The sequence below is a fragment of the Malania oleifera genome, chromosome 10, assembly GCF_029873635.1.
Source record: "Malania oleifera isolate guangnan ecotype guangnan chromosome 10, ASM2987363v1, whole genome shotgun sequence".
NCBI lineage: Eukaryota > Viridiplantae > Streptophyta > Magnoliopsida > Santalales > Ximeniaceae > Malania > Malania oleifera.
In genome coordinates this window covers 21,534,992-21,679,170 of record NC_080426.1, presented here as the reverse complement: position 1 = coordinate 21,679,170, position 144,179 = coordinate 21,534,992, and the positions used below count along the sequence as shown (strand labels likewise).

General features: G+C 35.8%; 4 protein-coding genes across 11 annotated transcripts; all 4 read right to left on the bottom strand.

Moving 5' to 3' along the window:
• Nucleotides 1-16,360: 16,360 nt before the first annotated feature.
• On the bottom strand, nucleotides 16,361-17,819 carry LOC131165260 (protein GL2-INTERACTING REPRESSOR 1-like). 3 transcript variants are annotated; one of them, XM_058122888.1, is made up of 2 exons: nucleotides 17,500-17,819; nucleotides 16,361-16,989 (listed from the first exon to the last, which is right to left on the bottom strand). In XM_058122888.1, exon 2 carries the CDS (start codon nucleotides 16,981-16,983, stop codon nucleotides 16,555-16,557), a length of 429 nt encoding a protein of 142 aa, XP_057978871.1. In that variant the 5' UTR covers nucleotides 16,984-16,989; nucleotides 17,500-17,819; the 3' UTR covers nucleotides 16,361-16,554. The 3 variants fall into 3 exon arrangements, with proteins under 3 accessions (XP_057978871.1, XP_057978872.1, XP_057978873.1); XM_058122889.1 differs by having other exon boundaries at nucleotides 17,683-17,801; XM_058122890.1 differs by having other exon boundaries at nucleotides 17,689-17,793.
• Nucleotides 17,820-35,367: 17,548 nt separating this feature from the next.
• On the bottom strand, nucleotides 35,368-84,397 carry LOC131165259 (pentatricopeptide repeat-containing protein At5g04810, chloroplastic). Of its 3 annotated transcripts, none has more exons than XM_058122885.1 (10): nucleotides 83,358-84,397; nucleotides 80,014-80,141; nucleotides 76,757-76,897; nucleotides 70,170-70,256; nucleotides 69,332-69,485; nucleotides 63,658-63,717; nucleotides 42,217-42,645; nucleotides 41,293-41,588; nucleotides 40,839-40,968; nucleotides 35,368-36,311 (listed from the first exon to the last, which is right to left on the bottom strand). In XM_058122885.1, the coding sequence occupies exons 1-10, from the start codon at nucleotides 84,261-84,263 to the stop codon at nucleotides 35,784-35,786; spliced, it is 2,859 nt and encodes a 952-aa protein (XP_057978868.1). In that variant the 5' UTR covers nucleotides 84,264-84,397; the 3' UTR covers nucleotides 35,368-35,783. The 3 variants fall into 3 exon arrangements, with proteins under 3 accessions (XP_057978868.1, XP_057978870.1, XP_057978869.1); XM_058122887.1 differs by having other exon boundaries at nucleotides 40,843-40,968; XM_058122886.1 differs by lacking the exon at nucleotides 42,217-42,645.
• A 14,230-nt stretch (nucleotides 84,398-98,627) lies between these two features.
• Nucleotides 98,628-99,513, bottom strand: LOC131165258 (small ribosomal subunit protein eS17). The gene has a single exon (XM_058122883.1). It carries the CDS (start codon nucleotides 99,280-99,282, stop codon nucleotides 98,851-98,853), a length of 432 nt encoding a protein of 143 aa, XP_057978866.1. The 5' UTR covers nucleotides 99,283-99,513; the 3' UTR covers nucleotides 98,628-98,850.
• Nucleotides 99,514-112,026: 12,513 nt separating this feature from the next.
• On the bottom strand, nucleotides 112,027-114,628 carry LOC131165256 (pentatricopeptide repeat-containing protein At5g04780, mitochondrial). Of its 4 annotated transcripts, none has more exons than XM_058122879.1 (3): nucleotides 113,569-114,600; nucleotides 112,257-113,453; nucleotides 112,027-112,127 (listed from the first exon to the last, which is right to left on the bottom strand). In XM_058122879.1, exon 2 carries the CDS (start codon nucleotides 113,416-113,418, stop codon nucleotides 112,513-112,515), a length of 906 nt encoding a protein of 301 aa, XP_057978862.1. In that variant the 5' UTR covers nucleotides 113,419-113,453; nucleotides 113,569-114,600; the 3' UTR covers nucleotides 112,027-112,127; nucleotides 112,257-112,512. The 4 variants fall into 3 exon arrangements, with proteins under 4 accessions (XP_057978864.1, XP_057978862.1, XP_057978865.1 ...); XM_058122881.1 differs by having other exon boundaries at nucleotides 112,027-112,121; nucleotides 113,569-114,628; XM_058122880.1 differs by having other exon boundaries at nucleotides 112,027-113,453.
• Between the last annotated feature and the right edge of the window lie 29,551 nt (nucleotides 114,629-144,179).

Here is a 144,179-nt window from a genome sequence, read left to right as displayed (position 1 = left end):
AAATCCACTACCACCATACAATTCACAATGTACAACATCAGCCATGCAGTTAGCGTTCAACACAAGCATGTATTCTAGTAGTTCAATACACAATTCATATAACATAATACCATCCATGAAGAAAATATTATGAGGAAAACGTTAAAACACAATTCAACTAAGATTTTTTAGTTTTGTCCAGAAGGTTGCTTCTCAAGCATTCTTGATGCAGCTTGGGTTGTGCATGAAGTTGTTACTTAGATTGTGAGAAGGCTTGTGATAGATTGAGTTGGGGTTTCTTAGATTCAGTTATGGACATAAAAAGCTTTGGTTATGGATTGAGGAAATGAATTATTATTTTTTATTTTATTCAATGATAGTGGTGAAATCCTAGTTTAGAAGGTTTTAAGATTGCCTTTGCATTATTGGAGATTTTTGAACTTGTCTTTGGTCCTTAGGATTTAATTTGCTAACTTGAGTTTGACTATAAAAGTTTTCAATATATAGGAGGTTTCGAGTTGTGATTCTTTAATGGGTTTTAATGTTCATAAGTGACTTTCACTTACTTATATGACATTTAGTTCTTGACCTTTCACTGTATTCTATACATTGTTATTCTTAGTCAAGTATTTTATATTTTGAATGATAAGCCTAAGATCGCCTCTTTTCTTACGAATATCAACACGTGAGAGGCACGAGTTAGAATGATTTTAAGTTTTTACTGATCATGCATACGTTTCTTTGTACATGGTTTTATTCTGGAAAAACTTTACCAAAATTTCGGCAGCATGCCATCTGTAAATTGGACATTTTTCAAAAAATTCTTACACTAAAACTTGATAGATTCAAGCAAAAAAATCACAATAATACATATCATATACATACCGACAAGTTTGAGTATGCGAGAACCTAAATTCACTACCAGCATGCAATTCACAATGTACTGCATCAGCCATGCAGTTGGCGTTCAACACGAGCATGTATTTCAGTAGTTCAATATACAATTCATATAACATAATACCATCCATCAAGAAAATATTACCAGGAAACCGTTAAAACTCAATTTATTATTGCTCGTAAGACTTGCACATCTAAAGAGAAAATGCATCTTATGATGTGTCTAATAGTGAGTTTACAATGGACTCATTTATTACATCCGATGAAGTACTAAGAATCTAACAAAGGATATAAATATTACCATCTAACAAAGGATATAACTTTGACCTATTATTCATTTTTTCATTTACTCAAAAAATACAAAATAATTTTCATCTCTGTTTTGAAGACCAACAAAATTTATTCATTTTTTTAAGCATACACAACATATTTGAAATAGAGTTTTTTTTTCTTTAATTTTCTAATATTAATTTGCAAGGATACGCATACTAACATACCCATGTATTTCATGTATAAGTTTGAAACTCCTTGTCGTAAAATAGTTAATAGTTCAAGGCCGCTTCTATAAATATATATATGCCCACATACACTATACAAATAAATTATGCGTAGTGTGATTCCAAATCTTTATGTGATGATGAATATATTTATGTATAGTAGGATGCCTAATTAATGTGCAGGGTAATATGCAGCAACACGCATACAAAATGAAGTTAATCTTTGAAATTAATATGCAGCAAGAATATGCTATATATGTGACAACTCGAATAATAATGGGATTTAAATAATAAAGAGGAAAGGAAATGGAAATAGTAACAGAAGGAGGAAGTCGACTTCGTCGACGACATTGTACTTTGGAAGGAATAACCGAGGGGAAACATCAGAGCTTCGTCGACGAATACAAGGGATTTGTCGACGAGGGTTTTAGAAAATTCGTTGACGAATATAGGGGATTCGTTGACGAGGGTTTTAGAAATTCGTCGACGAATATAGGGGAATCGTCGACGAAGAGATACCGAGAGAGGTCTGAACCGATTGAATTTCGTCGACGAGGACTGAATTTCGTCGACGAAATTATTGGAGGACTCGTCAACGAATGACGTGGCTCGTTGACGAATCCAGTTCTATTAATATGAAAAATACGGATTTTAACTTCCCCATTAAGCTAACTCACTCCTCTCTCTCTCTCCCCCCCTTTGGCCCTCTCTCTCTCTCTCTCTCTCTCTTTCATTGATTTTGGGTTAGATTTACGTCAGATCGACAATCCGAAGTCACCACGATGCTCCTGGGGAAGTTCTCTCCAAATCTGTCGGAGCAGATCGTTGGTGAAAGTAAGTTGGAAATCATTCCTAAGTTGAGGTAAGACTTTTTAAGCCAAATTTGGTCTTATGGTAGTTATAAGAAATGATGTATATGTACAAATACTGAAGTTTAATACTGAGAGTTTTCAGTTTTAGGGTATTGATCAGGAAATCCTACGGGAGGTAGACCAGGATATTTTAGAGGCTTTCTCAGTAGTCAGGTAAGGGAATAAACTAAAGCAATTACTTTTTACGCAAATTGTTATTATTTATGAGTAACTTGATTTCCTGAAAATATTTAAAAATATTTGAATATTATGGAATGAATGTATGTTTGAGAAAAATACTGCCAATGTGATGAAACGTATATATATGTATGAGATGTCAGAAAGTATGATTTTTAGAATATAATGTATGATTTTATACAGCAAATGTGTGACATGAATATTATTTTCCATGTAAGAATATCATGATACGACGATGATACGAATGAAATATGTTTTGTGAAATTATGAAAGAGTACAATATATTATGATGATTTTGAAATGCATGGTAATTGATGTAATTTCAGAACGATATTATGATATGTTCGGCACGAGGCCGTAAATATGATATGTTCGGCACGAGGCCGTACTTATGATATGTTCGACACGAGGCCGTAATTATGAAAGATGCAATATAATCATGTACTATATGTTATCAGAACCCGGATGTTAGTTTAGTTCAGTTTAGGGGCTTGGTACCGTAACTTATAGATCAGATGTTTATGATCAGATTAGTACTAACCACCCCACAAGGGGGTGGGAGATGGATAGTCAATGTGACTTTCAGTAGAGTGTGGATGTCCACCTAGCAGTCTGGACCAAGGTGTGGCAGGCCCATCGTACTTACAGACATATTTGACTCAGTAGTGGTCGGCCAGCCATTGTCAGATCCCGCCTTCGGGCTGCACAACCCGTCATTGGGGGTAATACATGACACCAGTTAGCTATTCATCCTGAATATGTTTTCAGTATTATTAGTATAACAGATGTTTACATACGATATGATTTATCAGCAATTATGAAAGTATATGATTATTCAGTATGTGATGATAAATGTCTACAGGTATATGAAATGTACTGTATATGTATAATTACATTAAATATTCATGTTGCCACACAGCTATATTTAGTTTATTTTCCCTTACTGATAAGTGTCTCACTCCCGAACATTAAATGATTTTCAGGAAACCGAGAGAGACCGGCGGGTCAAGGCCGCAGTTGAGTGATTGGAGCTTCCCTACTAGAAGGGTAAGCGTTGAACTAGGATCGGGAGATTTTTGTTATATGATCCTAGTGTTATTTTGACTTTTTGGAGGTTGTATATAGTAACAGTATTTTGATGATATAGTAAACTTTGGTATTATGTTTTATGGTTGGATGTTCGAGATTTTAGGCTTGCTGCTGCTTAGGTTTCCGCTGTAATTGATGGGTGTCCCCGTTACCCATGGGTCCGGATTGACTTTTTCATTTAATTTGTTACATTATATATTGAGAATTTGAGGTCGTTACAATATATCCTGAAATAAACTTTTTTTACCTATCAATTGAAACATGCTTGTGGACAGATTTACCTATCAGTTCAAACATCCATGTATTAGAGTATTATCTAAAAATTCCTACTATATGAGGTAAAAATGCTGAATTTTCAATGCATAAGTATAGAACAATGACATACCTTCTAATGAGAGGAGCCACCTGCATTATCTGATCGAGATTGGCACATCATTTTTTCAAACTGTGCTTTCCTGTTCATCATAGCTCCGAGCATGACTTCAAAGGTGGACACCTTTTCTTTCATACTCTGGTTCTCCAATGTGACGTTAGACACCAAGTGTCTCAACTCCTAGTTCCCCAGCTCCACCGTTTGCACCCGCTGATCCATCTCATCCACCTGAGCGTAGGCCTGTCGACGCGCTCTATCTAGCTAAGCACAAGTCGCCGCACCCATCGAATACGATGATGTGGGGGCGATGTATCCACTTCCAAGCCCTTTCACCCAGCCCCCCACTCGTTCCCCAAGCACTTGAGCGATTATCTGGTAATTCGTCATTTGCTGGCTCGCCTCTTCAATAGGTGCATCTCTTACATCGACCATTCGTGCCTATTTTCAGTCATGAAAATGATAAGAAAGAACAAATGAGAATACAACTTCGATGTTTTGAATCAAATTATAAACTATATATTTAATTTGACTTACATGTTTGCTTTACGCACCGTCGCACTACTCCTCCGTTCTTCATCTTCGGCATTAATAGGATGAACGTCTGCATTTCGCTCCTCGCGAGCGAATCTTGTGTCAATGTCATGTAGATACATTGAGCAAAATGCAAGACATTCACTGTCAATGTATGCCTCAATGATTGAACCTTCTGTTCGTGCCTTATTGCGCACATACCCCTTCAAAGTGGACAAGAACCTATGCATTTTACGTAGCATTATTGACTTGTAGACACAAAAAGGAAAAAAAAAATGAGGAAATTACGTGATCATTATAGAAGGACATTTAAATTTACCTATCAATAGGATACATCCAATAATATTAGATCGGTCCTCCAATTATGGCCTCCCTTGGTAAATGGACGGTTAGGTGGGTCATCACATCGAAGAATGCTAGCGGAAATATTTTCTCCTGTTTGCATAGTATGATCACGATGTCATTCTCTAACCATTCAAGTACGATTGTGCTCAATTTTTTGGAGCACAACTGTCGAAAAAAGATCCTTAGCTCAATCAGCACCGAGTAAACATCTTCGGTCAAGTGTCCACGAAGAAAAATGGGTAGAACCTGTTGTAGAAGGACGTGACAGTCATGACTTTTCATTCCTAACATCTTCCCTTCCTTCGTGTTTATGCATCGAGCTATGTTCGATGTATATCCATAAGAGAACTTCACTGATTTCAACCATTCGAAGAATTTATTTTTCTCATCTTTTGAAAATGTGTAACAAGCTGATGGCATGAGAAGTTTCTTCCCATCACGAAACAGGTGCAACTTAGGCTGTATTCCTATATATTCCATATCCCGGCGAGTATTTTCGGTATCCTTTGTCTTCCCATTTATATCCAGCAATGTACAAGTGACATTCTCACAAATATTCTTTTCGATGTGCATGACATCCAAGTTGTGGCGTAGTGGAAGATCTTTCCAGTATGGTAACTCGAAGAAGATGCTTCTCTTTGTCCAATTCAACTCCTACTCAACACATTTTCTTTTTCTACTAGTTGGTGGTTTTCCAAATTTCACATCTCCAATCAACCTGAGCTGGTTTAATATCTCTTCCACACTTAGTCGTTTTAGCTACAACCTTCGTCCAGGTTTCCCATTTCGTTCAGCACGTTCCACTAGAAAAAATGTGCATTTAAAATATGCATAGGTCAATAAGGTTGCTTACTCCCGCCATGTTTTCTCTTTTAAAAATATTTACTGTGACATTTACTCATTATTTTTATTTTTATTATTTCTATCTCCATTTTTGTATTGTATTAAATGAATTTTAATGATTTTCATGAATAAAGAAAGGGGAAAACAATGACATATGTGAACTTGGGTCACATAAGAATAAAGTGAATATAATGGATTAAAATTAAATTTGTTATCCATGCTTTTTTTGGAATCATGATCTTCATACCATAGTTAGGTTAAAATTGCAATCTTTGTTCCATATTGGTGTTAAAACTAGATTTTTTATGCCATGTTTATGTTAAAGTTGTGTTCTTTATCTCATGATTGTGCTAAGTTTGCATGATTTCTCAATATTTGTTTGAGGATGAAACTCCCGTTGAGACATTCCAATTGCTTTGTGTTTGAGGTTCTAATTTTATGGACATGTTTAATATTAGGATTATTGAAAATAAAAGAGGTGAGAGAATGATATAGAAAGAGGGAGGGAGAGAGTGAAATTTTTTTATCCAACTAAAATTTCTGTTTATAACTAGTTTATTCTTACCCAAGTGTGCTCAGTTTTTCCAACCACCAGCTAGCAACTCTAATAATTATTACAAACACACAAATTTGCACATGGACCTCTAAATGCATTCCAGCACTCACACACACACACACACACACACACACACACACACACACACACAGAAAATCATAATAACCCCTTAATGAAAATCATGTTCATTTTCATATGTTATGCTTTAATTGTGTTACAGTTTTAATAGAAATAATTGTAGGCAAAATCTTTGACTAAAAAGAAAAGCATATATGGAGAGGAAAAAAGATTTGTACGAACTTCTACAAAAAAAAATTAAGGGGAAAAAAAATCCTAACTTCTCTAGAAGGGCTCTGCTCTTGTTGGCATCACCACAAAAAACGCAATTCATATTGTGTAAATCTCTCCATTTAGTAATCTAGAGAATCAATGCAAATCTAGGGTTATGATTTTTAACCAAACAATTTTGTGCCATCTTATAGTAGGAGCCTTCTCTCTAATAACCTCCCATGCTGCAGATAAAGGAATTTGCTGGAATTTGTTTACTAGAAAAAGTGTTAAAGTATGCATGTGCCATAATTGGATGAAAAGAGATAGATTTTATGATTTCCTTTGTAACCTGAGTAGTTCTCCTAGACCAGCACCAAGCATTATTTTTTATTATTTCAAATACAGTAGCATTATGAGGGAGAAAAAAATTCTTTTTGAATGGATAGTCCATATTTCAGGAAGAGGGGACCTTATGGATGCCAATTATCAAATAACGATGAGGTGTTTCTACCATCTCCAACATTGTAGCTAAATAAATAGGCCACTTTATATCTAACTTTAAGAACCGTACACCAAGTTGGAGTATCAGAAGGAGGGGGTCTTAGAGCCCAAATACTTCTGTTCTTTAGTTTATAACAAATCAACCAGGGACTTGAAGGAAATGGCAGCAGTACCAATAAGCCATAAAAGCTTTTTTTTTTTTTATAGGAAAAGCATCCCTTAGCTCATTTAATCTTATGAGACCAAGGCCTCCATCGATCTGCAACAGGCTTACATACTTTATTCCAACTTATTTTGCTAGAGGAGCAAGAGAAATCCTTGCCTTTTCAAAGAAAGACCTTAAATCTTTTCTCCAAACAATTCAAAACCAAATTTGGAAGAAAAATACATGAACCCCAATACTGGTGGACACTTGTCTAAACTGACTTGATTAGCTGAACTCTGCTAGCATATGAAGGGATTTTTTTATCCCAGTTACTAATATTCCCAATGATTTTTTCAACTAATACTTAGCAGTTTTCTTTGTTGATTTCTTTTGTTGCTAGAGGAAGTCCCAGATATCTATTTGGTAAGGCTCCCATAGTTATATTCAAGTTTTTATGGGTATTCTGAAGAGTTACCTCATCAATTCTAGAGTGAAACATCATAGATTTAGAAGCAACAAATCGTAAACCCATGAAACATTTTTTGAAAATAAACCAACCAGAGGAATAAATTTTTTCTTTTAGGGAAAAAAAAAACTCTTGAAGCAATACAAACACATAATAAACATCAATAACTAAAAAAAAAACATGAAAACAATTTCTTCAAATCCTAGTTCAAAGATACCTTGAAGGCTTCTGACGTTTGATCTCCTTGACGAAGGCGACAGGAACAGATCTGGAGCGTCAGCGGCGGCGAGAGAGAGAGAGAGAGAGAGAGAGAGAGAGAGAGAGAGAGAGAGAGAGAGAGAGAGAGAATAGAGAGAGAGAGAGAGAGATGGAGGGAAATGTGGAGGATTGGAGGGAAAGTGTGAGATTGATGGAACCTGCGTGCGTTTTTCAATGTGAGACTATTAGTGAAAAAAATTTAAAACCGTCATTAATAGTGTTTAATAAATTTTTTTTTTTCATTTTTTTAAAAAAAAAGAAGTATTAGATACGGTTGTAACGCCCCGACCCTCTACGTGGGCCCGGAGTGCTACTAATCCATTCATTTATCTAATAATCCACATTTTAGTATCATATACGCAGAGAAAAACATAATTATAATCTTCCAACAAATATAATACCAAAAATTTCTAAATCTATCTACATACCTTAATAAACCATGCATCCACCTGTATTCCCATATATACACATATCTCCCAAAAATATTTAGTATTCACAATACCAGTATGTTTCACAACCATTCATCTATCTGAAGACTTCAATACATAAAGCATAAAATATATATCTTAAAATTAACATAAAAAAATATACCATTTTCTCTTTCTATTCCCAAAAATGCTATAATAACCTCAAGCTCTCTAAGCTCGATCTCGAGGAAATCCTGAAAAAGATACATTTATATTCGGGTGAGACACATCTTAGTAAGAGAAGAAACAATATATTAAAAGAGTGTGTGGCTAACATGAGTTTATATAACAACATAATATTTAATATTTGAAAATCATTAATATAATTTCTGAAATCATTCTCTGAACCTAATCAATCACATGCAAAAGATTTAACCCACAAGATTACTCAAGGATAGGGGTAATTACCCGCCTATACGAGTAGCACCCTTCTACTTTGATACATTTGGCAATCCGAAGGTCACAACTAAAGTATACTAGGGCACTCACCTTACTCAGTAAGCCCTCAAGTATTAAATTGATCTCGTACTCACAATTCAAACAAAAGTTTACTGGTGAAGGCTCCAAGGATAGGGAAATCTACCCGCCTATACAAATAGGTTCCCTCTGCTCTAGTACGTTATGTAGTTACTGTCACATCTGAAGTTACTATTGCCACTCGCCTTTCTTAGCAAGCCCTCAGGCGAAGAGTACGCCTCGCCCAATCATAGCATGTTCTATGAGCATAGATACTTCTAATGTCATAATACATTATTCTTTCTGTCATTATTCAACCATTCACCTATGTTCAAGTTCATAACTTTAACATTTCATTTCATTTCACTTTAAGTGACTCTTTCCCATTTTACATTATTCACATTTCACACTTCATTTTCGTTTTATTCATTTCCATTTTCATTTTATTTCATTACATACCCAGCATCTTTCAACTGTTTTACCCAACATTTTTCAGCCGTTTTACCCAACATCTTTTAGCTGTTTTACCCAGCATCTTTCAATTATTTACATGGTTGCATTAACACACACAAACAACATAGTTCATATCATATTTACTTACTTAACCTGCATCTCATACATTTAACATATATTTGCACAGAACTTATATTTACTCATGCCACACAATTTAGTAATAAAATTCATACACTGCCTGTAAAATAAGCCAACCAACATTTAATGTTTATATACTGAAAAATACCTTTCATTTCTTACATAATTATCTTGAAAATATTTTCCATTTTCATCAGTTCATTTTCGCATATACGTATCTAATAAACAGCCATAAACTCGGAAAAACATAATTTAAATGGTTGACATTTTAAACCCATACCGAAACATATACACGTATATATAACACAATTCATTTTCCATTAAATTCATAAAAATTCTGGTTTAATATATATTTTTCTCTTTACCTTGTTTCTTAAACTATGTCAATAGGGACCCCGAAAAATACCTGCGGCGCTCACCCGAGGCCTGAATCAAAAATCCTAATTCCACTCAATTAATTTTAAATAAAATATTATTTTAATATTTCCTAGGGCTCATAAATTCTAAATAAATAATTATACCCTTAAATATAGCCAATTTGCCAAAATTTTTAAATCTCACTCTCGCTTTGGAGTGGGGCTTAGAAAACCCAAATTGGAAATTTACCCATGCTAAAACGACGACGATCACGACTAGGACCCCGTGGTGGTGTCTGATCGTCGATTTGACAGAAGATCTAAGGAGAAATTGAGAAATTAGGAAAAAATTGCCTTACCTCAGGAATGGTGCGTACGCTCCCACGATAAATCCGCTCCAGTAAAAATGTCGGTGGCGGAACTAAGAATCCAACGGTACTTTTCGTTTCCTGATCGATCGAATATCTGCCAAGAAATTGAGAAGAGAGAGAGACGAAAACTAGGCCTGGCAAAACGGGCGGGCGGGCCGGGTTTAGGCGGGTCACTAACGGGCCGGGTCATAAACGGACGGGTCATTAACGGGTCGATGTTAAATGGATCACACACATGCCAACCCTAACCCGCCCATTTAATAAACGGGCGGGTAACGGGTCACCTGTTTAAAAAATATGATTTTTTTATTTTAAAAATTTTAAAAATTTCATATAAAATGACATTTTGTTTTTAAAAAAACTGTATTTTATTTATTAATTTCTAAATAAAAAGAACATAAAATGTAAAAAAAAATACATCCTGAATACAATTTTTAAAAAATGTAAAATTAAAAAAAACACACACACAGTCACCACACCAGATCCGCGCGTCTGTGGTTCGTTCGAAGGAGACGATGACTGCCGACTGGTAGCCTGGCAGATCCGGCACGTAGCGGCGCACCAGTCACCAGAGGAGAGGAAAGACTGCCGGAGGGAGAGGAGAATCTGAGAGACAGAGAGAGTGAGAGCTGAGAGCCGAGAGTCGAGAGCCGAGAGCCTCTCTTAGAGACGATCCAGACGCCAGACGAGGAGACTGGAGACTGGAGTGGACTGTGGTCCGTGGAGAGGCGCGGCGCTGGTTAGGGTTAGGGTTTCTTTTTTTCAAGTGTGTGTGAAATTGTTTGGGAAGATTGAAGAGTCGAAGACCGAAGAAGACGAAGAGGGAACCGTGAGTCGTGACTCACTGACTCAGTGCGGCACTGAGGCGTGAGTCGCGTGAAGGGCCGAGCCGCCGAAGGCATAGCGAATTAGCGGGTCACCCGGCGGGTGACCCGCCCAGACCCACTTAACCCGTTTATAAACGGGTTGATCCGGACCCGCCCAATTATTAATTGGGTTAATATTCTTAAACCCGAACCTGTTTTAAACAGACGGGTCCGGGTGACCCGACGGGTTATGACCCGTTTTGCCAGGCCTAACGAAAACAAAGGAGTGACCGATTGAGAAAGAGCGCAGAAGCTCTCTCTCTCTACAATTCGCAGGAAGCCTGTCAGGCTTCCTTATCATATACTTATATATATAATCACCATTTTATTTAACTTAATTAATTCAAGTTAATAATGTTTAACTAATTAATTACTAATAAATAATTTTAATTTAATTTAATTCTTTTTTTTACTATTCCCTTTATTTGTTTATTTAATACATTAATTTAATAATATTTAACTAATTAATTGATAAATAATTTTAATTAATTAATAATATTTTTTTATTTAATAACTTTTTTTTTCTAGGTTATTACAACGGTTCCCAAATCCGTCACTAATAAGTAACTAATAGTGATGAATCTTGAAATTCATCACTAATATTGTGAAATAAATTTTTTAATTTTTTTTAATAAAAGAAGTAATTGTGACAGTTCCCAAATCCGTCACTAATAAGAGGCTAATAGTGATGAATTTCAAATTCGTCACTAATATTATGAAATAGATTTTTTTTTTCATTTTTTTTAAATAAAAGAAGTAGTAGTGATAGTTTTCAAATCCGTCACTAATAAAGGGCTAATAGTGACGATTCTTCAAATTTGTCACTAATATTGCGAAATAAATTTTTTTATTTTTTAAATAAAATAAATAGTAATGACGGTTCCCAAATTCATCACTAATAAGGGACTAATAGTGACGAATCTTCATATTCGTCAATAATAGTATTTAATAAATTTTTTTCATGTTTTTAAAATAAAAAAAGTATTTGTGACGGTTTCCAAATCCGTCACTAATAAGGGACTAATAGATATTGTGAAATAAACTTTTTTTCATTTTTTTTTAAAATAAAAGAAGTATTAGTGATGGTTCATAAATCCGTCACTAATAAGGGGTTAATAGTGACGAATCTTTAAATTCGTCACTAATATTGTGAAATAAATTTTTTTTTAATTTTAAATTTTTTTTAATTTTTTTAAAATAAAAGAAGTATTAGTGACGGTTTCCAAATCCGTCACTAATAAGGGGCTAATAGTGACGAATTTTTAAATTATTCACTAATATTGTGAATTAAATTTTTTTATTTTTTTTAAAAATAAAATAAGTATTAGTGATGGTTCCCAAATCCATCACTAATAAGGGGCTAATCACTAATATTGTGAAATAAATTTTTTTATTTTTTTAAAATAAAAGAAGTATTAGTGACGGTTCCCAAATCCGTTACTAATAAATGACTAATAGTGACGAATCTTCAAATTCTTCACTAATATTGCGAATTAATTTTTTGAAAAATAAAATAAACATTAGTGATGGTTCCCAAATCCATCACTAATAAGGGACTAATAGTGACGAATTTTCAAATTTGTCACTAATATTGTGAAATAAATTATTTTTTTAAAACAATATTAGTGACGATTATTTAATCGTCATTAGTAAGAGTCTTTTAGTGACAGATTTAATTCGTCACTAATACCACATAAATTGTTACTAATATTTTTCCGAAATAATTTTTGCACGAAAAATATTTTCCTGTGATATTTTAGCGACTGTCACTAAAACCCACTTTTAGTGACGAAATTGAATCCGTCACTAATAGTTTCGTCACTAAAAACTAATCTTTTTTGTAGTGTCTTAAAGGCCACCTTAGGTAGGCTAGTCGATGAAAAAATTGATCAATTAAGTCTGAGAGACCACTTTAAATTCATCTCATCATGCGTTGTTCAAAGGACCACCCAAACTTATCCCGATGAAGAACTTGAGTAGGGTATGGACGCATGGTTAGCTAACTGCACCATCATAGGTGCACGACTTACCTACTCCATAGCTACGTACTCACCCAACTTGATGTTATGTTGCCTTAGATAAGGGATTGAGAGGCAGTTGTTTAGAGAATGCATAGCCTAACTAGCTTTGATAAGACATGGCCACCTCATATGATGAGTCTCAAGGTGCAAGCATTCACCAAGAGAGCCTAGATCGCCGAGGTTCACTTAATATAGGTTTGCATAAGTTATCACACAAGTTAGGCCCTCCATTCTCTCTAGTAGCTTGGGGATAAATAATAAGTAGATATGGTCTAGGCTTAACTTCTTAGGTGACCTAAGTTTTGTCCTTACTATCCCGAGCTATGTAATCCTTTCTTTTTGCACTATGCTCTAATTAGTAAGATGAAGGACTTAGGACAACTTCCTTTAGGCGTGCGCCATGTGCACTATCAAGGCAGCTACCTTTATTTAACTCAATTAATTCAAGTTAATAATGTTTAACTAATTAATTACTAATAAATAATTTTAATTTAATTTAATTCTTTTTTTTACTATTCCCTTTATTTGTTTATTTAATAAATTAATTTAATAATATTTAATTTAACTAATTATACTTATATATATAATCACCATTTTATTTAACTTAATTAATTCAAGTTAATAATGTTTAACTAATTAATTACTAATAAATAATTTTAATTTAATTTAATTCTTTTTTTTACTATTCCCTTTATTTGTTTATTTAATAAATTAATTTAATAATATTTAACTAATTAATTGATTAATAATATTAATTAATTAATAATATGTTTTTATTTAATAACTCTTTTTTTATAAGGTTATTACAACGGTTCCCAAATTCGTCACTAATAAGAGGCTAATAGTGACGAATCTTTAAATTCATCACTAATATTGTGAAATAAATTATTTAATTTTTTTTAAATAAAAGAAGTAATTGTGACAGTTCCCAAATCCGTCACTAATAAGAGGCTAATAGTAACGAATTTCAAATTTGTCACTAATATTGTGAAATAAATTTTTTTATTTTTTTTAAATAAAAGAAGTATTAGTGACGGTTTCCAAATTCGTTACTAATAAGAGACTAATAGTGACGATTCTTCAAATTTGTCACTAATATTGTGAAATAATTTTTTTTATTTTTTTCAATAAAATAAATATTAGTGACGGTTTCCAAATCCGTCACTAATAAGGGACTAATAGTGATGAATCTTCAAATTCATCACTAGTAGTGTTTAATAAATTTTTTTTCATGTTTTTAAAATAAAAAAAAAAGTATTAGCGACGGTTTCCAAATCCGTCACTAATAAGGGGCTAATAGATATTGTGAAATAAACTTTTTGTCATTTTTTTTTTAAATAAAAGAAGTATTAGTGATGGTTCTCAAATCCGTCACTAATAAGAGGCTAATAGTGACGAATCTTTAAATTCGTCACTAATATTGTGAAATGTTTTTTTTTTTTTTTTAATTAAATTTTTTTTTTAAAAATAAAAGAAGTATTAGTGACGGTTCCCAAATCCGTCACTAATAAGGGGCTAATAGTGACAAATCTTTAAATTCTTCACTAATATTGTGAATTAATTTTTTTTTTTAAAATAAAATAAGTATTAGTGATGGTTCCCAAACCATCACTAATAAGGGGCTAATCACTAATATTGTGAAATATTTTTTTTTATTTTTTTAAAATAAAAGAAGTATTAATGACGATTCCCAAATCCATCACTAATAGGGGGTTAATAGTGACGAATCTTTAAATTCTTCACTAATATTGTGAATTAATTTTTTTTAATTTTTTTAAAATAAAATAAGCATCAATGATGGTTCTCAAATCCATCACTAATAAGAGACTAATAGTGTCGAATTTTTAAATTTGTCACTAATATTGTGAAATAAATTTTTTTTAAACAATATTAGTGACGATTATTTAATCGTCACTAGTAAGAGTCTTTTAGTGACATATTTAATTTGTCACTAATACCACATAAATTGTTTGTTAATATTTTTTTGAGATAATTTCTACATGAAAAATGTTTTCTTGCGATATTTTAGCAACTGTCACTAAAACCCACTTTTAGTGATGAAATTGAATCCATCATTAATAGTTTTGTTACTAAAAACTAATTTTTTTTTGTAGTGTCTTTAAGGCACCTTAGGTAGGCCGGTCGATGAAAAAATTGATCAATTAAGTCTGAGAGACCACTTTAAATACATCTCATCATGCGTCGTTCAAAGGACCACCTAGACTTATCTCGATGAAGAACTTGAGTAGGGTATGGACACATGGATAGGTGCACGACTTGCCTACTCCATAGCTACGTACTCACCCAACTTGATGTTATGTTGCCCTAGATAAGGGATTGAGAGGCAGCTGTTTAGAGAATGCATAGCCTAACTAGCTTTAATAAGACATGGCCACCTAATATGATGAATCTCAAGGTGCAAGCATTCACCAAGAGAGCCTAGATCGCCGAGGTTCACTTAATATAGGTTTGCATAAGTTATCGCACAAGTTAGGCCTCCATTCTCTCTAGTAGCTTGGGGATAAATAATAAGTAGATATGGTCTAGGCTTAACTTCTTAGGTGACCTAAGTTTTGTCCTTACTATCCCGAGCTATGTAATCCTTTCTTTTTGCACTATGCTCTAATTAGTAAGATGAAGGACTTAGGACAACTTCCTTTAGGCGAGCACCATGTGCACTATCAAGGCAGCTTGAGAGCCATCAAAGCAAGCTAAGAGAAGTGTGCATCAAGTATATTATTAGGGCAACTTAGAGAAGATCGTATTGTGTACTCAATTGAAGTGCCCATAGGAGAGACTAGGTTGAAGCTTCCTCACACATATAGGTGCTATTAGAAAGCTTGTAGAAATTACATTATATCAAAAAGAAAAGTGGAAACAACAAATTTCTTAACTTTAACAATGATGGTAAAGCAGCAAATGATCTAACGATCCCAAGGCTAGCCCTTTTATTACCCCCATAGATAAGCTTGTGAAGTAGTCTAATCTCTTAAATGCCATTAACTAGCATAAGAATTTTTGAGTCTAGAGATTTTAAAATAGAAAATTAGGAAAAAAATTTAAGCTAAATTAAGAAAATAATCAAGTTATACATTAGATCATGATACTAATTTTTTTGCAATGATTAAAAAAGGAAAAAAATCAAAAGATAAATAAAGTAAATTTGTGTGAGATTAAGCAATTTAAATGAGAAAAAAAGTATTGTGAACATTTATAAATAGTATAAGAAAATAAGTACTTACTAAAAAATTACAATTTTTAAACAACAAAAAGGAATGAATTTACTCTCACTTTCTTATTAAGACCAAGTTTCTTTAAAAGTTTGGAGTTAAAATATATATCTAATTTATCCAATGGCTAGTATCAAATCACATCATCTCAATGCCTTAGACAGATACATCATATAGGGAACAGAGAGAGAGAGAGAGAGAGAGAGGGCAACTAGATTGACTATATTAAGAACAAGCACTTTTTCTCACTTCCAAATGAAGAAACAAAAGAAAACAAAGTCTTGCAATTAAGTAAAGACACACAACGAGAGCTGATATTTTGTAATAGCAAATTAAAGGAAGAACATATTACAAGCAAGCTAGAGTTCATTAAACACCAAGCACCATTGATGATTTCCTAGTATGCGTTTCCACGGAAGAAGTCCATCAACGCAGGGCTCTTGCATTTAGGGCACTTTGGGTCAATCTCTGAAACCATCACATACAATAGGCAATGAGGACAACCCATCAGAACCAGCGACGCCTCCTCCGGCTGATCATTGAAGTTGAGGAAGGCTTCGTACGGATTCGGATCCAAGGATGTGCACGAGCTTCCAGACGACGACGGCAATGGCGACGAGGAGGGGGAGGATCCGGAGTAGGACGACGACGACGACGACGTTAGCATCATCATCATCTTCATCATCGACTCGTCTGCAGATTTGTTCTCCTTTGGCGGTGAAAGTTTCAGGTTCAAATCGAGATTCGAACTCTTTTCACCGGTCGGATTGATTTCAATTTCCATAGGGAAATCATCTTGGAATTCTTCGGCGAGCATCTTGTCCATCTGAATCTACAAACCAAAAAAAAAAGAAAAAAGAAAAAAAAAGTGAATAAGTGAATTATCTCTTTCAATTCAATGAAGAGCAGCCAAAAAAATATTTACAAAAAAAGAGAATAAAAAAAAAAAAGGCGAATAAGTGAATTATCTCCTTCAATTCATAGCAACAAAAATAAATTGTTTGAAATGTTATTCACTTATGTTTCCCAACATAAAAATTCGAACTTTGTTTTGGGTAAAAATGTAATTTAAAATCGTCTTGATTCTAAATTTACACAAATCGAAATTAGAGGCTCAAACTCATGCCTCAAAACAATATATTATGAGTAACAAAAATTATTTGATAAATATATAAGCAAAGAACAGGATAAAAAGAGTAAAAGATCGATTGTATGTGTCACGACCTTTAATCTCAAGGAAGAGATTTAAAGCAAAAGAACAATAAAATGTCTAATCCGGTAAAAAAAGAATCAACTGATATGGTTGCTCGTAACAAAAAGAAAGATATACAAGGTATTTTACCTCTATTTTTTTTTAGAAACAACGTTTAGTTTGAGAAGAAGGTAAGACGAGAGTCGTCTCTTTCACAAATTTAGTAGACTAAAGAAAAAATGAGGTAAAAAATAATGAGAAAGTCTCGATGAAAATTATCTTCTTCAATATCAAGCACGATCACCACTTTAATCTATATTACTCAAAACAAACCCTCACTAGTTCGTTTCTTCTGGAAAATCTTTGATTCCACTCTTGCTTTCTACTATTTCTCCGAGAAAACAATGATATCTATGAGCCCTTCCTAATTCTTAAGATTCGCTCGTACACAGTTTAAACTAGAAGAAGTCGGCTTTATAATATGTGAATTAGCTGGATAAAACACCTATGTAAAATTGTACATTGAATTCGATTTAATGCTATTTAGACAAAAATCAATATTTTTCCTCCAATTTAAAAATTGAATATATTATTAATTTAATGTATAATTGGAAAAAATAAGTTGACATTATTACAAACTTAATTCAGTTAAATAAATAAAATAAAAAAATTATTAAATTAATTTTATTTGAAAAAAGTTGATGATATTATTAATATAAATTTTTTTAAAAATTTTTGAAAAATATCATACTATTAATTAATTTTTACTGGAAATATCTAAATTTGAAAAATTGCTCTTAAAATATGATGAATTTAAAAATAATATTGATATTTTTATGTTCTTTATTTAATTTTTTATTCGATTCCATCGATTTCCACCTCATTCTATTTCTTTGTTAAATCTTGATTTTACATTATTGGCTTATAACCTAATAACTTAAACTTTTAGGTGAAGTAGTAATCTAACAAAATATCAGAGCTAGTTACTAGGAGGTCCTGTATTCTAATCTCGTTGCCTGCATTTATTCTATGGTATTTAAAAATTTATTGTGTGTTTACCTTTCTATATGCTGTCAGGCTGCACGTGTGGGGAGGTGTTAAAACGTGATATATATTATTGACCCACAACCTAATAGCTTAAGTTTTTAGGTGAAGTGGTAATCTAACATTCTTTAACTAAGCAGGTGTTATAATATGTGACTCATATATTGAGTGGAACACATGTACAAAGAAAATATGGTAAAAAAATAGAGAAATTGGTTTGCAGAGGAAACCGTTGATGGTTTGGTAAAGACCTTTGACAGTAACATTGACGGTTTTGCTTGGTTACTCAACCCTGTTTTTGAATTTTGAATTAGGAAGTTGAATATGTTGAAATTTCAGAGTGAAAACCTCTGGGAGGTTGAAGAGAGTTAGCATTTATACAATGTTGTATATTGTAATTCTAGTGTTTTAGACACAAATAGTGAAAATTACAGTTGTTTGCTTTCGTGGATATAGACATTGTCGAATCACGTAAATCCTTTGTGTTATTATTTTATTGTTTTCATATAATCTGTGTGATTGTGTTTCTGTATTATTCATCATTGGTTGTTGGATTATACGATCGATTATTTCCGCTGCTCATTGATTTGCACAAAAATAGGACTGTGTACATCATATTTAGTATGCTAAAATGGAATCTATTAAGGTCATGTTTGATTTGCGAAATATCCAACAGAACAACCATATTTTAAGAATTTGATTACTTTCAAAAAAAGGCATATTATATTCATAGAAAAAATTATTATGCAAAACTGCTTTGGAAATGTATAAAGAATAACTATTTAATATTTACAAATTTCAACAATTGAATGTCTATTCCGACCCTATTTTATGTTTATTTTATATTTATTGAAATAACATATACAAACTTCTAATTATTAATTATTCTACTATTTTAATTACTTTTTTTTATCTTAGTCTATTCTATTTATGAGAATAGACATTCAACAACCCAATAAATAAAAAGAAAAATAAAAAAATTTATGAGACAAACATGCAAAAAATAGGGTGGTGATTAATGAGCCTTACGGGCGAATTCATCATAATATTTATTTATGTGCATCCACCATTAATATATATATTTTATAAAAATACCCATTTAAATTTTTTAAAAAGTAATTTCCTTGAGGTACAATAAATTAAAGCTTTATTTTTGGAAAAATAAATAAAAATAAAAATAGGGTCCAGTTCATAGAATACAAGAATTTAAAAACCACTAATATATGTATATATACATATATATATATTTATAAAAAACCCATTTAAATTTTTTAAAAAGTAATTTCCTTGAGGCTCAATTAATTAAAGCTTTATTTTTTGAAAAATAAAAAAATAAAAATGGGGTCCAGTTCATAGAATACAAGAATTTAAAAACCATTAATATATATATATATATATATATATATATAACCCATTTAAATTTTTTAAAAAGTAATTTCCTTGAGGGGCAATTAATTAAAGCTTTATTTTTTGAAAAATAAAAAAATAAAAATGGGGTCCAGTTCATAGAATACAAGAATTTAAAAACCATTAATATAAAAAACCCATTTAAATCTTTTAAAAAGTCATTTCCTTGAGGTACAATAAAGTAAAGCTTTATTTTTTGAAAAATAAATAAATAAATAAAAATGGGGTCCAGTTCCATGGGAGTGAAAGAGCCAATTGAATATTGCACAAAAGCAATTAGCACATTAAATAATGGAGGAAAAATCCACGCAAGAGGAGCACTGTTTCAACCGTTATAATTATGAAAATATTTTAAAAAATAAGAAATTAGAAAAATGGGCGGCGAGTTCAATAAATGGCCACTAAGTGCACTGCCATTACTCCCGTCGCCAATTCAGAAATGGGGAGCAAATCATTGCCACGCGGCAGCCATTAGTGGATCCAAGTGGGACCTGATGTGGCACTTTCTACACTTCAGCCCCATACGTGGACAAGCCCACCGTGGCTTGCAGCTACCTCTTTGCTTCCACACCAAGCAATTAATAAGGGCCTCATTAATTACTAATTATTGCTCACTTTGCATTCATTGCTCATTTACTTTAATTTTTATGGCTCATTTCAAAATAGAAAAAATGCACTACGAAATTAAACCATTCAACCCACTTGGATGGATTTATTTTACTTAAATGGAACACAACCATAATTATTTTCTCATAAAATATCTTTATTTATTAACCTGCAATTAAAATTTTCTCCATGTTTAATTTAATGAAATTTAATACAATGATTCCGCCTTAAATACCTTTCCATTATTTAGCAAGAGGGCAAAATTAATATTTCAAAAGAATTGAGCATCTCTCTATTAAATAACTATTTCATTTATTATTTTGAAAGACAAAAATGTCCCTAAAAATTTTTATTATACCTAGTTGGTCCTCACCTTACATTGAATGGTACAATTGGGTTATAACTTTTTTTTTTTTTTTTCACAAAACGATGTAACATTTTACGGGTTTAAGTCTTCGTTGCTGACGATGAAAGAATATCAAACAAAATAACATGTTAAAAACGTGAGCAGTGGAAAAATTTGTACCTCCATTCATTGTGCTTGACTTGTAACTATACTATTAAGACCTACTTCAATCTCTAGAAAAGGGAACTATAATTTTATGAAATGTCTTCTAATCTTTACCTTAAACTTGATGGGATAGATTGATGGAATACACGTGCCCTTTTATAGGCAAGACTAGGGACCCTTTACATAACTCTTATGACTTTTGAGCCCCTTATTAGTTCATGCACTCATTGGATAAATAACCACCAAGTGCACTTAATGTGGAATGTAAATAATCACACATATCACTTGATGTGGTTATTGGAACCATAAAATAAAGGTGAAATGTGAATCACTTTAAGGGAATATTTATGAAACAATACAAATATTTCTTACATTCTCCCATTTGGTTCACATAACACAGATTCTTTATGTAACAACCCGCTATTTATTTAACATTATATATATATATATATACACACACACACATATAACACAAATATTCTCTATTTGTAATACTACTGATAATCTCTCAAGCTCAAAAGAGTACTGAAGAAACTCTTTCTGTCATACATAACTAAGCAGTGGTGTACAAAGCTGGGGACTAATATATTCAATACCAGAAAACTATAAAGTTCTGAAATATAATTACAATACAAAATATCCAGTGACAACGTCCAAAATAATCTACCCGAAATTACTGGCATAAAAAATACACCTACCCTTCCAACTAGGGCAACTCAAGACAATTTCTAACCACGAGCCTGATATGCTCATTTAGCACTATCTCTTGAAAAATAATAAGTCATTGGGATGAGACAACGCTCAGTAAGTGAAAATATGTTATTACTAGTGTGTGACAACTGAGTTAATCATTGAAAATACTGAAATAATACTGATACTGTAATCTGAGAAAACTGATAAACTGTGCAGAATATATATCTATCATGTAATCTTTAAAATATAACTATGTATCTGAGTTTGCTATCTGAAGGTACTGCTAATATAATAATATAAACTGCTTCTGTATGATATATCTATACATAGGAACTTCTGCTATACCTTGGGATCTGTATATCATGATATATCCCCTCATGATAGGGTTGTGCAGCCCGTAAGCTGGACTTACTCTGGTTGGCCTACCAGGTAAGTCAATCTATATCTGTACATTCGCCAATCTGTATCTATCTATGTAGATCTTAGCCCACTGCAATCACTCCGGGCCATCTCAAACCTCTGTCATCGTCTAACCGGCTACCTCAACCCAGCATGTTGGGGAGACTGCAATCTCTCCTCGCACGGTTAGACGTAATCCACATACTATTTGAGTCACGTGGTTGCATGTGTCTGAACTAGCAACGGTACCGTGCTCTGCTGTATATATATCTGTCTGTAATTTTCACAGGGATATGATATTGTGTAATACTGTATACATATATAAATATATAATCATATTGTTACTTTTAACATGATTTCAAAAACAACCATAACACTATAATCTGAGTTGTATTATTTGGGATATCTTACTGAAATATATAAATAATATCTGTCTGTATCATCTATGATTTCTGTTTGTACTATTTGTAATATCTGTATAAAATATCTGTATATAATATCTGTATACTCTGTATATAATATCTGTAATCTCTGAATAATCTTCTGTAGCATCTTGATGTTAGAACTTCATAATCTGTCTGAATAAACTATCTGAGTGTTATGGTTTAGAAATCATGTTTTTCTGAGAAATACTGTATGTCCTATTCATTGCTATTAATCTGTAATATCTGAATATCTGTAATACTGTAAAATCTACATATTGTACTGTAATAAACTCATGCCACACATTTGAATAAACACAATCTCATGCTCAATTCCTGTAATTCTACTATAAAAATAATAATCATAATTCTCTGGAAAAATAATCTGATCTGCATGCTTGTAAATACACATTCATAATCTTCTGTATACATATTAAAATTGTTAGCATAGCATATTTCCCTTACTTTAAATCTGAAAAGCCCTTACTAAATTCTGGCCCTATACCCGCAGGATTCCTGACTTAACATCCTGAAAATAATATCCCCCAAAACAAAATATCAGTATTTCCTTGCTTACTACGTTTCTTATAACTGTGGGGAAAGCAAATATTGAATAATATGTCTTACCTTGAATTTGAGATGAATTCCAAACCAACTCCCACAATCAACTCCTGCAGACTTGTAGAGAACTTCGTCAGGATTGTCGTAGTGGCCTTAGATCTTTAATCTGGCAAGAAATGGGACCAGGATCGAAGAGAGAAGGGGAGGGAAACGTGGAGAGAGAGAGGAGAGGTTTCTGCGCTGAATATTATGCTAAAAATCCAGGTTTCAGCTATTTATAGAGCCGGATTCATCGACGATACACGTCACCTCGTCGATGAGTCCTATAGAAAGTTCATCGACGACCCCGCACCCTTGCCGATGAGTTTCAGTCTACCTTAAATCCTCTCTCGGTATCTTCTCGTCGACAAGAAAGGACCTCGTCGATGAGATCCTGAAGAGCTCTCGTCGATGAAACCCCTGTGTTCATCGACAAGTCCTATAAGAATTTCTTAGGTTATTACATTCTCCCCTCCTTATAATATTTCGTCCTCGAAATTTACTATCTGTATTACCTTCTATCATCCCATAAAAGCAAATGGTCTACTTATTTTATTACTTACCCTCACTTATGGCGGAGGAATACCATGGTTACATTTTATGTTCTGGGAGATTATACATATAAAATTGAAAACTATCTACTAACTAAAATCAATACATGTACCTGCAAAAGAAACATTATCTAACTATTATACTTTACCTAATTACCTCTAAACCTCTTGGAACAACTGCAGGTATCTCTGTCTGATATGCTCCTCAAGCTCCCAAGAAGCTTCCTCTATAGCGTGATTTTTCCACAAAACTTTTACTAACTGAATTTTTTTGGTGCACAATTCTTGAGTCTTTCTGTCTAGGATTTGTATTGGTGCTTCTTCATAAGCTAATGAATCCTTAAGTTCTATTTCTGCATAGCTAATGATGTGGGACGAGTCTGGGACGTATTTCCTCAACATAGCAACATGAAACACGTCGTGTATTCTGGATAAAACTGGAGGCAAAGCTAGCCTGTAGGCAACTAACCCTATTCTTTCTAGTATCTCAAAAGGGCCAATAAACCTAGGGCTCAACTTGCCATTCTTCCCAAATCTCATAATCCCTCTCATAGGAGCTACTTTCAAGAATACCCAATCTCCCACGTCAAACTCTAATTCTCAATGGCAAGCGTTTGCATAACTTTTCAGCCAACTCTGAGCGGTACTAAATCTTTCTTTAATTAGTCGGACCTTATCCTACGACTGCTGTACAATCTCTGGACCCAAAACTCGCCTCTCGCCTACCTCATCCCAGAAAAGAGGAGAACGACATCTCCTTCCATACAATGTCTCGTATGGAGCCATGCTGATACTAGCCTGGTAGCTGTTATTATAGGCAAATTCAACTAGTGGTAAAAACTGAGTCCAGCTACCTCCAAAGTCCAGCACGCACACACGAAGTATATCCTCCAATGTCTGGATCGTCCTCTCAGTCCGACCATTTTTCTGGGGATGGAATGCTGTGCTAAATGCTAACTGTGTACCCATAGCCTCCTGAAAACTTTTCTAGAATCGTGAAGTAAACTGAGGATCTCGGTCCAAGACTATGGAACTGGTACTCCATGAACACGAACTATCTCCTGAACATATATCTCTGCTAGTCTGTCCATGAAATAGCCGATTTTAATCGGGATAAAATGAGTAGTTTTCGTCAAACGATCAACAACTACCCAAATTGCATTCAATTACTGCCGCACTGGTGGTAACCCCGTAACAAAATCCATAGAAACGTGGTCCCACTTCCACTCTGGAATAAACAACGGCTGCAACTGCCCTACTGGTCTCTGGTGCTCAGCCTTAACCTGCTGGCATGTCAAGCACTGCTGTACAAACTCGGCTATCTCCCTCTTCATTCCACTCTACAAGAAGTACTCTCGCAGATCTCGATACATTTTAATACTGCTGGGATGGACTGTGTATAGGGATCTGTGAGCCTCCTCCAATATAGTTCTTCTGATCTCAATATATATAGGAACATAGAGCTTAGTACGGAACCGTAGGGCTCCGTCATCTGATATGCTGAACTCCTCTCTTTGACCATCCCATACTCTAGCCATTACCTCTGCCAATTTTGCGTCATCACCCTAAGCTGGTTTAATTTTCTCATATAGTGTAGGCTGTACAACCAGGCTGACAACAAATGCCTGACGACTATCCTCTATCAACTTTATGTTAAGTCTTTCCAAATCCATCAGGATCAGATGCTGAACCTCTATAACTGCTAGTGTTGGTCCCACTGATTTCCTGCTCAGAGCATTTGCTACCACATTTGTTTTCCCTGAGTGGTAACTAATTATGCAGTCATAATCTTTAATAAGTTTTAGCCACCTTCTTTGTCTCATATTTAATTCTCTCCGGGTGAAGAAATATTTCAGACTCTTGTGTCTGTGAAGATTTCGCACTTTCCACCATACAGATAATGCCCCCACATCTTAAGAGTGTACACCACTGCAGCCAACTCCAAATCGTGTGCAGGGTAATTCTTCTCATATTCTTTAAGTTATCTAGAAGCATATGCAATGATCCTGCTGTGCTGCATCAATACGCACCCAAGCCCCTTCAGGGACACATCGCTATATATCATAAACCCATCCTCTCCTTATGGAATAGCCAACACTAGGGCAGTCACGAACCTCTGCTTCAACTATTGAAAGCTCTGCTCACAGTTATCATTCCATTCAAACCTTACATTTTCCCTCGTAAGTAACGTCAACGGACCTGACAAACTGGAGAATCCATCAAAAAAACGTCGTTAGTAGCCTGCTAAACCCAGAAAACTCCTAACCTCTTGCACATTTCCAGGCCTTACCCAATTTACCACTGCTTCTATCTTACTCGAATCGATAGATACACCTGCCTCAGAGATCACATGGCCAAGAAAAGAAATCTGCCTCAGCCAGAATTCACATTTCTTAAACTTCACATACAACTTTCTCTCTCTCAATGTCTGCAATACCAGCCTCAAATGATGCCCGTGTTCCTCAAAACTCCTCGAGTAGACCAGTATATCATCAATAAATACAACTACGAATTAGTCTAAGTACTGATGGAACACTCGGTTCATTAAATCCATAAATACCACTGGTGCATTAGTCAACCCAAATGGCATCACTAAGAACTTGTAATGCCCATATCTCGTATAAAACTCCATTTTCGAGATGTCCTCTGCCCTCACTTTCACCTGATGGTAACTTGACCGCAGGTCGATTTTAGAATAAATATGGGTCCCCTAGAGCTGATCAAACAAGTCATCGATCCTGGGAAGAGGATATTTATTCTTAACTGTCAGTTTATTTATCTCCCTGTAATCGATACACATCCTCATGGTTCTATCTTTCTTTTTCACAAATAGAACTGGCGCTCTCCAGGGTGACACGCTGGGCCTGATAAACCCCTTATCCAGTAATTCTTACAATTAATCTTTTAACTCTTTTAATTCGGCTGGAGCCATTTGGTAAGGAGCTTTAGATACTGGCGTTGACCTCGGTAGAAGATCCACAGTAAACTCAACTTCACGGTCTGGTGGCAAGTTAGGTAATTCTTTTGGAAATACATATGAAAATTCTCTGACCACAGGGATATCAGTTTGTTCCAATTCTTCTTTTGGCAATTCCTTAATGTAGGCGACAAATCCCTAGCAGCCTTCTTGAATCAGTTTTCTCACCTGAATAGCTGATACAAGCTGTGGCGAAGAACATACCAGCGAACTAAGAAATCTACATTCTGGCTCGCCTGGAGGTCTGAAAATCACTTCTTTCAAATGACAGTCAATACTAGCATGATTAACTGCTAACCAATCCATACCCAGAATTATATCAAATCCTTGCATATCTAATATCACCAAATTAGCTGGCAATATTTTTCCCTGAATAGTTACTGGAAAACCCCTGAATACCCTTCTACATCTCACCACTAATCGAGTTGGCGAAGCTACAGCTAACCCAATATCTAACAACTGTGCCTCATACCCCGTTAACTTAGCATATATCGCAGAAACAAAAGAGTGTGTGACACCTGTATCAAACAACACAATAGCTATAAATGAAAAAGCAGTAAGGGTACCTGTAACTATTTCTCCAGCTGCATCGGCGTCAACGCGTACACTCTTGTCGTTGTCGTATTCCTTTATTGTCCTCCATGGGGTGCCTGATAACCACCCCGGTATGGTCTAGGAGCTGGTGCCTGAGCTAGCAATCCCTGACACAACCAAGATCTATGCCCAGGTCTCCCACAACGGTAGCAGACGTCCTCACCCATCCTACAATCACCTGGATGTCTGCAGCCACATCTAGGATAGGTAGAAACAACCCATCCACTTTGAAGTCCACCATGGCCCGTCATCCATCCCTGACCACCTCTATAGCGATCTCCCCTCCATGGCCCTCGGCTAGAGCTCACCTGTAAATCTTGAGGCATGGACCTCTTCCTCTGACCCTAAGCTACAGCATTCCACTACATACCACTCTCAATAACAACAACTCTATTCACCACCTTTGCAAACGTCTAAGCTCGAAAGTTGATAACTTGCTCAAATAAACTCTGCTTCAATCACTCTTCAAGCTTCCTAGCCTTTTTTCTCCTCGTCTGGTGCTAAATGTGGGGCGAAATGGTATAACTCAAGAAATCGTGCAGCATATTGTGTCATCGTCATCAACCCCTGAGTCAAATGCAAGAATTCTGCTGCCTTTGCACTCCGAACGATAGCAAGGAAATATCACTCGAAGAATAGTTCCTTAAACCGACTCCATGATATTGACACTAGATCTGGCCTCTTCTCCTCAATCAAAGGCGCTGATCTTCACCAGCGCTTTTCCTCTCCTGTCAGTTTAAACGTCGCAAATGCCACTTTCTACTTGTCTATACATGCCAGTATTGCTAAAATCTCCTCTACGTCCTAAACCCAGTTCTCAGCTATAATCGAGTCAAGTCCTCCAGCAAACGAAGGAGGCTTTATCCACGTAAACTGCTCAATCGTGCAGCCACACTCTCCTCCGCTCTTGGCCATCTCAGCCATCACCTATTGGGTGATGCTACGTAAAATGGCATCTGTATCTCCACCTCCTATACTGGAGGGTCCTGGTCTGTCACCTGCAGCATCTGTACCACTACTACCTGGATCCATCCTGAAAATACACAAAACACTATTTCAGAATTCTATTTCTCACACAGATCTAATTTATCTTATTCAACTAGAATCTCAGTTTCTCTATTAGCAACTCCCCTATTCTTACCCCAAAATTCAATCCTACAACCCAAACACATGACTTGTCGATAGTTTACTATGGTTTTCCTAAAACCGTTAGCCTAGGAAAAATACAAAAACCACCACGAAAATCCTGTATCTAGACCACAAAACAAACCTCAAATTCTTTCCTATTTTCTAGTATTGTATCCGCTGCACTTTAGAGTTTGCAGAACCTAGCAACCTAGGCTCTGATACCAAATTGTAACGACCTACTATTTATTTAATATTTTTTATATATATACATATAACACAAATATTCACTGTCTGTAATACTACTGATAATCTCTTAAGCTCAAAAGAGCACTAAAGAAACTCTATCTATCGTACATAACTAAGCAACGATATACAAAGTTGGGGACTGCTATATTCAATACCATAAAATTATATAGCTTTGAAATATAATTACAACATAAAATACCCAGTGACAACATCCAAAACAATCTACCCCAAATCACTAGCATAAAAAATAAACCTACCCTTCCAACTAGGGTAGCTCAAGACAATCTCTAATCACGAGCCTAATCTGCTCGTCTAGCTGGATCTTCTGAAAATAAATAAGTCACTAGGATGAGACAACGCTCAGTAAGTGGAAATATGCTATTACTAGTGTGTGGCGGCTGAGTTAATCATTTAAAATACTGAAATAATACTGATACTGTAATATGGGAAAACTGATAAATTGTACAGAATATATATCTATCATGTAATCTTTAAAATATAACTGTGTATCTAAGTTTTCTATCTAAAGGTACTGTTAATATAATAATATAAACTGCTGCTGTGTGATATATCTGTACATAGGAACTTCTGCTATACCCTAGGATCTGTATATCATGATATATCTCCTCATGATAGGGTTGTGGGGCCCGTAGGCTAGACTTACTTTAGTTGGCCTACCAGGTAAGTCAATTTATATTTGTACATTTGCCAATCTGTATCTATCTATGTAGATTTTAGCCCATTGCAATCACTTCGGGCTATCTCAAACCTCTATCATCGTCTAACTAGCTACCACAACCCAGTATGCTGGGGAGACTGCAATCTCTCCTCGCACAGTTAGACAGAAACCATATACTATCTGATTCATGTGGTTGCACGTGTCTGAACTAGCAATGGTACCGTGCTTTGCTGTATATATATATATATATATATATATATATATATATATATATATATGTCTGTAATTTCTACAGGGATCTGATATTGTGTAATACTGTATACATATATAAATATATAATCATTTTGTTGCTTTTAACATGATTTCAAAAACAACCATAACACTATAAATCTGAGCTATATTATCTGAGATATATGATTGAAATATATAAATAATATCGGTCTGTATCATCTATGATTTCTGTCTGTACTATCTGTAATATCTGTATAAAATATCTGCATATAATATCTGTATACTCTGTATATAATATTTGTAATATCTGAATAATCTGTTGTAGCATCTTGATGCTATAACTGCATAATCCGTCTGAATAAACTGTTTGTGTTATGGTTTAGAAATCATATTTTTCTGAGAAATATTGTATGTCTCATTCATTGCCATTAATCTATAATATCTGAATATCTGTAATACTGTAAAATCTACATATTGTACTGTAATAAACTCATACCACACCTTTGAATAAACACAATCTCATGCTCAATTTCTGTAATTCTGTTATAAAAATAATATTCATAATTCTCTGAAAAAATAATCTAATCTGCATATTTGTAAATACTCATTCATAATCTTCTGTATACTTATTAAAATTGCTAGCATAGCATATTTCCCTTAATTTAAATCTGAAAAGCTCCTACTAAATTCGGGCCCTATACCCGCAGGGTTCCCAACTCAACATCGTGAAAATAATATCCCACAGAACAAAATATCAATATTTCTTTGCCTACTACGTTTCTTATAACTTTGGGGAAAACAAATACTGAATAATATGTTTTACCCTAAGTTTGGGATGAACTCCAAACCAACTTTTCCCATGATTAGCTCTGACAAACTTGCAGAGAATTTCGCCAGGAGCGTCGTGGTGTCCTCAGATCTTTAATCCGGCAAGAAATGGGGCCAAGATCGAAGAGAGACGATGAGGGAAACGTAGAGAGAGAGAGAGAGAGAGAGAGAGAGAGAGAGAGAGAGAGAGAGAGAGAGAGAGAGAGAGGAGAGGCTGTGTTGAAAATTATGCTAAAAATTCAGGTTTCAGCTATTTATAGAGCCAGATTCGTCGACGAGATATGTTACCTCATCGACGAGTCCTATAGAAAGTTCATCGATGAACCCACACCCTCAATTGACGAGTTTCAGTCTACTTTGAATTCTCTCTCGATATCTTCTCATCGACAAGACGGGACCTCGTCGATGAGATCCTGAAGAGCCCTCATCGACGAAACCCCTGTGTTCGTCGACGAGTCATGTAAGAATTTATTGGGTTATTACACTTTATCTAAATGAGTCATGATATAACTTTAATTGTATGCACATAATGCACATAATCTTTATTTTTGATTGCTTCCACTCACTCAAGTCATACTACACAAGAAACCATAGCAGTAGTGCTTTATTTATCAAGCATTCCCTTCTATGTGTTACGATGCATAATACTTCATAAGTAAATACTTTGGGAAAAACTTTATGAATGATCAACGTCATTCGGGTCCAACCTTAATATTCTGATGGATATGATGAATTTATCTTTATACGCATAAAGAATCAATAACTCTCTATGTAACAAAGGCCCATATTATCCACATGTCCCTTAAACTGCATAACCGGTAAACCTTTGGTCATTGGATCCGCAATCATTAAGTTTGTAGTGGTGTGTTCAACTGTAACCAATTTTTTCTTGATATAATTTCTCACACTAAGATACTTTATGTCGATATGCTTGCTACTTCTTCCTCTTTTATTGTTTTTAGAAAAGAACACTGCAGCAGAATTATCACAGAGAATCTTTATCGGTCTTTCTATAGAATCAATAATTTTGAGACCATTGACAAAATTATTTAACCACAAGGCCTGTGTTGATGCTTCATAGCAGGCTATAAATTCTTCCTCTATAGTAGACGTAGCAATAATTTTCTATTTCACACTCCTCTAGGATATAGCTCCTTTAGCAAGAAAAAAGATATATCTAGAGGTTGACTTTTTGTTGTCTACACAACCGGAAAAATCTGAACTTGAATACCCGATTACTTCCAAAAAATCAGTATGTCTGTAAGTCAACATGTAATCCTTGGTTCCTTGCAAACATCGCATCACCTTCTTTGCAGTTACCCAATGTTGGAATCCTGGGTAAACTCTGGTAGCGACCCAACAATCCAACGACAAAGCTCATGTCAGGTCTAGTGCAAACCTAAGCATACATTAACTTCCCATAGCATATGCATAAGGAATGTCTTTCATCTACTCCATTTCCAATGCTCATTGGGGTGACTCGTCTTTTCAAAGTTTATCCCCTTTGACTATGGGAGCTACTGAGGACTTGCAATTTTTCATACCTAGCCTCTCCAAAACCTTTTCAATGTAAGCCTTTTGAGACAAACCCAAAATTCTTTGTTGTCTATCTCTGTGAATCTCTATGCCAATGACATAAAAGGCTTCACCCAAATCTTTCATTTATATCTTGAGAGAGAAACTTCTTAGTCTCATATAGCAAACCCAAATCATTACTCGCAAGTAGAATGTCATCTACATTCAAGACCAAGAAAATGAACTTACTCCCACTCTCCTTAAGATATATACATTGATCTACAATATTCTCATCAAAATCACATAAGATGATAACCTATTGAAACTTTAAATACCATTGGCGGGAAGCCTGTTTCAAACCATAGATTGACTTCTTTAGCTTGCAAACTTTATAACTATCATCACTAAAACCCTCAGGTTGTCTCATGTATACTTCTTCATCAAGATCCCCATTAAGGAATGTCGTTTTCACATCCATTTGGCGTAACTCTAAATCAAAATGAGCTACCAAAGCCATGATTATCCTAAATGAATCCTTCTACGAGACCAGAGTGAAGGTTTCATGATAATCAATGTCTTCCATTTGAGTGAAACCTTAGCAACCAATCTAACCTTATATCGTTCGACATTACCAGAAGCATCGCGCTTGGTCTTAAAGACCCATTTACAGCCGATAGTTCCCTTCCCTTCTAGTAATTTGACGAGATCCCAAACTTGGTTTTTATGCATGGATTCCAACTCTTCTTTCATAGAATCTAACCACAGTGTAGATTTATCTGCACTCATGGCTTGTGAAAACGTGATTGGATCTTTTTTAGGTCTAACATCAAAATCAGAACTTGTCAAGCATACAACATAGTCATCTGAGGATTTCCTATGTAATGACCCGAAAATTTAATAATTAGGAAATATAATGAATTAATGGATAAAAAGGGAAAAAGGGAGGGATTTTTAAAAGAAAAGCAGGCCTTGTCGACAAATGTTCTGTCTTCGTCAACAAGTTCCCTTCTAAGATTGTCGACGAACACCAGTTCCTTGTCGATGAAGGAGTCTTGAGAGAGTATATTTTGGAACTCTGAATTTCATCAATGAAGGTATCTTCTCGCCGACGAAGTCTCTATAGCGCCTCATCGACGAATTCACGTGTCTCGTCGATGAAGCCCTGCCTATAAAAAGAGTTTTCTTCATTTTCAGCGTGAAATTTACAAACCTTCTTCACTCTCTCTCTCTCTAAAAACAGTATTCAGCCTCCTTCTATTCCTGTTTCCATTTCCTCCCTCTTTATTATTATAATATTATTATTCTTCGGGTCACTACACACTCTCTATGAGAATTGGGCTTATTCTCAAACATGCTCATGAAATCAAGATTAGTGCAAGGCCAAAATGTGCTGGCTATTAAAGCTCATGTCAACACCTGAATGATTATGTGTGAACCGTAATACTTAATTTCACTTAAGCATTCATAGTTCAAGTCTAAGACTACTATTGGTTCTAGAGTAAAATTTCATTGCTACATCACTATCAAGTATTCCTACCATGCTTGTACAATTGTGGGCCTTGTAAAATTCCCAAAATGGTCCATTGAACATACTTACCTATTTAGTGGACCCAGTTGAAAGCTTTTCAGTGGCAAAATTATTTGTGAAGTGAGTAATGGGTGTAGCCTAGAGGTGATACTCAAAAATTGATTTTAAAGCTCAATAGTTAATTGATTATCATGTTTTGAGAAAATCATCGATTCTGTAACATTTTCTTATATCTAAAAGCTAATTTGTTCAATTCTCCATATTGGTGAAAAATAAATTAAGATGATTCAAGTCCACCTAAAATTTTGAAATAAATTTAAAAGGACTGCAAAGATGGAAATTGGATGTCTAAGATGTTTTTTTTTTCTTCGACTCTTGACCTTCCCAGGCATCCCCCCCCCCCCTCCCTTTTGGTTGTAAGTCATCTAATCAGAAAATGATAACAGGTTGAATAGCGCTCCAATCGAAGGGCGGGCAATGGGAGTTTATTATTATGGGTAGTTTCTACAAAGCTCTTCAATTCTGGTTCATAGTTTCTCTTGGCTATATGGTTCATCCGGGGAAGAACCTTGAGCCAAATCGTACCTCAATTTTGGAGGGCCAATCAAGGTACACCCTAGTCTCTCTCTCTCTCTCTCTCTCTCTCTCTCTCTCTCCAAGTTACAAAGATCATCACGAGAAAAATAAACTTTCCACAAATAGCATCAAATAGTCGTTGAAAAAAATTGAACCAAATTTTTGTATCCACATTTTATGAGGATAATGCCATATCTATAAGGCTATCCTCCATACAACTTGAAGGTTATGGATTGAGAAGACACTTGATTTTTCTTGTATTCAAGGGAGATATGAAGAGCTATAACTTCTACATCCCATAATAACTTTTATTGATGGGACATTTTACTTTAATGAGACCTTTTAACTCCAAGGCTTTAGGGGAGCCTATAAAAGGCATGTACACGGTGAAGGTAAGAGACAAACTTTAGATTTTATAGAAAGATTATTATTATGTTACTTACGCATTATCCTAACATTGACTAAACATTGGAGAGAGCCCCTGGGTCCATCAAGGTTTCCCAACTTTTTTTTCTTCTTAGTTGCAGATCTCATCAGAGTTTGAATAAGAAGATTGAGCTCAATTTTTAGCAGCAAGAGTACTACTAATAAAAGCAAAACAAATGCAACAATAATAATACTGATAGTGTCAAAACAAAGAAAATATAATTTCAAAAAATATAAATTTTCATAAATAAATTTGAGTATGCATCCTTTAATATTTGTCAACTAAATTATGACAAATTTTATCTATTTGTATTAAAAACACATTTAAACTTTATTTAAAATTATAAAAATATTTTACACAATATTATTCACACGCAATATTCATAAGTACAAAAATAATTAGTCTAAAATTTCTCCCCTCATGCAAGGTGTCATCGTCATACAACAAATGTGTACTAAGAAAAATCTTGAATTATAAGTATGGTTTAAGCTCTAATAATGTGAGACACCTCTAATAGTACAAATCCATAGGTTAGGGGACCATAGTAGACGATACCTCACCGAAATTGAATTCAAAACTGTTAGACGAGAGGATATCAACATCCTATATTATGTATACTAGGAAAATCTTAAACTTATAAGAATGGTTTGAACTCGAATTATAGGAGACAACTTTTATAAGACAAACCTATTAGGTTAGTGAATCAAAGCAGAGAATAGCTCACCACAATTGAACCCAACACCGTTACAGAAGGCTATAGGCCACCTTTTTCCCAAACAAAATCAAAGTCAAACAGTTCAAAAGATTATGGAGACTCAATGCTACATTTTTAATTCTTTTCTAATAGATGATTAACCTACTTTTGTTTCTGAAAATAGCTTCTAATAATCTGGTCATAAGGAGGGTGCATAAAGAAAAAGGCATGAAGCAACATTGCATAGAAAAAGAGAAGACAAATGTTAAGACTGAATTAATATCCCACTAATTTCACTCATGGCAAGTAGTTTTGTTTCCAAAAGCAGAAGCCTGTTGATTTGAGCTCTCAAAAGCCAAGTAGTTCTAAAATGCTAGCTACAATTTCCGAACTCTCAAAACTTTAAATACACAGCATTGTCACTGTTTGATTTACCCAAACAAACCACAAAGTCCATTGATCCAATATACACAAGGAAAATCTTCCAAGGAAAGAATATTTCTACACTAAAGGGCACACCTAAATAACCCCCTCGACCCTCAGGGTTAAAAAAAATAGAGCACAAACCTGTCTCCTGCTACCAAAGAATAACGTAAAAATGGAAAACAATTATACAAACAACATTTTGAGAGCAAAGAGAGAACAAAAAAAATAGTAGCAGAGCCAAGCGAGGAAATTTTTATATTCAAAGGCCAGGCTCAAACTGAGGATAATTTTCTTGCTACTTCTGAGTTCAGGCATCATATCCACAATGCCTGCCACCTAAAACATACTTGATTCACCGCCATAACCTTTGAACAAAATCGTCGTCGTCGTCATCTTCTTCTTTTTCTTCTTCACTACCATCATCGATCTCACCATCATTATATGCATCATTGTCATCGCCATCCCTAGTACTGGAATCAGCATGAAGTGCATTGTGTGAGTTCCAATCAGGGGGGAAGGTCTTCTGTAAGGCTTCTGTGAGCTTTCCACCTGTCCTCTCTATCTTGCGTAAACACCTAGACCAATGAACTGCAGTCCCCATATCGACAGTTAACTCAGACTCTACCATCTCTCTACATATACACAAAATTCCAGAGCAAATGTACTCTTCTGCCAATGTAGCCCTCGATAGCAATGATGTCATCAAGCAATGGTATACAGCTTTGTCCGGCTTCAACCCTGCCTTCTTCATTTCCTCAAAGCATCTCAAAGCCTTTTCTGGGAGAGATGCACGTGCCCACCCATGAATTAATGTTGTATAGGTTTTAACATTTGGTTTCACTCCAACTGCTTCCATTTCGGCAATTGTCTTTGTTGCTCTCTGGAAAACACAACTTTGTTTAAATAAGAGCCAAAACTGCAATAATAATCTCAAGGTCATGATTAAATGTCAGTTCTTTTTTCTTAGTGCCTAATCTTCAATTGTCATGGCAGTTGAAAGGGCAAGTTAGGAGGTAAAATGGATCCATAATAGAATAACCAAAATAACAAACAGCAATAAATGAACATAGGATATCTTCTATTGATGGGTAAACCACTCAATTTGTTCTTTATAGCATTTCAAGTGCAAATTCATCCTTTATAAATAATTAAATAGAATGAGTCTAACCAAAAAAAAAAAAAAATGTCCTTGTATAGAGAAAGCAGAACTGATTTAATTATTTGTGATTCCAAAAGCAAGCCTCTGCATGAACGGAAAGGCATGGTAAATACAGTCTCCAATGTTACTTAACATAAATAAACAGATTTTCTATTGCACAAAATTTGATAGTGTTGCAAAGGCATTGATGTCACATGTCCAATTAAATGTCAATAAAGGCATTTATGTCGCATGCCCAACTAAATGATATGACCATAGAAGGATAGAGAGGAACCCTACAGCTCTCTATGTCATTGCCTTCGCGTTCCATCCCCATTTTTTGTCTCTTCGTTGTCTTCTTCCACTCTTACCTATGATAGCTCAATGTACAACCCAATGAAAGGAACACAACTGATTTTAAGGAAGTTCAAAAGGTGCAAATGATGGCAAAACAAGCTCTGTATGGATGCAGAAGTCAGCATCAGTTATCAGCACTAATCCACCCTGCCATATCAAGTATCAACTTGATAAGACCCTAGGGTTTATCATAGGGAAATTAGAAAATTTGAATAAACGGAAAATAGAAAGAGAAAATAAGGTTGAGCAGTTCAAGGGGGTCTGCCTTCAAATTAGCCAAAGGCTCTGCATTATGTTATTGCTTGAATGAAAAAGCCCCATATATAGGGTAGGGAACCCTACTATTAGGAATGTAAAAATCCCAATCCAAGTCCTTAATAGACTCAAATCATAATTGATATGGGAACCATAACACAATAAAATATCATAAGAATCCTGATTGATTTGGGAATCATAACATTGAATAGAAATCCCAATTGATTTGGGAATCCTAACACAACCAAGTCTCACTTGTTCTAAATTTTAAAGCCTTCCTAGGAGGTTTTGTTAATTCCAGTTAAGATTTGGATGTGCCATAAAATTTATGTTCGTTGAAGGTCTACGAGAAGCAAAATATCAATGCCTTAAAATGCTTACCCATCATACATCAACTGCCTAAAAGAGAATAGTTACCAACCTCTTAACCTGGAAGCATGATGAATTAACTTTTTATGAGGCTGGCATATTTCATGAACTTGAAAATTTCTTTCAAGGGACGGATGCCAAGATATCTTCTGTAACACAATTGATGCAAGGAATGGATCATTCAACCGATTCGGATTTGACACCTTAAAATGGGAAAAAGAAGGAACAAGCTAAAAGAAATAGATACACGACATAACAAAGGTTGTCAAGTTTCCTCCCAGAAATAGGATAGAATCAGGATCTCTAGACACCACTCTCCCTGATGATGGCACTCTTTGTATCAAGATAATATTTTGAGTAATAATCCATTTTTTTGGATTTTTACAATCCATGAGGTAGTTTTTCATGCACAGCATTCTACAGCCAAGAGAAAAAGAAGTACCACTGCAGAACTCTTCCCACCCCTTACTTTGTGTTTCCAACACCGCATTCCATGACAGTTCCAGCTGCCAAAAAGACAACCACTCCGAGACTCTCCATCCTTGGCTTCAATCACAACTCTCCACCAGCTGGTCTCCTCTAAAGAACAACTCCAAAGCCATTTACCCAGAGCCTTATTCATCGTCTGAAGGTCTACGACTCCCATCCCACCATTTGATAAGGGTTACAATTCCCCCATCCAAAACTAAATGACATTTGATAGCCTCCTCCCATCATCCCACACAAACCTCAAAATTCTCCCAAGCCTTTTAGCTGCATAAATACCATAGAAAGATTAACTTCTATAAAATATATAGATTGATAAAAAAAAAAAATAAGAAGCTATATTTAATAGAAAGAAGGGAAGATACCATGTGAGGGGACAAGGACTCCATAAAAAAAAAAAAAAAAACAAGAAAACCCCCAAAGAAAAAGAAAAAGAAAAAAACAAAACAAAAAAACACGAGACCACAAAATAACAATAGACAACAACCAAGGAAACCCCTTTTCAACCCTTTCCCATCATAATTTACCAAGCTCTTCAAAGTCCCTATTTGACCCCTAAACTTTGGACTTTTGCCCCCATCCATGCCCACTCATTTCCTCCAAATCAGCCAACTTTAAGTCCATTTTATCCAGAAAATACTGAGCTTCTAAGTCCTTAGGAACATACTCCATGGGTGTAGGCAAGATTCCATCCCTTTGCTGTAAATTGTTAACCAGATCATCATTATCAAAAATAGAAACTCCCTCAAGTCCTTCCAACAGGGATGGATGGACATGAGATAAATCCCTTCTCTCTTCACAAGAATCTAAAACATACCCATATTGTTCTTGAATCTCATCCAACAACAGCCCCCCACCAGAGTCAAACTGACTAATATCATCACTTTCTCAATCTGAGAAGGCCCCCATTTCTTTCCCTCTCTTTCTTTACTTACCTCATTGCTACAGCCAACCTCCTCACCATGAGAATCTTCCACTATACTAAGCTCTCCTTTAGGATCTCTCTTTAATAGCTTTGCCACTAACTGACCAGATTTTTCTCTCTTATCTTTTCGAACACCTTCCTCATCTCAGCACCCATACAAGCTGCTCTCCGACGAGCATAAACCTTGCCCCCAAACACCCCCCCCCCCCCCAATCCCCAAAAACAAAGCAACTTCTAATTTTTTACTCTTTTTCACATCACTTTCTAATTCTTCTTCAAACCTTGTTGCATTATTTAACTCTTTAACAATCTTGTCTTCTCTGCTGCTATTCTGAGCTTGTTCCAAAACTAGAACAATTTGATTCATAACTTAGAAATATGTAGACTGGGAATGAATTGCACAATCAAAGGGTATAGGGTCCTTCTTCCCAATACCCAGCTTCTGGGTTCTAGGAACAGTATTTGGGCCTGGCCATTTTTGGTTTCCAGCAAGGAAGTACCTGGAACACTACTACTCAAAACATAAGCCTAACTACCACCATGGCCCATCTGCATGAAGCCCAAAGGATGAGAACCTCCTTTTGACCCCACATTAAAGCCCAGATCAGACTTCCCTAACTATTGAGCCTGATCAAATAATTCGCCCAATTTATCAAAAAAAGATTTACCTTCTCTTTCTATTATTTGAGCCAGTCCAAAGCCAGAAAAATACCATCCACCCCATTCCTCTTCAGTCTCCTCTTGAATGCCAGCCCTAACTGCATCTGAGAGGATCGCCACTCCTGCTGAAACCCTAGCTTCCTTGCCATTCTGATCAACTGACTGTGATTCCGATCAGTCTGCAATGGATCCTGACTTCGAAACCCCAGGATCCTTCAACTGCAACACATCTACTGACCCCCATACGCTGATTTGCAGAACAAGATTGACTATCACGACCCATGCCTTTGGCCTTTTTGCCTTCCAGCACCACCTGACTCCACGATCAGGGGCATGACGAGTCATCCGCAACAACTTCAGATTCCTTCTGAATTTCCTTCGCAATCTCGCAAAATACTCGTGACGTTTCACCACCCCTCACCCTTTGCACCACTGGAATGAACACCTAAAATTTCCTTTCTTTCCATCCCAACCCCAACTCGATAAACTTTCCCACCTTCCTAATCAACATCCAATACTGTGTGATACCCTTATGAATACACTATGATATCCCCTTTCCATCTGGCCGAACACAGACAACCCATCAGCAAACCAACTGCCTCTTTAGAACACCTAACCATCTATAATGGTACACCACATTATTCTTGACCACAAGCAAGAAGAGATCTCCCCGACCTTGTCCAAGTGCAGATCGAAGGATTTTCCTTCGACCTGGATCAAACAATTCAACATAGCCTACAACATAAGACTGCATATCTCTGTACGCTTGAGAGGGAGAGAAGACCATATCACAACAGGGGAAAAGAGAAAGGGGGAGGGGGTAGAGAGAGAGAGACGTCCCGTCCTTATCAGGAAATCGACTTCTAATAAATATTTATGCTACATAAAGTACTTTTGATCAATGTCAGTCTGCCCCCTTGAGAAAGCAAATGGCCTTTCCAACCAGCCATTTTCTTCTCAAATTCCTCAATTACTGGCTCCCATATCCTTGCATTTGTCTTTTACAGCAAGAGTCGGCCCCAAAAAGTTCTACTCTTGAGTAAACTTTGTAACATCCATACTTCATGAAAAACAAAGTCAATTTCAAGTGCATTACAAACCAAAAATGGAAATTATCGGACGGCCTACAAATAACTCTATGACTAGTGAATACTCTGCCAGAAAATAAAAATAAAAATGACCACAATGAAAAGCATGACTAATTTTGAAGAACACACCGACATGTCTCCAGCCTTGCAACAAGCATTTATGAATGATGTGTATGTGTGGATGTCAGGTTGAACCCCTTCTCGTTTCATTTGTTGCATCAAGTCAGCAGCCTCCCAAACATCACCCCTTCGAGCCCATCTGGATGAAAAAAAAAAATACTAAATTAAATGAAAAACATACAAAGAAACACTAGAAGCAGACCAGACAACACAAGCAAAAGAAACAAGATGAAAAAGATAAAAGAGAAATAAAAACTTGGAAACAATTTAGAATCAAATTAAGAAAAAGAAATAATATAAATCCCACAGATTAGGACAGGAATGGAGGATGAAAAGAAGAAAATATATTTTCTTGTTTTTTTATTTAGCTGTGGGGTGGAGGGGCATCGTGTTTGAGATTAAGGATATAACCAGATTACTTGAGCAGCTTATTAAATAATCTAGAATTGAAAAACATTCATACCCATCAATTAATATGTTGTAGACAAAGGTGTTTCTAGAAATTTTTTGAGCACTCATTTCCCTTGTGACTGCTAAAGCACTTTGCATCCTGCCTGACTTGCAACAAGCCTTGAGCAATGCCTCATATATAAAGACATCAAGGTTCATTCCTTCATTTTTTAATTTAGTAAAGTACTCAAATGCTTTTCCAGTATCACCCAATGATGCATAACCATGCATGATGGTTGTATATGTATGCTCATTAGGACTTATACCCGCCAGTGACATCTCATCTAATATTTCAACAGCCTTTTCCATCTGCAAGAAATGTGACAAAAAAGTAGTTACCAACAGATGGTAGATATTTATTAATGAAGAATACTATATAGAGTTCAAATCTACTGAAAAAAAAAAAAATTAAAAATACAAATCATCTGACGAGCCAAAAATGCCACAGAAAACAATCAAAACTGAAACTGTGAATCAATTTTCAAAATCCATGCTGACAGTTTCACATAAAAGATCAATAGAATACAAAGAGATAACCCATAGAGCAGACACCTTAGAAAATTAGTGCCCATTTGAGGCACTTAATGAAGAATGTTATATATTAGAATTCAAATCTACTAAAATAAATTATAAATATAAAAATTTAAATCATCTAACAAGCCAAAAATACCACAGAAAAAAATCAAAACAAAAGCTGTGAATCAATTTTCAAAATCCATGCTGACTCTTCCACATAAAAGATCAGTAGAATACAAGAGATAACCCAGAGAGCAGACAACTTGGAAAATAAGTGCCCAGCATGTAATCTTGTAGACTTGTTGGCATGTCATTCATAAAGACAGCTGTGGCTGTCCCTCACAGTGAAAAAAACCAGAAAATAACCTGGGATTAGAGTCTACCACATTTTATTTTTTTCATTTTTTATAGTTTAAATTACCTGACGCTTTTCAACTAGGCCTAGAATAAGAGCATTGAAAGTGTGCACAGTAGGAATGCATCCACTCCTCCTCATCATATTGAAAATTTCTAGGGCATTTCGCATATCTCCAGCTCTTGCAAAACCATGAATAATAGGCATAAATGTCCGTGATGTAGGCCTATGTCTCTCCCTTTGCATTTTCTTGACAGTAGAAATAGCACGATCCATATTGCCCATCCCACAGAATGCTTGGATAATGTTATTATAAAGCACAACATCAGGTTTCAAACCATCTTTAACCACATCTTCAAAAATTGCAAAAGCATTTGTCCAGTCTTTTAATCTTAAAAATCCGTTGATCAACATGGAGTAGGTCTTCATGTTATGTTTTATGCCAGCCAACTTCATCATTTTGCTGACCTCCAAGGCTTTGGAAACTTTTCCAATCTGGAAGATGAACAAAATATTTAGCAAAATAACATCTATTTATCAATTGCAAAGAAAAATCAGGTCCATAAAGATGACTCGTTAAAAAGCAATATGCAGAGACTAAGGTTAAGTTTGGTTGCTAAGCCAAAAAAAACAAAAAAAGGTACATTTGGTTTGTGGAATAGCTATTCCTTGGAATAAGATGGAATACAATGAGAAATTGGGGAATAAAGGCAAAAGCTATTCCTCGTATATTCCTGATTATTTCATCCAACATGCAATAAGAAAGAAAATAAACACTTCCATGATGAAATTTCGGAATAGTCATTCCTTGTTTATTCCTTGTTACGGATTCATAAAATATTCCACATTGTTATTCGCTTTATGGTAACAACGTATTTTTTATATAACTATAATTAATCTATTGTAACTGTTAAAGTATTGAGTAAAAAGGAAGACCTAATCAAAATGATGTCTCTCCCTCTATTTATAATAAATGTCAAGTACATACCAATGACAATAATATCCTTACTAACTCACATTCACAAACATACTAACAGACTAATACTATCTGTAGAATTATTAGATATCTGTCAGCCTTTATTAGAGGCTGATTTTTGGTTCCATGATCCTAGGGGATTTGGGTAGCATGCTACCCAATTCTGTAGATAGTCTTTCCTATTCTACTGTTTTCCATTTTAAATAGGAAATTATATTCAGTAGGTTGTAAATATCCCTAGTTATTAGATGAGAATTATCATCTATTTAAAGGGAATGTAATATTTTTCATAAATTAGTATAATATTCAGTTTTCTTTTCCACATTTCAACATGGTATCAGAGCATCCTTTGAACCCTAATCTTCCCATATGACCAAATACGGTATGGCCACCAGGAGACGTCACCTCTTCAATCTCAGATGTCACCACCAATCAGGAAGCCATGGTCTTAGGCAACAGCAGTAGTTCAGATCGCAGCCTCATGCCCATTACAGGACACAAACTTAATGGGAATAACAGCAGTGACAGCAGACTGAAGAAAGGGAGGCCGTGGTGTGACCATTATCGATGTCTTGGTCACACCAAGGACACCTGCTGGAAAATCCACGGTAAACCCGCAAATTGGAAACCTTCCCGCTTTGCCAATGATAGAGAAGGATGGGGAAATTTTGTCTCAGTAGATGAAAAACCAACACCACCCGAGTCTAGTCTCTTTAGCAAGGAGCAACTAGAATTATTGCAGAAAATGTTCAGCCAATCGTCAGCAGCCCCTACTACTGTGGTTGGTAGCGGTTCTTTGACATACAAAAGTAATTTTTTAAGTGCTCTTAATGTTAAAAAGGAGAACCTAGGTCCATGAATTATAGACTCAGGAGCATCGGACCATATGACCGGAGATAGAAATTTTTTTTCTACTTATAGTCCCTATTATGAAAATTTAATAGGATAGCAGATGGTTCAGTCTCAAAGGTGGTTGGTACAGGTTCTGTTAAAATTTCAAAGAACCTAACACTCAACTTAGTTCTATTAGTGCCAAATTTGGATTGCAATTTACTGTCTACTAGTAAACTCACTCGAAATCTCAATTGTGTTACTAAATTTTTCCCAAATATGTATGAATTTCAGGTCTTGGATTCGGAACACATCTTAGCACTGCCAATCGCCTTCGCCAAATATGTATGAATTTTAGGTCTTGGATTCGGCGAAGGCGATTGGCAGTGCTAAGATGTGTTCCGAGCTCTATCTTCTCAAGGTTAATGATCCTCCTCAAGGAACAACTCACAAATCAGATTGTTTAGTGTCTAGTAGTCAAAGTTATTTTTATGTCATTTGTTCTAATAATGATAGTGCAATTTGTTGTGGCACTCGCATTATAAGTTAGGACATCCAAATTTCTTGTATCTCAAGAAACTCTTTCCTTCATTATTCAATAATAAAAATCCAAATGATTTTCAGTGTGAGCTGTGTCAATTTTCAAAACATGTTCGCAACTCTTATCCCAACCGACCCTACAAAGCATCCCAAACCTTTTCAATGATTCATAGTGATGTGTGGGGGCCATCTAAGATCAAGAATATTACTGGATCTCGCTGGTTTATATCTTTTATAGATGATCACACTAGACTTACCTCGATATTCCTCATGAAAGAAAATTCAGAGGCAAGTAAGATTTTCAAAAATTTTAACACCATGATCCAAATACAATTCCAAGCAAAAATACAAATTGTGAAAACTGATAATGCCAAAGAATATTTCAAATCCATTCTTGATGAGTATCTCTTGAGTCAAGGTATAATACACCAAAGTTCCTGTGTCGACACTCCTCAGCAAAATGGAATTGCCGAAAGAAAACACTGGCACCTACTAGATGTTGCCCACTCCCTTATGTTCTCTACACATGTACCGAAACACTTTTCGGGTGAAGCCATTCTCACTGCAGCCTACCTTATAAACAGGATGCCCTCACGCGTTCTCAAATTCCAAACTCGCTATCAAACCCTACTTCAGTCCTTTCCCAATACTCAACTCATCTCCATTATTCCTTTCAAAGTATTCGGGTGCTTAGCTTTTGTTCATGTTCATAGTCAGCATCAAGGTAAACTTGATCCTAGAGTCCTTAAGTGCATTTTTCTCAGGTACTCTCCAAACCAAAAGGGTTATAAATGCTATTAACCAGCAACTAAAAGATATTATCACTCCATGGATGTCACCTTTTTTGAGCAACAACCATATTACCCCAAATCTGAAATTCAGGGGGAGATTACATAGGAATTCCAGCTTTGAGATATTGAAGAGTTATCTCACCCTTCTTATGATTCTGGCCCTTTTCAACTATCACAAATTTTTGAATCTATTCCAACTACTGAATCCATTTCTCCTTCACATCCCTTCTTAGCATCTCCCGTGAAACTTAGCATTTGGACACTATTCAACCAACAAAAAATGATGAGTCGATTACCTATTCACAGAGGAGAAGGAACCAAATGGAGATAGACCAATAAGCATCCCTTGAGCAAATCCAAGAGTCTGATCTGAGCCCTAGATCAAGTGAAAATCCACCAAGTAACTCTAATCCCGAGACTTCCCATAATGAGTTAACTAATGATGATAGTGATTGTCCTATTGCTGTGAGAAGAGGCGTGAAATCATGCACAAAACACCTAATATACACTTGTGTCATATCAGAGGTTGTCATCAAATTTTAGATCTTTTTTTGCCAACCTCGACAAAATCTAGGTTCCTAATAACATACAAGAGGCTCTTGGTACACCTTAATGGAAGTCTGCTGTCTGGGAAGAAATCAGTGCACTAGAAAAGAATGGAACATGGGATATCACAAAATTACCAATTGGAAAACGTCCAGTAGGTTGCAAATAGATGTTCACTGTGAAATACAATGAATATGGAAGTGTTAACCAATTCAAAGCTCGGCTGGTAGCAAAGGGATTCACTCAATTATATGGAATCGACTACGAAGAGACATTTGCCCCTGTAGCCAACTTAAGTACAGTGTGGGTCCTCTTATCTTTGGTAGCAAATTTAGACTGACCTCTTCACCAACTAGATGTCAAGAATGCCTTCCTTAATGGAGACCTAGCTGAAGAAGCCTACATGGAAATTCCTCTTGGATTTGAGACACAAGCTACACACAACAAAGTCTGCAAACTCAGAAGATCTTTATATGGGCTCAAGCAATCCCCAAGAGCCTGGTTCGAGAAATTCAGAAAGGTAGTTGGGAGGTATGACTATTCTCAATGTCAATCAGATCAAACAACTTTTGATAAATACTCTCCTAAAGAAAAAATTTCTACCCTCATTGTATATGTGGACGACATCATTCTAACAGGAGATTATGAGGAGGAAATGAGTAGTCTCAAAAGTCTTCTAGCTAAAGAATTCGAAATCAAGGACCTTGGGAATCTCAAATACTTCCTAGGCATGGAAGTGGTACGGTCAAGGACGGGAATCTTTGTCTCCCAAAGGAAATATGTTCTATATCTTTTGAAAGAGACTGGGATGCTCAGATGCAAGCTAGCAGATACTCCTATGGATTCAACAACCAACTAGGAGTCAAGGAAGACAGTGCACCAGTGGATAAAGGCAGATATCAATGACTAGTTGGAAAACTTATATATTTGTCTCAAACCTGACCTGATATTGGCTTTTCTGTCAGCATGGTGAGTCAATTCATGAACAATCCCAATGAAGAACATATGGAGGTAGTTTATAGAATCCTACGGTATCTGAAGCTAATGCCAGGTAAAGGATTATTTTTTGAGAATAATCAAAGAAGAGATATTGAAGTATTCAGTGATGCAGATTGGGCATGATCAATACATGATCAAAGGTTAACTCCTGGGTACTGCACATATGTGTGGGGAAACCTAGTTACGTGGCGAAGTAAGAAGCAATCAGTTGTGTCAAGAAGCAGTGCAAAAGATGAATTCAGGGCAATGGCACAAGGAATCTATGAAGGAATATGGCTAACAAGGCTTCTAAAGGAATTAAAGATTTCAGGTGAAGAACCCACGAAGATGTTCTGTGACAATCAGTCAGCCATCAGCATTGCAAAGAACCCAGTTCATCATGATAGAACAAAACATGTGGAGATTGATCAACATTTCATAAAAGAAAAAATAAAGGAAGGAATAATCAAGATGTTGTATGTGCCTACATGTCTCCAAACAACCGATATCTTTAGTTCCTTACCAAGGCTCTGCCAAGAAAGAATTTCAATGATCTGAGTTCCAAGCTAGGCCTAATCAATATTTACAGCTTAACTTCAGGGGGAGTGTAGAATTATTAGATATCTGTCAACCTTTATTAGAGGCTGATCTTTAGAAGATTTACAGCTAACAAATCAGTTGATTTGTTAGCTATTTTGGTTCCACAATCCTAGGGGATTTGGGTAGCATGTTACACGATTCTGTAGATAGTCTTTCCTATTTTACTGCTTTCCATTTTAAATAGGACATTCTATTTTCAGTAGGTTGTAAATATCCCTAGTAATCAGATGAGAATTATCATCTATTTAAAGGGAATGTAATCATTTTCATAAGTTAGTGGAATATCCAATTTTCTTTTCCACATTTCAACACTATCAAATGACCAAAATAACCATTAACACTCCCCCTCAAGATGGGGCATTAGATATCATATGCTCCTAGCTTGTTACAAATGAATTTAACACAAGCACCTTGCAAAGCTTTAGTAAACAAGTCAGCAAGTTGCACATCAGACTTCACATAAGTTGTTGTAATGAGCTTCTGCACAAGTTTCTCTTGAACTAAGTCGCAATCAACTTTAATGTGTTTTGTCTGCTCATGGAAGACCGGGTTGGAGGCAATATGAATAGAACTTGATTATCACACATCAACTCATAGACCGAGAATGTAGAATAAACAGTTCTTCCAACAAGTTCTTCAACCAAACAAGTTCACATGTAGTGTGAGTCATGACCCTATAATCTTGATTCGACATTTGACCTAGCCACTACATTTTGTTTCGTACACTTGAACTCTTCCAAGAAACCAAATTAGCACCAACAAAGATATAGTACCCAATTGTGGATCTTCTATTTGAAGGTCAATTGGCCCAATCTGCATCTGTGCATCCCTCAATATAAGTGTGACCCTGACCTTGATTAAAGATCTCTCTCCAAGGTGCACCTTCGAGATATCTCAATATGCGAATTACAACATCCCAATGACTTGTCCTCAAAGAATCCAAAAACTAAATCACAACACTTGTTGAAAATATACATCTAGTTGAGTGACTGTAAGATAAGATAATTCAATTTTCCAACAAATCTCTAATATTGTCCTTAATTAGGCAACAAATCACATATATCAAACACTAACTTTCTATTAGGATCCATAAGTGCATCAACACATTTGGATCCCAACAAATCAACCTCATCCAAAAGATCAAGATCATATTTCCTTAGTGACAAAAAAGTTCCCATATAAGATCTGGATATTTCTATATCCAAGAAATACTTCAATAGTCCCAAATCTTCAGTATGAAATTTAGCCTACGGAAAATGTTTTAGGCCATGAATACCTCGATCATCATTACCAGTCATCACAATATCATCCAAATACACAAATAAGCATAGTGTTAGAGGTTGACAGTTTGACCTCGGTTAAATGGGGAGGAGAGATGTCTTCACTTGCCCTCGCCAGGGATTTTTATACTAGATGTTGAATTACTCGGATGATGACTTGTGTGGTTGTCTTGTTGATTGAATATAACAACTAGTTCCACATGTCATTGAGTATGAAGGTCGCTTGTCTTCATGAATTCACTATTGTTGGAACTGATATTTCATGACCATGAATGGCTTCCGAAAAGCTCTCGAGTGTTCATGATAGACGGATTGAACGTATAGTTATTGGCTAACTCTATCAAAGGAGAGCCTCAACGAGTGCCGCGCGGCCCGTTAATTAAGTTTAAATTGGAGGTCCATGATAGTTCGTATCAAAGCCCGGTGGGCGTGAACACTATGAGCTGTAAAATGAGAATTTAAAATTTTGTAAAAAGTGAACAATGCGGAGGCATGTAAGGCAAGGGATGACTTAAGAGAAAGGTGTGCTAATAGAGTTTGAGGCCACCAAAGAGAAAATTGATTTTGAAAATTGAATTTTGGAACTTGAGTAAGTCACTCCATGTATAAGAATCCCTGGTATGGAGTAGTTGAAAGCCTCGAGAATAGGTTGAAATACATAGAGGGCATGATGTCATCTCCTATCTCATGAAGGAGAAAGACAAATAGGGCTTGTGGTATTCGAAGGAGGATTGGGTAGTTGGAAACTCATTGAGGGTGTGATGACATACATAATCCCAAGGGACAGTGCCAATAAAGCATGAGGCCTCCCTACGGGAAGCAAACCAATAGAGCTTGAGGTCTGCAAGAAAGTATTGAGTTGTTGCTTTGAGTAGGCTAAAACACATCGAGGGCATGATGCCATCCATCATCCCAAGGGGTAGTGCCAATAAAGCTTAAGGCTTCCCTACGGGAAGCAGACCAATAGAGCTTGAGGTCTGCCAAAGAATATTGAGTTATTGGAAGCCTTGAGAAGGCTGAATCACATTGCCGGCATGATGTCATCCACAATCCCAAGGGGTTGTGCCAATAGAGCTTGAGGCCTCCCTATGGAAAACAAACCAATAGAGCTTGAGGTCTGTCAAAGAGTTATGAGCTGTCGGAAGCCTTGAATAGGTTGAAAGACATCAAGATTGGATGCAAACCATAAACCCAAGGGGTTGTGCCAATAGAGCATGAGGCCTCCCTGCGGGAGAAAATTAACATCATTACTTATGTTGTGCGTACAGAGGATGGGAAAAGAATCCATGACAATTTGATGGGTAAGTGAGCAGAGGACTTCCAGTAGGACTACAGAGAGATGGTAATGGTTCCCGCCAAGCACCCAGGAAAGTAGGCAAGGTGTCATGCCAAGGGCTAAAGGGGTTGGCCGAATGAAAGCTGCACGCTCTAGTAAGTCAACATGGCAAAGAAAAGGTAATGGTTCATGCCAAGCGTCTAGAAAAGTAGCTAGGGTGTCACACCATGCGCTAAAGGGTTGGCAAGGTGAACGATGCGTGCTTCGGTTTGTATGGTAGGGAAGGATTATAGTTCCCACCAAGTACCTAGGAAAGCAAGCAGGGTGACACGCCAATGCACGAAAAGGGTAGGTAAGGTGAACGCTGCACGCTCTGACCAAGCTAATATAGAGATTTGGAAGCCTCTGATGACTTGAATGATGGTATGATGCGAGATTCAGTAGATTTCGAAACCCAAAAGACAACCAACTGGAATGGATGAGTCGTATGCCTATTCGGTTCTTTACCTGTCAGTTGTCGTAGTTACCTCACATAGTTGATGAGTTGTATCCTTTTCCAAATCCTCAACTGCTAGTTGTAATAGTTATCTCACACAATCAAGGAGTCGTATCCTTTTTAGTCCTTTACTAGCCAGTTGTTGTAGTTACCTCGCATAATGGATGAGTCGGATACCTTTTTCAGTTCTTTACCAATCAGTTGTGGTAGTTTACTTTGCACAGTGGGTTGAGTTGTATCCCTTTTCAGTTCTTTACAAATCAGTGGTTGTATTTCTCTCATACCGTGGATGAGTTATATAGAGTAGATACTAAATATGTAGAGTATAACCTGGTAGACATGTAGTCAATGACGAAGGTCACCAACTACAAGAGGGTGAAGTCTTCTTACAAATACATCGACGAGGTTGTCAATAGAGTGAGTGGGGGAGAATGTTAGGGGTTGACAGTGCGACCTCAGTTAAATGGGGAGGAGAGATGTCTTCACTTGGCCTCGCCAGGGATTTTTATACTAGATGTTGAATTACTCGAATGATAGCTTGTGTGGTTGTCTTGTTGATTGAATATAACAACTAGTTCCACATGTCATTGAGTATGAAGGTCGCTTGTCTTCAGGGATTCACTATTGTTGGAACTAATATTTTGTGACTATGAATGGCTTCTGAAAACCTCTCGAGTGTTCATGATAGCCAGATTGAACGTGTAGTTATTGACTAACTCTGTCGAAGGAGAGCCTTAACGAGTGCCTCGCGGCCCGTTAATTGAGTTTAAATTGGCGGTCCATGACACATAGTCTTACTCGATGGAGTACGATGATAAAACACAAAGTTATCTATTGCACATTGCCAAAGGCCAAACTCAAGTACTACAACATTAAATCAATAAACCATCCTTTGGGAGACTCTTTTAAACCATATAATGACTTCTGGAGCTAACACACTAAGTCTAACTCCCTTTGAGCAACAAATCCAAGTGGTTGCTCCACATAGACCTCCTCCTCAAGATCACCAACTAGAAAGGAATTCTTCACACCTAACTGATGCAAAGGCCATTGATAGGTGGTGGCCACGAAGATGAACCGATGTATTGCGGTAAGTTTGGCAATCGGGGAGAATGCATCTGAATAATTCAAACCATATGTCTGAGCATATCCTTTACCAACAAGATGTGCCTTTAGACAAGCCATAGAACCATCAGGGTTGACTTTCACAGTATATACCCAACCAACCACAGATTCATCAGGAGGAAGAGACGCCAATTCTAAAGTATTATTTTCCTATAATGCACTCTTCTCTTCAACCATTGCATTCCTCCACCCAAAGCGGCTAAGGTTTCAAAAACAAATTTAGCAAGAGAAACATATGACAAAATAGTAACAATAATAGGAGGGTGACAAGAAGTCATAACAAAGTAGGAGATGGAATGTTATGTGCATGTGCATTTACTAGGGGTGGCAAAACGGGTCAAAACCGATGAGTGACCCATGACCCACCTGTTTAAACCAGGTTTTGGTTTAATACAAGCAGACCCATTTATAAACGGGTCAATCTGGACCCGATTTGTTTATTAAACGGGTTAGGCAGGTTCGGGTTGGGTCACCCGCTTTTGTCTGCATATATATACTTTATATTTTAATTTATATCAATCTAACCTGCATTTGAAACCCAACCTAGCAAGTAGCAGCAGTGCAGCACCAGCACCTGCCACCGACACATGCAGAAGCCTCTCCCTCTTGTCCGTTTCTTGTCGCTGCCCTCCTCTCTGTTTCTCACTGCCGCTGCCCTACTCCCACTCTCAATCTCAAACCCATGGGGCTTCTCGCTCTCCGACGGCCTGGACGCCAATTGTTCAGATTATATTTTATTTCATCTGGGTTTGCTTTCTTTTGAGGATTTTTCTTTCTTTCTTCATTTTTTTTTCAAAGTTCTTTTCTTCCTTAACAATGCAGAGATAGAAAAAATAGCATGACTCATGAAGAGATCTGATGTTAGATATCTGAATTTCCAATACCACTCTAAACCTATTTTCTACTTTAAGTCAATATTTTCTAGCATTGGTGTGTATGATTCTTGCACCATCTTGGATACTGTTCTGTGGATTGCATACCGTGGTTAATCTGTTTTGCGTGAGGAATTTTTGCTAATGTCCTGGCCAATGAATGGTCTTTTGTCTTACCCATGTCCTGTTTATGCGCATTCATGGACTACTCTGAATTTGATTCTCTCTTCTTCACAATTTCCTTGTGTTTTTTCCTGTTCCATTTCCCCAATATTGTCTATTATTAGCTTCAGATAAAAAACATTTTATGTTTTTTTTAATATTTAATAAATAAAATAAGGAGCACTTTTCTTTAAAAAAAATTAAGAAAAAATTAAAATATATAAATTATTTTTCAAAACGGGTCACCCGTTTACGACTTGTTTGGCGAATTTGGTATATGTTAATCACCCATTATTAAACGGGTCAACCCGAACCCAAACCTGTTTAACCCCTACCCATTTATGACTCATCTAAACCCGACCCGTTAACCCGTTTTGCCACCCCTAGCATTTACCTTTCTGGAAAACAATGAGGGGATCAACATCGTGGGAAATATAATCATCAAATAACAAAACCAAAGCCATAGAAATAGAAGTTGGAGGGGACTTTTATCTCTAGAGTTGTCGTCATGAATACACCTGCAAATTAGAACGATGGAGATGATGAGAAGGATTCAAACTATGTGGAGACATAGGTGGGTGGCTAAGTAAAAACAAAAAACTAAAATCTAGAAGATTAGGTAGAGAAAAAGAATCATTGAGGACAGAAGCACTCAATAAGTATGGTGTAGACTCAAAGAAGGCAATATCATCAAAGACAAAAAGACAATGTCGAGTAGGAAAATAATAATGACATCCCTTTTGAGCACACAAGTAGCCTAGAAAGACACATTTTATAGCATAGGGATCCAACCATACGAGGAGGTAAAGAGAAAAAAAGAGCATTACAGAAGAGAATGGAGTAGGGAATTTTACCATATTTGACCATTAAAAAAAGAGGATGGCACCCCATAACAAGCAATGAATATGGCATCACTCCGAAACATTTTAGGAACTGACATTTGATAAAGTAAGGTGCACGTAACTTCAAGGATAAGTCTATTTTTCCTCTCTACAGCCTTATTTTGTTGAGGAGTTTGGGCACATGGATAACTGATGAACAATACCAAACTAAAGCATATAAGTAGTGAATTAGGTAATAAAGTAATCTTTACCATTATCACTCCGAAATATATTTGAACAGGCAAATCAAATTGAGTTTGAACCAAATTGAGTCTTTATTTTAGAGCAAAAAACACAAAAGATATGAAATAACTTAAAATGATCTTTTATCAAATAGAGCCAAAACATCCTTGCATAATCATCAATAAAGGTTAGGAAGTATCAGAAAGCCAACTTGGACACAACACGACTAGGACCCCAAACATCATAATTGACTAATATGAAAGGGCTTGCTGCCCATTTATTGGCTCGGGAAGTAAATGGAACACAATGATGCTTTCTTAACTGGCAAGCATGGTTTTAAATTGCGGTAGTGGATAGCGTAACGTAACGGTAACAGGTGTAACGGGAAGCGGGAGTAGCGGATGTTACATAATGGGAAGCGGGAGTAGCGGCTGTGAATTTTTTTCAAGCAGACACAACCTTGTGCATATTAGCGTACTTACATGTTTTAAGCTTTTAACCCTTCTTAGAAAGAGTTTTAGTATCTTTTGGATCCTTTAGTTTGACTAACTAAATTATTTGATAAGGGCAACAAGTTTACATTTTTTTTAAACCACCATAGATAGAAAAATTACGCATGTGCGTATTTATACTTCTCATTGTTCTTATATGTGATAAATTCTTATGTGTGCTAAATTAATTAATAAAACAAAATACATTATATAGTCCATTAATCTATTAGACACATAAGACATACGAATAATACAAATATAAAATAACTAGAAAAGAAGAAGGTTGAAGTTGAAAAATATAGAACGTAAATATCAAATTACTAATATCATCAAAATAAAATATTTTCCTAACAAGTTAGTATTTTCAAATTGTTAATTAATGCATCTCTTATGAGTATTTAAAGAAATAGTAAATTTTGTATCATGTCATCCTCATTATAATCTCCCCCCCCCCCCCCCCTCACCACATGGTATATTGAGAATGATTTATGAAAGGGAGGGAAAAAGTGAGAAGAAAAAGTAAAAAATAAAATAATTTTTTTGGCGTAACAGTCCTGTAGCGGTTACGTAATGGCTCTAGAGGCCTTTATGTAATGGTCGCGGTCCGAAACGGCTGCTACAGCCATGATTTTTCTTCTCACCAATTTCACGGTGTGTAAAAGTATCAGTAACCCAAAAAACCTCGCAGCCGTTATTTAAAACCAAGCTGGCAAGACTCACACTCAAGACTATGAACAGGACTTAAGAGTAGGAACTACTAGTTTTAACTTTTCCAAAGAACGATGACCAAGGCAACAATGGACTCAAAGTGGTGCAGCAGCAGTGCAAGCAATAGAAGGAGATAATGGCTTAGAGCGGTCAAGTCCACCAGCTTCATGCCCTCCTCAAATTGTCTTCCTTGTCTTCAAATCCTAAATGACCACAGAGTCAAGGAAGAATGTTAGTGAACAATTTAGGGATTTAGTAATATTAGTAAAAGATATAAGATTGAAAGGGAACTTGGGAATATACAGAACTAAAGGAAGAGAAATAGAGGACGTGGGATTTATAGTCCTTATTCCCCTAATGGCAGAAGTGGACGCATCAAGAAGAATAACACAATTTAAGTTTTTAGGATACTAGAGAGCTAAGAAGCACTAATACCACTTTGAGACATAGATAAGGGATCATATTGACACTGCAATACGACAATTTTGAGAAAATGAGGATACAACATGACAAGGATATGTTAAAAGACGAAGGCATAAAGAGAGGCATTTTAACCCTTGAGGCATTGGGTTGTAAGCCTTACGAGAATTCTATTTTTAGATAAAAATATGTAAATAAAGTATATATTTTTAAAAAATTAAGAAAATTACAAATACAATGTCAAAAAAAAAAAAAGTAGATATACTTTGCAATCTACTTGTTGGACATTTAAAAATTGCTAACTTAAATTTTCATGACATAAATTATGATTAGAGATAGCTATACTATTACAAAGTACAAATTATTTTCATGATCTATGATACGACTCTCAGTTATATTGTAAAGGCAGAGGTTCAAAGATTCTAGAAATCAACTCATACTATTATATTCCTTTTACAAAAACATGTAGTTAAAATTTTCTAGACAATTCTAACTTGAGAATCACTCTCAAAATGCATAAGCCTCAACTAAAAAGGAGCAAAAAATGTGTCTTTTGGACAAATGCATGAGCCTTAGTATGTAATGCATTAGCCTTTCTAAAATTTGGTATTTTAGATTGAGACCCAAGCCGTTTTAAGCATGTCTTGCCTTGAGGCACACTTCAGTAGAGTCTTTTAAAACATTGATATATATAAATATATATACATTTTTTTTCCTTTAGATATGACAATATTTGGCAATTTTGATTTAAAATGAAGCATAAGCAACATTCATGAAAAATTATTAATTACACATTTTACAAACTTTTCACATACATCATCAATTACATTCATATTATAGAATATTGATTGAACAATAAAAAAACAGCTCAAGCGCGTGGTTGATGGTGGGCAATGGATGTCACTTGTTAAGAAAAAAATTTTTCTTTTAAAAAAAAAATAGAGTTTAAAGAAAAGTGGTAAAATGGGGGTGACTTTGCAAAAAGAGGGGGATTTTGTGGGCTAGGAGATCCAATGGTGCTCTACAAGGCTGGTGTACTAGCACTAGTGTTGCAAAGTCCAACCACACTAGTGTCAAAGAATCTAACTCTCAATCTCTTGACCAATCCTTTTTTTTTCTTTTGTTTTTTTGGGGGAGGGGAGGGAGGGGTAGGGTTGTCAACAAAATTAAAGGGGCGACAAAAGGCGCACCTTTTTAGTGCAAAAAGTGTCCTAGAGGTGTCCTTGTCATGTCAAGAAGTGCTGGGAAGTGTCTCAGTTATGTCTAAAAATTTTTTTCAAAAAAAATTAGTTAATTTTCGATACACGTTGGGTATGTGTTGAGAGTGTTGGGCAGGTGTCTGCATATGAGACATGTCGAACATTGACTCTTTAGGCTTCAAGAAGTCTCTATGTTTCCTAGCTGGAGAGTAGAGAAGAAATTAGGTATAGCGGTTATATAATTAGTGGCAGCTGAATCTATAACCTAAATACTAGGATGTATGGTTGCCTTTTTGAACAAGAGTTGCAATGGGAATGGAAGCTTGACACTACATGAATTTGGAATCTTCTTCCTTTGACATAAGAGACAATACATTGCTCTCACTAGAGCCTAAAAGTGGAATTTGCGGTAGCTACATTAGAGACAAGAGGAGGTTTATTCTGGAGATCACAACACTGCTCAATAGTATAACCTCATCCATAATTAGTGCACCTACAAAAAGGGCCTCTACTTTTTCCATCTGTTCCACCACAACCAATTGAACCACCTTCAGAACTTCTACAGCTGCTTGGTTGAAAATTAGAATCACCTTGTGTAGCGAAAGCAATCCTCTCTGAGCCAAGGGTTGAAACACTAGATGCAGAGATTGGAGAATGTGTGCTAGAGGAAGCAACAAGAACATGAGAAAAAACAAAGCAAAAGATGACAACTCTGCATTGCAAAAAATTTGGGGCCATACTGCCTCAAACTTGGGTTTCAAACTCGCTAAAACTCAAAGAATTGTCATATGCTCGCTCTTCTTTGCATCTCGCAAACATTGGCAATTATGAGTTGCACAAGCTAAACTCCTCATGAAGATGCTTCATCTTTGCAAAGTACATGTCACACTCCTATCTCCTTGTTGTAACTGAAACTACTCTAGGGATGGATTGTACATACGTGTAATATTATTGAAATACAAGAGCTTGACATAATCTCAAATCTCTTTGCATACATCCAGATGCACAACCGTGCAATATGGGTTCTATCGAGTTCCACAAGAAGGAAAAAATAAGTGCTTCCTAAATCCACACTTCTTTCCTTTTTATCATCAGATGGCTCAAATTGGAACAAGTGTTCATATTTACTTAAGCCTATCAAATAGATTTTAACAGCCTTAGACCACTAAATACAATTGTTTCCATCTAACTTTTCGTTTGTCATCTAAAGCAATGATGAAGGGGACATACTTTTCCTATTCCCATCCCAACGCTCAAACAAAACCAACGACAAACAAGGTGAACTTCCGAAACAAGTGGAACAACCACATATAAGGCTAACCACTAACTCAACCAAGAACAAGTCACCAAAAAATGGACATAGCACTGCTAACCCCCAAAAATTAGCCTACACACACTGCCACTGCCACAAGGGACAAATTGATCACCTTACTAGTACCAAACAACAACTAACAAATTGCCACAAGCAAACAATCAAAAGAGGGTCAGATCTTTGATCAAATACATGATCAAAAACTTCATATTATGGTCTATGGAAGGATTTAAAGCATTCCGAAGAAGGCAACACTATCTAGGAAGTTTTCAGTGACTGTTGTGTTTCCTATAGACCTTGGGACTTGTCCCTAATCTCTAAAGGAAAGGTTGATCTTCCTATAACGGCAGATTTGCATAGAACAATCAGGTTTAGGGTTTGGTTTGGTTTGGCAATAAAGTTTAGGTCGGATCTTGTTCTAGTGCCATGTTAAAGTATTGAGTAAAACAAATGACCCATCACAATGATAGGTCTCCCCCTCTATTTATACTATATGTCAAGTACATTCCAATAACCGTAATACCCTTACTAATGCTCATTAACATAACGCCAACACACTAAAAATATTAAATGACCAAAATAATCATTAACAGTTACCATTCTATTCCTAGGGATAGGCATTCTGTGAACCAAATGTAACCTAAAGATTCAAGAAAAAAATTTAGTATAAAATAATTGAATCTTCTTTTAGCGCATACAATGTACACAATTGAACTACTCTCAACTGTGTGTTGCTACAGAACTTCCATGCAAGGTAATCACATAACAAATAAGTAGCTGTTTGCTCCCGGGCACATGGTCAAGTGGTAAGAACTTGTCCCAGAAGGCCGCTTGCTACAGTGAATCTGGGGTTCGAACCCTGCTGCTTACACCACACATCCAGATTTACCTCCGACGTGTTGGCTGTGGGGCACGGCTGGTGTAGGCGTGGGATTAGTCTAGCGCGTAAGCCCAGGAAACCCGACATATCCACACAAAAAAAGTAGCTGTTTGGTGGATTTTGCTTTCAAGATTTAGTAGGCCATTCCTCCCAATGATCTATCTCTTCTATGCACATTCATAGGAGCACAAACGTCTAAAAAAAAATACATAAACAAGCACTATGGGCAGATCATTCAAGGCAAAACTTAGTTTCCACCTTGAACTTTGCTCAAAGAAAATATCAAGCATGATGAGTTAGATCAGTATTTATAAAATTAAATTTAATAGGGTGAAATCAAGAAATTTTAAGGAATCATTTTGACAAAATCTGAAGGCTTTGAAAATAAGGAAAGTTTGATTTAGGATTTTGCTTTGCAAAATAAAGAAAATTAGTTAAATAAGAATATTCTTTTACAAAAGTTTGGGGAATGTAAATAGAGATAATAATACATGATATCATAAAATAAAATGCAAAATGATGAGTATGTGATATTAATGTGCAATAATTTTACAAATGGGAATATAATAATTATAAAATAGAAGTACAATTCAGAAATTAACCAAATATAATGTAATATTAAAATACAATCCATTTGAAAATAAAAAAACTAGAACAGCAGTTATATATTGCAAAAAAAAAAATTTCTTAAAACTTTAAAAGCTACCATTTATATCTTTAACCAGCAAAAAATTGATTAATTGTCAAAACTTAATCTATAAAAAATCCATAAACAACAACTACTAGATATGCTTTCTTAAAAACATTACATAAAAATATAAATATAGTTTTTTATATGTCATATGACAAATTGATAATTATACAATTATTCTATTGAAGTTATGTACCAAGTTATAAACCTATAATTTTAGTTGAAACTAAAAACACATAGATAGATACTTTGGATGAAACTCGGCCCAGTGGCAAGGGTGCTACATCCATACTTCAAGGTCATAGTTCAACTCATGAAACAGCCTCTTTAAGGTTGCATGCATCATGCCCTCTACAAACCCAATGTATATTGGGGGACTTGTGCACTAGCCACTAGATGCTCCTTTGTATTTATACACATACAAGCAATACACTATTGAGCCTTAAATTTAGTGCTTATGAAGTTACAAAATTTATTTTGCGTAAGTTGCCTTCACTTTAGGATCAAGAGGTATTTTAGCAATTTCAAGCGTCCTGAATATGAGTAGTGAATTCTACTCACAGGTCCTTTGTAGCATTTGGGCTTCATTAGATTTATTTGGTCTTTTGTAGAATTGTCCTTCCTTTGACAGGTTAAAGCTCCTATTCCTATTTCTCAGGCTTCCTTATTTCGAGTCCTAGTCCTAATTGAGGTAGAAATGCACCACGACTATTATGCTACTTGTGATTTTGTGGATCAATCAATCTTAGATGTGTCACATAAGAAAATCTAGGCACAAAGTCAAAAGTTTTCTCTCTCTTTCTTTCCTATTCAATTTTTGCCACATAAGAAAACCTAGTGTTGTGGAATCGTTGGACCACTCCATCAATTCCTTCTCAATATCCTGTTTTGTTCAAAAGCTTGAATATCCACATAAAAGAAGCGGGGGTTAAAGAAGTGGGGGCGGCCTTAAGACCGGTAGCATGAGAGAATTCCTTGGCTTTATCAGTGTGAATGCCCTTACTGATCTCCTTCTCACTGGTGGCACATTCACTTGGTCCAACTCCAGGGATCCGCCTTCCTTTTCAAGGATTGAAAGGTTCCTAAATTCAGTCGAGTTGGAACTTCACTTTCCGCATGTGATTCAAAGTCTTCTTCCTAGGCGCATCTCAAATCACTATCACCCTTGACATTAGGGGAATTAAATGGGGGGCAACCCTTTTTAATTCAACAATATGTGGTTAAAGCATGATGATTTCGAGGAGTTAAGTTAAAACTTGGTGCTCCTCTATTTAGGTAATGAGGATGGCTACTTTTGTGATTTTAATAAAAGAAAAGCTAAATATATGAAACAAAAACAACTTTGGGAATGTCCAAGCGAAGAAGATTGTTATCCTTAATGGCATCAAAGAACTTGATGAGCAAGAGATAATCTAGGGTCTTGATGATGAACAAAGAACCAAAAGAATAATGCTTAGGAAGGAATTGAACGAGGTCATTAATCTTGAGAAATATCTTGAAGGCAAAACTCTAGAGCTTTATGGCTCAAGGAGGAGGACTGTAATACAAAATTCTTTCATAGGACAGCAAATGCTCATTGTTGAATTAACACCTTATCCAGCATTGAAATTGGGGAAATCACCTTAACCAGGGCAGAGGATTTTAGGGAAGGTTTTTTGCGGATTTTGTAAAGACCTTTATACTGAACCTGAGACTTGGCGACCTACAATGGATGGCATCAATTTCAGATCACTCAGTTCATTCACTGTGGGGGTGTCTTGAGAGACCCTTTGATGAAGCAGAAGTCCTCCAAACTATCAAAAACTGAAATGACGATAAAGCGCCTGGGCTGGATGGTTTCTCCTTGGCTTTCTTTCAGGCTAACTGGAGCCTTCTCAAGCACAACATTTCAAACATGTTCCAAGGAGTTTCAAGAATCAGGAAAATTTGTTAGTTGGTGGGAAGCATTTATAAAATCATCGCCAAAGCCCTATCTGAGAGGTTAAAAAAATAAATCCCAGAAGTCAATGGTTAGTATTAGCATGCTTTTTGGTTGGAAGACAAATTATGGATGCTGCCCTTATTGCTAATGAGGTGGTGGATGCCTATCTAAAGGAGGGAAAAGGGGGAATAGTGTGCAAGCTAGATTTGGAGAAAGCATTTAATCATACCAACTGGAACTTCCTTCCTTATATCCTGATGAGAATGGGCTTTGGGGAGCTCTAGTGTAGTTGGATTTCTTAATGCATCAAAACTCCAAGCTTGTCAATGCTCATAAATGGCTGCCCTTCTGATTTCTTTTGCTCCTCGAGAGGCTTGAGACAAGGTGATCCCTTGTCCTCTCTTATTTTGGTTATGGAGGTACTTAGCATCATGCTGAAAAAAGCTTCTGAAGAAGGGATCTTTAGAGGTCTCAAAGTGGATAGAAATGGAAGGCTTGTTAGATGGGGAGTGGTTAAACAACCCATTTGTTCGGGGAGGTTTGGGGCTGAAATCCCTACTCACTTTCATAGCCCTCCTTGGGAAGTGATCATGGAGTTTCATGAAGGAAAAAGACCACTTTTGGTGGGATATTATTGTTCGTAACTAGGGGCTAGAGCATGATGGTCGGACAACATACAATAGTAGAGGACCCTATGAAGTGGGAGTTTGGAAATTTATCAAGAAAGAATAGGATGACTTTTTCTAATTTGTGACATTTCAAGTCGGAAATGGGGCAAATCTTTACTTCTAGCATGACGTAGAGCTGTCTTTCCTTCCATTTACAATTTGGATTGTGACAAATATGCCCTTATCAGTCAACATCTCCAAATCACTGATCAGGGAATTTTCTGGAATATTCCTTTTACTAGGAATGTGACAGATTTGGAATTCAGGCACTCTCTGACCTTTACAGAATTCTCTATAAATTCCGTTACCAAACCATCCCCTACGAACCAAAATGGGCTTTGGATAAAAATGGTGTTTTCATTGTTAAATCTTTCTACAAGAAGCTCTTGTCAATAGGAACAAATTGCAACAACTCCTGTTGGATTCACATTTGGAGGATAGTAGCCCTTTCAAAGGTTGCCTTTTTTGTTTGGGAGTCAGCACATGGAAATATTTTAACCCTCCTGACAATCTGCAGAAAAGAGGGCTTACAGACACAAATAGGTGTTTTCTTTGTATGGCTGATGTCAACTGCATTCTTCTTAACTGTTCCGCATGCATAATAGTTCCTTCATTTATGCTCGGAGGAAGCCACATGTTATAGCCCTTGGGCAAGGAACTTGTGGAATTTGGTTCTACCCTTGACTGGACAGCCGTGGTTTATGGAAAATTCAGTTTTGAGGGGAGATTTGGGTTTGCAAAGGCATCAGAGCCACCAGGTAGTAGCGAAAGGATTTGAAACTCGTCCCTCTTACCATATTTTGGTGTGCTTGGAAAGAAAGAAATAAGAAAGCCTTCAAATATACAACTACTCTGCTTCAGACTTGCAAAGAGCAGTGGATTGCTGTTTTTTCCAGCTGGCTTAGTGGGCAAATTGCTAAATGATCATTATGTAATCCTTGATTTTTGTGACACTCAGCAGAGTGGTTGATGTTTTGTACCATGGGTTGGCATCCCCTTGATGCCTTGCTAATATAAATTTCTCTTTACTGATCCAAAAAAACAAAACCTATCCAAGACCTTTTTTTTTCAATTCCTGCAAAACCATAAAAATCCTTGCTTACAAATCCCAATCGAATCCATACCACTTTGTTTTCGTAATCAAGGCTCAACCTCAAAATCTACTGTTTTTGGTGTTCACAGTGCAGACTAAGGTGGCACTTAAACACCTCTGTAAATTTATTTTCTTATCCCTACTTAATACCAAGTGAGACTTAAGGCTTGGTTTTGTTGTTGTTATTGTTTATGATTTATCCCTAGTTAATACCATACTAGATCCCCTTTCAAAACTCAATTATTCTCATACACCTCTACCTTTGTATCCTCAAATAACCTAAATCACAACCTCCAAAAACCTACTTTCCTGACTGTTCTACATCAGAATTTCCACATATGCATGCATAAAGCAATGAACAATGATATTTGAAATGCAGTTAGCCAATGCTTGTGTAGACACATGAAATTTCAAGAATTTGCATAGTACAGCTTCATGAAACCCAAAAGGCAAGAAACTTTGATTAGGAATAAGAAATTATTCATAAAAAAGAGTGTAGTATGACAATTTTTTAAATACAAAAAAAAAAAAAAATGAAGAAACAAAGATTTATAATAGAATGATAGAACAAACAAAAATCATTTTACCTTGGTATAAAGATTAATGAGACATCCATATGTGATTACCGAAGGAGTAAGGCCACATTCCTACATCAATAATTCAAGCAAGCATGACATATGAGACCAGATATAGAATAATATTCATAATATTAATACCATAAATTCTTCCTAAAAAAGGATGCAAGATTCAAATTGTTTCAGTGGACTGGGAAGCAGATGCCCAGAGAGTGACATGAGTATCATTTTTTGGGGGGGGGGGGGGGGTGGACTAAATGAAGCTACTCAAATCCTCGGAATGAAAACAAAATGTATGCAAGAATCAAGGTCAAACCTTGTGGTGACACCACATTTTGTCAGGGAGTCAATTTGCCAAAAAAAACATGGGATAAGCCCATACTATCACTTGTCACTCCTTTTCATTTCAATTCCTTTTCCAAAAACTCAAAAATTGAAAAAAGACAAAAATGGATGGTGCTCAATGTCGGATCTCCTCTCAAGTCATGGTGCTTCTACTCTCCTCCTGCCGCACCAACAAACACCGAACCCAATTGCCCAGCCCATTCATCATCACCCCACAAAGAACACCCCAAAAAAAGAAACATCAAAACCGAGTCAAAATGACCTCAAAATCTCAAAAACCTATAGGAACCCCATTTTTTCACAAGCTAATTGCATCCCCTCACTCATACGAAAAAAAAAAAAAACCAGCTTTTACATTCAATTCCGAGATAAAACCTCACCTTGCATGCAAATCAAGTGAATCTTAAAAACCGAGCCAATCACCTCGATCAGGCAAATTGAGGCAATTACCGAAAGTCGAGCCAATTGCCTCGATCAGGCAAATTCAGGCCCAAGCTTGCACACCAAGGCCCAATTCGGCCTACAATTTCAAAATTGAGTCCTAATTGGACTTTGGTTTGTTGATCCGAGCCCAATTACACCTAAGGCCCACTTCCCAAAACCAATCTCAAGCTTAGTCCAACCTTGAGTCAACTTTGACCAAAACACAAAATTTGGCCCTTGGCCCACATTTGGGAAGATTTTAGCCAAATTCCGTTCATATCACACATTAAATGACAATAGCCATATTTTCCCCCCAAGCTCCTCAAAATTAAAATGCATGGGCCCTCTAACGAGAAGCATGGCTTCCAATTTTGTTATTGATCTCCCCAATGTCATAATGTGAAGCTGCATCCATCATTACCTCTTAAGCACCTCAATATTTAATGAGCTACAACCATCTTCGCTTGCTTAAGATAGCTCAAAACTTAATTTAGCATCTTAAGGTGATTCCCTCACCAAGCACCTTAACATTTATTGCTCACTTTTGTTGTACCAATTGGAAGCATGGCTTCCATTTCTCACCTTTGGATTCCCTAGATCATCATCGAACCTTGCCTCACCTAACCCCATATTTCACTTCAATAGGATAATCTAGAGGCAATGTGGACCACTGCATCTCCTTTTCTAGCTTATTAATAACTTGCCCAAGTTCAAATGAAGAGGACCTTCTCTAGAGTATTATTGGCATGATCAGTAGGATCATAAGATCTATATATATTGATATTTTGAAAAAACACATTACTAAATTACATGTCTTATAGGCTTGATTTTTGCCACGTAAAACTGATACATGGACTAATTTAGGAAGTCATTTGATTTATTATATATTACCAAAATTATCACTCAATTTTTATTTTTATTTTTGGATTTATTAGTGATTATTAAATGGTGCAAACCTTGAAATTTAAGAATAAATGTAGATTATACATTAATGCATTTGACAATAGTAATGGTAATGATTGTGATGATTTTAATGATCGGCTTGATCAAGTCATTATGTCACAACTCGCCAATTCATGGGTGATGTGGTTCCATGCAAATGCTTATGTGAACACTTAAGTGGATTTGTCTTTAGAGTCTTCTTGGAGAAGGTTCTAGAATTTGTAATTATTATAATCTCCACAGTCTTCTTAAAGAAACATCTATAAGTGTAATTAGTATAAAGAATTAAGAAGGTAATAAATATTTCATGGAGCATTCTAGATGCTCCGTGTAAACCATAAAATCAAATTGATCTCCATTGTTGATTAGGCAGGTAGAGCAGTATTAATAGCAGTAGAAATCTCATTTATAAGCATCCAAGAAAATTGAGCTATAATATTCTTCTTCCTCATATTCTTCTCCTATTTCTTTCATAAACTACTTTGTAAGCTTTGGTTGAGTGGTTTAAGGCTAACTTAGCACTCTAACTTTTCCAAGAGTGTCTAAGTGCCACATGGAAATTGTAGGAGATTTCCAAGTCTGTGGCATGTGGTACCAAAGCATGGTTAGACATGGACATGATTAGGCAAGATGTCTGACATTAGTGTTGCCAATACAAGAGAGCAATGTGGATAGGACAAGGATACTAACAAGGGAAGGAAGGGGCTTCCATGGATGCCCAACTTGCAAAAGTGCCTGCTATGGCTGATGGACGAGATAGGTTTGAGGGGATTGATCAAGGCATCAAAGGGCTCGAGTCAAGGATGATGAGCTTCATTGGGAGTTACAAGGCCTCCTCAATTCGGCAGTGGATTCATTGAGGAACCAACTTAATGCCATGAAGGGGTTACCCAAACCCAATCTTGTGGTCGTGAAAGAATAAATCAAGGAGATCAAGGCAGATTGGTCTCCTTGTGAGATAGCGATAACACAGAGAAGTATTACTACACATGTAACATCTAAAATTGATGTTCCACAACCAAAATGTTCTGGTAGCTCTAGGAATGCCAAAGAAATTGATAACATCTTATGAAGCCTTGAACAATATTTTGAGGCTATGAGCATAAGTGAGGATTCCAAGAAGATCAAAACGACACCTCTTTATCTTTTGGACTCTGACATGATATGGTGGAGGCAAAGATTTTCCCACACAAAGAAAGACACTTGCATCATCAACCCTTGGGACGATCGAGAGCGTGGAGCATAAAGCTTGTAGCATGCTTCGATGGGTTAAAAGGTAGTGTTTGGCATTATGTGAAAAATTCCTCGAGCCCCTATGTGAAATCCCGAATATGCTCGAGAAGGAATGGGCTAGATTGGAACTACAAAGGCGGAGTGTGCAAGACCTTACTTCAACAATAATGAAAGTAGAATCTCTTTTGGAGTTCAAGAAGTCCAACCCATCCAAAGATAAAGGTAGAGGGTACAATAGAAGTCAACCAAGGAGGGGAGTCACAAACTATCCTCGAGCAAAGGAAAAATGAACAATGGGAACAAAAACGGTGGTGACAAACCAAGGTTGAGCTACCCAAGACCAAGAAGAAAGTTTGCATGTGTGTGAAAACCATGGGGAAGAGATTAGAGATTCATGCTTTGGTGGATATTGGTACTTCCAACAATTTCATTGAGGTAAATGAAGTTGAAAGACTTAGAATAAAATATACAAAAGGAGCACGGGTGGCTTAAGGCCTTCCATGGTGTAGCACACGGGATAAAGCTATGCCTTAGGGAAAGGTGTAGTGAGGTGGATCTATAGGTGGTGCCTTGTTTCTTCGGCTTTCTTGACTCTCTTGACAAGCTGCAAGGCGGGAAAAGTGGGACACTAGTTTTCACATTAAAACTTGGAATCATGCCTAGTCTTCCTTCATCCATGATGCCTAAGATGCCCAAGTTGGCTTGTATCCGGCTTTTCACAAAATAGTTCTAGTTTTCAATATTAGGGGAGGGGTCCATGGTACGTTCAGTCCTAGTCCTAGAAAGTGTGCTTGAATGGAGTTCCTCAAATGGTGTTCAAGCCTTTCCACTACCCTTAGCCGACACCATGTGTATCTTAAAAGGAGGGAAGTGTTTGCATGGTAGTAGTCACTCATGAAACATCCCGTAAAGCTAAAACTTTTTCTACCATGCAACTCTTTAGAGGGGTGAAGAGAAAGGAACCAACACATCTTACAACCTTGAAGATGGAGGAAGATTATACTTCGTGCCCAAAGGAGATGTTACCAATGGAGATCCAACATGTACTAGAAGACTACAAGGATGTTATACTGATGGAGCTCCCAAAGAAGCTACCATCCAAGAGGGAGGTAGACCATAAGATCAAATTAGAACATGGTGCAAGACCTCCAACCATGGTACCATATCGAATGGCTCCTCCCAAATTAGAAGAACTTTGCAAGCAACTCAAAGAGCACTTAGAAGTGGGCAACAATCCAATAGCTTATAAATTTGAAGTGTGGCATGAGCAAACTGACATGGCCAAATAATTTTTGGTAAGGCAGCTAAGAAGATGAAGAAATGGGCAGATAAGCAACTGGGACACATGGAATATCAAGGAGACCTTGTCTTGGTGAAACTCCTCCCCCACCAAGCTAGATCATTCAAGAAACAACACAAAGGGTTGGTAAGGAGGTATGAAGGACCTTTCTCAATCATTTGATAGGTTGGCAAGGTGACCTACCAAGTAAAACTACCTTCAAAGCTAAGGATTCATCCTATTTTCCATGTGAGCCTACCCAACCCATATAACATTGATGTGGAAGATCCAAGCCAAGGGTGTTTAAAGAGGGCTCCTCATATCCATTACTACTTCTTAAGACAAGAAGGTGGATTGCATCGTTGCTCATTGGGTCATTCCTAAATAGGGATCATACGAAGCTATGTGGAGAATTTGGTGAAGTGGAAGGGACAACCTGATAGTGAAGTAAGTTGGTAGCATGTAGACTTTTTGTGACAATTAAAGAATGAAATAGCCTATAGGCAAGGGAGGATGTCACAACTCGCCAACTCATGGGTGACTTGGTGCCATGTGAATGTTTATGTGGACATTACATGGAGACTTAAGTGAATAAACCCAGAGTCTTCTTGGAGACGGATCTAGAATCTGTAATTATTATAATCTCTAGAATCCTCTTATAGAAACATCTAGAAAGCATAATTAGCATAGAGAGTCAAGAAGGTAGTAAATATTTCCATGGAGCATTCTAGATGCTCATTGTAAACCATACAATCAAATCAATCTCCATCGTTGGTTAGGGAGGTGGAGTAGAATAAATCAAGGTAGAAATCTCATTTGCTAGCATCCAAGCAAAATGAGCTCTAATATTTTTCTTCGTCATATCCTTCCCCTATTTCTTTCATTCATTGCTTTGTAAGATTTATTTGAGTGGGTTAAGGCAAACTGAACACTCTAAATCTTCCATGTCTAAGTGCTGCATGGGAATTGAAGGAAATTTCCAAGCCCGTGACAATTAGTCATGGTTGTCTTAGTGATACTAATGAGACAAATAGTGGCTGGGATGCTAACGAATTGATATTAACTAGCTTGATAGTTTAGCTTTCATTTTAAAGATCTTAAAGAAAATGGATGCTCATGCTATACAGTTGTTTGTTGACTAATTTGTGCTAAAAAAATCATGTTCTTGTATTTTTAATGTATGTATTTATTTGTTTTATTATAAGACAGTTTGATTAAGTTAGGAATGCAACAACCTTTTTAGGCATATGAGAGCTCTATAGAAGGGTTACTTGTGAATATTTGAGTCCTCGACACTTACTAGCCAATTTCATGGCTCTATATAGAAATTTATGAAAATATAACATCCAAATGCATTCCTCAATCATCAAAAGCGTGCAGTTTTGGAGCCTCTTTTAAAATTATAAGAAACTTGGAAATTACAGACAACAAAGACAATGAAAAGTTTGCCTAATGAACTTGTACCTTTAGTCTGTCAAAGACAATCAGGCATTTATCTTCATTTCCAATGATTGTGTAACCATCCATCATGGTGTGATATATGTCAATAGGAGCACCAATACCTTCTTCTTCCATTTCCCTCACCAAAGCTTCGGCTCGATCCATATTACATGTTTGACTGTATGTTACCAAAAAAGGAATGAAAAAGGAAAAATAAAGAGATTCAAGGGAGGAAAAAAGAAAAAGAACATGAACTTTATATGAAAATATCAGTCTATGTCTATATCTCATACTGCATTTACAATGCTTACAACTGCAAAAGTGTGTATTTTGCTCCCAAAAAGAAAAGGACAACTCATTACCTTATCAAACTTCAGTCATAGCAACCATCAATCAGGCATGCGGCTCAAAACCAGATTACATTTACATGCATTAAGCACTATTTATATAAAAAAAAAAATCTCTGCCAAAAGGTACAATAAGCACATATCAATTGAAACTAAATGAGAGAACCAAGACATAAGTGATGCTTATAAGTTGGGGCACCTAAGGTAGGCATTGTCTAGGCAACACATAAGAGCCCTCACCAATGAAATTATACAATGTTATACTTTTAATTCATCACTTTTACAAGGAAAAATTACAGATATAAATAAATTAATAAATCAATGACAAAAGAATGACAAGTCTAATACGCAACAGTAATGATTTTGCATCTGTTCTCCAACCCAATACTTGCACAAACCCTCCCCTCAAAAAAAAAATCAAATGTTCCCATATAATAAGGAAATAATTATATGGAATAATTTATATAAAAATAAAGAATGAAATAATTAATTTAAAATTATAAGGAAATACTTACCAATGAGCATATATTATGTTCCCATATATGATCGCATTTAATGTTGTGTGTCTCTCTTTAGCCTCCTCAAACCATCGATCTGCAGCTCTTCCAAAACAAAATAAACTAGTATTAGATGAGTAGGATTCTTTTTTAAAAAATGGCCTTTTCAGTTATTCAACTTAACCAATTAGATGTCCTCAAATCACATAAACAGTCTCTCCAAGCATAAAGGTAAGACAGCGTACATCTTGCCCTTCACAAGCCTGAATGGCAAGGGAGACTTGTGCAGTGGGTATTACATTTCCTTGTAGATGCCCTCAAACACAAATATATCAAAATCCTAGTGTACTAACTGTGAGCTTAGATGCACAAAAGCAGCCAGCCATACAAGAAGCCCACTGCTTCGATCATGGTAGGTGCACTACAATTACATGTCACCTGGGATTATAAAAATGCATCAGCCAAGGTACAATGAAAAGAAGGGTACTTTCCTCTTGTCGCATTAAAGTTAAGTTAGTAACTGTTTTGCCAGATTTCTCTTTTCTGTAATAATGCAAAGTCAGAAATTAATCTAAAATGCAGTTCGGATGTTTTTCTTTTCAGAATTTACAGATTGGCAAAAATAGAAGCCTAAATCCTGTACCTATGAAAGTCAAAAAGATGCTAGCAGGCAATTACATCCTCCTCTTCATCCATTTCCCAACTTCAAAAATTATTTTTTCCCTTCTCTTTGGAATTCCATTTTCAAGTTCCTCAATTTCATATATAAATGTTCTTTTTATGTTTTTCCTTTGGTTCTCTTTTTTGGTTTTTCTTTAGGTTATTTGTTCTTCAAGTTCATGTTTTTCTCTTTCACATTCTGCATAGCTATTTCCTGCACATTTTCTCCATCACATCTTCCTATCCCACCGTAGATGAACTAGCTCTCTACCTTGTTCTGCTTTTAAACCATGACTGGATCAAGATCCTGTTGATGCTGTAACCGGGATCAAGAATTCAACATGCATATGATGCATATGATGCACATGTTGCCCTGATACCAATTGCTATCTTGATGGCATCCAAAAAAAGGGGAGTAATAGCATAATTCAATTAATCTGTGTGCAATAAAATTGACTAGAAAGCACAGAAGCAAACAACCCCAGGCACATAATCAATAAACAAAATAAAATGGAAAGATGGAATAGAGAGCCAATTTTAATATAATGATTCAGTCACACCTCACCTACGCCAATTCCCCAAGAGCGCACTCAGGTTTTTTCCATTACCAATACAAACAAATATGCAAGCTTCTACACACAAGGGATGCTTAATACCTTTTGCAACGTCAACAGGTTCTTCAGCACCATGTGATGAATCTAGAAGCTATTTGATGGCACAGTGGTGTGGGTCAGGTCACTAAAGTTACATCCATATTTGAACTACTAAAAACTAGTGGGCCCAAAATGAAGCAAAAAACACCAATCTATCCCACAAGAGACTAGGGCAAGATGTGCGGTCCTTAAAGATTCCTGTGTTACTCTCGATACAACAGGTCCAAAAGAGAGTAAAAACTGCTTCACTCCATAATACAGCCCTTTCCACTTGAGCCAAAACCCCAACACCCCACAAGCAAGAGATTTTATGCATTCTAAGGCGCCACTCAAGCTTCTCAATCTAAGAAAAAAGAGCATTCCAAAGGTGTGATACCACTTTGCTGTGATGAAAAGAGGTGTCCATTCATTTCACTTAATTCACCGCACATCAATCACATTTCAAAGAATAGGAGACATAGAGGGCTTTCTTATCCGTAAAAATATCATCGTATCATTCGTTTTGGGCCCACTCTTCTTATTTTATTACCCGTCTCCAAAGTGATTGGAAGGCAATAATTGTAGATTATGGACCCAGGGGACATATCTTGTCCTCATCCTTTGTACATTGTTTTGGTTTTTAGTACAATTTTTCTCCTATTCAAAAAAAATATATACTTAAACTACCTAAATTTGGCTCATGTCCAACACAATACTAACCACGCATGTACATTCTCAAACCCATTTGATGTGATTCCTAGCACAAGCCCACCATTCTCAACCCCAAGCTTCTTGCCTTGGTGCGAAAACCTAGACAACTAACAACTTTACCACTCACCGCTACACTACAGTTTTTGAAATGATAAACACATTTTGGTCCTTCTATATGATTTGTCCATAAACACATTTTGATCCTTCCATCTAACATATCCCATTCATTACATCATTCCATGATTTCCATCATCCAGTCCCCATCTTTGTTGATCTATCAACTGGGAAATAATATCTTCATGGCTCCACAACAGATACCATGCCACGGTCATCTAAATTATAATCCATCATCTCCAGATCATTTTATCCTCCATCAAATAGACAAAGCCCCTTCACCAACATTCTTTAGTCTAAAACCAATGACTTTCCCTTCAATCTGGACAATTTTGCAGACTGCTCCCAGCCCTACCATTTAAAACTTGTAGATTCCATGAGAGAATGAGGATGTTAAGGAGGAAACAAAAAAGGGGAGAGGAAGAGAGAGCAAGAGAGAAGAACGAGCCACGTGATATGCTTTTTATTATACCATTTCCCAAATCAAGGAATTCCTATTCTTTGATGCTTTTAACAAAAAAGGAAAACAAACGCAGCAATTTTAGTTACATATAAGCATGTTATTAACTGAATATTTTTTTTTTTTAAAAAAAGCATTTGAACACAAATTATTTAACCAATTTCCATTCAAGGCATGGAAATACATGAAGAGTTAGTAATTTTGAGGATGCTACAAATTGTAGCTACTTCCCAAAAAAATGTTAGGATATATAAAATTGGTACTTGTAAAAATATGGGGGAAATCCCAATAAAGCCCAAAGGGGCGTTGTTCATTCAATTTCTTATCTAGCTAACTTGTTCGATGATATTATGAAAGTATGACAACCAAATAAATCAAGAAGTAAAAGACTCTGCTCTCAACATATACGAATAAAGGAGACATTCACAAGTACACAAATTATTCTAACCATAGCTTTAAAACCAAGACAGGGTGATATGATCAATCTAGAACCGATCATAGCGTCAGTCGGAGATAAGGTAATACCACAAGCCAAAAATGGACCAAACCGAGGTTGACGCAACCAAACAAGGACAACTTGAATGACTCAACCAAACCGCGGGCAAGTTGGGTTTACCCGCCTCTTTCACAAAAAATAATTTGATATTAAACTTGTAGCTTGAGCTTATAAAGAACGAGTAGAGAAATAAACAATATTAAGTTTACAACATTTCTCTAACCTCCTTGATCCAAGCCCCCTCATCTCTCTGCATACAAGTATATATATAGCCAAATTAATGAAATTTATGATTTAATTGTGCTTTTCACTTAACTCTTCCATTCTTTCTATTAATTGGTGATTATGACCTTTTCTTTAAATTTTGTAATATGTGTGCAAGTGGATATACATGATGTTGATATCACTGGTTCAACCCACTCCTTCGACAAAAGACCAACTAACCAAGGGGCTTCATTAGGTGATGGAAAACACAATATTATTGTAATATTATTTATTTTCTAAGATTTTATTTTGGGAATATTTTTAGGGAATATTTCTAAAATACTTAGTAGGAGCACAATGGAATCTAAACTAGAACTTTGGAGAGCCACATTAGTGTCAAAAGGGTTTAGGGTAAGTAGGAATAAGACAGAATATATGAAATGTAATTTTAGTAATGTAAGGAGTAGCAACAAAGAGTTAAACTGAATAATTAAGATATTAATAGCACTAATAGATTTAGATATCTTGGATCTATTATGCAAGGTGAAGGAGAATTTGAAGAAGATGTAATACATAAAATGAAGACGGGTTGAGTAAAATGGAGGAGTGCATCAGGTGTGTCGTGTGATTGTAGAATGCCCTTAAAATTAAAAGGAAAATTTTATAACGTCTATATGGCCAGCTGTTTTATGGTACAGAATGTTGGGCAACTAAGAAATAACATGTACAAAAAATGAAAGCTGCTGAGATGCGTATGTTAAAGTGGATGAGTAGTTTAACATTAAAAGATAAAGTAAGAAATGAACATATACGCAATAATTTAGGCATACCACCAATAGAAAACAAGATAAGAGAGGTGCAACTTAGATGGTTTGGGCATTTGAAATGCACACCTAGTAGAGCACCTATGAGGAGGAGTGAGTTAGTTATGGTTTCTGGCATAAAAAAGGGTAAGGGTAGGCCTAAAATAACTTAAAATGAGGTAGTGAAGAAGGATTTAATAGCCCTTAATCTAATAGAGGAAAATGCTTTGGATCGGGTGAATTGGCGGAAAAGAATTCATGTAGTCGACCCCGCCTAGTGGGACTTAAGGCTTGTTGTTGTTGTTTACTTAGTGTTTAATTTCAAAAGTAGTATCTATGGCTTTTGCTGGAGTCCCAAGTCTATTCCAAAAAGTTCAAGCAACAATACAACGCAAAAAAAAGCAAGAATGATTCTCCCCACTCCTAAAACAAAGGACACACACATCCCGTGACAAGGCCTTATTTGCCGTTTGCTCTTGAAGCAAATCATTAGCATTAATTATTATGGATCAAAATCAAGGTAAAAACCTTTCAGTTAGAAAAAAAAAAAAGGACTTGCAAGAGATGCCCAAAATCAAGAAACCAAACTCTTCTATCCTTCCCCAAGTGATTACAGAAGGAATCATAGACATTCAACAAGAAGGCAAGATTACTTGTCTCCCTCTCATTAATGGTCCATTTGGATCAAGGATTTTACTTGAGGAAAGGAAAGGAAAGGAAAGGAAAATAAGGAGGAAACTCATTTTTCATTGTATTTTTCTTCTATATTAAACTCTATTAGAAATTAAAGTTTGTTTTTGTATGATTAAAAATTAAGAAAAACTAAATATTAATGATGTATAAAATCAAAATTTTGTTCTTGAATTTGATTTACTTTTCATTGTCTTTCTTACTTTCCTCGATAACCAAACAAGAAAACGTGGATTCCTTGATATTTTCCTTTCTTTTCCCTAATATTTTCCAAGTTCCAAACAAGGCCTAAGTTTTCTCGTAAAATAAAAATCTCAAGACTGACCCACCCTCCAGCAAGAGAAGGAAATCTGAGATTGGACAATTGTAAAGGCTGTATAAACAAACCATGCAAGGATACAAGTGAGCCAAAGAGGCCTCCCCAATCCAAGATCTGTCCTAAATCAAATTCGCTCCCCCTTATCAACCTTATACCGAAAGTTGGAACAAAAAAGATGACAAAAAATATATAAGACAAACTGAACCCGAGTTCAAAACTAGAGACAAAAGAAATGAGAGAATTTTGAAGACTAATGTGCAAGTGCAAGAGATACGTTAAAATAACCAAATTCATTGCTTAGGAACAATGATCCACAAGAGAAAGAAGGATCAAAGACGATGTTAACTTTAAAATTTGAGCAAGATGAATGAAAAGAAAAAGATAATCTAAAATATTGTGAGACGTCCCTCAACCTAATCAGAAAACATATCACAACTGCATCTGCCAACCATTACTGTCAACCAAAGTAAAGATGTTAAGGCGGACGAATGGATGGACAAGTAATGATAAATGGAATGAGACATTCAAAAAAATCTAAAAGGAGCACTAGCTAAAGGCAAGACAAGGAATCTATCCATGGAACTAACTCATGCAACAAACTAAACACCAAACTAATAGCTTTGTAAGGAGTAGCACATAATTTAGCTTCTTTAGTCATGAAAATCTCTTCCGAAAAGTACGGGGCAAAAAAATAAAAATGCTCAATAAACACTGTATAATGCAACACTCACTGCACAAAGCACCCACTCCATATCAAATATCTAGGGAGAGTATAATGTATGCAACCTTATCTCCACAACTAAAGAGGCTAAACCTGAACCTGTGACCATCTCACACGAGTGCAACACTCTTACCATAGGGTCAAAGCAGTGAACATTGCACGATTTCAAATTTCTAATTCAAGGCGCTGTGCTTGCCTGTAACTTCTTGTCTTGTGCACATGGGATTGGTAACCATTATGTAAATACTAGTGTAGGTTTTATTATTTTAGTAGGATAATGGCTTAGTGAAAATAGTGAGATTGCAGTCTACTTTTGGCCAACTAGTTAATCAAACCTTCTACAACTAGTGTTGCATGGCCCTTCAAAGGTGTGGAGTGTTCGGCTTGTGAGAATAGACCATCAAAAAGTAATTCATAACTCCAATACTCCATAGACAATCTCCATAACTATGACGAATTCCACCACTGCAAATTTGATAATTGAAGAAGTGGTGAAAACTTTGTACTAATCTATTTTTATCCTTTCTCACCCCTAAAAAAAAAAAAAAATCAATTGTACCATCAAACATAAACTTATAAAGTTTTTTTCCATTTTCCAAGGAATCAAAATTTTGATAAAAAAATTTTATAGAACAAGTTAGCTCATCCTTTTTTAATTTATAAGAACTCAAAACATTAGTGTCTCAAACTAAAGCCTGCTAAGAGATACAACAATAAAAGGTACCCTAACCAAATTGCAAACTCTTATATTAAAGGAGGAAACAGCTAAATGCTAAATGCACATGGTTTACTTACTCAGCATTGCCAATTTTGGCAAACCCCCCCACAAGAATACTGTAAGTCACCAAAGTCAGTTCAATGCTTTCTTCCTTCATTTTCCTCACGCATGATAATGCTTCTTCCATGTCTCTACCAACTGCATAAGCGTGAATGAGGCTGCATGAAACAAACTGCCTTCAATTACAATTAGAGAGAGAGAAAGAGGAAAGAAGGCAAATTTAGATGACCTTTGGATTTTGGGGGTACCTAAAATGAATAAGTATTTTTATTGAAATTTACTCAAATCTTGTTCAAGTTAATGATGAGAATTTCTTCACATTACAAAAATAAGTTTGGTTAATTTAAAGAAAATAAATTTGAGATAAAACAAAAAAATGAAAACTAAGAGCATGTTTAGTTAAGGTTTTGGATACATTTTTTTGTAACGGGGGAATGCGAGAATATGTGATACAAAGAAACAAAAAAAAAAAAAGGCGAGCCCGGTTCACAAAAATCCCGCGTATGCAGGGTCCGGGGAAGGGGCGGACCACAATGGGTCTATAGTTCGCAGCCTTACCTTGCATTTTTGCAAGAGACTGTTTTCACGCCTCGAACCCATGACTTCCAGGTCACACGGTGACAAGCTTACCGTTGTGCCTAAGCTCCCCTTCAATGTGTGATACGAAGAATACACAAAATTTGCATTTGAAGTGCACTCAAAAATTGCTTCCTGAAAAGATCCAAAAATACACCTAAAAATACAGGTTTTCATTTTCAAAAAAATACAATATAGAAATTCGTTTTTGAATCCCTAACCGAATGGGTCCTAAAGTATCTACAAAATATTGAGTTCACTAAGTTATTGGGGGGAATTTCTTCACACATTACAAAAATAGGACTGGGTAATCTAAAGAAAATAAGTTTGATACAAAATTTTAAAAAAGAAACAAAAAATCTAAGATGCTTGGAAACTAAAAAGTGAAAACTAGCAATATATTTCCAAACTAAAAACCTAATTAAGCTCGTATTCATTTTTTTTGTCCTTGATTTAGTATATCCAATAACAGTTGTAATAAAAAAAATTAATTATAATTATCTTCTTTTCCTGTTATGTTTTTAAATTCACTTTTTAGTGCTTTGAGAAAATTCTATTGTGCATAAAAATGAAAAAATGGTAAAATGATTTTATGAATGAATTTTCTTTTTTTTTTTTTAATCTTATAAATTTTATGGGCATTTTATTTTAATTATATTTCAAGTTCACAGGGTCATTTTTTCTATTTTAATTAAAAATTTTGTCTAGAATGAATCATCTAGTCCACAAAAGTCAAATATACATGTTAAAGTACTGTAGCAACAGGTTGCCACAACCCTTGAGAACCATAAAATCTAGCTTCTTTGTGAAAATCAAAAATTTCAAGTCATTACTTGTACAGCAACAAGAGCCAAAAAAAAACAAAAACAAAAATGATATCAAAACAGCCCCTTAGGTCTCCAGATCTCAAGTTCAATAAAAGCAACCCCTAAAGTCTCTACAAATTTCAAGTTCAATACGAACAAGAAAATGTAATAGATGAAGAGGAAAAAGTGCAAAGAGATTGCTCCAACGCAAAAAGCAATAACCCAAAAACCCTACAACCGAGATAAAAAACAAAGGTAATCCAAACTCCATACCCCAAACAACAAGCAACCACAACCCAATAATCAATAAAGCAGTGAGGCAGCAAAACAACCAAAACTCCATAATGATGCGGTTTTATGGTGTTTAACTGTAGTTTCTCATTCACTTTAATGTATAAATATAACAATGAGAAGGAGGAAAGCAAGCTTTTTTGACAAACATTAAGGGCCCATTTAGTTGTGGAAAATAGTTTTCAGTTTCCATTTTAATTTTTCAAAAAATTACAAAAAAAAAAGAGCTAATTTTTCATTTTTACAACATTTGCACGAACTAAATTAACAACGATAAAAATTTTTGGTACTATTTTCGTGTAAAAATAGTTGTATTTCCCATTTCTAAATTTCAAATAATCACAAAAATGCCACCTTGTTTTCTAATTTTCGAAATTTATAAGAAAAGTTGGAGAACATTTTTTATTATTTTTCTAGATTTCGAACTCATACTTTGCATATAGGAGCATGGAATTTGGATCTTACTTTAATTTGTATGAATTAGATATTGATTTTCTTCCAAATCTACACAAATCTAAATTCAAGCCCTAAAATCCATGATCCCAAATACTAACCTACATCACTTTTGGCAAAATTAAGAAACAAGTTGTCTTTTTGATAATTATTGTGAAAATCTAGAAATTTAAAAAAGAATTATATAATTAAACAAACTCTTTATTTTCTACCAAATTCAATATGAATTTTGAAAAACCAAAAAAATAAGTTAAATTTTTTTAATTCTTTGGAAAACAAAAAACAATAGAAAAGGGAAAATGTTTTCTGAAACTAAATGAGCCCTAACATGTGAATTCAAATGGTTCAAGTCATAGGAAAACAAACTCTTTATTTTCTACCAAATTCAAAATGAATTTTGAAAAACTAAAATATAAGTTAAAATTTTTATAATTCTTTGGAAAACAAAAACAATAGAAAAGGAAAAATGTTTTCCAAAACTAAATGGCCCTAACATATGAATTCAAATCGTTTAAGTCATAGGAAGAGGGCTGACTTGGTTGAAGTTCATTTGAAACTACAACTCCAAAATATTGCAGTTTCATGCATTCAAATGGTTTAATATTTTTCTTAGTACACTAAAAAAACATAAATAATGACGCTACAAAACAGATTCATTGCAAGTTTATTTTTCCCAATCTAAACTTGTATGGCTTATATTAAATCTATTTGTTAAGACCATATTTTCTAACCAATACTCTCATGATGTATTTGATCAACGGACATTGTAACAAATGAATCAACAATATTGAATTGTAACTTACGTAAAATATGAAAAAAAGACATTATAATGGTATTATCATATTATATAGTGCAAAAAATTATTATTCATCAACTCATCTAGGGCAAACAATCAAGATGAATAAACCTCACCCATCCTAATCCCAGCTAGTGTCGAAAATCTCCAACACAAATTGATTAGGTTGGTCTTAGGTAGCCTCTTCGACCCTTTCGATTTAGCCCAAATTAGCTTACAACCCTTACCCAACCCAATCCATCCTGGTACTAATCATAGGATTCATACCATCGGCTCAAAAATTCTAAATTTATAAAATTACTATAAAGGCAAGTTAAAGTTATAATTCTAAATATTCAATGCAAGTGTTTACTTTGTAAACACATGTGAGTTTGGCTCTATTCCTCTTGCTCGCATGCTCTCAAAAGCTTCACGGGCACGATGCATATCTCCACGCCTTGCATAATAATTTACCATCAACCCGAACTCTCTTCTGGAAGGCTGATAAAAAATAATGAATAAAAAAATGTTCATGTGGTTATATAAAAGAAGAATATGACTGAACAAAGCTCTTATAAATTTCTTTGAAAGCAAAATCCACACTTTTTAATATCAAACAGAGAATCTCAAAATTTTGTAAGAGGCAATGCCACTCTAGATCCTTGGCCCCAACTCCGCCTTTAAATAAATGGTTTGTCCAACATTTGTCCAAATGTATTCAATGAATCTTGTGTTCCAATACAAGTTCAAATTCTGCCTTTGACCTACAGCCATTTTATGCATAATACATGGTAACTGCTGCTTTATATTAGTGAGCATGCACAGCATGTGATAAGTAGGACTAGAAATACAAAAGTTACATTGTTTATAGGACATGTTGGGCTCAAGATTCTTACATAACCAACCTAGGTGTTTGATGAAAAGTCAATTCTAAGTTGAACCACTAAGGATATGGTTGAGTTGGTTTGGTACTTGGGTGCTTGGTCGAGTTGGCAATTTAGGTTTTTTTCTTTTTAAAGAAAATAATGACCCAAGCAAATATGAGTTAGACTGAAATTTTGCAGAATGTTTGCCACCTTGAAAACACTAGCATTAGTCAAACTAAATATATGTTGAATTTCCCATTAAAATACTACTAAAAGTGTAACATCATAATTAATACTTTACATTGACAACACAACAGCATAAAGAAAGCCTTGAAAACAGCTAGACAAGCATAATGCGTAACTTGCATATTATCAACTGCATTAAATCATCAATTGCAAAAAAAGATGCCTTACAAATAAGAAGTGAGATTGAGGGGCCTCAAGCCCTAATTCAACACACACGCACCCCAGCCTGGCCCCTTTTTTTGGTTTTTTGCCATTAAGTACGGGTCAGGTGGATTGCAAACTAAACACATTACCCAACCCATATGCTTGGTTTATTAAAAAAAAACAATCCACTACCACACTCAAAATACTATTTGAAACCATTCTTTGTAGGCAGTTCAAAATTTGAGTTAGTTGGATGAGTTGGGTTGAACGATTTAGTGTTGTTGAACCCAGCCTAGCCAGCCCAAAAACCCATGGAACAAGATGAAAAGCCGTGTTGGGTTCCTTGTCAGACTGGATATGTTACAGACTAAATAAGATCCAATCAAACCCAGGCAAGTTTGGTTGAACTCAGCAACCTTGGATCTTGGATTTTAGCCTTCTGGTCTTTTTTTACTTTCCCAAATGCCCATTTAGTCATTTACTAATTTACATGATTTACTTCACAAAAATTTGTGATTTGTAAAGCAACGGGCAAAACAAACCATGGCCCTAGTCTATATTTTTCCCTGTCCATCACCATGCTCAAGCAGTATAAAGCCATGAAAGCTGTGTGTTGCGATTCCCTGTGAGTGAAAGCGTCCCCATTACCACAAGACAAGTTTCTTTAGGACATTATACTTGCCTGTAATTGCTTCTCTTGTGTACATGTGATGGGTAACCATAACGTAAATAGTAGTATAGGTTTTATTCTTCAAGTAGGATAATGTCTTAGTGTAAAATCAGAGTCATTGTTCGATCAATTTTATGTTTCCTACTGCCAGATCTAGAATAACATAGAAAGCCCTCTAAGAGAGGGAGAATGTTCATCAAACATAGTAAACTCACTACCTTTTGTAAACGCATTCAACATACTGCTTTCCTCACTTAGCACACATCGCCTACAGAGGTGTTAATAATGAATTACGTTACTTTATAGTTTGCCGTATGACTATTGTTAGTTTCATGCTTGGACTGCTTCTGCTTGACTTTGTATTCGATGGTTAAAAAAAAAAAAGTTGTTCATGTACCACAATATACTTTCGACTAACTAGTTAAGCAAGAGTGTTATAAGTTTATAACTAGTGCCACCCAATCCTTCACAATTTGTGAAGTGTTCATCCCATGAGACCATCTGTATGATCAAAATAGGGAATGCTTGAAGTCGTGAAGCTGTGAAGAACCTGAAGGTTGAAGCTGAAGTCATGAATGCTTTGTATGCTACAGTTTGCAAATTTTGTAGCTTATGTTATTTTTTATCTCAATAATAAATAGAAGTTTGATTGAGTTTACCTTGAATTTTAGATTTAACCTTGGCTTTTAATCTTTGAGTTATGAATGTGGTTTTGAATTTATATTGATTTTACAACACATAATCTAATTCTCTAAGTGTTTTTTTTTTTTAAATGTTTTTAAATATTACAATTTTTTATGTAAATTCTTATTGACACGCCAATCTAACCTACATGGTTGATAGTCATGCCAGGTTTAATATCACGGCCTTAGGCAAGTGCAACTGCACTCATTAAGAATACTGCTAAATTCAAAATGCACCCATCCAAAAGACTTGTCCTAACAAGATTTTGCCTCTACTAATGGTGTTCAACTACCTTTGTAAGTTAAGGGGTTGCATTACCTAACATTTAAAGTATAGCTTCCCTCCTTTGTCAAAAAACCACCTTCTTACTCCAAAGCTCAAATGACAATAATAAATTAACATGTATCCTTACTTGAAATTTGAAATCTCTCTCTCATACAAAATCAACATTTCTTAATCTAAAGCTCAAATAATACAATGTAGTTATGCTTGGTTCGTGAAATGTCTATTTTTAGGATTAACATGGAATAAGGTGAAAATATAATAAAAATTATAGAAAAATATAATAAATTACAAAAAAGTCACTCATGCAAAAAAGATTATATCAATACATCCAACACGAGATATGTTTTAAATAAACATTTTCATGATAAATTTTGATGTTATCCTTATTTATTCTATGTTATAGATCAATAAAAATTTTAGCATCATCATTTAGTTTATGATGACAACACTTCTTTTGTATGCCAAATCGACATACTATCTTTGTTCTATTTCTTAAAAAAATACATTTCACAAACCAAACATAACATACGAAAGTCAAAAAGTCATACCTTCTTATTTAGCTTATGATGACCATTTTTTTTCCTCTATCATAAGCTATCAAATCGACATACTATCTCTATGCTGTTGTTAGAAAAGGACATTTGACAAACCAAACCAAACTAAAGAATTTTAAGAAATCATTTCTTTTTATTTTGCTTATGACGACAACAATTTTTTTTTTTTAATACTGTAAGCTATCTAATCCACAAACTATCTCTATTCTATCTTAGAAATAGATATTCTGCAAACCATACATAACCTAAGAATGTTAAGAACTCATACCTTCTTTATTCTCTCAAAAGCTTGGACAACAGCCTGCCATTTCTCTGGGTGAGTTTCAAGAACCTTCCGAAACTCCTTCCTGTAGTTCTCCCTCTCCTCATGCCACTTGGACCGATACTCCACCTCATCACAGCCCTCCACCCACCTCGCCCTCTCCTCTGACCTCACCTTCAGCCTCCTCCCGTCATCCAGCTTCACTGTCAAAACCCTTCCATGAAACTCAATTCCATCAAACTCCAGAGCCTTCATCGCCGATTTCGCAGCCGTCGGACCCCCATATATAACAAACCCAAACCCAACATTCTTCTCAGTATCATCATGACCCTTTATAAGAATCACATTCTTGATCGGCCCAAACTGCCGAAAAAAATCGGCAACTTGGTTCTTTTTAATCCACAAGGGAAGATTGCCGACGAAAAGTTTTCCCTCTTGCCGGAACTCAATTTCCGCCGAATTATCCGAACCTGAATCACCTGAAACCCTCTCTTCATCTTCTACACACGCGTCTTCCGAGGACGACAGAGGCGGCGGCGGAGGAGGAGGAGGTGGAGAGAGCTTGCCGGAAAGCCAGAGCTTGTCGGTGGGACTCCGTGAATTGGTGGGCGTGTTCGTGGGACTCAGGAGGCCTTTAAGGGGGTTTTGGGAGATTTTGGATTTAAGAGGGACTGCATTGGAAGGGGAATTTTTTATGGTCGTTGGGGTTTTAGGGCGGCGTATGTTGCCGGATTTGTGGGATTCCTGGGATGGCTCGAGGGAGAGAGTGAGAAAAGTAGTGGTGGTGGTAAGGGGTTTGGCGTTGGCGGCGGCGGCGGGGGGTTGGTGCTTTCCGGCGAGGATAGGGGTGGCGGAGAAGTGTGAAGCGTGAGAGTAGTGTGAAGAGGAGGCGAGAGAGGGAGAATGCATCATACCGTCGCCGTGGTTGGGTGTGGATTTGCGAGCTAAATTTCAATATCCCATGATTTATCTGCGTAACATTGCTAAAAGCTCTGAAATCTCCGAGACTGAGGTGCGGGCCATCGTAGGTGCTTAACTCTGAACTCACCGCCACAATAAAAACGGTTTGTTACTTTTTATGTTTATGAAAAAAATAAAATAATATTTGTTTAAAACATACACACTCAAAATTCAAAATTAAACAATTACTGATTAACTAAATCTAACCCGTGCTCGGAGATTCAAGAAAATCTGACTTCGATTAATTTATCGCTGTCTTTTAATTGGAAGAATATATTTGATTGAACACAATTATCTTTCTATTGAAGCAAATGAAAAATAAAAATTCAAAGATTCAATTATTATATGTACAAATTTCTTGTTGACTATTCTTATAATTTTAAAGCAGCAGTGAAGTTAAAATGGCACAATCTTATTAGACAAACTAGGTTATAAACCCCTTCAATTAAGTTTTTTTTTAATTTTAATTGGAAAATTCAGATATTTTAATATTTGAAAATATATTTTTATAACATATTGTTTTTAATACTTAGACATAATGTTTATAAATAATTAAGTGTCTAAGGGTCTGTTTGTTTTTTTTTTTTCATTTTTCATTTCTTGTTTTCATTTTGATAAATAGATTACGAGAAGGTGGTTATTTACGTTTGTTGATGATTTTCAACTATTTGAAAAAAAAAAAAAATTCAAATTTTATGATTTTCAATTATTTTAGTAACATATTGTTAGAATATTTTAGTATTTAGAATTTGCTCTTTTGGACTTGATCATTAATCAAAATTTAAATAAAATAATTATATGAATTTAAAATGTAATTAAATAAAAATGTACATAAAATTTCAAAAAAAAATTTTAAAAATGAAAATTATTTACAAAATATTTTTGCTAAATTCCAAATTTTTTCCTTGTTTTTAGCTTTTAGTTTATACTTCTTATTTTTAGTTTTTATTTTCGATTTACGTTACCCATTTCATGTTTCTCTTTTTCAAATCTAAAAGTATATACATATATATATATATATATATATATATAGTCAATACATGAACAGTTAAGTTTATAGCTGAATTTTTTATTTTCAATATGACCTTTTAGAAATCATTTTTTTCATTTTTCACAAAACATTTGGATATTCTTTATATTTAATTATTTTAAAGTTGGCATTGCAAAATATAATGTATATTATAAGTTACAAAGAGCAATCTTTATAATTTCACAATCGTCATCATCTTAAATATTCATATGTTTAGGTTATATATACATTCTCCTTACAAAAACACATCATAATGATTTTCCATTAAAATTTCTAGCATTTTTCATAAAAAATTAGTTAAGTCATACCTTACAAAAACACATTATAATGAATTTCCATTGAATTGTATGGTGTCTCTTCATCAAAAATTAGTTATACCTTACAAAAAGGCATCATAATGACTGGTATTTCTTCATCAAAAATTAGTTAAGCATGAATAGATTTTACTCCTTATAGGCCAAATTTGATAACTCAAAAGTTAAGCATCTTGTTTTTCTCCGCAATAAATATTAGATTGCAACTATGTGATGAAAGCAAAAATTTTATTATTATATTCAAGAATGTAGTAGGCTTATGCCTTGTGAACAAGTTAATAATTCGAGTCGAGCCTTAGATGATACTAAATTACGTAAAATTTTAGAGTAGAGTCCGATGAATATCAAATTACTCTAGCATTCTATTCTTTCTTTTCCTTTTGTTTTATAAGTAATAAAAGGTATTTATCAAATATGTCACCGTCCAAAAGAATGTTGAAACAAAACACCTATATACTTCTTTCAAACTTGGATCAGGCACTTGGGTTCGTTTCCTGCAATCACTACTAATTAATATGGGCAAAGACCAATTAATTTCCATGCTTATCCTGAGAATATATTTAAAATCTTGCATGTCCACAATAATTATAATTACTCATCATCAAGCACATAAACCTAATTACCATAATATATTGCTTGCTTCCTTCAAATTACTGAGGAAAGTAGTCGTTGTGGGAATATTTAAATTAATGGGAGCAAAACAAGAGTCTAATTTAATTCGGTCGGACCATAAACCAGCATTAATTTGAATTCCAAAAAACAACCTGTTGCCTCTGCAAATTAAACTCGCCACATTTGCTTTAATTACTGATAGTCGCATAAAGTCGGGAGTGTTGGCACATTAAATATTTACTTTGGATTAGCAAAGATTTATCCTTTTCTTCAAAATAATGAAGAAACAAATTTTACACATTTGAAAAACGAAGGCAAATTACAACAATTCACCTACTTCCAATTCCACGCCGGGAGAACTCTAACAGTTATAATAGGAAAGGTCGGCACCTGGCACCAGCCAATACAAAGCCAACCCAATCAAAAAAATGCACTCTTATGTTAGGTCATAATTTTTCCAAATGACTTTTGTATTTATAAATATTGTAGCAGAGGCATAAGTACTATATTTTAATTATATGCCAGTGCAATAAATTTGCATTTTCATTTTTCTTTTGGCAAAACCTCAACTAAGATCAGGTCATTTACCCTAATTAAGAGCATGAATTTCAAACAATCACGCCTTATTTTTTATTTAAATCCTATGTTTCCAAAGACTTCGTAATTGGATTACGCACTGAGTTTTCACGTGTCCGTCTTACGGTCCACGTGACTAATCCCACGCCCCTTGAAGCCGACCCCACAACTCCAAAGGGAGGTAAATTTCAAGAATCCAATGGCAGAAACGAACCAGGAAACACTTGACCTCGTGAGAGGCACTCCCGCAGCCCGCACTACCACCTCAACCACACCCTGAGGGTAGACTTCGTAATTAGATTTGAATAATATGTAACATAAAATTGTATTAAAATTTATTAAAGTCCACTTAAAATCTAAAGTTTGGAAACCGCGCTTCTAAACACAACTTCCAAGCATAGCCTGATGCTGAATTTAAGGAACATAAATTTCAAACTTTAGATTTGGATTTGAGTGAACTTAAACAAATTTCATTATAATTTTATATTGTAATTTATTTAAGAATACAAATCCAAATTCAAGGCTTATTCAAACAAAGGGTGAGTAATTTTCTTCAAACTTCAATACAATTTTATAAAACATTCTATCAAATCCAATAAAAACCCAAATCTAAAGTCTTTCAACTTAACTTATCCTTGGGGGTGACATAGCTCGTCATGTATTCCTGTAAAACTATTTCTTCAGCCAGTGACATCTCGCTAGTATTTCTAGCGTGTAAACATATTAATGAAAAAGGCTCAGCAAACAACACCCAAAATGCAACCACCATGAATGAACTCGAGCACTTGCTAAAGGGGAAAGCCTGGTCTGATCTCGATGATTAGCTTGGTGGTAAAGAGTATCCAGCATAGAGTTACAGTTACCTTAACGTATAACAATTAAAACGAATTATCCTCCTCTTCAAAGCAATTTTCAGTTCATATTTTTGTCATGAAGAGAACAGGTCAATATTCTCATACCAGGAATCCCCAATTTTCAGAATGATGCAGAGAAACATTGTAATACATGTGGACTTTGGCGAGAGGAATCGAAGGCTGAGGGAGATGGTCGCAGGGATGCTGGTATGGCTCTCTATCACGAAGGAATCAGCCTATCGATGACTAGTCGTCAGAGCTAGCATGCCAGGATGACATGGGTCGGAAGAACCCAGCTATTGAATCTGGTGCTAATGAAGAGATATGACCTCAAAATAACAGGGGTCAAGATCATCCAGTGAGACATTGGGACTCACCAAAACCACAAACTACGTACTTTTCTGGATTTATTGGGGGTTTCCATTGAGCATAAGTTGGTATCATTATTACAAAACCCTCCATATCGAGGAGTTGATCATAAGACCACAATGGATAGGTTGGTCCATCCACCATGGGAATTTAACTAGACTAGTCCTCTCATCTCTTCAGCATCAAATCAAGTCTTGGGTGTACCAGATCCACTAAAAAGCCATTTGAATAACAATATAGCACACATAGCCCTAGTCAAACAAGGCATTCCACTGCCTAATTTTATGGCATAATTTACATGTCATCCTCTAATGCCTTCTTTCTTCTATTCAAATTCACAGCAGCAAAATTATGAATACCCTAAATACAGTACTCAATCTGTATTAATTCAAGGTTTTCAGTAATCAAACTTGAGACTCATGGGGTTAAAGACCTGTCCTAGAGGGGGCAAGTATACAGTACAAAGAAATAAGAGTGCAATTGGCAAATGACTTGGTCATTAGACAAACTACCTCAAGAAAGGGGCACATGATTCTAAATAAATTCCCTGCCATTGCTCTTTTAAGGAACTTTCTATGGGGTTAGACCCAAGAGTTAATTAATTGCTTATGGCATTTCTCACCCTCAACACACAAAAAAAAGGAATGGAGCCAACAATACAAACATGCAACAAAATCAGAAACTCTATCACACACTAGCATGCCCAACAATACAAACATGCAACAAAATCAGAAACTATATCACTCACTGGCATGCTAAATAGGCAATATGCCACCCAAAAAATAAAGGAGTTTCAAGTGTTTCCATCCATCATGTCTCTCTCTAGCATTCAAAGGTAACTCAACTAATCTACCTAAATAACAAGCCCCCCCTCCCTCTCCTACCCCACCAATCTTCTGTATATTGAGCACAAGAAAAAAGTATGCAAAATGAGGAATAACTAGTTGGCATGTATCTAAATAGATGCAGATACAAAAGCATTAGAACAATGACTGCAACAGAAATACACTTTGGCCTGAGTTTTTTTTTTCTTTTTGCTTTTTTTTATAGGACAATAAAATCATAAAGAAAGAAAGAACAAATTATAAAATCAGGAGAATAGGAGATCCTCGAAGATCAGCTAAAAGAAATTACACAAGTGAAGCTCCCCAATTCCTTTGGAGATTGGACAGAAAAATGCCCCCAAAAATTCCGAAAGAATGTGCAAATGCTAGCATTTATAGCAAGCCACAAAGTCCAAATAATAGCATGCACCACTGTCCATAAAACCACGACGTTTTTGCTTCTCCCAAAACCACACCAACATAAAGTCATCATACTAGTATTATTGTATGTTTTTTATGGTATGACTCTTATACTTAAGGTTTCATAAACAAAGGAAGAAAAACATAAGGATGCTGCACAGCAAGGACTCATCGACAAGTGTCCTGTGCTCGTCAACGAGTAGATCCCGAGAGCAAGGAAAACTCAGAGATTCTAAGATACTGAGAGCAAAAAAATGGGCTCGTCGACGAGTGCCCAATTCTCGTCGATGAGTGCATCTGGGCTATGAGAAAATATTTGAATTTTGAATTGGAACGTTAGGGTGGTTGAGAATTCGGAATGAATCTTTCAAGGGAGTCTTATTTATGTTCTTCTGGGCGTGTATTGACAGTATAGAGAGATCATTGTGAAATGTATTGTGTACTTTTACATTTCTTAGTGAAATTTTTGTGTCAATTGCTTCCGTTGATGTAGGCTTTGTCGAACCACATAAACCTTGTGTTGATTCTTGTTTGTTTCTCATTTATTGATTGTGCTTCATTTGCTTGTTATTGATTTACTTATTCTGTTGTGCATCCTATATCCGATCATTATACAACAAATAGGTACTAGAGCGATTGTTGTCATGGCATCAGGATCATCTTCTGCAAGATTTGACTTTGTCAAATTCGATGGAACCGGAAATTTCGATCTATGGTAGAGGAGAGATAAGGATATACAAAGAATGGGAAAGGCTTTACTTAACGTTCAATCAGATGGAATGGATGAGGCAACATGGGAAGAATTGCAAGCAAAGGCTGCTTCTACAATATGCTTATGTTTGGCCGACGAAGTGTTCTATTGTGATGGATAAGGATTTTCCAGCGACTATATGCCGAAAGTTAGAAAGTTGGTATATGTCCAAATCACTCAATAATAAACTTTTTTCTTAAGCAGCGTCTTTATTGGCTTAAGATGGTTGAAGAATCAAACTTAGATCAACATATGCCCTTAATCAAATCATAAGTGATTTAATGAGAGTTGATGTTAAATTTGATGAAGATGATAAGGTTTTAATTTTATTAAACTCTTTGCCATCGACTCATACCTATGAAAATCTAGTTACCACTCTTACGTGGGGAAAAGAGACTCTTGATCTAGAAGAGGTAACAAGTTCTTTACTGAATTTTTATCAAAGGTTGAAAATATGTGATCAAGGAGAATGACTTGTGGTGAAAAGTAACAATGACCATGGTAAAGGAAAGTTCAAAAGTGGGTCAAGTCAGAAATCCTGCACTCAATCTAAGAAGAAAAAAGAAATACAGTGTTATAAATGCGGTAAAAAAAAAAACATGTTAAACTGGAGTGTCTGTATTGGAAGAAAGGGATGCTGAAAAGCATGAGGGGATTTCGACATCAGCGAATGTAGTTCAAGAAGGAGGTTTAGTTTGTAGTGATGGTGATATTCTTTTAGTTTCATCGGGGTTTGGATAACCTTACGGACTCTTGGATACTTCACTCGGCATGCTCTTACCATACGACTCCAAACAAGGGATGTTTCATCACTTACAGGTTAGTAAATTCAGGTTCAGTTCTTATGGGTAATGATGTTTCTTGTAAGATCATTGGCATAGGAAATGTTAAAATAAAAATGTTTGATGGTGCTGTGAGAACCTTGAGCAATGTAAGGCATATTCCGAAATTAAGAAAGAGTTTGATATCACTTGACACCTTGGATTGTAATGATTTCAATTACAAGTCCGAATGTGGAGTTATTAAAGTATGGAAAGGAAATCTGACGGTGACGAAAGGGCAAAAGCTAGATGGGAATATCTACACATTGCAGGAAACTACTATTGTAGGTAGAACTGCAGCCGTAGATGTTGAATTTAATGAAATTGTCTTGTGGCATATGCGTCTTGGGCATATGGTGGAACATGGTATGAAGGAATTACATAAGATAAACTCTTGAAAGGTTTGAAATCATGTCAGCTAGACTTTTGCAAGATTTGTGTTCTTGAAAAACAAAATAGAGCAAAATTCAAGTCAGCTATTCACAATACGAAGGGTATTCTTGATTATGTGCATTCTGATGTTTGGGACCTAGTTAAAGTAGCATCAAGAGGTGGACATGTATATTATATGAGTTCAATTGACGATTACTCACCAGAAGGTCTGGACATACTTCATGCAGCACAAGTCTGATATGTTTGCCAGGTTTAAGTTGTGGAAGGCTGAAGTGGAAAACCAGACAAGGAAAAGAATCAAATATCTAAGGTCGGACAATGGGACTGAGTACGCTGATTCTCGATTTATGAAGTTTTATGAGCAGCAAGGCATTAAGAGACACTTCACCGTTCGCTGGACACCTCAGCAAAATAGTGTGGCTAAAAGGATGAACCGAACTCTGGCTGAAAGAGCTGAGTGTCTCAGACTTAATGTAGGGCTACTGAAGAACTTCTTATCTGAGTTTTATTGACGACTACTCACGGAAAGTTTGGACATACTTCATGCAGCACAAGTCTGATACATTTGCCAGGTTCAAGTTGTGGAAGGCTGAAGTGAAAAACCAGACGAGGAGAATCAAATATCTAAAAGGTCGGACAATGGGACCGAGTATGCTGATTCTCAGTTTATGAAGTTTTATGAGCACCAGGGCATTAAGAGACACTTTACCGTTCGCTGGACACCTCAGCAAAACGGTGTGCTGAAAGGATGAACCGAACTCTAGCTGAAAGAGCTCGGTGTCTCAGACTTAATGCAGGGCTACTGAAGAACTTCTAGTCTGAGGCAGTTAATATGGCTTGTTTTCAGATAAACCCATCACCAAGAACATCACTAGGAGGTAAAGTGGCAGAAGAGGTATGAACGGGAAGTGCAGTAGACTACTCCAGACTGAAAGTATTCGGGTGTCCAACCTATGTTCACGTGTCTAGTGAGAAGAGGTATAAGCTTGACCCGAAATCTTGTCGTTGCATTTTTTTGGGAAATCAAAAGGGTGTAAAGGGGTACAAGTAGTGGGACCCGGTGGCTAACAAGATGGTGTTTAGTAGGGATGTAGTCTTTGATGAAAAGGCTATGGTGAAGCGTACTCAAGATTGAGATGAACACAAACAGGAGCCAGAAAACTGGGGCAAAGATGAACATGTTGTGCAGGTGGGGTTGGAAGCTCAGGGTAACGACAATGATCATGGTCCTTTGGTTGCAGGGAGATCTAGCTTGGGAAGCCAGCAAGTTGACGATCTTCCTATACGAAGATCCAAATGCACTATCAGGCTTCTGCCAAGGTATGTGTTTGAAGAGTTAGTGTCTTATGCTTTTCTTACCAGTTGCAACGATCCAACTACATTTCAAGAGGCAATGTACAGCCAGGAGAAAGGTAGGTGGATGGGTGCAATGATTAAGGAGATGGAATCACTACATAAAAATCGAATTTAGGATTTGGTGGAGCTTTCAGATGAGAAGAGACCGATAGGCTGTAAATGGGTATATAGAAAGAAGGAAGCAATTTCAAAAAAGGAAGGAAACAAATTCAAAGGACAGTTGGTGGTAAAAGGATACTCACAAAAGAAGGGGATAGACTATAATGAGATCTTTTCACCTGTGGTCCAACATACTTCTATTAGTATTGTGTTGGGTTTGGTAGCTCATTATGATCTTCATTTGGAACAAATGGATGTGAAGACGGCGTTTCTTGACGATGACTTGGAGGAACAGATTTATATGGTACAGCCGTAGGGATTCGGTGAATCGGGGAAAGAAAACTTAATTTGCAAGTTGAATAAATCTCTTTATGGGTCGAAATAGTCTCCAAGGCAATGGTATAAAAGATTTGATTCCTACATGATCAAGATCGGCTACAAAAGGTCTAAGTATGACTGTTGCGTATATGTGAACAAGCTTGATGATGATTCTCTTATTTTCTTGTTATCGTACGTCGATAACATGTTGATAGCCGCAAAAAATTTTACTGAGGTGAATCAGTTAAAGGAACTGTTGCATAAGAGTTTGACATGAAAGATCTTGGTTCAGTCAATAAAATAATTGAGATGGAGATTCGTCGGGGCAGAACTGCAAGGAAGTTATGGTCATCTCAAGGCGATTATGTATAAAAGGTGTTGGAGAGGTTTAGCACGGCTGATGCAAAAACCGGTGTGTACACCTCTAGCGAGTCATTTTAAGTTGTCTACTGTAGATTGCCCATGTACGGATGAGGATATTCAAGACATGTCAAAGGTCCCCTATGCTAGTGTTGTGGGGAGTTTAATGCATGCCATGGTATGTACGAGGCCAAACTTGGCACATACTATGAGCGTGGTAAGTAAGTTTCTCTCTAATCTAGGAAAACTTCATTGGAAAGTCATCAAATAGATATTCAGATACTTACGAGGTACATCGGAATATGGTATCATGTTCAGCAAGCAACAGGATTGTCCTTCAGTTATGGGATTCGTTGATTCTGATAATTCAAGGGATATGGATGACAGAAGGTTTACAATAGGTTATGTTTTCACCCTTGTACGAGGACCTATATGTTGGAGATCCATGGTTCAATCTCTAGTAGCATTGTCCACGACTGAAGCTGAGTATATGGCAGTTGCCGAAACTACAAAGGAAGCCTTATGGCTTACAGGTTTGGTCAAAGAGCTGGGATCACAGCAAGATGGGGTTGTGTTGCGTTGTGACAGTCAGAATGCTATTTACTTAGCAAAGAATCAAGTGTACCATGCTAGAACCAAGCATATTGATGTGAGGTTCCACAGGATTCAAGAATTGATTACTTTGGGTGAACTTACATTGGAGAAGGTTCACACGTCTGAAAATACAACAGATATTTTGACAAAATCGATGACTAGTGAAATGTTCAAGCATTACTTGAACTTACACCATGTTTCCAATTAATAGAAGTGAGACAAACCTAACCGAACGTTTCAAGTTCAAGGTGGAGCAGTAAGATATGTTTTTCAAGTTCTCCTAAAGGACGTATAATCGCCAAGGTGGAGATTGTTGTTTATGGTGTGACTCTTACACTTGGGATTTCATTAACAAATGATAGAAGAAAAACATAAGGGTGCTGCACAACAAGGACTCGTCGACAAGTGCCCTGTGCTCGTCGACGAGTAGATCCCGAGAGCAAGAAAAACTCAAGAGATTCTGAGATATCGAGAGCTGAAAAATGGGCTCGTCGACAAGTTATTTGATTAGTCGAAGAGTGTCCTTCTCTGTCTCGCCAACTAGTGCCTTGTTCTCATCGACGAGTGTATCTGGGCTATGAGAAAATATTTGAATTTTGAATTGGAACATTGGAGTGGTTGGGAATTTAGAGGGAAACTTCCGAGGGAGTCTAATTTATGTTCTTTTGGACGTGTATTAACAGTAGAGAGAGATCATTGCGAAATTCTTGTGCCGATTGCTTCCGTAGATGTAGGCTTTGCTGAACCACGTAAACCTTGTGTTGATTCTTGTTTGTTTCTCATTTATTGGTTGAATTTCATTTGCTTCTTGTTGATTTACTTATTCTATTGTGCATCCTATATCCAATCATTATACAACACTGCATTACACATTGAAAAAAGTAGCCCAAAGTTGTCTAGCCACTAAAAAATGTAGAAAGAAATAAGCATTGGTCTCACAAGACTCAAGACAAACAATGCAAATGGCATTGTTTGAGTACCTTAATTTTAAAAGGATATTTAGGCTTCCAAATAGCATTGTTTAAAAGAAAGGGGCAAAAGGTAGAAGGACCCAATAAACTTTCACGAGAATCTTATGCCTGGTGAAAAGATTACTAGCTCCTGGACAATTTTCTATTTGGTGCACTCATTATGCTACCTAGGAATATAAGATTATAATGTCTACATAACACAGCCATTCAATTGCTTTAGTTAGATTCCCAAAATAAACCTAAACTTGTAATGACATTATGACAAGAAAATTATGTACATTTTTTTCCATGAGCTAGTAATCTTTTTCTCAGCTAGGAAGGTTGCATTTTTATCTCTTTTCCTCAATCATATCGTCTTTCCTTAGCACGCAATGATGTCAATGCTTCCTTCCTTACTTCAAACAAGTATACTACCTCAAGGGATTTCCATTCTCACAAGTCTGTAATGATAGGGAGGAGGAGGAGGGACTCTCTTCCTTGTTACGTAATCGATATTATTTGTAATAGTGTCATAATGTCAGAACAAGCACTTTCAATCGACAAGAAACGATTCACATTTGAATATAAAGGAGCTCTTGGCATATCATAGAAAGATTGTCACTTCATCATAACTCTCTTGTAGGAGCAGCAAAGGCTAGCGATACAATTATGCCTATTACTATTCTGGCAGTATACCCTAAAACCTCAAACCCACGGGTGAAGGTCTTTCGAGCACTCGACCACATCGTTATGCATCAATTGTGAGGTAATTCCTTCACTTCACTTCGTTTCATCTCAATGAAGAAGATCATGCACAAGGGAGCTATCCCATTGGGAGGAGTTAGGCTAGAAGCATTCCAAGAGGCATCAAAGGGCATGGCAAAAGAGAAAAACCTCTAAAGAGAACTACCAAGAGCCATGATGTCTTTATTGCGGCTCCTCAAATATGGATGGGTTGTTCAAGCCCAAGTCTCAGTTGGTTTTCTCAAGACTCACACCTATGTTACACCAGCAATGGAGAAATTGTAGAAAAGATAAATTCTAGTTACAACAAGGATGCAACACATTTCAGTTGGGGGGATTGGAAATGTAAGACTTCCAAATTCAGAAAAAATTCAAATCTACATTCAAATTTTATCCCAACAAGCTCGCACCAAATTAACCCCATAATCACTAATGGAAAGGCTCAATGATACTAAATGTTGGGCCCATTTCCAAGACCAACACGAAATTACACAAAAAAGGAAAGTTCATCTCGGTGGGCAAACAAAGGAGACCTAAGATGCCCATTGGATCTATAGTGTTGGCAAAGAGGTAGTCCAAGCCCAAACTCTTAAGAGACATCCCCTAGAACCCACGAAGAAGTAAAGATACATAAGGAATTTTGGGTATTTAAAAAAAGAAAGGATACTATTGAGGCTCTCAAAAGAGTTCCTTGGATTATAGGGGTCCTAACCTACAAAAGGGGGAGCAAATTCTATAATCAGAGGGAGAAAAGACTAAAGCAAGCCTTCACAAGAAATCAAGGATGGCGTCAAGTCTTTTGGCTCTCAGCCCACCAAAATTTTTCTAATCAAGAACCTTTGGAGGCTGGGTAAGGCATCAAGATTTAGAAGCACACAAGGTTCAAAAGGGTAGAGGGACTTGGGAGGGACATGCGAGACAATATCAAATATTTGCAGCCATGGGGATAAATTAGAAGAAATTGAAGACATAAAGGGGGGAAAGAGGAGAAGAGTTGAAGGGGAGAAATCACACATTCACTTCAACTCAAATTCAACAACACACTTCTACATGGCTTTCACGCTATTGATAAGAAACCTTTAATACATGAAATTACACATTTACCATCAAACTAGCTAGGAAAAAAAAAGCGTCACTGGCCATAAGGCTCCCCACTTCGCGAGGGTAAGGGAGGGTCCTCATAGTGTACGCAGCCTTACCCCTACTTTTATGTAGAGAGGTTGTTTCCTTGGACTCAAACCCATGACCAACCGGTCACAAAGGAGCAACCTTAACGTTGATCCAAGGACCGCCCTCAATAGATGAAATTGCAAGCATAACCTTAAATATACAAATATTACAAGCAAGCCCCCAAATACACAATCCTACATTAATTAAACTAGGCACACAATTAACTATTAACTATTAACTAAACACAACAATCCCTTGACCCAATTCTTCTATATTATTCTCCAAAAAGGATATTCCCATGGTCTTGCTTCTTGTCCTACATCATAGGGCCTTCAATTTCTAACATGAAAAAATGACCATGCCTTACTGAATGGTGCAATCCTAGATGAGATTCAAAAACAAGAAAAATTCATCCAAATTCATTCTTTTTCTTCGCAATGCACCTATCAACTCATTCTTTTCTTCTGAGGAGGATATCTTTTCATGAGATTTCCACTTTTTCAAGTATATCAACATGAGGAAGATTACAAAGCAAAACACGTTTCTTTCCGTATTGGATCATTTTGTTCATTCTAATATGGATGATGAGAGAGTTGGGAGGTTGATTTCTCGAGATTCTCCTCTAAACCTTTCTTCTCACAACTCCTCAAAGCACCCTCCCCTCCTCCCTCAATCCTTTCCCTTGGAGCCAAGGCACTCAGAGGCTAACATTGGATAGTCTTAATACACATGGCATGCTAAAAATAAAAAAGCCATAAAAGTGTCTCAGCCCAGGCATGGGCTTTATGTGCGATGAGTTCAACAAAAAAAAAAACACACACTTGTTTATTCATTAGACTGTGGCACTGTACCTTTGGAATGCTCTCTTTCGAATCTCATAGAAGCATAGGAGGTGTCTCAGAATGTGAGAGAATTCTCCTTAGTGAATTGCAGGGCTTCTGGCTCATGAAAAAATGGGTGCATTACATGGAACAGAGCAGCTTTTGCAGTCATTTGGACTCTTTGTCTCCAAAGGAATATGAGAACTTTTTATAGGACATTCACCTAGCCCATGTTCATTATGAGATAAAGAAATATTCTTCGCATCTTCTTGGGTCCATTCTCTTGGTCTTTTTTGGGCATTCACTGTCCAATCTGCAAAGGCATTGGAGGGCAGATCTTCTGCAATCTTTTTGGTCTTTGATCATCATTCATTGTTATAAGTGGACACCTTGTCCACAGACAACTTGTACTTTAATATGGTTATAAATAAAATTCTTCTCTAATCCAAAAAAAAATTCTTGAAAAATGTAATCCTGTATAGATGCCAAAAACAAACTACCAGCACCTAAATAGACTGTTAACACTAAGGTCTACGCAGAATCAAACATGTCTAATAGATTAAGAACTATGACTAAATAGAACTAAATCTGGTCGAACACATGGAGCCAAAAAGATAAAATGTGCTAGGGTCACAAAGTTTTAGATGAACCTAATCCAGGAGAGTAAGAACAAGAAAAATTGCAAATATAAACAGATGTGCACTATATTTTCATATAACACATCCATATTTGATCAAATGCACGCATGTAAATCCTTTACAACAAAACATTGCTGACTACAACAGTTTTCTATCCTAAGCAAATTAGCAACATAGATTCAAAGTTCCTCGTCTCTAAAATGTCAGTAACATATACCACTCAGTTTAATGATATACTTTAAAATGCAAAAAGAAAAGTGAACTCACAAATGCTTATCAATGACACTTGCAAATCATGATCATGAGAAATCTAATTTCATATTAATTCAAATAGTCAATTCCACAAAAAAAAAAAAAAAAACATTCATAAAATTGGAAACCAATGCAACACTCTTCAAGTTCAATTAAAGTAAAACCTTCATAATAAATCCGAAACTCATAAGACACATTTTCCTTAGCATCCTCAAAAACGTAAAGCAATTACAACATCTAACAATTACCCATCTCATAAAAGTCTCAGCAGTCTCAGTACCTCCTACCAGGTCCGCCGGCCCCACGGCCGAATGGAGCAGCCGGCACCGGCGCAGCCACCGACTCGTCCTCCATAACTCCGGGAAGATCCGGCATGCCGAGCGCGGCGAGCATGTCGATGGTCTCCTTGTCGACCTTAATCTCGTCAGTCTTGATGGCGGAGACGTCGGGTACGAAGTCCATGCGCCTCTCGCGCTCTTCCTCTTGCAGCTTCAGAGAAATACCCCGAACGGGACCCTTCTGGATCCGCTTCATGAGATGGGTGGAGAAGCCGGCGATCTTGTTGCGAAGGCGCTTGGATGGGATGATGGCGACCTCGGCGATTATCTTCTTGTTGGTGTGGAAATCGAGGGTCATGCGAGAGTAGTACCTCTCGATGACTTGCCTAGAAGATTTCTTAACAGTTTTGGTGCGCACCCGACCCATGTTAGCAGCAGTGGCAGCTGGAGGAGGAGGAGGAGGAGGATGGAGGATTGAGGAGCCGACGCCAAGCAGAAGAAGAAGAAGAAGAAGAAGGGCTGCTTAGACTGACAAAAGAGGACGCTAGGGTTTTCAGGGACACTTGTTGAGGTTTTTATTCAGTGTGGCCGACCATACAAGCGCCGAGTGGAGGATTGGATCATTGGAGAGATGAGAATTTGCCAAACAAGTGCTAGTCGTGTGCGATTTGCATTTGCCGTCTCACATTTTTAATTTGGGCCTGAGAGCTTGGGCTTGACAGGCCCATTCTTTTGTTGAGTTTTTTATGTTCTAGTCATGTGCGATTTGCGTTTGCCATCTCACTTTTTTTTATGGGCCCGAGATCCTGGGCTTGACAGGCCCATACTTTTTGTTGACATTTTTATATGCTAGTCATGTGCGATTTGCATTTGCCCGCTCACATTTTTTATTTGGGCCCGAGAGCCTGGGCTTGCAGACCCATCCTTTTTGTTGAGTTTTCTTTTCTTTTTTCTTTTTTTTTTAAAAAGAAAACTTTGTGACTTAAAAAAGGGAGGGATAAAGTCCATTAGCAGTTTTTTCCAGTTTTTTAAAAATAACATTTCACCATTTTAATTTGTGACAATTAATTAAACTACTTTTAAAAGCGGGGAAGATATTGAGTCCCAAGTGACAAAAATTGAAATGTCAAATTTACCCTTCATCTGTTATTCATACAAATTTACAATGATGTTCATGTCCCAAGACCAAAAGCTTTTTACTTTCTTACATTCTGCAATTCATTTTTCAGCTACCCATTCAACATTACATCGATCGTTCTCTCATTTTACTCGATACACACCATCGGAATGTCAATCATCCTTCGATTATGGCTAACAACCATTGTTGGACGATCATTATGTAATTCCCTATAAATCTACCCCATTCAACCAATATTCCTCACAAGTTTTGAAGCAAATTTCTGCACCAAGCAATCACCACCATGAAGAAGTGAATCGAACCCTATTCTGCAAAAAATTCATGATCATCAAGTTGATCGAATACCAACCCTATGTCCATCCAAATTTATCTGCACAAATTTTGATTGGCATATTCAATACACTTTATGCCCTATGCATTTATGTATACATCTTTATTTTGTATAAATCATAATATAGTTTCTCAAAATATAGTTTCTCACACATATGTTCTAATTAGAACACCATTTTATTCTTGTATTGAAACCCTTCATTGTACATTTGCTATGTTTATCATTTGTCAAGATGAAGATATGTACATAGGTTGTTTCATAAAATGCTTATGAGAGGTGAAGTAATTGGTTATTTAAAATTTTTTATTTTCATTAAATGTTTTCACTTTGTAATAAAAATTTATCTGAGTATTGTAGATGTATTGCAAATTAAGCAAAATGTTGTTTAGACCTTGAAGTTTGATGAACCAATTATACATATGTATACACAATCATCTAAAGCACCGTGCTAATTAGACAAATCAAACATCAAAACAACCTAGACCATGTGGTGGAGATTTTAGCATTCTATGATTCCTTATTGTGTTTTTGTGTTAAGCTTCCAATGAGACTCTAAGTTTGTATTGTAATTTTTTTTTCTACTTGTACGTTGGTTTTATTTTTGGGTTTGTTTTATTTTTGTAGCTCCAAATCTACTAGATTAATCTTTTAGGTTCCTAGTACATATATGCATGAATATTATTAATTAACTATAAGGTGATGATGGTTGTATTGCCACTTCAGCAACGTTGTATTTGAAGCTTGGGGAAAAAAATATGAAAGAATCCATATTTTCTTGTTTGGTTATCAAGAATAATGAAAAGAAAAAACATGTATTGCAATCAGTTTGCCCGAGAAGTCTCACTGTCATCATCCCTTTTCTATTGTAATTTAAATTTAAATTAGTATTCTCCCAACTTGTTTTCCAATAAGAAAGTTTCATGGTTGTTCAATAGCTTGTCACTTGCAATAATACTAAATTGCTTTTAGGGATTGTGATAAAGTTTGAAAATATTGACAACAAAATTCTTATTACTCTTATGAAGAATATTTCACACACCTATTACAAATATTTGTATGGAAATATATACAAGTATACAAAATTTATTTTAGGAATGAAAGTTAAAAAAATAAGTCTGATGGTTACAAAGCTTTAACTCCTGATTTTCCTAACTTTTACAAAACTTTAACTCGTGATTTACCTAACTGTTACAAAGTTTTAACTCATGATTTGTGGCTGTTACAACCAGATTTACTGTGTAATAATCAGGTTGTATGATCATATGATCTTATGCTTGATTTGAGGAGTCCTCCTTTATAGGTTGTGCCTGTTCTTTTGATTTTGGCATGTATCAAGCTATTGCAGTTATAATCCATAAAAAGGAATAGGTTCCAAGTTCCATGATGTTCATATAAGGGTAACTTAGGAAGGGGATGCCTCTCTAATAATGACATATAAATATGGCCGAACCAACCATCACACGTCACATAAATGATGAGTGAGAGGGAATTTTGTTGTTGTTTGTAGAATTATGACCCACATGAAATGGAAGGCCAATGGACATTTTGGATTAATGGATTAAGGTGACTTTTGGCTTTCAAAATGTTGTGAGAGTTAATGGGGAAGTGGAAGGGTTTTTTCCTATTAATGTCTACTTTTATGGGGAGTGGGATAATAGCTATATATATAGGGTTAGATATTGTCCTCTTGCCACCAATATTTCTCCCATCGGTTTACCCATATGATCTACTGAAGAATAGAGATAGAAAGAAGGTTAGGCGAGAGAAATGATTCCTACAAGTCTTCTTCAAAGGCTAGTTTTCATCATGGCTGATCCAAGTATGTTTGTTTATGGATTCTTTAGTTTTCAGCATAAAGAAAATATACGTGAAAATCATGGTAATTAAACGTCCTATAATTTCAGCAAAATAACAAAATAAATTCTTACATGTGGTATTAGAGTCAAGGTTGAAATTATCATGTTTTTCCTTTAATATAGAAATTGATTTTGTTAACTGTGTAATGTTTAGCGTTCATGATGTTTGTTCGTTTGATTTCAGAAAATTCCCATGTTGTTTGTCGGATCTAATGAAATATTGACGAAGGTATAAAGTCGTTGGATTTATTGGATTGTTATATCATGATTCTGAAATCGTCATCACCTTTGTAGTGATATATTGTACTAATTACGTATCTAAGGTAAAAATTATGTCTAGATAAGTGGTGGTGTTGTATATGTGTGCAATGCTCACCTCCCACGAGTTAATTGGCAGACTTACCTGACGTATGGTTCAGATGAGGTTGAAGCGGTAGACCGCAATGGTACTATGAAGACAAAAGACGTTCCCCTCCGAGACACGAGGGTCCAGGGGCAGCGCCACTGGTGGGGGGTATGGGGGCAACGCCCCCCGAGATGGTATGGCTTATCGAGTGTAAACGATGAGCACGGTATGTCAAAGACGACCACTAATGTCAAAAACGGCCACTAATGTCAAAGTCGGTCATGGTAGGTGAGCTACCACCACCTACCATGGTAGGTGAGTCACCTATGTGCATCTTTCACAGACCAGAGGCTATAAATAAGACCCCCCCCCCCACGGAGCACCACACACATCTCGACTGCAAGATTGTGTCCTCTTTTGTTTTTCTATTTGTTGTCCTTTCACTATTGAAGCTCATTTAGTGAGTGCATGGTTGGACAAATTGTTGTAATAAAACTTTGTGTTATCTATTCAATCGTTTCTTCAAAACAGATCTTGGTGTTGTTATTCTACAAGTGGAACTTAAGCGGTCCATTGTGAACCCCCCACTTACCTGGGAATTTACCTGATATAATTTAGCACAATCATCACTGGGCCCACTGCCATGTCATCAGCGTCACCTCAACAAATGACATTATAGTAATTAGGGAATATTTTGTTATGCATGTTTTATTGTTTGAGTTTAGTATGGACTCACTTATGTTGGGTTAATAAATGTATTTATGCATGCAAGGGCTGAAATGTTATGAGCCAAATTTTATATATCTTTCATGATGAAAATCTTATTCTGAGATTTCATTTATTTGCTATGAGCTTGGACAATTTTTGCTGAATAAGGTATCAATCAATGTTTATTTTATAGTCAGCATGTTGTCACTAAAGTGATCTTACTAAGAAAAATTATAAACATTGAATTTAAATATGACTTTTGCAAAAATTATTATAGAATGGTTATTTGATTATTATGGTTGGCCCAAAGGTGCACCAACTTTCAAGTAATCATTGAATTAGCCGGGATAATTGAAAGAATGGTAGTGAGATTGGGATGGTCGCCCAAAGTTGATAGACCAATCGAACTTTAAAGGGTTATCAATTATGTATGGGTGGGTGAAAATCACCAGAAAATGTAAATGTTAGTATATTGCATAATTAATCCGAAGATTGAATGCGATTTACTAATGAAAGTGTTTTACTCAAAGCATTAATGTTGTGATCATTTTATCACAGTGTCTGTTTCGGTTTCACTACATTCGCTAACTTCTTCTGTTTTGATCTTTGAATGGACAAATTTATTTAACTGGAATGAACAAATTCAGTTTTACCTTGGTGTTCTGATCTGGACTTAGCTTTGCGAATAGATAAACCAGCCGCTATTACTGAAACAAGCAGTTCGGAATAGAGAGCTTTGTATAGATCATGGGAAAGGTCGAACATATTAAGTATTATGTTCATGTGTATGTGTATAGCAAACAATATTAAATCAACACTTCCTCAACTTGAAAATACAAGGGAATATCTTAAGGCTGTGGAAGATCGGTTTTGTTTAGCAGGCAAGTCCCTTGTAGGGAAATTAATGGCTGAACTTACCACAATGAAGTTTGATGATAGCCAAGGAATGAACGAACATGTCCTTGATATGACTAATCTAGCTTCCAAACTGAACTCACTGGGAATGAATGTCGATGAGAGCTTCCTTGTTAAGTTTATTCTGAATTCTTTGCCTCCTCAGTATAGGTCATTTTAGATTCACTATAACACAATTAAAGAAAAGTGGAATGTGAATGAATTGGCAAGTATGTTAACTCAAGAAGAGGCAAGACTTAAGCAACAAGGATAACATTCAATTAATGTCAAGAGTCATGCAGTTTGAAGCAAATGAAAAAAAACCAAAAAAGAATTTCAAGAAAGATCCATTGAAGGTTGCGGGACCTTGTGTAACGACCTGAATAATAATAGAATTTAAATAATAAAGAGGAAGGGAAATGGAGACAGTAATAGAAGAAAGTCGACTTCGTCGACGAACGTGACATTGCACTTTGGAAGGAATAACTGAAGGGAATCATCAGGGTTTCGTCGACGAATATAGGGGATTCATCAACGAGGGTTTAAGAGAATTCGTCGACGAAGATTGAATTTTGTCGACGAAGAAATACCGAGAGAGACTGACTGAATTTCATCGACGAGGACTGAATTTTGTTGAGAAAATTATTGAAGGATTCGTCAACGAATGACGTAGCTCATCGACGAATCTAGTTCTATAAATATAGAAAAATCTGGATTTTTACTTTCCAATTAAGAAATCTCTCTCTTCTCTTTCTCTCTTTCTCTCCCCTTTGGTTTTCTCTCTCTCTTTCGTCGATTTCAGGCTAAATTTACGTCGGATCGATAATCTGACCACGACGCTCTTGGGGAAGTTATCTCCAAATCTGCTGGAGTGGATCGTTGGTGAAAGTAAGGTGAAAACCATCCCAAATCCAGGGTAAGACTTTCTACTCAATATTTGGATTTTTGACAGTTGAGAAAAGTGTTATACGCATAGAAATACTGAACTTTAGTACTTGGAGTTTTCATTTCCAGGGTGTTGAGTTGGGAACCCTGCGGGTGCGGGACAAATTTTCTTAGGGACTTTTTAAGAATCAGATAAGGGAATAAACTAAACTAGTTTTTTTTTTTTTTTTTGAGAAAATTTATATATATATAGTATTTGTTTTCAGGAAAGTAAATGTACTTATATATGATTTATATTTGAGAAAACACTATTGAAAATGATGGTATGATGAATATATGAAAAACCTGTTAGTGTGGCATAAGTATAAAATGTTATGAAATACTGTTTTCTAAAAATGTGATAATGATACGGATTTTTATAATAGGAAAACCGACGTACGGGACGAGATTTTTATATATGATTTGCCAGCGTACGGGCTGTGTTATGATTTGCTAGCGTATGAGCCGAGCTATGTGTATGATTTGCCAGCGTACGGGCTGAGCTATAGATGTGATTTACCAGCGTACGAGTTGTGTTATGATTTAGCGGCATACGAATCGAACTATGGATGTGATTTGCCAGCGTACGGGCTGTGCTCTGATTTGCCAGCATACGGGCTGAGGTATGATAAAATGTGTAATACCGACGTACGGGCCGATGATTTTCATGATATATGTATATATGCAAAATAACATGATTGATTTGATAATTAGTGATATGAGATATCCATGTATCACAGTTTCAGTATATGTTATATGATATCAGAACCTGGTTGACTTGGTCTAGGCTAGCACTTGCACGGTACCGTTGCTATGTGTCCATGATCTTCGTGATCATGATATTTGTGTTAATGCTGCTGTATGGAGTGGTGTGAGATTGGATGGTCGATGTGGTTTTTAAGAAGTGTGTGAGCGCCCCTGGTGTACAGACCAAGTCAGGTAGACCCATCAGACTTACAGACTGTACTTTTGACTTGGCAGTAGTCGGCCAACCATTGACAAGTCCCGCCTTCGGACCACACAACCCAGTCATGTGGGGGTAATACATGACAACGGCTAGCTGACCTACCAGGAATGTTTTTGTGTTATTATTATTATATGAGATGAGATATGTTTATGAAAATGCAATATGTTCTGCCATGTTTTGATGATATATATGTTTTCCCAGATTTGACAAAATAGTTACTGATTATGTTCTGTATGGTATATGTATAACACAGAATACTCATGTTGCCACACACTGGTATTAGTTTATTTCTCTTACTGAGAGGTGTCTCACTCCAAAATTTTATAAACTTTTCAGGAGCCTCAGATAGGAGAGCGGGAAAAGCCCCGTTGATCTAAAGTTGTTGTTTGCCCTCTTTGAAGGGTAAGTTTTAATAGAGACAGTTGGATTTTTGTGGGAAGTGTCCTTAGACCTTGTTTTTGGGATGTATATACTGAAATACAGTGGGTATAGTGACTCTGGTATTTGTGATAATGAGATGGATGTTTTGTATTTATAATATTTTGATTATATGTTTCCTGCTGCTTAGGCTTCCGTTATGTGTTCTAATGTATCCCTACTACCCACGGGTCCAGGTGGATTATGATCTGCTTAACTGGAATTTGTGATATTGATTTATTAAAAAAAAAATTATGTGGAAATTAAGCAGGTCGTCACACCTTGTCATGGCAATAAGTTTGCAAGAAGAAACATAATGGACCGAAATGTTATTTCTGTCATGACTATGGGCATTTAAAGAAAATTTGCTTAAAATAGAGAGCTTGGTTCAAAAAGAAAGGTAAGTTATTAGCTTATGTATGTTTCAAATCAAATATGACAATAGTTCCTTCTAATACATGGTGGATTGACTCTAGTTCTACTATTCATGTTTCAAATTCGATGCAGAGATACCTTTTGATCTAGAACATAAAGGAAAATAAGCATTTTATAGTCTTGGGAAATGGAAATCAAGTACCAGTAGTTAATGTTGGAACCTTTCGTTTGTTTTTAGAGTCGGGTCATTGTTTAGACATGTTTGATACTTTTTATGTTCCAACTATTTCCAGGAATTTAATTTCCATGTCTAGATAATGATGGTTATGGTTTGTATTTTGAATGTAAAGGTTTCTGTTTGTTGAAAAATGGCCTATGTGTTGGTTCTGGTGTTTTATCTGAGGGGTTATATAGATTTAATCTTAATAAAAAAAAATTTGAAACACTTCTCACCCTGCATCATAATGATGGAACTAAACGTAGCAGAGTTAATGAAAACTCCTCTTTCTTGTGGCATAAAAGACTGGGTCATATATCCACAAAGAGAATGGATAGATTAGTAAAAGATGAGATTCTTACAAACCTTGATTTTACTTATTTCGATGTATCTGTTGATTGCATTAAAGGAAAACAAATCAAACATATGAAGAAAGGAGTCACGAGGAGTGGAAATTTTCTAGAGATTGTTCATTCTGATGTATGTGGGCCTTTTGACTCACCATCTTTTGGTGGAGAAAAGTATTTTATCACCTTTAATGATGATTTTTCACATTGGTTATATCTATTTGTTGCATGAAAAGTCTCAAACAATAGATGCTTTAAAAACCTATATTGCTGAAGTTAAGCGACAATTGGATAGAAAAGTGAAAATCTTTCGATCTGATAGAGGTGGTGAGTATTATGGTAGGTATGACGGAATTAGGCAATGTCTAGACCATTTGCTAAATTCCTAGAAAAACATGATATTTGTGCACAATACACAATGCCTGGTACGCCTCAGTAGAATGGTGTGGTTGAAAGGCGTAATCGTACTCTTATGGAAATGATTAGGAGTATGTTAAGTCATTCCTCAGTACCCATTTCATTGTGGATGGAGGCTCTTAAGACAACCGTTTATATGCTTAACCAGGTTCCTAGTAAGGCAGTTCAAAAGACTCCTTTTGAATTGTGGATGGGAAGGAAACCGAGTTTAAGACACTTTCATATTTGGGGTTGTCTAGCAGAAGTTAGGATTTATAATCCACATGAAAAGAAATTGGACTCTAGAACTGTAAGCGGGTACTTTATTGGTTACCTAGAGAAGTCCAAAGGGTATAGGTTTTACTGTCCTAACCATAGTATGAGAATTGTTGAAATAGGAAATGTTAGATTCTTTGAGAATGGTGAAATTAGTGGGAGTGATGTATCACGTAATGTGGTCATTGAAGAAATTTGGGTGCCTATCCCAATGTCTAGAATTTCAACAAAAATTGTTGTTTCTCCAGTTATCTAACAATATGATAACATTGAACAACAATCTAGTGATCAATCACTCCATAATGAGAATGTCACCAATGAGCCAGTTATAGAACAATCACAAGGAATAACATTAAGGAGATCTCAAAGAGAGAGAAGATCATCTATTTCAGATGATTATTTGATATATCCACAAGAATCTGATTATGATTTAGGGACAAGTAAAGATCCGGTTTCATTTTCACAAGTCATTGAAGGTAATGATTCTGAAAAGTGGATCAATGCTATAAATGATGAGTTGAAATCAATGGAACAAAATAAATCTGGGACATCGTTGATTTGCCTGAAGGTTTTAGAATAGTTGGGTGCAAGTGGGTCTTTAAGACCCAACACGACTGTAATGGCAATATTGAACGATATAAAGCTAGACTTGTAGCAAAGGGTTTCACTCAAAAGGAAAGGTGTTGATTACAAAGAGACGTTCTCTCCTGTATCTAAAAGGGACTCTCTTAGAATCATAATGACTTTGATGGCTCATTTTGATTTAGAGTTACACCAAATGGATGTGAAAACTGCTTTTTTTGAATGGGAATTTAGACGAAGAGGTGTATAAGGATCTTCCTGAAGGTTTAATAATCAAAGGAAAAGAGCATATAGTTTGCAAATTAAAGAAGTCAATATATGGACTTAAAACAAGCTTCCAAACAATGGTATTTTAAATTTCATGATATCATCACGTGCTTTGGATTTAAGGAAAATACCATTGATCGGTTTATATATCTAAAGGTCAGTGGGAGCAAGTTTATCTTCCTAATTCTATATGTTGATGATATATTGATTGCCAGTAATGATCTTATTTTACTGAATGACACCAAGAGATTTCTTTCCATGAACTTTGAAATGAAAGATATGGGTGAGGCAACTTACATGATAGGAATTGAAATATTTCGTAATAGATCACGTGGAGTGTTAGGGTTGTTTCAGAAGGGATATCAATAAAGTTCTAGAAAGATTTCATATGGCTAAATATGCAATCACTTCTGCTCCTATTTGTAAAGGGGACAAGTTCAGTGAAAAGGATTGTCCACATAATGCATTAGAAAATAGAAGAATGAAAAATATTCCTTATGCATATGTTGTTGGAGGCTTGATGTATGCTCAAACCTATAGTAGACCGAACATTAGCTTTGCAATTTGGATGCTGGGGAGATACCAAAGTAATCTCAAGATGTTAAGAAGGTTTTAAGATACCTGAAAGGAACAAGGCACTATATGCTCACGTATCGAAAATCTGATCAGTTGGAGGTGATTGGTTACTCCAACTCAAATTTTGCTGGTTGTGTTGATAGTCGAAAGTCAACTTTTGGTTACTTGTTCCTATTAGCTGGAGGAGCAATATCGTGGCAAAGCGCTAAACAGACTATTATAGCAGCTTCTACTATGGAAGCTGAATTTGTTGCATGCCTTGAGGCCACAATTCATGTTTTATGGTTGTGGAATTTTATCTCGAGACTTGGAATTGTCGACAGTATTGTTAGGTCGCCGAGAATATATTGTGATAATTTCGCAGCAGCCTTTTTCTCCAAGAATGACAAATATTCTAATAGCGTTAAGCATATGGAGCTCAAATATTTGGTCGTTAAGGAGGAAGTTCGGAAATAGACAGTGCTTATAGAACACATTAGGACTGAGCTGATGATAGCAGATCCTTTAATAAAGGGATTGACATCAAAGGCATTTAAGGAACATGCTAATCACATGGGTCTATTGTAATCCCTAATGTATGATAGTGGATCTTTATGTTTTGTTCTATAGCATGTATAATGATATCACTAATGGTGTTTATGAACATTATTTTTGTTTACCATCAATTACATAATTATGGAGATGGATTATTGTTAACAGGAATGGTCTTTGATAAAGACATTATAGGGATATTATGATTACTTCCTATTATAGGTTATAATTAAGTAGTTTGCTACCATTGTAGTACATGGAAAGGAAGATGTTGCCTTATTGATATTTACCGCCATCACTCATGTTGGTAAGTTATTTAATTATGATATTATTGTAATCTCACTAAAGTATAAATAAGCTAATGTTATGTGCATATTATGGTTATCTTGTTAATCCAAATAAATGTCATTCATATGGGCCAAGTGGGAGAATGTAGAATTATGACCCACATGAAATAGAAGGCCAATGGACATTTTCGATTAATGGATTAAGGTGGTTTTTGACTTTCAAAATGCTGTGAGAGTTAATGGGGAAGTGGAAGGGTTTTTTCCTATTAATGCCTACTTTTATGAGGAGTGGGATAATAGCTATATATATATATAGGGTTGGATATTGTTCTCTTGTCACCAATCTTTCTCTCATTTGTTTACCCATATGACCTAGTGACGAAGAGAGATAGAAAGAAGACTAGGCGAGAGAAACAATTCCTACAAGTTTTCTTCAAAGACTAGTTTACATCATGACTGATCCAGTTATGTTTGTTTATGAATTTTTTAATTTTCAGCATAAAGGAAATATATGTGAAGATCATAATAATTAAACATCCTATAATTTCAGCAAAATAACAGAATAAATTCTTATATTATTGGCATTTTGTAATAAATTTTAATTAGTGGCTAGAATCTAAGAAAAGAGAATATACATACATGTCGTCAATGTAAGGAATCTAAGAAAAAAGAATATGTCTTTTTCTTTTTTAATGTTGAAATTCAAAGTATATTCTAAACTAATAAGACTCGGATGAAAAATAAATAAATAAATTTGTATGCAGCCCACACATCATTATGATATATTATCTATACAATATAGGTCTTAATTGCATCGATCTTAGAATTTCAATGCCCTAAGATGCAAAAAAAATATTCAAGTATTTCACAAAGTTTCAAAGAGATCCGACTTTACAAATGCTGTTGAGAATTCCACTTGTAAGCTTGTCCTATATTGGAAAATTTGAGTGGATGATGAGTGTTTATATACATGATTGGGCTCAAGACCTAATAGACTTAAACTTTTGAGTCAAGTTGTTGTTCACTCATGTGTATCAAGCACACCTATGGATTCCTCCGGTACTAACAAGTGGTATCAGAGCCGATGGTTCGTAACTCTAGGCAACAACATCGTAAAAGTCGAGACGTGAAACTAATTTGCCTGACGTGCTAACAGTTGGATGACCAAGTATGTGACCAAGACCAATAAGGATCATCTAGGCATGAGATGGATCTGAATAGGGTCAAAACGTGAGAGGTAGGATTGGTTCAAAGGCACTTGTGGAATGCAATTCGATACACATAAGGCGCCAATGGTAAGACCCACTTGAACAACTGTTGGAGAATTGAACTTCCTCTCATAAGGGAAATGGTTTCCGTTCAAGGGGGAGTGGTTGAAATTCACAAGTGAGTGGGAGATTGTTGAGAATTCCACTTGTGAACTTGTCCCACTTTGAAAAATTTGAATGGATGATGGGTGCTTATATACATGGTTGGGCCCAAAACCCAATAGGCTTAAACTTTTGGGTCAAGTTGGTATTCACCCATGTGTATCAAGCATACCTATGGACTCTTTCGGTACTAACAGATGCTATAGGCATACCCATGACCTCCACTTTGTTGACTTGGTGTTCAATGGTTCAACAAAATTTTACAACTTCAATGGCCAGTAGATCTTCACTTATCATCAACCTAATGATAATTTTAATCACTGATTGAGTTTCGCAACTTTTGCCTGTGAGGATACAAGGATAATCTACAGAAATGAAATTGTATATTTATAGTATAGTTTCATACAAACTCATGACACTCCCTTGCCACCGTGCTTTGCTTATCTCAAAATTTAACCCTTCTGCACCTGACCACAAACAAAATAAACAAATAAAATAAATAAAGAGTGAAGATGCCATTGTGGCTCATCTAATTGAAGATAAGGAACAAATTTGAATTTAACAAGTGGACATTAATTCTGGAAACTATGGTTTACCATTGGCACTGTGACCATAAAGATCGTGAAGGTTTGAAGCCTGTCCTGCTAGCAACTAATTATAGATTGACATACCCTATTTGAAGCATGCATTTTCTGTGGAACTAAAGTCAGATCTTAGAAGAGGGTTTATGATAATAGAAACAAATCCTCAAGTCTTGAGCTTGGAAGAATTTTATCCACACCCAAGCATATATGTGTGGACCCCCAACAGTCAATAACAAAAACCATCGCAACCAATTGTTTGACCAACATTTCACCAAAAATCACCACAGGAACAAAGCCCATTCCTAAAATGGTGAAATCGATTCGTATCCCTTACAATAACCGTCCTCCCTGTAATACTTGATGCAAGCTTCATAAAAGAATGGCAGTCCCCACATATCCTAAGATTCTTCATAATCCTAATGGGTGCGCCAAGAGGTAAACACATTAGCCCAAATGTAAATGCTAGCTTCTCACTGTGGTGTCTCAAAAGTTCCTCCTTCCTACTCTCTTCCACATCATGAAGATCATGCTCTGTCTTGTCTTTATAATCCAGCTTCTTCATTCCTTCCACCAAATCCTCCAATTTTAAATAAATCTCACCAATTCTAGGATGACATCTCTCCCCAACCATGAATGTATGAACTTTGTCTTTAATTTCAATCCAACTCTTACCCTTCTCTTTTTTTGTTTCACTATCTTTAAGAAACTTCCTTGTCCTGGCAACTTCCTCCCACATTTTTTTTGCAGCGTATATGTTGGAAAGCAAGACATGGTTTCCTGCATTATCAGGCTCAATCTCAAACAGTTTTTTAGCTGCAACCTCAGCCAGCTCGAGATTCCCATGGACTTTGCAGGAGGCCAACAGCGATCCCCACATGGAAGCAGTAGCATCAAATGGCATTGTCTTAATCAAATCCTGAGCCTCATAAGTCAGCCCAGATCGGGCAAGAACATCAACCATGCATGAATAATGAAGGACATTTGGGAACAGATTGTGCTCCGTTATCATCAGATTAAAATAGCTTCGTCCCTTTTCAACCAATCCCATATGACTACATGCGGACAACACAGATATGTAAGTTACTTCATTTGGATAGATACCCATCTGCTGCATCTTCTCAAATGATATCATGGCCTCCATAGGATGAGCATTTCTTGAGAACCCCGAAATCATTGCATTCCATAAAACCACGTTCCTCTCCTCTGCACCTGAAAACACAACGTAAGCTTCTTCAATGCCTCCACATTTTGAATACAGGTCTATGAGTGAGGACGCTACATAAACATTTGAACCAAAACCAGTTTTATTTAAAATGGCATGCACCTGTTTCCCTTCAATTAGAGCTGCCAGTCCCGAACACGCAGCGAGAGTAGAAGAAATTGTAAATTGGTTGTGTTCCAAACCCATCATTTGCACCTTGTGGAATAATACTAAAGCCTCCTCATAAAGCTCATTTTGCACATACCCTGCCACCATAGAACTCCATGTGATGGCGCTTCTCTCGGGCATGCACTCAAAGACCCAACGTGCATCTCTCATTAATTTGCACTTGGCATAAACATCAAGCAATGCAGTCCCCACAAATGCATTCGACTCCATCGCCGTCTTAAGAGCAAAAGCATGCAATTGTTTGCACTCAACAACTGCGCATTTCGCAGCACAAGCACAAAGAACACTAGAAATGGTAAATTCACAAAAATGGGCTCCTTCTCTTTGCATCTGCATAAGAAGGTTAAGAGCTTCTTGTTCATTCCAATTCTGGGTATACGAACCAATCATGGTGTTCCATGAAACAATGCTTCGTTCGGGCATTTCATCAAACACCTGGCGAGCAGAGCCAACAATCCCACACTTAGAATACATATTTACGAGCATGTTTGATGTTAGCGTGTCCTTCTCTAATCCAACGCGAATAGCCTGTCCATGGCAGGCCTTCCCCTCTATGATTGCTCTCTCCCTCGCACATTTCTGCAAGAGACCCTGCAAATTGGACACCCGAAAAACACCCGCAGCCACCCGAACATGTTCTTCCAAGCTTGATGTGTCAGGTTTAGCATTGGGTATACATGATAAGTACCTTACATGAAGAACAATACTGTCGAATATCCTCTTCTGCTTCCTCAAAATGTTCATGTCTTTTTGCTATAGCATGGTGAAGCCCCTGGAACCTGGCTCCTAACAGGCTACCAACAATGCATATTCATGAAAAGTTCATACCCATTTTCCTGGCTACATTTGGTTCTTTAATTGAATTCAACCCATCAAAATTCCAAGGTAGAAAACTAAATAAAAGAAATCAACTCATCAAGCGGCAAAGGGTTGTAAATTGCAAAATGGCAGCCAAGAAGAATAAGGCGGGGGCGGCCTGCAGGGCCGCAGGTGAGATCATTGCTACATAGAAGAGGCCAATCTTATTTAGAATAAGTTGATCCAAACTAATCCGGACCCAACTTGGGCTGGGCCAAATTAAAAAAGCCCAATCTCAACTGAATAGTGTGCAAGTTGGGCCCTGTCCAATGTCCAGGCTTTTTTTATGTATTTTTTTTTTATTTGAGGGGGCTAGATGCCATGTAAGAAATAAGATATATAGAGGGATTGTATTTTGTAGGGTGCATCATTCTCTTTCATGGTTGGATGTTTGCTTCAATGGTTCAATCCTCAAGGATTAAGGTCCTAAATGGTGTAATTTCTTCGTTTCTTATTTTTCAAAATTTATATAAAAATAATCTTGGTTTATTATAAATAGTGTTATTTTGGTTTTGTTAGTAGCGATTAGGTCCAAGCAATATTGTTTTATACCAAAACAACGTCATTTTAATGTTTTCAAGAAAGGTCTCATTAGATGGTGCCTTCAAAAAAATATCAAATTTTTTAAAATCAAATTCACAATTTTTTTTTTTTTTTAAATATAGAGAAATCCAAAAGGGGAGGGGGGTAGACACATTGTTTGGATGGACCACTCGTAAGTCCAAAGACACAAGTTCCGAACGCACTAACAAAAAAAATGTTCATATGACTACTTACGAAGTTTCTAATTATTTTGTAACAATATTTTTTATGGACTTTGTAAAAATGGATAACACTTTACGAAACATAGAATCTCCAACGTCAAAGACGTAGATACGAAGTGCACATGGATGATAAAACTAGAAAAAATGACATATAGTACCTCGTTAAATTTATGGTTAGAACTAATGAGAATAAACTTAAAAGCATGCAACACATAATAGTTCTATATTACTCAATAAATCGACCCTAAGGTACATTTTCTTTTTCAAAGTTCACCCATCCCACTAGAGGTACACAAGAACAAAGGTATAAAATCAAAGACTTGTATTGAAAGTTAGAATCATATTTTATAATATATACTTCTTTTGCTATTTATATCAAGTAACACTGTTCATGATTTACTTAATCAAACTATACGTGAATCAAAGTCTCAATTTTCCAAAAAAAAAAACAAAAACAAAATCATCAAACCATTTCAATTGGTTGGTTAATAATCAAATTGAACCAATTTTTTAAAATTAGATTGTAGATTTCTTCACCTTGTTAGGTTTGACGGACTAGGCTTTATAACAGTGGGTCATTGAAAGTATTTTTTACTAATTTAATAATTTTTTATTTGAACTTTGAAGTGCTTATAAAATTTAAGCTCACATGCATCGCATGAGCGGGGCTATATCTATCGAGTAGCATAAAAAATGAATACTAACAGCTAAAAGGAATTAGCTTCCTATAATTTTTCCCTCTACTTTTCTTAACTTAATATTTTCGTTAAAAAATAGTATTTATATTTAAAATCTTACATTTTTTTATCGTTATTTAGAAAACATCCCGATGGTCAAAACGTATTAAAATTTATGTTGTAAGTTTAAATTCATAAATATTCTAAGCTAGTGAGAAATGAATATTTGCTCCCTCTTATTATGCAGTGCATGTTTATTGGGCCTCTAAAAAATAAATAAAATAAAAAGCAAACTATGAAAGCATTTTTTTAGTAAGCAAATATTGCCTAGCTGACAGCTCAATTCAAGCTTGGGAGATTTACTTTTCTTTTGATTTAGTAAAATTGACTAGAATCTTTCTCAAAGTTTTATGAATTTCTCTTATTGAAGTCTAATAAAAAAAAAATTACAAATTTCACTGAAGTTTTAAAAATATTTTACAGATATTTCTCGATATTTTATATTTGATACATTTGTACTCTTTTTTTTTTTTCATTTTTTTTTCTTTTTACTGATTATCATATGAGCTATACGTCTTTTAAAACCTAAATAAACTAGTGAAAATTTTGAAAACTTTAATCTTACGTTTGGAAGCATGAATTTTATACCTTAAATTTGAATAAATTTCAATACAATTTTATATTCATCTCATTCAAATCCAATATAAGTCGAAATCTAAGACATCTCTAAATTAGGGTAAAAAAATATTATATCTTTTTGCTAACATTTAATGTTTGAAACAAAATGAATGTAATGAAATTTTTGGGAATGTAGGTACTAATTATTTCTTATGTTTATTATTATTTCATTCAACAAGAAATAAGAAAATAATAAAAATTTTTATGATGAAATTTGAAAACAGTTATTTATTGTCTATTTCTTTTTAAAATAATAGTGTGCGAGATCCTTTAGACGCTGGACTAATCTACCGAAATAATGGAACCATCCCTCTACCCTTCTGCACTTAAATATAAAAGTATTATTTCAAATATAAAATCATAATCCTCGAGAGTTGAATACTGATCATTTAATGAGAAAAATTTTGACTTCATCACCCGAGACAGAGTGACTATTTTTTATTTATTCCTTACCATGCACTTATATAAAAGTTCACATAATTTTTTTATATAACTAATTTTAATCAATAAAAGAAGTATGCAACTTCGTCCAAACTGGAAAAAAAAAAAAAAAAACTATATATATATATATATATATATATATGTACCCCACTCAAAAAAAAAAAAAAAAACAGACGTTTCCAAATTTACCCTCTCTCTCTCTCTCTCTCTCTCTCTCTCTTTCATTGCTTTGGGCTTTCGTGGAAAAGTTAATGCTGCCACGCAAATTGAATGTACTGAAAGTGCTAATGGTGCCAATAATCAAATCAAACATAGTTGATAGCTCCACGCCCATAACCAAAGTAGAATATTTTAACTGCTTAACCCTCCTATTAATCCCTTTATACTTTCCTTTTCAACTTTCACTTTTGGATTTTCAAAAGCTATTGAAAATGCCTAATGATTAAATATTTTTTTTATTGAGTTGGGGGATGAGAGGTGGTTTAGGCCAAATTCAACTTCTCTTGCCGACATCTTCAGAACCACTCATCAAGTTATATGTCAATGCAGCATGCGCATCCAATAAGTAAAGAGTTTGTATCAAATTGCTTTCATACACATAATTTGTAAATAATCAACATATTTTTTGTATGTCACGGGTTATTGAATCATCTTAATTAAAATTGTATTACATAGATAATTTGACCTTATATAAGCTTATGTGTCACGATTCAATGGACGGTGCACGGTAGCCTCGTGCCACTTAAGTTGCTTTTAAGTTCTATTGTATTATGTAGGCCTTGAATTCACCGTTTGAAAGTGTTTGTACTCACATTGTCTTATAAGTGAATTTCATGTTAGTTAAAAAGAAAATGATTCTATATGAACTAGTTCAACCTTTGATTTTGGGTGACACGTCTTATATCTCTATATTCCATTTTTATTTTGGTTCCACCTTATTGTTCATAATTTAGATTATATTGGGTGGAATTTGTTATTCTTTATGATTATGATTAATGCATGTTTTAATTTTAGCTAAGGAAGACCCATTGTAATTTTTTTTTTTTATAATTATTCTATAGTGGAACACTAGAAGGATGCATCAATCTTATTGTTTTTTACTTCACACCAAAGAGTTTTTCATATAAATCTCTACATTCCTTTATGTGTGCATGGTTTTTTTCGTGTTGCTGATTAATTATTTTTCATTTCATATTTAGTTATTGATTGTTTTACTCGATTTCAATTCAAATAAGGGAAAAGATTGTCTTAAGCTATTATGTTTCGATCATTACCTCCATACCTATATATCCCAACCCTATTGGAGTTTAGTTATTGTATAATCGTATATGTGAATAATAACATTATGATTACTTTTAATTGGAGTAGTAATTATCATACTTGGAAAGTAAAAAGTAAAGGATTTTTTTTTAATTTTAAAAAATAAAATGTTAAATAAAGAGATCAGGAGAAAATTTATAAGTTGTTTATCCTTTCAGTTAAAATCTCCTGTGATGAAAAATAAGAGAATAACTAAAAGTAGAGGTTCAAAAAATTTAGAAGTATTTTACTTGTAACAACAAAGGGCACGAAATATTGTCCAAGGGAAAGAATTCATCGATTCTCAAAATACACTTAACCCATTAATATTACCTTTTGTTTTGTAAGATTCGTTTGGATCAAACATTTTATTTGAGCAAATGAAAAAATAAAATAATATTATTATTTTTTTCATTATATTCACTATTTATAAGTAAATTAAATTATATTTGTTAATTTAATTTTTTCTTCTTACTTTTTTGACAATCAAATATGAAAAAATAAATTATTTTTTATCTTTTTCTATTATTTTTTAAATTGCAAATAAATCTGAAATATTGTTTTTCTATTTTAGGTTTCATTGAAGAAATGAAATAAGAAGAAATGTTTTTATATATTGCGTGACTAAAATCACGTGATGATATAGGGAAGCAAAATATTTTGGCCCGCAGAAACACACAAAGGCCCTGGGCCCTCCATTATTCTTGACAATTAAATGACCTATCCAAATCCAATCCCCTTACTTTCATGACCTGATACGTCACAACTTGGCTCTTATCTAAACTACTAGGAAAATATTGTTTGATACTTAAAACATATTCTATATGAGATTTCATCTTCTTGCATCTGATTACAAAGAAAGTAAGAAAAAAAAAATACGTATAACAAATTAATAAATAAAATTTTAATTCTATACTTGAATAATATTTTATTTTAAATTTTTTAAAATTACACTAGAGCAAATTTTTATTTAAATATTATTTGATGCAAAAAAGAAAATATAATTAATAAAAAATATTTTTTTCTGAATAAAACTCTTAATTGTGGGTCTTAAAATAATTAATATTGGGGGAAGCAAAGAGACAAATAAGAGATATCATCCAAATCGAGCAGCTATAAAATAATTAATATTGAGATGGTGACACGTATTCCACTCACTCATATATAAATTGTTTTTTTCTTTCTTTCTCTCTCTTCTTTTCTCCGTTCCCTTTTCTCTCCTTTTCCTCTTCCTCTCTCTTTCTTCTTTTTTCCCTCCTTCTACCTCTCTCGTAGATTATTCTCTCTCTCCCTCTGATCCCTTCTCTCTTACTCTCTTTCTCTTCTCTTTCTCATGCAAATTCTCTCTCTCTCTCTCTCTCTCTCTCTCTCTCTCTCTCTCTCTCTCTCTCTATTCCTCCTTTATATCTCTTCTCTTTCTTCTTCTATCCCGTAGACTCTCATTGACTTCTTTTTTCTTTTTCTCTTTTCCTTTGAATGATTATTTGCCTCTATTCTATCTATTCTCTCTCATTCTCTTTCTTCTTCATTTCCTCATTGATCTTTCTTTCTTCTCTATTCTCACACTCTCTCTTCTCATTTTTGTAGGTTTTGCTTGAAGAGAAGCATGAGTAGAGAGCTTGAGCTCTTTGCCTTCAAATCTGTATTCAACTCTAGGTTGGGAAAGTAACAAAAAAAGTAGCACAGCGAATAAATATTTTCCAAAAATTAAATCTGTGATGAGGAAAAATAACCAACCAATAATAATAATAAATAACACACCACAATAGGAACACCACGATTTTAACATGGAAAATCCCTCCAATGTGAAGGGTAAAAACCATGGGGCCTATGAGAGCCAATAAAATTTTTACTATAATGGAGGCAAAAATTATAACAATACAATCACAAAAAATGCTCACAAACTTAGAACAAAAAGGATTCCCAAAAAAGTCGCGATAAAATAAAAATGAGCAGAAAGAAGTCACCCAAATGCAGTTACTATCAGTACTGCAAAATTAAGTCCTCCAAAGCTCTGAAATAGATATCCACCGTCCAGATCCAAGGTCGACAAATCCCGAGCGTGCTCTCCAAATTTCAGTAAAAAATGGATCACAAAAGACTCTCCAATCGTCGAGTTGATAAAGATGGTCATGAGTGTTCTTCCCCACACAACAACAACAGCTGTTGTTTTTTTTTTTTTTTCCTCTTTTTTTCTCTCTGGTGCGACGCAACACACTGCCACAACTGTCTCCTTTAATTTGGTTGCCCTAATGGGCATCAAGCACATGGGCCTTTTATTTTTTTAATGTGGGCTGGACCCAACACTCCACAAATAAGTTCCCCCCCCCCCTTTTTACTTTATTTTCCTCATTTCATTTTTTGTTTTGCTTGGATTTTCTTAAGAAAATCTCCCTAGGTTTTCTTATGAGACAACCAAGATTAATCTAAGCTAGGTTGGGTTTTAATCTTGTTCTAAACTGAGTTACTTAGGATCTTGGGCTTGAATTGACTATGGGTTTGATTTGGTTTTGGGTTAAGGGTTGGGGCAAATTGAGTTATATTAGCTAGGGCGGACCAAGCTCAATTTGGGTAATTGGGCTTGATCAATTGAGCCAGACCCAATTGGGCCAAGGTGAGTTGGACTCTAGCTATGGTTGAATTGGGTCAAAGTCTAAAGGTCAATGGACCCAAGACAATATTGGACTTGGGTCTGGATCCGCAGGTCAATTATTTAAGATTCCAATTAGGTTCACCCGAATTCGGGTCGGATTGTGGGTCATTTGGTATGGGTTTTTAGATCTCAGTCAACATTTCAGGTATGTGTATTCCAGTTTCGGGTCAAATTCTTGAATCTTTTTTGACATACTTTGAGCACTAACCCCAGAATTCAAAAATTCAACATTTTACTAGAAATTGATTAATTAACCTATCGCAACGTCCGAGAGAAAGGGTCTGGAATGACGAATAAAAATAATAATAATAATAATAATAATACAAGTTTGATGGACTTGTCACTTACCTGTTATTTTCTTAGATGTGGTTAAATTACCTAATTACTGCTTGTTGATTAGTCTTTTAGACTAATCTTAGGTCAAGGAACCAGTAGTCTTAGTGTGCATTAACCAGAATTAGGATCGAAAGTTCAGTTATGTTAGGAGAAGGTATCAACACCCCTATGCACTCATTCTACAAATGATACCTAATTAATCATGAATTATCCCTAAATTGAATATAATTGTAATGATCTGCTTATTTTACCATATTTTTTTTCCATAATAATATTCATATAATAGTCTTGGTAAATCATAATCCACCTGAACCCAAGGGTACCAGGGTATACCTGAAATACAATACCAATACCTAAGTAGCAGAAAACGTAAAATCATATGCATATCAAATTGTCCAACCAACACAATACTAGAGTTTACTACAACCGTCATATGAATATACATGTCCCAAAATATCCAAAAAAGAGTCCTAGGGTTGCTACCTAAAAATCTGTCTAACCTTAACAAGTACTTACCCTTCAAGTAGGGTAGAACAGTTGAATCCTAACGCTGCAGAGTTCTATCTGCTCTCTATCTGGGCTCCTGAAATGTTTATATAATTTAGAGTGAGACACCTCTCAGTGAGGAAAATAAACTAATATCAGTATGTGGTAACATAAGTATTTTCGTATTATACATATAATAGTACATGAATATACTTAATAAAACTGTTTGTACCATATCGGGGAAAACATATATAATCATAACATGGTATAACATACTGAATTTCCATACATATAAATCATTTCATATAATTGTACATAAAAAACATCTTGTATGGTTAGCTGGCAGGTGTCATGTCTTAGCCCCACATGACTGGGTTGTGCGGCCTGAAAGCGGGACCTGACAATGGTTGGCCGACCGCTGCCAAGTCAAATAAAAGTCTACAAGTACGATGGGTCTGTCCCACTTGGTCCGGACACCAGAGGGACGTCTACGCTACAATAAACCACATCGACTGCCAATCTCCCACAGCCCCGTACGGCAAGTGGTAGCACTAACATAAATATGATCGTGATCATATAGCTACGGTACCGTGCTTCGTGAAAGCCTAAATGAAACCAACCAAGTTCTGATAACATGTAACATATTTCCAAATAATGATACATGACTATTACATAATCATATGGGTCATGCTTGTATTTTCATACATCTTTGCATAACATATTATATAACATTCACGGCCCGTACGCCGACATTTTGTGTTTTATAATTCACGGCCCGTACGCCGGTATTGCATATTATAAAACCTTCAGCCCATATGCTGGTATTTCATATAAAACCCTTGGCCGTACGCCAACATATCATATAAAAACCTTGGCCCGTACATCGACATATCATATAAAAATCTCGGTTCGTACGCCGACATATCATATAAAATCCTCAGCCTGTACGCCGATATATCATATAAATCCTCACCTTGTACGTTGATATATCATATAAAATTCTTAGTTTTAAAATTCCCTGTATCAATTTAACATTTTCCTGAAAGCAATAAAATCATACTTATTTTGTAAACATAATATTCTTGATCATCAGCATTATCTGCAACATAATTCTACATCATACATATTTATCTAAAATTAAATGCTGTAAAATAATAAATATATTTTTACGAAATCCTGACTTAGTTTATTCCCTTACCTGATTTCTAAAAAGCCCGTACAAAGTCTAACCTTACACCTGCAGGGTTTCTCATTCAACACCCTGAAAACAAAATCTCTCTGAACAAAACTTCAGTATTTCTTCAAGTACTATAATTCTTACAACTGTAGGAAAGTCAAATATTGAATAAAAAGTCTTACCTTGAATTTGGGATGAAGTCCAAGTTAACCCCACTAACGATCCACTCCAGCAAACTTGAAGAGAACTTTCCCAATAGTGTCCTAGTGGCCTCGGATCGTCAAACCGGTAAGAATTCGGCCCAAAATCTTAGAGAGAAGGGGGAAGGGACGAACGAGAGAGAGAGAGAGAGAGAGAGAGAGAGAGAGAGAGAGTTCTTCACGTAATTCTGCAAAAAAATTCGAGTTTAGGCTATTTGTACACCCGCACTCGTCGACAAGCCACGTCACCTCGTCAATAAGGCTACAAAGGAAGTTTGTCGACGAACACCTATTCCTCATTGACGAAATTTAGAACTGAAAATAGCCTCACGGTATCTTCTCGTCGACGAGACACATGTCCCCGTTAATGATCCTAATAAGCCACTTCGTCGATGAGCGCTTTGCGTTCGTCGACGAGGACCTGCTGTGACCCCCTTTACAATTTTATTTTTCTCCCTCTTTTATTATTTAAATACCATAAGTCTTTGGGTTACTACATTCTCCTCTCCTTATTAAAATTTTGTCCTTGAAATTTGCTACCCATACGATTCATCATCCCCTAAAGAAAACTGTCTGCTTATTTTATTACTTACCCTCACTTATGGCTAAAGAATACCGTGATTACATTTGAAGTTCTAAGAGATTACATATATAAAATAAAATTCTTCCAAAACTAAAATACTACTTACTAACTAAAATATTACTTATACTGACTAACCTACAAAAGAAACATTACATAATTACTTCCACTTTTTTTTATTACAACTGAGCTCCACTAAATAAGTGTGGATATTTTTGCTTTATCCGTTCCTCAAACTCCCAAGATGCTTCTTCTATTGTGTGATTTCTCCACAAAACTTTTACTAAAGTAATCTTCTTATTATGAAATTCCTGCTCTTTCCTGTCCAAAATCTGTACTGGTACCTCCTTATAAATTAGTGAATTACTGAGCTCTATGTAACGACCCCAACCCGCCATATGGGCCTGGAGTGCTACTTTAGTGACGTCTCTGTACCTAATACCTTGTTCATTATATATAAAACACATATATGCAGCGAAAATGAAATACAAAATTCTCAAATTAAATTACTAGAGTTTTAACTATCTTTATACATAAATATATCCATTTTCACATAATTACATCCCATCAAACTAAATAAAAATAAAATCTCTATCTACACACTACCTACATAAATTTACACCTCTAACTCGGCTTCTGTAGCTCGCTAGACCCGATCTCTAGGATTTCTTAGAAAAGATAGTTTGTAAAGTAGGGGTGAGGAGGCACAACTCAGTAAGGGAAAGACTAAGTTAATGTGAGTGTGTGGCCAGCATGCATTTAGTGTACAAAAAATAATTAGTTCACTAAATAGATAAACATATTTATAAAAACATTCTTAATTTACACTCACACATATAATTAGCCGAGGATAGGGAAGATTACCTGCTCATACAAGTAGCTTCCCTCTAGTCTAGTACCATTACTGCTACTAGGACACTCACCTTTCTCAGTAAGCCCTCAAAGTTATCTTATTAATTAATCATATTCACATAAATTAACAGATATGCATATAAGACACTCCCTGTGACAAACACGCTATTTACTTCCCCATGGCACGAGTTGTGTGGTCCAAAGGCTAGACTAAGCCTAGGTGATCAGACCAAACAAAGTCAACATCCTTTGCAAACACATCTGCAGACATCCACAACAAAGCTGCAGGTTCGACGCCCTTACTTCAACCTCACGCAGGCAATCGGCTGGACCCCCTACACTTCTATCTAGAACAGTGTGGGTGCACATGGTCTAACTAGTTACGGCACTGTGCTCACATTACACTGGTCCTCAGTGTTCCTAAAACATATCATGCAATTTAGATAATAGAAATCACCATTTAAAACATTAATTCACATATATTTCCCGTTATTCCAAAAACCTAGCCCCCGGCCACAAAATACAATTCGACATATAGCCATTAATTAAAACTCGGCCCTCGACTGTCTAAAAATAATCCTAACCCTTGGCCAATCAAACAATACCTGGCCACTGGTCGTTAGTTCAAACTCCTACATTTCATGAACAGTTCCAGTATTTTCATAAACATTTCCAGTATTTCTCAAACAATTCAGTATTTCACAAACAATTCAGTATTTCAAAATCCCAAATCCAGATATACAATAATCCATACAAATTAAATCATCCGTCACACGATTTTCCACATTTTAATATATTCATATAAACAAACAAACTTTCCACCGTTCATTTTATTCAAAAATATCATACCATATATCCTAAGTTTGTAAAATTCATTTTGGGCGGTTGGTTTTCAAAATAACCTTTAAATTCTCAAATAAATAAATAAATTTATATAAACATAACAATTAAATTGATTTAAATTTCATAAAATTACTAACTTAACTTAATCCCCTTACCTGATTCTTGAAAAGGCCTGTTAATACCCCGACCTACGCCCCGCGGTGTTCAAAATCCTTGAAACCCTAAAATTCAAATTTCACTACATTACTCATCACAATCTCTAGAGTAATTTTTCCTAAAATTCTCCTAGGCTCTGAATACCCTAAATAGCCTAATAAAACCTAAATTATTAAACTTATCCCCGATTTAGGATTGGTACCCCAAAACTCCAATTCGAAAACCTACTCCGGTTAGATTGTAGAGAATCTCCCCACGAATCTCCCCAAGAGATATACCTATGCTGCTCCCACTATAGATCCGCTCTAGTAGAAGTGTCGGTGGAGGCGAGTAGAGCCCAACGGTATTTTCAGATTTTTGATCGACTGAATATCAGAGACGAGATAGAAGAGAGTGGGGAGAAGGGCAGAGGAGTACGTACTACTGCCTTTGCTCTGCGTTTCTTCATCCTAAAGGATGAGTAGATATTAAGTATATCCTGAAGGATATATATATTTATATCATTATAATATTATATTATTTAATTATTAATTAATTAATTAATTATTTTAAAATTTTAATTTTAATTTAATTTGATTTTCTTAATAATAATAATAATTTTTCTTTTTAGGAGCACTACACTCTAATTCATCATAATTGATTAGGTGAGAAGGGTCTGAGATGTATTTTCTCAACATGGAAATATGGAATACGTAGTGTATCCTCGACAACATAGGTGGTAAAGCTAACCTGTAGGCAACCGACCCCACTTTCTCTAGAATCTCGAATGGGCCAATGAACTTAGGGCTAAGCTTACCTTTCTTTCCAAATCTCATAACCCCTTTTAACGGAACTATTTTCAAAAACACACGAGCGCCTATATCAAACTCCAATTTCCTACGGGGGTTATTGACATAACTTTTTTGTCGGCTTTGAGTTGTACTGATTTCGTCTCTGATAAGCCGAACCTTATCATATGCTTTCTGCACTAGTTCAGGTCCCACAACTCGCCGCTCACCCATCTCATCCCAATATAAATGAGAACGACATCTCCTACCATAGAGTGCCTCAAACGGTACCATGCCAATGCTGGCCTAATAACTGTTATTGTACGCAAACTCCACCAGCGGCATAAACTGAGTCCAACTACCCCCAAATTCCAGCACGCATGCTTGAAGCATCAGTGTCCAAAGAAAGAGTATCAGTAGATCTGAGTAAGATAGAGGCAGTAGTGGACTAGGCGAGGGCGAAAAATGTTAAGGAGGTTAGAAGTTTTCTGGGTCTTGTAGGTTACTGCCGTTGTTTTGTAAAAGGGTTCTCTAGTTTAGCAGGTCCATTGATGCGACTCATGAGGAAGAACGTGAGGTATGATTGGACTGATGAGTGTGAGTTGAGTTTCCAGGAGCTGAAACGACAACTGGTTACTGCCCCAGTTGTGACCATTCCATCAGGGGAAGGTGAATTTGTTATCTATAGTGAGGCCTCTAAGAAAGCTTCATTACCGTTGTCAAAACAAAGGTACAGTGCAACCACACGCAATTATTTTCAGTGTGGGTACCTAGTAATAGGCTTGGTAAGAAGGGCCACTGGTCAAAAGCGATCATGGTGGTGATGGCCAAGTCGAACTGTAGTATGTTATGATGCTTGACAATGCCTGCACGAACAGGGCTTGATCAGTGCTTTTTTATCGCACAACCCTTGCCACGAGGAGTTACTAACATAATTATAATAGTTTCAAGCTGGACGGTGTTCTAAATATGCATATACATGATTTAAAGGCTTTAATGGGTAAAGTCATAGGTTTGAGTACCAGGCGGAGGGATTGTACAGTGTATGGGCCTATACCCTACCCTAACCTCAGGAACTCTCACTTGTAATGATGTTGGGTTATACATTATTAGGAGTTTGTATAAGTACTATATATATTACATTATTGAGAAAGTGAAATCTATGTAACCGTTTTCAAACAAGAATATAATTGTACAATCACACGCTGATGTAATATCTTCCTCCTTATTGGGAAGTGTCTCACCCCAATCTTATAACCTTTGTTTCAAGAGTTACAGGAAATCGGTCCTAGTCTTCTAGAAAGGCTATGGAACGTAGGGTCTTGTTAGTTGATGTAAGTTTTGTATGAGTTCTGGGTTTTTAGCCAGGATGGGTTTCTTTTTTGGAAATGTAATATAATTTATGTTTTATGTACGAATGTATGTATGTAAGGAATAGTTAGATACTCTGGTATGTCTATTAGAAACCATATGAACGTTTATGTTTTCCGCAATATATATGAGTACAGATCATTATGAAATACCTGTATGTCCTTGTTCAGGGTGGGTAGTTATGTATGTTATCAGGATTTGTACAGGATATGTATGTGTAGTAGCACTCTGGGGCCGTATTAAGGGCTAGGGGTGTTACAACATAACTAGTTCTTACCCTTGCCTTTGAGTTCTTCACTCAACAACTCTTTCATCTTCTTGCTCAAGCTTCTCGAATTCCCATATACCGATCTTTCACCCTTTGCAATTCAAGCCTCTGAATCCTCACTCTATGATTCTTCCAAGTCTCCTGACTTCCTTTTGTTACAACTTGCCCTTCATATCTTCAATCTTACTTGAGTACTTTTCAATCAACTTAATCTTTTAGCACTCCAAATTCTCTCAAACTCTCGGTTTCTTATCTTCCAATCTCAATGTTTTGTGTCTATCCATCATTCCCCTTCTCACCTCTAGAAGGCCTCTATTTATAGGCTTAGGGCATTCAATTCAATCAATTCTCCTAATATTTAAATAACCAATCCCATTTAAATTGATTATTTGAATTATGCTTGCATTTTATTCACATGTTAATTGTGCATCATATGTCTAATTCCATTCTCCATTTATATGTTTGCAAGTCTGCAATTGCCAGCTAACTGGATTTTCTGCTACACATTTTTTTTGTTTTTTGTTTTAATTTCATTTTTATTCTTCTTGTTTTTTTTTTTCAATGCAAAAAAAAAAAAAAAAAAAAAAACTCAATTTCCCTGTATTTGTTTATTTCTCTATATTCTCTAATTTTATGAAATAACAATAAATTTTGCTCAATTTTGTTATATAAGTCGTAGACAAAATGGGGTGTCTACATACACTTAATCCATTAATATTTCCGTTTGTTTTGTAGGTTTCATTTAGATCAAACATTTTGCTTGAGCAAATGAAAAAATAAAAAAGAAAATTTATTCTTCATTGTACTCATTACGTGTAAGTAAATTAAATAAAATTTGTTAATTTAATTTTTTCTTCTTACTTTTTTGACAATCAAATACTAACAAATAAATTATTTTTATCCTTTTTTATTATTTTTTAAGTTGCAAATAAATAAAAAATATCCTTTTTTTTTTTGGGTCTCATTGAAGAAATGAAATAAGAAGAAATGTTTTTATATATTGTGTGACTAAAATCACATGATGATATTGGGAAGCAAAATACTTGCAGAAACACACAAAGGCCATGGACCCTCCATTATCTTGACATTGAAATGCCCAATCCAAATCCAATCCTCATGCTTCATCAGTTCTTAACTAAATTACTTGGAAAATACTTTTTGGAATTAAAAAAATATTTTATATGAGATTTCATCTTCTTGCATTTGATTAAAATAAAAAAAATAAAAAATAAAAAATATAATAAATTAATAAATAAAATTTTAATTCTATACTTGAATAATAATATTATTTTATTTTAATTTTTTTTAAAAATTACATTAGAATAAAATTTTATTTTAAATATTATTTGCTGTAAAAAAATATAATTAATAAAAAATATATTTTTTGCCTGAATAAAACCCTTAATTGTGGGCCTTAAAATAATTAATATTGTGGGAAACAAAGAGACAAATAAGAGATATCATCCAACAGCTATAGGCTACATTGGACCCCTTCGTCTCCCACACCTCACCTCATCTCTTTCCCCTCGACTTCCCTTTCCGGACGTACTTTTCACACTACAACAATAACACCTCCACAAAGATTTTCCACTTGTTTTGGGGTGGCCACACTTGGCATTTAATGCCATGCTTTCTATGGTCACAATGCATGCACATCTGTGCATAAAAATAATTCATGATAATATCTTAAAGAGTCTCTTTGGTTCACATTGTAAGGGTTAAGTTTAAGATCAGGATAGAATTGTTTAATATGAAAATCTTAATTATTTTATGTCTAATAAGATTGATAGACTACTCCCAATTGACAACTCTACTAAGAAAAAAGGTAAAAGGTCAAGGATGCATCGTTTATGTCGTCTTCTTCAACTGAGTGTCTCCCTCTCTCGACGGCCGTTTTCTCCATAAAATTGAAGGTGATGTTACTTCTGATCTTCTTTCTAATTGTCTTTACTAATCTTGATTCTCAGTTAGGGTTTATTTCTGCCAAAACTCTTTCCTCCATGGGACACCCTACCCTCCTCCATCTCTGGTTTCTCTATTTTCTCACAAGGAAGTCTTCAATTCGTGAAGTGAAAGAAATTCTTCCATTGACAACACCTATTGCTTCTCCGATGTTGTCATGCCCTACTTCACCTTGAATCCCACTAACCTATTGGGTTATTTCCTTCCATGTGGAGGAAAGCCCAAGTGGGCTTTATTAAAAAACCAAAGCCCAGCCCTTTTAGTGTGGAAAACCTAAAGAAAGTTGTAAAAAGAGAGGGGAGAAGAGAGGAGCTGTCACTTCTCAAAAGAAAGAGAGAAAAACGTGATTTTTTCTCATGCTGCTCAGATTTCATCAAGACTCCTATCCCGCTTCATCTGTGGTCCGATCGAGCTGAAATTTGGAGGAGAGGTTCACGACTCAAGGAATTACAATCTGAACGGTGGAGATCGGATTTGGAGCTGGGGAGTTGGGGGTTTTTTCCCGTGAACAGTAACCGCGAATTTGGTATATTCTCTCTAATTCTCTTTTTATTTGCCAAGATTATAGATATCTTGATAAGAGATTTTTGTATCCTCTAATTACGATTAGAGAGGACTTTGTGTACCCATTATTTGATTGATAGTGGAGATTTTAACTGGACTAAGTCCCGTGGTTTTTCTTCCTCACACCGGGGAAGTTTTCCACGTAAAAAACTGTTTGTGTTTTTGTGGCTTGGTGCGATTGATTATTTCTCTTATTATTTCCAGCACGTATAAAAGTAGAGATACACTATATTTGCTTGCATATAGGGAGAAGAATTATTCCGCTGTGGTTGTTTGTTGATATCTCTCCCAACAAAATGGTATCAGAGCCCGGTTTCCAGATTGTCAGGTTGGTAGTTTGAGTTATGGAAGCAAATACTAGTAGAATGATTAATCTCAATGGTTTAAATTATCACATATGGAAAGGAAAAATAGAGGATCGTCTTTATGTGAAAGATTATTACCTATCGGTATTTAGTGCTCAAAAACCAGAAAAAAAGTGTGATGTGGAATGGACTTTGTTACATCGACAGGTGTGTGGGTATATCAGGCAATATGTTTTGAACCATATTAGTGGAGAAACAAATGCATGTTCTCTATGGAATAAGCTTGAACAGTTATATGCTAGAAAGACTGGAAATAATAAGTTGTTTCTGATTAAACAAATGATGGCTTTGAGGTACCAAGATGGGACTCCTTTATCTGATCACCTGAATACATTCCAAGGAATTATTAATCAGTTGGCTGGAATGGGTATTAAGTTTGATGATGAGATACAAAGGTTGTGGTTGCTTGGTTCATTACCGGACTCATGAGAGACGCTCAGAACTTCATTATCTAACTCCGCTCCAGAAGGTGTAATCACAATGGATATGGCCAAGAGCTGTTTGCTAAATGAAGATGTCACGACCCGTTCATTTTTCACATATATATATTTTTTTTCATAATATCAACATCACAACTCAGCAAGTCACCATCCACCTAGACCCGTGGGTACCAGGGATATAACAAAACATACAGCAGAAGCCGACACAGCAGAAAGTATAAAATCATATACATCTCATCATAATGTGCATAATACATACCAGAGTATTACAAACACTATCTCTCAGTATATACATCCCAAAAAAAATCTAGGGACAATTCCCACAAAAATCCTAACCGTCCCTACCAAAAACTTACCCTTCCAAAGAGGGCAAACACTGCTCTAGATCAGCGGGGCTTTTCCCGCCATCCTATCAGGGGCTCCTGAAAAATGTATAAGATTTAAGGGTGAGACACCTCTTAGTAAAGGAAATAAACTAATACTAGTGTGTGGCAATATGAGTAATTTCGTGTTCAACATATATCATATATAACATATTTAGTACTGTTTCATCAAATCTGGGAAAACATATATATATATATATATATATATATATATATATAAATCAACATGGCAGAACATACTGCATTTTCATAACATATCTCATCTCATATCATAGTAATAATATTATAAAACAATCCTGGTAGGTTAGCTGGCTGTTGTTATGTATTACCCCCCACATGATTGGGTTGTGTGGCCCGAAGGCGGGACCTGACAATGGTTGGCCGACCACTGTCAAGTCGATAGTCTAGTCTGTAGGTATGATGGGTCTACCTAGACTGGTCTATACACCAGGGGCGATAACAGCACACTCCTCAAACATAACTACATCGACCATCCAATCTCACACCACTCTGTACAGCGGCGTTAACACAGATATCATGATCACGAGGACCATGGACACATAGCAACGGTACCGTGCAAGTGCTAGCCTAAACCAAGCCAACCAGATTCTGATATCATATACATATATAGTCTATTCATGAATTTTAGTCATCATTTATTTTTAAAAAATGTGATTTTGTAAGAATATTTCTTGTGCTTTACCATTATTCCCTCGAAGGTCTACCCTTGTTCTAGGGTAGGCACCCCACATGCCATAGACAATATTGCATCTATTCAGGGTTGAACCCTCAATTATAATGCAGAGGACAGGGGTGGGACAAGAGTTCAATTCATTCTTGGATGAGATAAGCTATATGAAAATTGATTTGATTCAAATCGAACAAAAATTTTGGTCAATTGATTTGGTTGGTTTAATTTTAATTTTTTTTAATGGGTTTTGATTTTCGATTATGTTGAGAATTCCACTTGTCAGCTTGTCACACATTGAAAAATTTGAGTGGATGATGGGTGCTTATATACATGGTTGGATCCAAGATCCAAAAGGTTTAAGCTTTTGGGTCAAGTTGGTGTTTACCATTGTGTATCAAGCCCACCAATGGGCTCATCCGGTTCTAACAAGTGGTATCAGAGCTGACGGTTCTTAACTCTGGGTGAGCGACATTGTAAAAAATCGAAACGTGAAACTAATTCCCTTATTGGTTAGAAGGCACGTGAAATACAATTCGACGCACGTAAGGCGCCAGTGGTAAGGTCCACTTGAACAACTGTTGGAGAATTGTGCTTAATCCCAGAAGGGAGACGATTTCCGTTCAAGGGTGAGCAATTGGAACTCACAAGTGAGGAAGAGATTGTTGAGAATTCCACTTGTGAGCTTGTCCCACATTGGAAAATTTAAGTAGATGATGAGTGCTTATATACATGATTGGATCCAAGACCCAAAAGGCTTAAACTTTTGAGTCAAGTTGGTATTCATCCATGTGTATCAAGCCCACCCATAAGCTCCTCCGATCCTAATATGTTCAATTTTACTTTTTATGTTCATGAACTAATGGTTATCCGAATCGAATCAACATATGTATTTATTTATAATATATGCTATTTTATATTTTATATTATTATATAATATATATATATATATATATATATACACACATATATAAAATATCTTAAAGTTACAAAATAGTATGCACACATATTTTTTGAGTGATTAATTTATATCAATAGTGGAAATGCACACACTAAATCAAAATTCAAGTAAGATACCTTATTTTTCTTTAAAAAAATTATAATAATTTGAAAATCGGTTCTGATCGGATAATTGAACCAAATCATCAATAAACTGAACCAATAGTTAATCGAAGGGTTCGGATCAGCTTCGATTCACAAATATACCTAACCAAAATCTTCAACTAGATTCGATTTCTAAAAGTTCGAGTCAAATAATCAAATCATGAACACCCAACAGGCAGGCAGCAGCCCCAATTGAAAACCCTAATGCAAAGTAATACAGAAAACACCAAAAGAGAAAAAGGAAAACGTACAGAGAACTTATTTTGTGGAAACATGCATATGCTAGCTTGCATTGTACTACTGTACGCACATGTTGATTGATCCATTCTGCAAAATATCCCAAGAAGGATATGATGCCGTCCTTCTCATTAGATGACAATGGTGGTTGTGCATATATCTTGCAAAGCTACTCACTGCTCCAATCCACGCTTGGTGTCCTTCACATGATGTGGATGCTCTTTTTGGTCTTAAAAAAAAAAAATTTATATTCACTTTCTTCCAAATACACCTTAAGTATCACTATGATTTATTTATTAATTAAACTTTGAAAAATCAGACTAGGATACAAAATATTTTTCCTAAAATATATTACAATGATCATTTGTGAAATGTTAAATTGATTGTTGTTATTGTTTTTTTTTTTTTTTTTCTAACCCCGAGAACTCCAGCCACCATCATGTCACTTTGGACACTACGGTGCGGCACCAAATCCGGAGTGATGAAAGTCGTGTCGTGTAGCTGGAGCTAGGAGACGCAAGCTGGAGACGCGGTAGCTGGAGCCAGGAGACACAAGTTGGAGACGCGTCCGCATAGCTCTAACACACGACTATTAATTATAAATGAATATAATTCCTCAATTTTATTTATTGTGATTTACTCCAGCTATCTATATATAGAGGAGCTGTTGAGAGGTAGAGATAGAGAAGAAGGAGAGAGTGTAGAGAAGTGAGAAAGAGAGAAGAGAGAGAGAGTCTCTAAGAGGTTGTATTTTTCGGTTGTATAGTGAATTGTGGTGTGCTCCGTGGATATAGGTCGATCTAGACCGAACCACGTAAATTTCAGGTATCTCTCTATTTTCTGGTACTTGTTTATTGCTTAAAGGGTCCTAATGTAATAACTTGAAAAAAAATTAATTAATTAAAATTATCAATCAATTAATAATTAAATATTATTAAATTAATTAATTAAATAAACAAATAAAAGGAATAATAAAAAAATAAAATTAAATTAAAATTATTTATTAGTTATTAATTAATTAATTAAATATTATTAACTTGAATTAATTGAATTAAGTAAAATGGTGGTTATATATATTCTTATAAGTATATAATATGATGTTATGTAAAGTAAGTAAAGAAAAAAAAAAACAGAGAGAAAAAAAGCATAACATTGAAATTGGAATTTGTTTCAAATAGAAACAGGAGCTCAGCAGCCTCTCCATGTCTCTCTCTCAATCTTTCGTCTCTCTCCTTCGTCTACTTTCCCTCTTTCATCAATTTTTCGACGAATATTTAACCAATCGGAAAACGGAAGGTACTGTTGGATTCCTAATTCCGCCACCGACATTTCTACTGGAACAGATTTATCGTGGGAGTGGCGTAGGCACCACTTCTGTGGAAAGGTATATTTTTTCTAAATCCTTAATTTCTCCTTAGATCTTCACTCAAATCGACGATCAAACACTATCATGGGGTCTTAGTAGTGATCATCGTCATTTTGGTTGGAGCAAATTTCAAATTGTGGTTTTTTAGACCCCACTTCAAAGGGAGAATGAGATTTAAAAAATTAGGTGAATTGGTTAATATTTGAGGGTATAATCATTTACTTGGAATTTAAGGGTTTAGGAAATATTAAAATAATATTTTATTTAGGGTTGATTTAATGGAATTAAGATTTTTATTTCAGGGTCCGAGTGAGCGCCGCAGACATCTTTTCAGGGTCTCTGTTAGCGTAGTTCAAGAAACCAAGTAAGGGAAAACATATATATTAAACTAGAATTTTTATGAATTTAATGAAAAATGAATTGTGTTATATATATATATATATATATATATATATATATATATGTGTGTGTGTGTGTGTGTGTGTGTGTGTGTGTGTGTGTGTGTATGTTTCAGTATGAGTTTAAAATACCAACCATTTAAATTATGTTTTTCTGAGTTTAGGGTTATTTATTAAATATGTATATGTAAAAATGAACTGATGAAAGTGGAAAATATTTTCAGGATAATTATATAAGAAATGGAAGGTATTTTTAGTATATAAACGTTAAATATTGGTTGACTTATTTTACAAGTAATATATGAATTTTATTACTAAATTGTGTGACATGAGTAAATATAAGTTCAGTGCAAATATATGTTAAATGTATGAGATGTAGGTTAAGTAAGTAAATCATTAAGAATGAAATATGATATGAACCATGCTGCTTGTGTATGTTAATGCAACTATGTAAATGTATAACAGCTGAAAGCCGTGTTAGCAGATTCTAGCGCATTTCTATGTGGACTAACTGATTACAGTTAAAAGGAGCTGTGTTAGCAGATTTTAGCACATTTCTATGTAGACTAACTGATGAAAGCTAAAGAGTGGCTGTAGTACGAATGAATGAAATGAAATGACACTGGAATGAAATGTGAAATGTGAATGATATAAATGAGAAAGAGTCACTTAAAGTGAAATGCAATGTAATGTTTAGGCTATAAACATGAACATATGTGAATGGTTTAATAATGACAGAAAGAATAATGTATTATTATATTAGAAGTATCTATACTTATAGAACATGTTACGATTGGGCGGGGCGTACTCTTTGCCTGAGAGCTTGCTGAGAAAGGTGAGTGCGCTAATAACTTCAAATGTGGTAGTAGCTGCATAACGTACTAGGATAGAGGGAACCTACTTGTATGAGCGGGTAGATTTCTCTATCCTTGGGGTCTTCGCTGGTAAACTTTTGTTTGAATTGTGTGAGTACGAGATCAAACTAATACTTGAGGGCTTACTGAGTAAGGTGAGTGCCTTAGTATGATTCAGTAGCGACCCTAGGGTTGCCTAAGTATCAGAGCAAATGGGTGCTACTTATATGAGTGGGTAATCACCCCTATCCTTGGGTAATCTCGTGGGTTAAATCTTTTGCATGTGATTGATTAGGTTCAGAGAATGATTTCAGAAATTATGTTAATTATTTTCAAATGTTAAATATTATGTTATTATATAAACTCATGTTAGCCACGCGCTATTTTAATATATTGTTTCTTCCCTTACTGAGATGTGTCTCACCCGAATATGAATTCATCTTTTTCAGGTCTTCCACGTGATCAAACTTAGAGAGCTCAAGGTTATTATAATATTTTCGAGTAATAGAAATAAAGGGTATAATGTTGCTGAAATTTTGGGATGTACAAAATTTATGTTTGATGTTTTATGTCTTACGTTTTAAGTCTTCTGAGGAAATGGTTAGTTATGAATACATAATGTTTTTGGAGATATGTATATATGTGAGTACATGTGGTGAATAATTAATTTGGATTATGGATAGGAATAGTAAACTCTGGTATTATATTTGTGGAGATTATATTTATGTTTTCCGCTGCGTACATGATATTAGTATGTGGTTTATGAGGTAAATAAATGGATTAGTAGCACTCCGGGCCCACGTTCAGGGTCGGGGCGTTACACCTAACAAGCGGTATCAGAGATTGGTTTGGAGCAGAAATGCTAGTTTGGAGATTTTCACAAAAAATAGAGCTCTGTCTAGTGGCTCGAAATTGAATTTTAAGGCCACCATCACGTTTATCTTGTCGATACGAAGACAACAGTGCAAATTGAAGCTCGAAAGGAGTCTAAACGGAACCACATGCGCCAACACACGCCTCGCCGGAGTTGTTTGTATCCTCACGCGCCAATGACCTGTCGGCCACACGCCCGCATGCGCTCCACGCATCTTTCTCACCTGGCTGCCTCGACCCGACCCGATAACCCGCTCCAGACTACCCGACCAAGATTCTTATTCGGTTGATCCAGGCCCCACCAGCCGTCCATGTCAACGGGCTACGCATCCTGTTAGTGCTGAGTCTGCTCCTCATTAACCATCGCATCCCCCCGCCACATCAGTTGCCACGTCAACAGTGTTATCCATAGAATCTGCGAGCAGGTGGGCCCCATAGTGCCACATCAACAGTGGATCCCACACCCTACCACATCAGCAAACGGTGGTAGTAACGGTGTCAAGTAACGACTGGTATATTCCGTTAAGTTTTGGGAATATTTCGTTGACCAAATTTGACCAAGTGTGGCTAGATCTTTGACCGGGATTTTTGAAGTCATTTTGGGTCCATTTTTCGAATGAAATTAACCATTTCTAAGGTTTTCAACCGTTTTGGATCCAATCGTGTTGTCCATTTGAGCTAATTTTATCTCTATATTAGTGAATCAAGATGTCGAACGAAAAGAGCTTAAAGATCGAGATGTTCAACGACAACAATTTCGATTTTTGGAAGATACAGATTGAAGATTACTTGTTTGAGAAGGAGTTGCATTTTCCATTGAAGGGTAAGCTAACATCTATGAACGAGGACGAGTGCAAGTTGCTTGACCGTAAAGCTCTCGAAGCTATCAAAATGACATTGTCAAAGTCTGTGGCATATAATATCAAGCATATATCATCCACCAAGACTCTGATGGATGCACTTTCTAATATGTAAGAGCAGCTGTCAGCCGCTAATAAGGTACATCTTATGAAAAGGTTATTTACTCTGTCCATGTTTGCAGGTGAAAGTTTTAGCAGACATTTAAATAGTTTCAACTAGTTGTTGGATCAACTTGCTTCAGTCAGGATTACATTTGATAATGAGATTCGTGCCCTATTGATTTTTAGTCAGTCGCCCAAAAGTTGGAATGGTGTTATTACTACAATCAGTAGCTTTGCAGGGAAATCAAAGCTAGTATATGATGAGGTTGTCAGCATGATTTTGACAGAAGAAATCATAATGTAGTCAAACCATGGTTCAACTTTAAGTTCAACCTTGAACATGGAAAGTCGAGGCAGAGGAGATAGGCATGGACGATAAAAAAACTGTGGCAGATCTAGGCCTAGGTGGTCTAAATCCAGAAATCCCAAAGGTTATCAGGACACAGGCTCCCAGGGCACAAAAAATATTAAGTGCTGTAATTGTGGAAAAACTGATCATTACAAGAACTAGTGCAAAGGTCCGAAGAAAGAATATGAAACGAAGGCAAAGATAGAAGCAAATGTTGCTTTAGAAAATGATGATATGTTGATATTCACTTTGGAGAGTAAAAAGGAGTCTTTGGTGTTAGACTCTAGAGTTTCATTTCATGCCACTTGCAATAAAGATTGCCTAGAGGAGTATACACCAAGTGATTTCGATAAAGTATACATTGGCAATGATCAACCTTGCGACATTGCCGGCAAGGGGACAGTGAAGATCAAGATGAATGGGTTAGTATGAAAGCTGAGAGATGTCAGATATATTCCAGATAAGGAAGAACTTGATCTTAGTTGTTCAAATGGCAGATGAAGGATATAACACAACTTTCATTGGTGATGAATGGAAGATTTCGAAAGTTGCATTGACAATTGCACGAGGTAAGAAAAGTGGTACTCTTTATGTATCTCCTAAAGCATGCATGTATATTATAGTTGCGATAGAAAATGATGATAGCAACATTTGGCAACAACGACTCGGACACCTAAGTGAGAAGGGACTCATGGTGATGCACTCAAAGGGAAAGTTGAATGATTTACAGTCGGTGAAGATTGGAATATGTGAGGATTGCATATTTGGGAAATAGAAGAGGGTTAGTTTTCAGATGAACAGCAGTAGCCCAAAGAAGGAGAGACTTGAGCTAGTCCATTTAGATGTATGGGGACCAACGACCATTTCATCCACAAGTGGGAAGCATTACTTCGTAACATTTATTGACGATCATTCTCGTAAGGTATGAGTTTACTTCCTGAAGAACAAATCTAATGTATTTTATGCCTTTAAAATTTGGAAAGCAATGGTAGAAAATGAAACTGGTTTGAAAATCAAGAAGCTGAGAATTGATGACGATGGTGAGTATGATGACACCAAGTTCAAGAAATTTTGCTATGAGCGTGGTATCAGAATGGAAAGAACTGTGCCAGGTACGCCTCAACACAACGGCGTAGCTGAGCGGATGAACAGAACGTTCACAGAAAAAGATAGAAGCATGCGTATGCTGTAGTGACCCGAAGAATTATGATATTTAAATAATAAAGAGGTAGAAGAAAAAGGAAACTGAAAGGGAGGACAAAAGCGTTCGTCGACGACATGACATATTGGGCTCGTTGAAGAGGGTGCGCTTCGTTGACGAGAAGTAGACGTTCGTTGACAAATGTCCTTCTTGATCTCGTTGACGAGGTGACACGGCTCGTCTATTAAGGCCAATGTATAAATGGGTAAAAGCTTCATTTTTGGCCGGAATTTTATCGCAAGAACTTCTCTCTCTCTCTCTAAAACATTCCCCTCCCCTTCTCTCTTCGATCCCGGCTCCATTTCTCGCCGGATCGACGATCTGAGACCACCACGACGCTCCTGGGAAACTTTTCTACAGTTCTGCCAGAGCAGATCAGCAGATCATGGGTGGGGCTGGTTTGAATTTCATCCCAATCTTAGGGTAAGACATTTTATTCAGTATTTTCTTTCCTTACAGTTGTAGGAAACGTAGTACGCATAGAAATACTGAATTTCTGTTTGGGAAATATTGATTTCAGGGTGTTGAACGGGGAACCCTACGGGTGTAGGACAATTTATCTTAAGGGCTTTTCAGGAATCAGGTAAGGGGATAAATTAAGCTAGTTATTTTATGAAAATATATGTATGGTATTGCAACATTTGATTTAAGAAAATAAATATATTTATATATACACTATGTTGGGAAATACTGCTGTCAATGACAATATGTTCTGAATATACGTGAAACCCATTATGTGTGGCATGAGTAGAGTTTATGATGAAATATTGTTTTTTGGGAAATGTTAAATGATGTAGAATTTTACTATAAAAAAAAACGGCATATGGGGCGTGGATGTTTTTGTATATATATTATGCTAGCGTACGGGCTGAGCTATGAACATGATTTGTCGGCATACGGGCCAAGTTATGGATATGGTTTGCCAGCGTATCGGTCAAGCTATGGATATAATTTGCCGGCGTACAGGCCGATGATTTTCATGATGTATATATATATATATGCAAAGTGATGTGATGATATTGATTTGGCAATTAATAGTATGAAATATCCATGTATCACAGTTTCATTATATGTTATATGTTATCAAAACCTGGTTAACTTGGTTTACGCTAGCACTTGCACGTTACCGTTGCTATGTGTTCATAATCATCATGATATTGTGTCAACGCTGTCGTACGGGGCGGTGTGAGGACGGATAGTTGATGTGATTTTAAGAAGTGTGAGCGACCCTAGTGCATGGACCAGGTCTGGCAGACCCATCCTACTTACAGACTGTACTTTTGACTTGGCAGTGGTCGGCTAACCATTGTCATGTCCCGCCTTTGGGCCACACAACCCAATCATGTAAGTGTAATACATGACAACAACCAGCTAACCTACCAGGGTTGTTTTGATTATTATTATAATATGAGATGAATTATGCTTATGAAAATCTAGTATGTTCTGCCATATTATGAGTATATATGTTTTCCTCGATGTGGTACAGACAGTTACACTGTTATATTTATGTATGATTTTATGTATAACATGAAAATACTCATATTGTCACACATTAGTGTTAGTTTATTTCCCTTACTGAGAGGTGTCTCATCCCAAATTATATAAACTTTTTAGGAGCCCCTGATAGAAGAGCGGATAAAGCTCTGCTAAGATAGTTATAGTTGGTTTGCCTTTTCTGAAGGGTAAGTGTTATGGTAGGGTCGGATGTATTTTTTTATGGGAAATGACCCTAGGTCTCCTTTTGAGTTGTAAATATAATTACAATGGATGTAGTAACTCTGGTATTGTGGTATGGTATGGTGTAGATGGTATTATGAGATGTTTATAATTTATGTTTCTGGCTACTTAGGCTTTCGTACTGTATTATGATGTATCCCTGGTACCCACGGGTTCAAGTTGATTATGATTTGTTGGGTTTATTATACTGGTTTTGTTGTGGAAGGAAAAAAAATGGTAAAATAAGTAGGTCGTTATATATACAGTCAGGTTTACTAAAGATGTTTTGGGCAAAAGCAGTCAACACATCAGCTTATTTGATTAATAGGAGTCCATTAGTACCATTGGACTATAGTCTACCAGAAGAAGTATGGAGCAACAAAGAGGTAAGAATTTCACATTTAATAGTTTTTGGTTGTGTTGCATATGTACATATCAATGATCATGTCAGGAATAAGCTGGATCCGAAATCCCAGAAATGCACCTTCGTCGGTTATGGTGGGGATAAATATGTGTATCGCATTTGGGATGATGAAAACAAAAAAGTGATCAGAAGCAGAGATGTGATTTTTTATGAAAAGGTAATGTACAAAGATAGACCCATAACAAAACCTATAGAGTTTGAAACAACCTTTGTAGATGTGGATGATGTCTTAGAAGGTGTAAGGACACATTAGCGGAACACCGAAAATCCTTAGAAGAATGCCGAGAATTTTTAGGCAGAGGAACCTGTGGAGCAGATTGTAGCACCACCACCTCTTACTCCAATACTAGAGCTTAGAAGATCTTCTCAGCAGCATGTACCAAATAGGAGATATGTGAAATATTAACTTTTTACAGATGGAAGAGAACCTAAATGCTATGTTGAAGCATGTCAGGCAGGGAATTTGAGCAAGTGGGAGCTTGTAATGAAAGATGAGATGAAGTCACTTATCTCCAAAAAAACATGGGAGCTAGCTAAGTTGCCCAAAGGGAAGAAGGCTCTTCACAACAAATGGGTGTACAGGATCAAAGAAGAGCATAATGGATCCAAGAGGTATAAATCCCGGTTAGTAGTCAAAGGATTCGAACAGAAGGAAGAAATTGACTACACTGATATTTTTTCACAATTTGTGAAACTGACAACTATCAGATATGTCTTAAGTATTGTTACCTCAAAGGGCTTGCATCTTGAGCAGTTGGACGTGAAGACGACATTTCTTCATGGTGATCTTGATGAGGAAATTTATATGCAACATCCAGAAGGTTTCTCAGTTAAAGGTAAAGAGAATCTTGTATGCAAATTGAAGAAGAGTTTGTATGGTCTCAAACAAGCTCCTAGGCAGTGATACAAGAAATTTGACAGCTGTATGCAGAGGAACAATTTTCAAAAGTGCAATGCCGAACATTGTTGCTACTTCAAGAGGTATCATACTAGCTATATTGTCCTATTGTTGTATGTTGATGATATGCTAGTCGTAGGATAAGATATAAAAGAGATCAGAAAATTGAAGCAGCAATTGTTAGAGGAGTTTGATATGAAAGACTTGGGTCCTGTAAAGCAAATTCTTGGGATGCAGATCTCTAGAGATAAGCAACAAGGAATGTTGCGGTTATCTCAGTTAGAGTACATTAGACATGTTTTATAAAGGTTTAACATAAGTAGCGCCAAGGCAGTAAATACACCATTAGCAGGTCACTTGCGTCTCTTTAAGGATCAGTCTCCCCAGACAGATGGGGAAAAAAATTTAATGGTTAAGGTACCATACGCCTCAGCCATTGGAAGTCTCATGTATGCTATGGTTGGTACTGGACTAGATATTGGCCAAGCGGTGGGAGCTGTCAGCAAGTATATGTCAAATCCAAGGAAGACTCACTGGGAAGTAGTGAAGTGGATTTTGAGATATTTATGTGGCACTATTGATAAGTTTCTATGTTTTGGCAAAAACGATTTGAAAATTCAAGAGTTTGTAGATGTTGATTTTGCAGGTGAAATTGATCATCGCAGAAGCACCATTGGGTATATATTCTCTATTGGCACAACAGCTATTAGTTGGATGTCACAGATACAGAAGATTGTTGTTCTATCCACTACAAAAATTGAGTATGTAGCAGTGATAGAAGCCAGTAAAGAGATTATTTGGCTTTAGGGTTTGTTAACTGAGTTTGGATTAAAGTAGGAGAGGAATATTTTGTACAGTGACAATCATAGTGCAATACATCTGGCAAAAAATTCTGAATTTCATGCCAGAACTAAACATAATGGACTGTGTTATCACTTCGTTCGATCTCTGATAGAGGACGACGTGTTGACACATAAAAAAATCCAAGGTAGCAGAAATTCGACAGATATGTTAATAAAGGTGGTGACTACAGAGAAGCTGAAGTTGTGTTCAACTTCAGTTGATATTTATGCCTGAAGACATATTTTGAGTACATCATTTATTCATATACTGATAGTGGTTGAGGAGGTGTCTCTGTCTCCAAGTGGAAGATTGTTATATAGCTGGAGCTAGGAGACGCAAGCTGGAGACGCGTCCTCGTAGCTGTAATCCGCGGCTATTAATTGCAGATGAATGTAATTCCTTAATTTTATTTATTGTGATTTACTCCATTTATCTATAAATAGAGGAGCTGTTGAGAGGTAGAGATAGAGAAGAAGGAGAGAGTGTAGAGGAGTGAGGAAGAGAGAGAGAGT

Bases quoted from the DNA above. Each gene is read 5' to 3' on its own strand.
- LOC131165260 (XM_058122888.1), bottom strand. From the start codon at position 16,983: ATGGACAAGATGCTCGCCGAAGAATTCCAAGATGATTTCCCTATGGAA.
- LOC131165259 (XM_058122885.1), bottom strand. From the start codon at position 84,263: ATGATGCATTCTCCCTCTCTCGCCTCCTCTTCACACTACTCTCACGCT. The intron at 63,718-69,331 runs GTACAAGTTCAT...TTATTGATGTAG, and splicing joins TTGTCTTTGACAGACTAAAG to GAATGTGGCCTTACTCCTTC. The intron at 36,312-40,838 runs GTGTGTTCTTCA...TGTGTTTTCCAG, and splicing joins GCAAGGCTGGAGACATGTCG to AGAGCAACAAAGACAATTGC.
- LOC131165258 (XM_058122883.1), bottom strand. From the start codon at position 99,282: ATGGGTCGGGTGCGCACCAAAACTGTTAAGAAATCTTCTAGGCAAGTC.
- LOC131165256 (XM_058122880.1), bottom strand. From the start codon at position 113,418: ATGATTTCGGGGTTCTCAAGAAATGCTCATCCTATGGAGGCCATGATA.